Raw genomic sequence first — 143,854 nt, 5'->3', positions numbered from 1 at the left:
TTTTGGTGTGATGGTTGTTTTGTGTCTTGTTGGGCCAGGCCCACCTTTTAGCTATGCCCTTTCTCTCCGTTGCTATGGCTACCACTATTTTACATCATCCAGCTCTCTAATCATCCTATTCCAGCATCTTCTGGGCTGTTAATCAGATTAAGGGGTAGACTTGCCAGAGAGAGAAACCGGATGATATGATACTGCTGTTTGGCAGCTGGAAATTTAACTGTCTGTGGGAAAGTGGATGAGGAGGAATGCCATGTGAGAGGGAAACGGTGTGATCTAGTGGTTAAAGCATCAGGCCAGAAAGTGAGTTCTAGTCCCATCATGAAAACTGACTGTGTAACTTTGGACCAATCACCAAGAAACAATGAGTTCTAATCCCATTTTATGTTGTGGTCCGCCAGCAGCCTGCAGAGCTGGCAACGGAGTCGGAGAGTGAGGAGGCCGGGGAGGACAATGGGCCAGTCCTGGAGGCTGGGGAAGGCCCAGACGAGGGCTCTGCTTTGGAGGCAGAGATGGGGCCATTCTTATTCCAATATTCCTATTCTATTCTATTCTATTCTATTCTATTCTATTCTATTCTATTCTATTCTATTCTATTCTATTCTATTCTATTCTATTCTATTCTATTCCATTCCATTCCATTCCATTCCATTCCATTCCATTCCACTCCACTCCACTCCACTCCACTCCACTCCATTCTACATTCTATTCTATTCTATTCTATTCTATTCTATTCTATTCTATTCTATTCCATTCCATTCCATTCCATTCCATTCCATTCCATTCCACTCCACTCCACTCCACTCCACTCCATTCTACATTCTATTCTATTCTATTCTATTCTATTCTATTCTATTCTATTCCATTCCATTCCATTCCATTCCATTCCATTCCATTCCATTCCACTCCACTCCATTCTACATTCTATTCTATTCTATTCTATTCTATTCTATTCTATTCTATTCCATTCCATTCCATTCCATTCCATTCCATTCCATTCCATTCCACTCCACTCCACTCCACTCCACTCCATTCTACATTCTATTCTATTCTATTCTATTCTATTCTATTCTATTCTATTCTATTCTATTCTATTCTATTCTATTCCATTCCATTCCATTCCATTCCATTCTACATTCTATTCTATTCTATTCTATTCTATTCTATTCTATTCTATTCTATTCTATTCTATTCTATTCTATTCTATTCTATTCTATTCTATTCTATTCTATTTTATTCCATTCCATTCCATTCCATTCCATTCCATTCCATTCTTCATTCCAATATTCCTATTTTATTCTATCCCATCCCATACCATTCCCATGGGTTTTTATTGTATGATGGATTTTTAAAAATGTTCTGAGCTGCTTGGAGTCACCTATGGGCGAGTTGGGTGGCTATAAAAATGTGTTTAACAAATGAACAAGTTCTGTGTTTATGTGCGTCCTTCTGAGGCTCCGTATTCCAGCTCATCCTCCCTTTTACTCTGCTCTTTCAGGACATTAATGGGACCACATGGGATGGATCGTCACATGCATTGTTTTGACTTCTACGACTGTGCCAATGGCTTGGGTGAGTGCCCCGGATTTGAAAACTGAGCCGTAGAATTTCAATCCATTTGTTTTTGTCCATCATTCTTCAGATCCACAGTTAAGTCCTTTGGATTTTCCTTCTTCCCCTTTCCCTCTTTCTCTCGTTTTGTTTGTCATACTTCTGTCATGGGATGGCGATTTTACTGATGCCCCACAAGGAGGATTTCAAAAATGGCAAGATGGTGGCTGGGACCATTTGACTAAAGCCCCACATCATTTTTTTAAAAAATGTGTGTTGCAATACCGATAATAATAATTTATATGTTGCCCAACTCCCAGGGACATGTATAAATAGGTCCCACTTCAAGGCAAACCACACTCTGTTCTAGCACTGATGCTGATGTTGCTGCCTAGTTGGGTAATGAAACATTTGCAAGAAAACCACCAAGCTCAGAGAGCACCAAGGACCCCACAGTCCTCCTCCTCCTCCTCCATCTCCACCTCCACCTCTTCCTCCTCCTCCTCCTCCTCCTCCTCCTCCTCCATTCTGCAAACCCTCCTCCCTTCTAGCACTGATTACGTTACCTAGTTGGGTAATGAGACATCTGCAAGAAAACTACCAGGCTCAGAGAGCACCAAGGACCCCACAGTCCTCCTCCTCCTCCTCCCCCCCCCCTCCTCCTCCTCCTCCTCCTCCTCCTCCTCCTCCTCTTCAAACCCCACTCCTTTCTAGTACTGATGATATTACTTAGTTTGGTAATGAAATGTTTGCAACAAAACTACCAAGCTCAGAGACCACCAAAAATTCCACAGTCGTCATCCTTTTCCTCGTCCTTTTCCTCGTCCTCGTCCTCCTCCTCCTCGTCCTCCTCCTCCATTCTGCAAACCCTCCTCCCTTCTAGCACTGATGATGTTACCTAGTTGGATAATGAAACGTCTGCAAGAAAACCTCCAAGCTCAGAGAGCACCAAGTACCCTACAGTCTTCCTCCTCCTCCTCCTCCTCCTCCTCCTCCTCCTCCTCCTCCTCCTCCTCCTCCTCCTCCTCCTCCTCCCATTCTTTTTTTCCTCCACTCTGCAAACCCTACTCCCTTCCATCACCGAAGATGTTATCTAATTTGGTACATCTAAAAGGTCTGCAAAAAACAAACCAAGTTCAGAGAGGACTCCATGGACTCATTAGATCCTCTCTTCTCCCCTTTCCCGTTTTTCTCCGATGGGCCAGGTTGGCTCCCAGATCTCAACGTTGCATCGCAATGGCTAAAGGTCAGAAAAAGGAGACTTGAGCCTAATTTTAGCCATGCCAAGGCTGGCGTTGACGTAGCCATTAATAGCCCCGATAGTAGCATCTAATTCTGTCCTTCTGCTTTTAGTCCCATAGAACAAACTCATCAGCTCATGTTGTCTTCATTGCTTGTTAATCTGCGGGCTGTTTTTCCCAGAGCTTTCTCTAATAAGAGGTTAGCCCTGAGCAAGTGATATTAAGCAGATATGAATGAGTTATAGTGGAGGCAAAAACTGGGTCAAGGATTATTCCAGCAGCCAGACTCTGCAATTTGAATCTCCCCCCCCACCCCCACCCCTTACAAATCATGCTTCCGGATGCACAGCTCAAGACAATAAGAAAATATTTCTTTTCACAGCTTCCAATTAAAGCAGAACCAATGTACGATCTGATATTCCCTTCCCTTTAAAATGTAACACATTTAGGAAAGCAAAAATGAATATGTCTAGGGTGCCAGACAGGTATTCAATCATTCCGGGTTTTTTCCCCAACATACTTTCCACCTTCCCCTTTCCCCCTCATAAAAATAGAACAGGGAATAATAGGGCTGGAAGGGGCCTTGGAGGTCTTCTAGTCCAGCCCCCTGCTCAAGAAAGCGACCCTATAGCAGGGGTGTCAAACTCGATTTCATGGAGGGCCGCATCAGGGTTGTGTTTGACCTCGAGGGGTCAGGGTGGGCATGGCCAGGGTGGGCGTGGCCCAGTGGTGGGTTTCAAATTTTTTTACTACCGGTTCTGTGGGCGTGGCTTGGTGGGCAGGCCTTGGTGGGCGTGGCAGGGAAAGGATACTGTAAACTCTCCATTCCCACCCCAATCCAGGGGAAGGATACTGCAAAATCCCCATTTCCTCCCGATCAACTGGGACTTGGGAGGCAGAGAATAGTTGGGGGCGGGGCCAGTCGGAATTTTTACTACTGGTTCTCCGAACTACTCAAAATTTCCGCTACCGGTTCTCCATAACTGGTCAGAACCTGCTGAAACCCACCTCTGGCGTGGCCAGCTCAATGTCATTCCTGTCGGGGGCGCCTGTGGTGGCCCGAGCACTCTGCCAGCAAAAACGGGCTCCTGAGCTCGTTTTCGGCTGCCATGGCCTCCTGCAACCCTCTGCCAGTGAAAATGGAGCTTGGAAGGGCCGTGTGCAGCCACTCATCATACAATTTAGCTTCTAGAACTCATCATCTTTGTTGCTCTTCTCTTCACTCTTTCTAGAGCCTACAATCTCAAGGGAGAGAATTCCTTCTTAAACTCACCTTTCAGGGTTCAAACAGCAACGTGGAATCCAGGTGGACACCCTAAAATATGGGAAAAGTTTCATTGATGTTCTATTAATTTCTGTACATGGTTATTCAAAAGACTGTGAAGCAGGGGTGAAATCCAGCAGGTTCTGGAGAACCGGTAGTGGAAATTTTGAGTAGTTTGGAGAACCGGCAAATACCACCTCTGGCTGGCCCCAGAGTGGGGTGGGAATGGAGATTTTGCAATATCCTTCCCCCAAGAGTGGGGTGGGAATGGGGATTTTACAGTATTCTTCCCCGCCACGCCCACCAAGCCATGCCCACAGAACTGATAGTAAAAGAATTTGGATTTCACCACTGCTCTGAAGTGAATTGTTTATAAAGGGAATAAAATAGAAACACAGATGCGGAACTTTTAAAAGCTGGTATATTTAAAAGGGGGCTATCTTAAGATAAACAGCAACAACCAGAGTCTTAAAAAATGATACTTGCTGGTGCCTTAAATGCAAAAGGATTGATAAAATATAAACTTTTGATTTGTTCTGGATTTGTAATGGGAAAAAGGAAGATTTGGCTATCAGAATCTGGAATTTGGGACTGCTTTTGCTTTTTTTGCTGTCTCCCAGAGCACTGCTGATACTTTTGAAGCACATTTAATGTAAGAGAAACCCAAATGAAATACAATAGATGTTTAAATTAAAAATCAGCAGCTGAGGGAGAAGTCACTATCACCAATAATATATTTCCCCTGAAAGTTTTCCATATGAACCCCAGAGAGAGAAGCTTGACCAATTCTTTATAAGGAGAATTGTCACTTTTAATGTGTGTGTATGTGTGTTTGTGTGTAATCTTCAATTTACAACAGTTTTTAGTGACCGTTCAAAATTACAACAGCCATGAAAAAAGTGACTGGTGACCATTTTTTTTCATGTACGACCGTTGCAGCGATCCCCAGGGTCACGAGATCAAAATTCAGACATTGGCAACTGATTCATATTTATGACGGTTACAGTCAGTGGTGGGATTCAAATAATTTAACAACCGGTTCTCTGCCCTAATGACCAGCTGGGTCGGCGTGGCTCGGTGGTCATGTGACCATATGAGCGTGGCCAATTCAACGTTACTCATGTCGATGGGCGCTTCACCTTAGCTGTTACAATGTAGTAAGGGTTAACCAGAGAGGCAGTTTCTGTAAGCAGGGCAATAAAGATTAGGCTAGAAACACCACCAGAATGTTTCCTTCCTGCCTTCCTTACAGGATTAGCCCTGTAAAGTGGTGGTGGTGGGGAAAATATTTCTTCCAACAACCGGTTCTCCGAACTGCTTAGAAAGTTAACAACCGGTTCTCCTGAATAGGTGCGAACTGGCTGAATCCCACCACTAGTTACAGTGTTCTGAGGGTCACGTCATCCCCTTTTGCGACCTGCTGATAAGCAAAGTCATCGGGGAAGCCAGATTCACTTAACAACCACATTACTGTCTCAACAAGCGCAACGATTCGCTCAACAACCCTGGTGAGAAAATTTGTAAAATGGCAGGGGGTGGGGGGGCAAAACTCACTGAACAGCTGTCTCGTTTAGCCACAGAAATGTTGGTCTCTGTTGTGGTCGTAAGTCTTACCTGTATAAGCCAAACAATCACCTTCCCGTCTCTTGTGTTTGTTTGCGTGAGGATGTTTGTTTACCGACAAGAGATGGCCTCCTGCCACACCTTCTGATAGGATTATGTAAATAAAAGGGTAAAGAGAACGAGCGATTTCTCTCACTTTGCAGAATCCTATAAGCTTTTTCTATTTTGTCACTAAAGCTGCACATAAAAATAGATTTCCCTTTTGGGATTAAGGGGTGAACCAGAGGTGACAGCATTTGGGTGAACTCATTTCAAACTTTTCGTTGACTTTGACCGCTAAGAGCCTCTGGGATAAGAATGCATCTAAAAGAGGCCAATTATTACTCGACATCACATGACCCACTGTTAACGATTGTGTTTTCCCTCTCAGTGTTGCATGAACATAAGAGCGCATTCATAAAGTATTCAGATCTCCTTCGCTTTTGTCAGTTTTCTTATGCTGCAACCTGATTCTAGGTAACAGTAAAGGTTCCCCCCGCACATATGTGCTAGTCGTTCCCGACTCTAGAGGGCGGTGCTCATCTCCATTTCAAAGCCAAAGAGCCAGCACTGTCCGAAGACGTCTCCGCGGTCATGTGGCCGGCATGACTAAATGCCAAAGGCTCACCGAACGCTGTTCCCTTCCCACCAAAGGTGGTCCCTATTTTTTTACTTGCATTTTTTACGTGCTTTCGAACTGCTAGGTTGGTAGAACCTGGGACAAGGAATGGGAGCTCACCCCATTACAAGGCAGTAGGGATTCGAACCGCTGAACTGCTGACCTTTCGATTGACAAGCTCAGCATCTTAGCCACTGAGCCACCGCATCCCCAACCTGATTCTAGGGTTGTTGAAATTCATTTTTTCCTCATGAATCTACGCTCCATCCCCTATAATTAATTTAATTTGAATTTAATAGGTTTAAAGACATTTCTAAAATTCTGTTTTCACTTTGTCATTATGGGGTACTGAGTGTAGATTCAATGTAGAATGTAGAATGTACACCAACCCCCACCCGCAGTCACCGCTACCAATTCGCCCAAACCAGCTGAATACCACCTCTGGAAGGAGGTCTGAATACTTTCTGAATGCGCTGTATGTAAGATTGGAAAACCATTTGTCTCAAACGATAAAGGGTCTCTTGCTTGAGCAGGGGATTGGACTACAAGACCTCTGAGTTCCCTTCCAACTCCCTTATTCTGTTATGATGTGAAAACAAAAAGAATCAATCCCCAAAGGAACAGGACCAACTTATATCACTGACAATAGGGGATGAGATCTTGCTCCCCACAGAGAGGGCCTGCAACTTGGATGTCCTCCTGGATTCACGGCTATCTTTAGAAGATCATTTGACGGCTGTGGCCAGGGGTGCCTTTTATCAGGTTCGCCTGATCTGCCAGTTGCGTCCCTTTCTGGATCGGGACGCCTTGCACACAGTCACTCATGCCCTAGTTACCTCCCGTATGGACTACTGTAATGCTCTCTACATGGGGCTCCCCTTGAAAAGCACCTGGAGGCTCCAACTAGTCCAGAATGTAGCCGCGCGGGTGATTATGGGTGCAGCTCGTTACGCCCATGTAACACCTCTCCTACGTGAGCTGCACTGGCTCCCGGAGGTCTTCCGGGTGCGATTCAAGGTGTTAGTTATCACCTTTAAAGCGCTCCATGGCTTAGGACCTGGGTACCTACGAGACCGTCTTTTGCCACCAATAGCCTCCCACCGACCAGTTCATTCTCACAGGGAGGGACTACTCAGGGTACCGTCAGTCAAATTATGTCGACTGGCGACTCCCAGGGGGAGGGCCTTCTCTGTGGGGGCTCCAACCCTTTGGAATGAACTGCCCCCGGAGATACGGAATATCCCTGATCTCCGTGCTTTCCGCCGTGCCCTCAAGACCCTGATGTTCCAACAGGCGGGGCTAAACATACGAACATGTGAATAATTTTTTAAAATGTTATCTAATTCTGGGTTTTATTTAATTGACCAAACTAAGTAATAATTTTAATTAGCAATTTTATGATGTTTGTGTGTCTATATTTTTCTTGACTGTACACCGCCTTGAGTCCTACGGGAGAAAGGCGGTATAGAAATATAATAAATAAATAAATAAATAAATAAATAAATAAATAAATAAATAAATAAATAAATAAATATGAAAGAAGCTACATCAATAAATCATTCCTATCACCCATCTCCTCCCACTTATGACTGTATAACTGTAACCTTCTTGCTGGTATCCTTACAATTTATTTTGATTATTTCCTAGTATGATTCGATTGCTTATTTGTACGCTATGACTATCATTAAGTGTTGTACCTTATGATTCTTGACTAATGTATCTTTTCTTTTATGTACTCCGAGAGCGTATGCACCAAGACAAATTCCTTGTGTGTCCACTCACACTTGGCCAATAAAGAATTCTATTCTATTCTATTCTATTCTATTCTATTCTATTCTATTCTATTCTATTCTATTCTATTCTATTCTATTCTATTCTATTCTATTCTATTCTATTCTTAATTCTATCCTATTCTATTCCTATTCTATTCTTAATTCTATTCTTTATTCTACTCTACTCTACTCTACTCTACTCTATTCTATTCCCTATTCTATTCTATTCTATTCTATTCTATTCTATTCTATAAACATGGAGCTAATGGTTCTATTTTTGATCTAAACAGAGATGCCCTGAATGCATTCTGCTGCGTTTACCTAATTTTCAATGGAACAAATGCATATTTATTTGAAAGTATTTTCACCCACTCTGGTGTCCCCATTAACTTAAAGCTCCCCTGATTCAGTGAGGGAGAAATTATGATTTTTTCAGACCAGTATGCACACTTACCTTGTGAAGCAGGGAGATGCCTCTTGTGAACGCATTGTATTTCTTTTTTATGGATAGGTATCAAAGTGATCGGTGGCATTAAAGAATTTACGGGTGAGGAATATGGAGTTTATGTCAAGAGAATCCTACCAGGGGGAGTGGCTTACATTGATGGTAAGTTTTTATCACTTACAGCCGTAGCTGGAAATCTCCCCATTAGAGATATTAGCTGTTTGAAAAGTCTTCAGATCTTCATCAATTAAAACAATTGCAAAATGGATTAGTGGGAACTGGAATCAGAGAAATTTCCTAGAGCAGGGATTGGCAACCTTAAACACTCAAAGAGCCACAAAGGTCCTAACCGGAAGCCCCCCCATTCAATTCTGGAGCCGACCGGAAGACTGGTTCCCTCATCATAGAGTCTCCTCCTAATGTGGCTTCCTTTTTCCTCTACCTGTCCTAACTGAAAGCCCTATCAATTGTGGAGCCGACCAGCAATAGGTTGCTGCAGCAGAGGGATGAAAGAGCCACTTGTGGCTCCAGAGCCACAGGTTGCTGACCCCTGTCCTAGAACAACTTTTTTGTCTGCAAAAGGTGTGGTAAAAATTAACCCAATACATTGGGACATGTCTAAAAAATGCATTTTGGGTCCCTGGTCAATGTCATATTGGGGAAATGAAGCAAATACACATGAGTACAACTATTATAGTACATTATCAGCACCAAGGACAGCTCCTCATAGTGTTTATTGGAAGACAGTCTTGGAGACGAGAATCCAAAATTATTGCTTCTGATGTAGCCTTGCGTAAAAGTGCCACCCCCCCCAATTGATCAGAGTTGGTTCTTCTGATATACACCTTCTGAGCGTATGCCTTCTTTGAAAAATGAACCAGAATTATTGGCCCAAAATGTTATATCAGAATAAATTTGGATTTCTCATCATTGGACATTTTTCTCCCTTCCCAAACTTGTGTCTTGAAATAACTCTTAGTTTCACATCCTGATCTAAAGAAAGGGTAAAATGGATTTAGTTAAAATTAAAATAGGAAACGATAGAAAAGCTGTTCGTGAAAGGAAGCTCTGGAAATCAAAGGTTTTATTTTGTAACCGTTGAGCAAAAAGGAGATTTTTATGAAGGTGAATCTCTACCTTCCTTTCTGCTTCTGTCTGCAGCATCCCAAAATGACTCTGTGACACTGAACTTAATGATTACTCATGTTTTGTACTCTTTTCATCTTTGGCTGTTTTAAAACTTAGTAATGATCTTCAGAAAACTTTGAGTAGCTCACACTTAAGGCCTTCAGGGGTTCCAGACTGGGCACCTCTAAAATCAATGATAATTGTTCCATCATCTTAATTGTCAACAGGGTAGTTGTGAAGGTCCAAAATATTCACAACCAATCTTTGGGCATAAAACGTGTACATAATAGCATTACTTCTACGTGACAGTTTCCTCTTCTCTTCTCTTTCCTCCTTTTCTCCAGGTCGTCTACAACCAGGAGATCAGATCTTAGAAGTGAATGGGGACAGCCTGATTGGTGTTACTAACGAGAGGTAAAAATGTATTTGTTGTGGCCCGCCAGCAGCCAGTGGAGCTGGCAGCAGATTCAGACAGTAAGGAGGTTGGGGAGGAACATGGGTCAGTCCTGGAATCTGGGGAAGGCTCTGATGAGGACTCTGTGTTGGAGGCAGAGATGGGGCCAGGGCCATATGCCAGTTATCAATTGCCTTCGGAGTCAGACATCAGTGAGGCAGACAAACAGCTGGAGCCTGTACCCAGTGTGTGCATGTGCAGAGTTGCCAGATGAAGGGAACAGCTAAAGAACAAGGGTCGACTTGGAAGTAAGGCCACAGGTGGATGATGAATGGCCTCTCCCAGAGGGAATAAAAGAGGAGCGAAAGGGGAGTGGAGTTTGCAGGAGACAATTAGTTCGCTTAATTGGTTTGTGACTCTCAGAGACTCCTGGCCAAGTTTTGAAGATATCGGCCTGGCAGCTCTCCAAGCCAGATAAGGTCTGTGACTGTAAATTCTCCCTTGAAAGATTTTGTTGAAGGTGAATGAGAAAAATTCACAGTAACTTAATAAAAAGGGGTTTATGTCGGGAGAAGGAGTCTGCTTCATGGTCTTGAAAAGCCTAGGTCAGAACAATATTTTAGAGCTCAGGTTTAATGCTTGCAGATCATGGTTAGTAATGCTAGGGAAAATCATGTCAAGAATTCAATCTGCTTCCGGAATTCAGACTAACAATTCATCCACAAATTAACATGACCTGACTTTATTTTTTGATAATATAATACTAAATTCTTCCTCTGGCCTTTGTTCTCATTGAAGTCCCTTGGTCATTTCTTTCCATGCTTAGGACAATTGCTTACCTTCAGGCAACTCAACACTAAACAAGTCTAACATCCAGGGGTGAAATTCAGCAGGTTCTGACAGGTTCTGGAGAAATTTTGAGTAATTTGGAGAACCTGCAAATACCACCTCTGGCTGGCCCCAGAGTGGGGTAGGAATGGAGATTTTGCAATATCCTTCCCTCAGGAGTGGGGAGGGAATGGGGATTTTGCAGTATCCTTCCCCTGCCACGCCTATCAAGCCACACCCACCAAGCCATGCCACGCCCACCAAGCCACACCCACAGAACCGTTAGTAAAAAAAATTGAATTTCACCAATGCTAACATCCCTCATAAATAAACTAACTAAAGTGGATCCAATATTTTCGCGTTTATCTAAGGAAAAGTCTCTCTCAAATTGGTTTGATTTCTGGTGGCTACACAAACATGTAGGGCCAGAATATCAAATTAATTTGCCTGTTATCTTTTTCTGGGATGTTTTTCATCTTCTAAATCTGGCCTGCAGCCATGAGATCTCCTGGTGGTCTCCCCTCCACGTATAAACCAGGTCTTCCTTTTTTAAAAAACAGATGCATCTGCCTATCGGTAATGGCAATACAGAAACAAGTAGGGATAATTGGCCCTACAATAGTTGGGGATGGAAACGGAAATAAAATAGAAGTGAGAAAAATAGAGGAAATGTAAAAGTCTTCAGATGGAGAGTCTAGAAAATGTGGGAAAAAGAAAGCCATACAGGTACCAGTAATGGTTGATGAAGTTGGTGCCATATTAAAATATCTGAAAAAGTGGTTGACACAATTAGAATTGGGAGCGTCTCATTTCATCCATTGCAAAAGAATGTATTTGTGATGACCCAGGACAAGGCACGAAGGTTGTACGGCCAGCTGAGAGTTCAAACTCTCCTTTTATGCTCCAAATTCCCACCCCCAATGCTCCCACATTCTTGGCAAGCCCAAGAGCAAAGCGCGCACGCACACATGGCAGTCTCTGGCTGCGCCCAGTCCAGCAAAACAAAAGAACAGGGAAATGAGTCCACGAAAAGAAGAAACAATGAGTCCACGAAGTAAGGAAGAAGCAAGCAGTCCTGCAAACTCCAAATGTCTGTCCCGGCATACCAAACTCTACAAATTCAGAGTTTGTTCCCAACAAACGTCCCTTCCCACAGCGTCTCCTTAAATCTCAGTCCCCAGGTGTGCCTTGTGAAGAGGGGCGGGCTGCTCTCCTCCCGAGTCGCCAGGTCAGCCTGCGCTGTTCCTGCCTTCTCTCCACTCTCCGTGCTTGGGGATCGGGTGTGTGTGCTTGCTCATCGCCTGAGTTCCGTCACTCCTCATGTCCATTGCTTGCCCTATCTCGGTCATCCTGTCCATGTTCCTCCCTGCTAGCAAGCCATCCCAATCCTTAGGGCCCCTGGCCTGCCTTGTCCTCCTTCTCCTCCCCACATTCCTCTGAAGCCAATGAAGCCGTCCCCTCAATCTCCATCACCTCCAGCTCTGGCTCATCCTCCTCCGCCGCAGATTCAGGCTCCGAAGAGGGCAGGACAGTGTTACTTGGAACAGTGCATTACATGACGATTGCAACTTTAAGTCACCTGGTTATCTTGGGAAAGTTCAGTCAACAGGACCAAATCCAGTCAATGGATTGTGTAAAAATGATGATTGATGATGTTTTGGGTAGAAGCTGATTACTATTTCTTTTGAAGAGCATCAACTGCAGGTCCTAATGCATTTCCTTCTCCTTAACTTTCCACAGAGCCGTGGACATCCTAAGGACAGCCTCTGGCACCAGTTATATGCGCCTTCTTGTCACCAGAGATGACGATGCTCGGTAGGTCTTTGGGTTTTTTATTTAGAATGGAACATGGACCTCTTTGGAAGCAATTCTCTATCAGGCTTATTGCGTATAAGGTCACATGGTGTTCAAATGACATGATATGAGAAAAACATCCCCATTATTTCAAGTAACCGGATTTGCTTTCATTAACAGGCTGTGTTGATTTGGCGATTGTTTTACATCATCTTAATTATTTTCTCTAGGAGAGGCAGTGGCTCTGGCTAAGATGCTGAGCTTGTAGATCGAAAGTTCAGCAGTTCAGCGGTTCAAATCCCTAGTGCCGGATAACGGGGTGAGCTCCCGTTCTTTGTCCCAGCTTCTGCCAACCTAGCAATTCGAAAGCAGATAAAAAATGCAAGTAGAAAAATAGGGACCACCTTTGATGGGAAGGTCACAGCGTTCCATGCGCCTTTGGCATTGAGTCATGCCGGCCATATGACCACGGAGACATCTTCGGACAGCGCTGACTCTTCGGCTTTGAAACGGGGATGAGCACTGCCCCCCTAGAGTCGGGAATGACAAGCACATATCTGCTAGTTTTTCGACTTTTTCTACTTGCATTTTTTATGTGCTTTCGAACTGCTAGGTTGGCAGAAGCTGGGACAAGTAACGGGAGCTCACCCCATTACATGGCACTCGTGATTCAAATCACTGAACTGCCAACCTTTTGATCGACAAGCTCAGCGTCTTAGTTACATTAATATTGCTGCCTTTGAAAGGTGCTGGCAGATGTGATTTCCTGAGAAAACCTAATGATAGAATAATAATTTTTTTAAAAAATAAACCCAACCCACATCCAGACAGGCCAATGTAGGTGTCTTAAAATCATATTCTGTTTCTTGTTCAGCAAGGAATTCTCTGAACTGCTGGAAAAATTTGGATCTCATAGCAGCACATGTTCTACGCAGAGTTCACCTACTTCTCATACTGGAAGTAAGTATGGGTGATACGAAACCTGTCAATGGAATAGAGGGAAATCACTGGAAAAAAACAAAGAAACGTCTCGAGAAGTTCATCAAAGGGCAAAGGGCAGTGGTGGGATTCAAATAATTTAACAACCAGTTCTCTGCGTAACCATGGCCATGCTGGGTGGGCATGGCCATGGTGGGTGTGGCCAGGGGGTGTGACAGGCAGCACTCCACCTCCTGCAACCCCCTGGGGGCAAAAACAGACTGTGGGGGGGACCGCCCCCCCTCACCCTGTTTTGGTCCTAGGAGGCCTCCCTGAAGCCTCCTGGGAGCAAAAACGGGCTGTGGAGTGGGCCGCACAGTATCCTTCCCTGGCTCATTTTGGATCTAGGAGGCCTTCTTGCACTTACCTGGGAGCCAAAATGGGGCACGTGGGGACTCTTGGAAGTGATGGGGAGGGGCGGGGTCAGCCAGCAATTTAAATACCGGTTCGCCTGAACTGGCCTGAACCAGCCCGAACCGGCTGAATCCCACCACCGGCAAAGGAGAAGTGTGCAGAATCCTCATGGGGAGAGGATTTTGGTTTCTAAAGCATGTCTGAGCCTTAAAGAATAATCGGCGTGTAGAGTAAGGAAAATGGCCTTGGTAGATGTATGCAAGATCTGTTGTCTAAGCAAGAGGGGCTGAAACATTTTTTTAAAGTCCAGAACAACAAGATAACATTCAGAAGTGGCTCAGGCAGATACTTCCCTAATTCACTGGAGTATAAGAAGGTGGAGGAGATGCAGCACAAACAAACCGGCAAGACTCTATTATTATGGACTCCCTGGTGCTCTCTAAAAGCTTGCTTCTTGGCTTGCAGACATTTCATTACCCAACTAGATAACATCAGTGCTAGAAGGAAGTGGGGTTTGCTCTCTGTTTATTGTACGTGCAAGTGCCGATAGAAGAGAATATTTGTAGAGTTGAACTGTGTAGTCCTTGGTGCTCTCTGAGCTTGGATGTTGGCTTGCATTTCATTACTTACCTAGGTAACATTATCAGTGATAGTGAGTGTGGAGTTTTCACCGCGTTTATATGCAATAACTTGCCCTGCTAGTGTTGGTGGGGTGTGGTTTTCTCTTTGGTGGTTCCTTGACGGTTGTTTTCTGTTTGTTTGTCTAGTGTTAATCCCTGCTTCTCTCGATGTTGACTGCTAAAGAGGATGTCTTCTCTTTAAAGAGGCCTTTTTGTTTCCTTCTTTCTTTTTACTTTCTTTTTTCCTTCTTTTTTACCGTCTCGTTTGAATGGTGTCTAATTTTGGTTTATCTCTATTGATGTCTGGTTTGTCTGAATATCAAATTTCCAGGAATTTCCTAGCATTTTTTGATTTAGTTTTGTCTAGGACAGGGATCCCCCCCATCCTTTCGGCTGCACGCACATACACATTTGCGGGTCGCTTGCTCGAACCATCCCTTTCTCCTCTTCCCCCTCCAATCCACAAAGTCAGAGATGGGCTGCTGGGGGTTCGCAGGGGTTCAGGAGAACCTCTAGCTAAGATTTTGTGCAGTTCGGAGAACCCCCAAATCCCACTCCTGGCTGGCCCCACCCACCCCGCCTTGCTGCCTTGATTCAGTTCCACTCGCTGTCCAAATGCTTCCAGAATAGAATAGAACAGAACAGAACAGAACAGAATTCTCTTATTGGCCAAGTGTGATTGGACCCCACAACAAATTTGTCTTTGGTGCATACCAGAGGTGGGTTTCAGCAGGTTCTGACCAGTTCTGGAGAACTGGTAGCAGAAATTTTGAGTAGTTCAGAGAACCGGTAGTAAAAATTCTGACTGGCCCCGCCCCCATCTATTTCTGTCTCCCAAGTAGTCCCAGCTGATTGGGAGGAAATGGGGATTTTGCAGTAACCTTCCCCTGGGTTGGGAAGGGAATGGAGATTTTACAGTATCCTTCCTCTGCCACGCCCACCAAGCCACGCCCACCAAGCCACGCCCACCAAGCCACACCCACAGAACCGGTAGTAAAAAATTTTGAAACCCACCACTTGTGCATACGCTCTCAGTGTACATAAAAAGAAAAGATACATTCATCAAGAATCATAAGTACAACACTTAATGATAGTCATAGGGAACAAATAAGTAATTGAATCATATCAGGAACAATCAATATAAATCGTGAGGATACAAGCAGCAAAGTTATAGTGATACAGTTATAAGTGGGAGGAGATGGGTGATAGGAATGATGAGAAGATTAATATACTGCTCAAAAAAATAAAGCGAACACAAGCAGAAGACATCTGAGATCTGAATGAATGAAATAGCCTTATTAAATACTTTGTTCTTTACATACAGTAGTTTATACACTGCTCAAACAACTAAAGGGAATACAAAACTACTGTATGTAATGAACAAAGTATTTAATAAGGCTATTTCATTCATTCAGATCTCAGATGTCTTCTGCTTGTGTTCCCTTTATTTTTTTGTAGTAATGCAGACTTAGTAAACAATTTGACAGTGTTGAGGGAATTATTTGTTTAGCAGAATGATGGCATTTGGGGAAAAACTGTCCTTGTGTCTAGTTGTTCTGGTGTGTAGTGCTGTATAGCGTCATTTTGAGGGTAGGAGTTGAAACAGTTTATGTCCAGGATATGAGGGGTCTGTAATTATTTTCACAGCCCTCTTTTTGACTCGTGCAGTATACAGGTCCTCAATGGAAGGCAGGTTGGTAGCCATTGTTTTTTCTGCAGTTCTAATTATCCTCTGAAGTCTGTATCCATCTTACAGTGCTGTCCTTGACTCTGTTCTTCAGGCAGGTCCTTGGGAAGCACCTCGTCTGGCTCCTCGTCTTGTTCCCAGAGCCCTCTGCTCCTGAGCCCAACCCATTCCCATGGGATGCTGTTTGGAAATCCAGGACAAACCCACCCCTCCATCTCACAGTATGTACTGAATTGCTGGGAAATACATCCACAGTTCGTGAATCTCCCTGAGCTGGTCCTTCTGATCTTCTCTATTCATTATACCCTGAACAGTGGAAGGTCATTTTTCTGTACAGGTAGTCCTCGACTTACAATCACAATGGTGTCCAAAGTTTCTGCCGCTAAGCGAGACAGCTGTTCAGCGAGTTTTGACCCGTTTTATGACCTTCCTTGCCACAGTCGTTAAGCAAATTGCAGCAGTTGTGAAGTTCGTCCTGTAGTTGTCAACTCTGAAGCTGACCTGGCGAAAGCCATTTTGAACTCCAGCGTGGCAAGTGTGAGTTTTGTTTGCTATGGAATTATTACTTGGAACCCTGACGGTGGTTGTTGAATGAATCTGGGCTTTGCTCATTGACGTTGCTTGCCAGATGTTTGCAAAAGGGGATCGCGTGATCCTGGGATACTGCGTTATAGATATGAGCCAGTTGCCAAGCATCTGTTGTGGCCCGTCAGCGGCCTGTGCAGCTAGTAGCTGATTCCGACAGCGAGGAGGCTGGTGTGCTGCTGCTCCAGCACACGGACAATGAGGAGGCTGGAGAAGAGTTGGTGCCAGAGGCAGGGATTCAGCCAGGGCCTTCAGAACCTCCAGAAGCTCCCATAAGTGAAGAGGAGGAGCCTCTTCTCGATGCACGAGCGCGCACGGCTGCCAAAAGGCAGGAGTGGCTCCTCAGGAGGAGGTCTCCTCAAGAGTAAGGCTTGGGGCTAATTGGCTTATTTAAGGAAGGATGACGACTGAGGCAATTTGCAGGGAACAACTTCGTTCACTCTCCTTCACATCTGGATCTTAGTTCTTATCAGTGTCCTGCAAATTGCTTCTGGGCTTTCTGCCAATCCTAGTAAGATTACAATTATTTATTCTTTGGATTCTTGTAGGCTGTTAAGAAAGTTAATTAACAGCCTTTGTTTGAAAAAGACTGATTTAATTTAGTAAACTAAGGTTTGTATAGACTTTGTGTGTGCTGCGTTCTTTGGGGTCCGTAGCTGGGGCAGAACAGCATCTGAATTTTGATCATGGGACCATGGACAAGGTAAAGCAGGGGTGAAATCCAGCAGGTTCTGACAGGTTCTGGAGAACCAGTAGCAGAAATTTTGGAGAACCGGCAAATACCACCTCCGGCTGGCCCCAGAGTGGGGTGGGAATGGAGATTTTGCAATGTCCTTCCCCTGGAGTGGGGTGGAAATGGAGATTTTGCAGTACCCTTGCCACGCCCACCAAGCCACGCCCACCAAGCCATACCACACCCACAAAAGCCACGTCCATAGAACCGGTATTAAAAAAAAAATTGGATTTCACCACTGAGGTAAAGTGATGGATTTGATCATGTGACAATGGTTATAAGTGTGAAAAATGGTCATGAGGCCCTTTTTTACAGTGCCATTGTAACTTCAAATGGTCACTAAACGAATGGTTGTAAGTCAAGGACTACCTGCACATGGGGGTACACTTTCCAGGATGTGTCCTTTGAACAGGAATAGATGTGTCGTATTTTTCGGAGTATAAGACACACTTTCCCCTCCCCCCCAAAAGTGGGTGAAAATGTAGGTGCGTCTTATAGACCAAATACGGGCGTTTTTGGGCTCCCGAACCCTTCGCGCATCGTGTATTCACCCTCTCCCGCCTCCAGAAGCACTCTGCAGTGCTCTGAAGGCCAAAAATGGGCCCATTTTTGACAAAAATGGGCCGTGCAGAGCACTGCAGAGTGCTTCTGGGGCCAGGGAGGGCAAAAACGCGACACGCAGAATCCAAAAACTATTTTTTTGTTGTTTTCCTCCTATAAATCTAGGTGCGTCTTATAGTCTGAAAAATACGGTATTTAGTTTCTCTTTAGAGTGTTTTGCTAACTTCCTCTAACACTTTATCTATTCATAGCTGTTCCATTGGATCCGGGATCCAAGGTGTCTCCATAAGAAAGTTTTCCGACTTGGGGTTAACCATTAGTGGAGGAACCAACCGATCAGATGGACCAATGGTTTACGTCCATGATGTCCAACAGGAAGGAGACTGCAATAAGGTATGACAAATACTTGAAGGATTTGAGTTATATGTGTTGTTATTTGAGCCAGGGTGGCGCAGTGGTTAGAGTGAAGTACTGCAGACGACTTCTGCTGACTGCCGGCTGCCAGTAATTCGAGTCTCACCGGCTCAAGTTTGACTCAGCCTTCCATCCATCCAAGGTGGGTAAAATGAGGACCCAGATTGTTGGGGGCCAGAGGCTGACTCTGTAAACCAGTTAGAGAGGATTGTAAAGCACTGTGAAGCAGTTTATAAGTGCTATTGCCCTCCCTCCCTCCCTCCCTCCCTCCCTCCCTCCCTTCCTTCCTTCCTTCCTTCCTTCCTTCCATCCTTCTTTCCTTTCCTTTCCCTCATTTTCCTTCCTCCCTTCTTTTCCTTCTCCTCATTTTCCTTCCTTCCTTCCTTCCTTCCTTCCTTCCTTCCTTCCTTCCTTCCTTCCTTCCTTCCTTCCTTCCTTCCTCTCTTAATTCCCTTTCTCATTCTCCTTCCTGGTAGTGCAGTCGTTAGAGTGCAATATTGCAGGCTTACTCTGCCGACTGTCAGGAGTTCAATCCTGACTGGCTCAAGGTTGACTCAGCCTTCCATCCTCCCGAGGTCGGTAAAATGCGGACCCAGATTGTTGGGGGCAATAGGCTGATTCTGTAAACTGCTTAGAGAGGGCTGGAAAGCACTGTGAAGCAGTATATAAGTTTAAGTGCTATTGCTATTGCCATCTTGGACAGAGCCAGAGATTTTCCTTCAATGTGTTCTGGTTGGAATAAAGAACTTTGGAAGGAAGGAAAATTGAAGAAACAAGGCTGCTCTTAACTTTCCTTCCCCAGAAAACTTGATTTTCCCACTGTTATTTATTTGTCTCTCTACATTCTTTAGGATGGATGCCTGCAAGTGGGAGACCAGCTAATTGCTATCAATAAAGACTCGTTGGTGGGTGCTACACACGAGGAGGCTAAAAGGATAGTTGCAAAGAATTTGTTCAGGTAAAGTGTTGCGTTGGAGTTGATTTATTTATTCATAGCTCACCTTTATTATTTTTACAAATAACTCAAGGTGGTGAGTTATTTCTCCTCTTATTTTCCCCACAACAACCCTGTAACGTGTGTTGGGCTGAGAGATCAGGACTGGCCCAAAATTACTCAGTTCGCCTTCATGCCCAAGGCAGGATTAGAATGCACAGTGCAGGGGTGAAATTCAGCAGGTTCTGACAGGTTCTGGAGAACCGGTAGCAGAAATTTTGAGCAGTTCGGAGAACCAGCAAATACCATCAGAGTGGGGTGGGAATGGAAATTTTGCAATATCCTTCCCCTGCCATGCCCACAAAGCCACGCCCACAGAACTGGTAGAAAAAAAAATGGATTTCACCACTGGCACAGTCTCCTGGTGATTGGTCTAAAATCTTCCAGCTGGCTTTCATATCCAAGGCAGGACTAGAACTCACAGTCCTCTGGTGATTGGTCTAAAATCTCCCAGCTGGCTTTCATGCCCAAGGCAGAACTTGAATTCACAGTCTCTCACTTCTAGCCTGGTACCTTAACCCAAGGGTGGGCATCAAAAATTTTAGCAAGGGGTTCTCTGCTTGGTTGCTGGGTGGGTGTGGGCATAGTCAGCCTCCCTGGGCTCCGGAGGCTTTTCTCAAGCCTCCGGGAGGGCAAAAATGGCCTCCCCAGGCTCCGGAGGCCCTCTGGAGGATGGAAACAAGCCTGTTTCCAGCCTTCCTGAACTTCCAATAGGCCCGTTTTTCGCACTCACTGAGCCTCCATGCACGCCCTGCACTTACCAACATCCAAAATGGGCCACGTCGGGACTCCAGGGAGAGGCGAGGCAGGGTGAGCGGGGCCAGCCAGGAGTAGGATTTGGGAGTTCTCCGAACTGCACAGAATCTTAGCTAGAGATTCTCCCGAACCCCTGCGAACCCCCAGCAGTCCACCCCTGCCTGAACCACTATACCAAAATGGCTCTCAACACAACATCTGAAATAGAGTTGGCATAGATATGTCTAAAGCAGTGGTGGGTTTCAAAATTTTTTACTACCGGTTCTGTGGGTGTGGCTTGGTGGGTGTGGCATGGCTTGGTGGGCATGGCTTGGTGGGCGTGGCAGGGGAAGGATGCTGTAAAATTTCCATTCCCATCGCACTCCATGGGAAGGTTACTGCAAAATCCCCATCTCCTCCCAATCAGCTGGGACTTGGGAGGCAGAGAATAGATGGGGGAGAGGCCAGTCAGAATTTTTACTACCGGTTCTCTGAACTACTCAAAATTTCCGCTACCGGTTCTCCAGAACTGATCAGAACCTGCTGAAACCCACCTCTGGTCTAAAGGTATTTAGAGCTGATCTGGGGAAAAGAGAGAGTGAACCATGAAGAAGGGACTTGGGTGTAGTTTAGACAGAGATTACCCAGAGATAAGAGGAACCACGAGAAGGAAACTCAAAATAAGCCTTCCTTGATTTGGTTTGGTATAAAACGGGGCAGGGAGAAACTTGGACAAGCATCACTGCATCTAGAACAATCAAGTAGCATTCTTGGAATTCCTGCAAGGTTGACTTGGCTTATCTTGAAGAGTTGATGGTATCATCTTTATTCATACTTCCTGACCAAAACATTAACCACCATGTGCTATGAGGCACAGGGCTGAAACTCATTCCTGATTCCATGATGTGGTTTCACAACGCATGTCAATGTCTTTCACAAGTCACGAGACGTGCCTAACATGCCTTATCAGCTTTCCGTCCAGAAATGGTACAAAATTCAGCTAAAGTCAGGTCGCCTATTCATTTAATAAATTATTATTTTTATTATTATATAAACAATGCAATTTTTAAAAATTTTATATGCTGCTTGTGTCTCTGTCCAAAGCAAGTCACAGCAGCCTTTTCTTTATCTGGCGTTGTCCTTCATATGCCTTCAAGTCTCCCCAAGAATATAGGAGGTCATAATGTATCCGCATTATCAAGGGACGCTGTGGCTCAGTGGCTAAGATGCTGAGCTTGTCGATGTAAAGGTTGGCAGTTCCGTGGTTTGAATCCCGAGTGCCACCTAACGGGGTGAGCTCCCGTTACTTGTCCCAGCTTCTGCCAACCTAGCAGTTCGAAAGCACGTAAAAAAAAATGCAAGTAGAAAAATAGGGACCACCTTTGGTGGGAAGGGAACAGCGTTCTGTGCGCCTTCGGTGTTGAGTCATGCCGGCCACATGACCACGGAGACGTCTTCGGACAGCACTGGCTCTTCGGCTTTGAAATGGGGATAAGCACCGCCCCCTAGAGTCGGGAACGACTAGTACATATGTGCGAGGGGAACCTTTACCTTTTAATGTATCAGCATAATATATGCATGGACACAAACAGTACGGCCATTTGTAATTGACAAGTTTCCAAGGTCACAAAAGGGGATCATGTAACTCCTGGACACTTCAACCGTCATAAAAACGAAACCATTACCAAGCCTCCAAATTTTGATCATTGACCATGGGAATGCTGCAATGGTTATAAGTGTGAAAAACGGTCGTAAGTCACTTTTTCATGCTGTTTCAACTTCGAACAGTCACTAAACAAGAAGTTGTAAGTGAAGGACTACCTGCACTTCTGGGTATATTAACTGCCTTATTCTTTCAAGCATCCCTTTCTCGCTGATTCTTCTTATAAGCAAGTTGCTCTTTTCTTTTTCAAGGCATGAAGGAAACACAGAAGTGGCCTTCATTCCAGGAAGGGGACAACTTCATCCAGGACATTGTGCAAACAACGGTGCTCACTCAATGTCCACAAGGCTGGGAGATAACAGCATGGCTCCTCCTGGGAGGTGGAAGGTCCACGTGAGACCCCCAGAGGTAAGAGTTCCACTCCTGATAAGTTCCACTCCTGATTTTCATTCATCCACAAATTCTTCACTCTCAAAGTTGGCCATCTTCTCCCTGCCAAAACGGTGCTCCTGAACTCCTTTGGATCAGGGTAGCTTCTCTCTCTCTCTCTCTCTCTCTCTCTCTCTCTCTCTCTCTCTCTCTCTCTCTCTCTCTCTCTCTCTCTCTCTCTCTCTTTCTCTCCCTCCCTCTCCCTCTCCCGCTCTCCCTCCCTCCCTCTCTCTCATTCTCTCTCTCTCTCTCCAATGGTGGGAAGCAAACATTCTTCTGAGATGCCTGCTACAAGATGACTTTAGTTAAACACTCCCTGGGGTTCAGATATGAAAATGTCCATTGAGTTTCCCCAGAATAATGAAGTGAATGGGGAACACTAGCTGGGGAATTCTGGGAATTGAAGTCTGTTCATCTTAAAGTTGCCAAGGTTGGGAAACTCTGCAATAGGGAGTGTCAGACCTGCCCCAATCTGATCCTCAGGGAAGGAAAACCCTCGACTCCATTTGGTTGAAGTAAAAGGTACTTTTACTAAGTGATGCTGGTTGGAGTAAAGTCAGGTGGAATCTGAGTTTCCACCCATCAATACAAAACTATTTCCTTCCTTCATTCCTGTCCCTCCCCCTATGACCAGTCCAAAGTCAGCCAATGCGATGTCGCCGAGATGTTTTGGGGATGCTGAAGTGTTTGGCTGGTAACTTTCCACACTCAGGGCAAATTGTTGTTGTCCGCCAGTAGCCTGTGGCGCTAACAGTGGAGTCGGACAGCGATGAGGCTGAGGAAGAACATGGGCCAGTTCTGGAGGCTGGGGAAGGCCTGGATGAGGGCTCTGCGTCAGAGGCAGAGATGGGGCCAGAACTATCGGGGAATGAGGTGCGGACTCCAGAGCCTCCAGAGGCGGACAGCAGAGAGGCAGAGGAACAGGAGGAGCCTGTTCCTAGTGCATGCATGAGAAGAGCTGCCAGAAGGCAAGAGCAGCTCAAGCAAAGAGGACAACTCGGGAGTAGGGCCAAGAGATGATTGGCCACTTCCATAAAGCTTAAAACAGATCGCAACGGCGTTTGGGCTTTGCCAGAAAACAACGTTGGTAGCTTCGTCTTCTTCTTCGTCTACATCTTGTATTGATTTTTGTATCTGTGACTTCTGAACGTTTACCAAGAAAGGCCTTTGGCAGTTTGCCTAATTGGACTAAGGTTTGCGATAGGACTGAGGAATTTGTGTTGGGAGGAATTTGCTTTAATTTAGTTGAACGACGCTGGGAATGAAGTAATTCTCAGCTGTTCGAATAAAGTTTGTTTTTATTTGTTTTTTCACTGACTGATTTTCCTACTACTTACTTGGGCCTGGGTCACAACACAAATGGCCTTGAAGACAACGGGGCATGAACAGGCCCCATGTTGATCTGCTTTTCTTCAGCTGTTCTTCCCCCCTCCCGAATTCCCACACAAGCTGCATGTTTATTACCCATTTGTCTCCCCATGCCTCCCCTCATGTCCTTTGATGGCAGGATGCCAGTGAGGCGCCAAGCCGAAGATGGTGAACCTGACAGGGAGTCTGGGAAGAAGAGTTAAGGAACTCAGAGACGTGTCAATCTACTCTCTTCCTCTTTTTGTGCGTGTTTGTAAACACATTGATCCATTACAGTTACATAACCGTTGTAATAGGCTTATTTTATGCTCTGCCAGCATCCTTGATTGACTATTTTCTTGTGGGAGTTTTGGAGCCAGGATACTACTATGAAAACAGACCTCTAGATTCTTAATCATAGCTGTTCCTTATGGGATGGTACCAATTTATTTCATCAATGCGTTCCTACCTAGCCTTTGAACCCATCTAATCCCAGAGCAAGACAGAAAAGGTATGAACAGGATTACACACCCAGAGTGCAGGATAATAATAATAGTTTTAAAACGTCTTCAGAGCAGATTATCAGACTGCAGCTTTGCAAAGTCAAACACGCCAGGAGACAGAGGTAAGAGGTGAAGAATTTCTCAGCACGACTAACCTTAATCCAAATCTAACCTCAGGATGCTTCGGAAAAAGTCACACCAGGCTACACTTCCGGTTGTGTTTTCGGAAAACTGCTTTCCCGCTGAATCTTGTGGGATACCCAAGCTGCCTTGCAGAATCTAGCTGATCTTGGAGGACTTCAGAAAGTTTGAGTAGGTTTGGACCAGATTAGTATGAGTCCTTGATGTTCTCAGAGCTTGGTTCTTGGTTTGCAGGCATTTCATTACCCAACTGCGTAACACCATCAGTGCGAGGGAGTGTGGGGTTTCCTGCCTGTGTCCTTTTAGCGAGAAGAATGCAAATGACCCGTTACCACTTACTTTAGTTTCCCCAAACATTCCCTCCTTCATTCCCACTCCTAGTGGGATGGGTTGCCCCCGGTTCGGACCGGTTCGCAAGAACCGGTAGTAAAACCAGCAGGAGGCCCCGTTCACTGCCCCAGATGTCGTCATCGGCGATCTGTGCATGCGTATTGCAGTGATCCTATTGCAAACCGGTAGTAAAGGTAAGTAGAACCCACCTCTGCCCACTCCTCACAGTTCATGGCTATGCAGTTCCGTCACTGCATAGCAGCAAAGAGTCAGCATTCCGAGTAATACACCCACTGAAAGCATAACTCCGAGGCAGGTAGATTCCTCAAAGGATATGTTTATGGGATATATCATATCAGCACAGCCGATGAAAACCAACTCTGACAATTCCTACGGTTTTCACCTAATTAAAAGAATCAAACTCCCCCCTTCCCAAATGTCACCGGTCACATTGTCCAATGAAGATGGAAGGCAGGCTCTTCTCCACTTCTTTCAACAGCCACCTGTTTCAATGACCTTGGTTCCCACAAGAAAGCATTTTGTTTTGACTGGAGCCTGGCTATCTAATTCCCCCCTCCCTTCCCCCTTTCTGGCTTCGTGGCAACTATGAGACAGCACAAGACGGCTTCAGCCAGGTTCGCTTCAGGGTTGACACAAAGCACAAACACGCATAAGATGGCAATTGACAAAACTGTTGTGGTCCGCCAGCAGCCTGCGGAACTGGCAGCGGAGTTGGACAGCAATGAGGCTGAGGAAGAACATGGGCCAGTCCTGGAGGCTGGGGAAGGGCCAGATGAGGGCTCTGCATAAGAGACAGAGATGGGGCCAGGGCCATCGGGGAGTGATGTGCGGACTCCAAAGCCTCCAGAGGCTGACAGTAGAGAAGCAGAGGAACAGGAGGAGCCTGTTCCTAGTGCACTTATGAGAAGAGCCTTGGTGGTACAGGGGTTTAAGGCACCCTGTTATTAAGCTTATTAAGACCAGCTGCCTGCAATTACTGCAGGGTTCGAATCTCGCCGAGGCTCAAGGTTGACTCAGCCTTCCATCCTTTCTAAGGTAGGTGAAATGAGGACCCAGTTTGTGGGGGCAATAAGCTGACTTTGTATAAATATACAAAAGGATGAAGGCTATTGCTGAGCACATTGTAAGCCGCCCTGAGTCTTCGGAGAAGGGCGGCATATAAATCAAATTAAAAAAAAAAAAAAAAGAGCTGCCAGAAGGCAGGAGCAGCTAAAGCAGAGAGGACGACTCGGGAGGAAGGCCAGGAGATGATTGGCCCCTCCCATAAGGCTTAAAAGACCAGCAACAGCTCTTGGCCTCTTTGCCGGAAAACAACGTTGAGAGATTTGCTTCTTGTTTCACTGTATTCATTTCTTGTCGGCGTCTTCTGCTTCTGAACTTTTGCCAAGAAAAGCCTTTGGCAGTTTGCCTAATTATCCCAAGGTCGGTGATAAACTGAGGAGTGGGGTTTTGAAGAATTTGCTTTCATTTAGTTTGGACTATGCTGAGAATGAGTTCATTCTCAGCTGTTCCAATAAAGTCTGTAAAGTTTGTTTTTAATACTAACTACTTGGGCGTGGGTCACAACAAATACGTCTTCAAGGAAAAACAAAGAAAGTCCAGTTACCTCTTGAAAAAGCACCTTTGGGACATCCAAAGGAAAGGTCTTTATTCGTCTTTGTTTTTCACGCCCTTTTACTTCTTTCCTGATTAATTTTCTCTTCCTGCATTTTCCCTTTTTTTTTTCCAGAGCAGACACAACAGCCACTTTCCTGTGCCTTCTCCGTCTCCAGATGTCTGCCCCCCAGAGTGCATCATTTCCGGTAAAGACATTTTGCACTGGGATGAGGAGGGATATGGGATTATAATAGGATATGAAACGTCTTGAAATGCCAGCTCATGAGAGTGTTGATAGAACATAGTACACAGAATAATAGAGTTGGAAGGGATCTCAGAAGTCTTCTAATCCAACTCCCTGCTCGAGCAGGAGACCTTATACCATTTCAGACGAATGGTTGTCCAATCTCTTTTTGAAAGCCTCCAATGATGGAGCACCCACAACTTTTGAAGGCAAGCCGTTCCATTGATTGATTGTTTCAATGTCAGGAACTGTCTCCTTACTTCTAGACTGGATTTCTCTTTGTTAATCTTCCATTTTGTTACTTCTTGTCCTACCCTTGGCTGCTTTATTTATTTAATTAAATTTCTATACCGCCCTTCTCCCGAAGGACTCAGGGCGGTGAACAGCCACAAGATAAAAACACATAAATACAAAAATTTAAAATCAAATAAAAACGAATTAAATAATTTGGCTGAATTTAAAATACCCCATAATTTAAAACAAATTAAAATTTACATTTAAAAAGGGGAGAGGATTTAGGCCAGGCCAGCTTGATGAAATAAAAAAGTCTTAAGCGCGCGATGGAAGGTGCGCAGATCCAGGATCCTCTTTATCTCCGGGGGGAGCTCATTCCAGATCGTAGGTTCCCCCACAGAGAAGGCTCTCCCCCTGGGGGCCGCCAGTCGACATTGTTTGGCTGACGGCACCCGGAGGAGCCCCTCTCTATGGGAGTGTACTGGCCGGTGGGAGGCTATTGGTGGTAGCAGGCGGTCCCGTAGATAACCAGGTCCTAAGCCATGGAGCGCTTTAAAGGTGGTAACCAAAACCTTGAAGCGCACTCGGAAGACCACCGGGAGCCAGTGCAGCTCGCGCAGGAGAGGTGTTACATGGGAGCTCCACGTCGCTCCCATAACCACCCACGTGGCGAAGAGAATATTTAGAGAATAGGTTGACCCCCCCTCTTTTCTCTGATGGCCCCTCAAGTACTGAAAGATTGCTATCAAGTCACACCGAGTCCTTCTCTTCGTTAGGCTAGACCAGGGGTCAGCAACCCGCTCAGTGGTGGGATTCAAGTAATTTAACAACCGGTTCTCTGCCCTAATGATTTCTTCCAACAACCAGTTTGCCAAACTGCTCAGAAAGTTAACAACCGGTTCTCCCAAAGTGGTGCGAACTGGCTGAATCCCACCACTGAACCTGCGGCTCTGGAGCCGCATGCGGCTCTTTCATCCCTCTGTTGTGGCTCCCTGTCACCGATCGGCACCACAATTTTGAGAGGACCTTCTGGTTGTGGGGGGAAGCACAGCACACCAGGAGGAAACTCTATGGCAAGGGATGGGCTTTCCGGTCGGTTCCACAATTGATAGGGGTTTCAGTTAGGACAGGTAGAGGAAAAAGGACGCCGCGCTAGGAGGAGACTCTATGGTGGGGGGGGGGGGGGGGAATCGGACTTCCGGTCAGCTCCAGAATTGAACAGGGAGCTTCCAGTTAGGATCTTTGGGGCTCCTGGTGTTTTCTTTTCTGTGGGAAATGGGTCCAAATGTTGCCGACCCCTGGGCTAGACGTATCTAGTGTGCTGGCTCTGTCCATTCTTTCTCTTCCTTACAGCTCCTGCTTCTCCTTCAAGCCAGGAATCGTCTTCAACCCCCGAGCCTAAAGTACCCCTGGACCCTCACGTTCGTCTCAAGGATGGCAAACTTGAATTGGTGAGTCCAATCCAGAGGTGATATTCAGCCGGTTCAGACTGGTTCGGGCGAATTGGTAGTAACAACCTCCACCTGCCTTGGCGCTATGCCGTCATATTTAGCCACGTTTTCAAGCCGTGCGCATGCACAGAGGTGACGCGTGCGCTCATATTTTCGGTGCTGGGTGAACCGGTAGGTAAATTATTTGAATCCCACCCCTGGCCCAACTCAACAGGTGATTCCAGTAAAATTAAAGGATTGAATCTAGGATTGATGTAGGCTCCTTCATCGTAAGTTAACTAACTTTATTGAATTCAAGGGTTGGGTTTTTTATATCTTGGGAGGTCAAGCTAACTTGTGTTAGGTCATCCCTGTTATTTTCTAAGCACATTTTGTGCACCTATAATATTTCTTCAGATTATATTTTAATGGATTAATTTCATGGCTTGGAATGAAGAACATATACTGATTCCAAGCCATGGTCCATATTTGGAGATCTCCTGTGATGACCCGGGGCAAGGCAAAGAGGCAACACAGTCAGTTGATAGTTCAAATCGCCCCTTTATTGCTCCAACTTTCCCCCAAATGCTCCACATTATTATTGTGACCTAGGCTCACTTAGTCATTACAGGACACAATTAGTCTCAAACCAAAACTATTTTATTATAACAGCTGAGAATTACTTCATTCCCAGCTTAGTCTAAATTAATTCAAAAACAAGTCCTTCAGAAAAAGTCCTTCAGCTTATCACAAACCTTTATCTTCTTTGGCAAAGCCCCATGAAGTTCAGAAATAAGAGACACCGACTGGAAAACAGATTTAGCAACGTTGCTTTCCTACGAAGAGCCCAAGAGCCTTTGCTGCTCTTTTACACCTTATGGAAGGGGCCAATCATCTCCTGGCCTTACTCCCAAGTCATCCTTTTTGCTTTAGCTGCTCTTGTCTTCTGGCAGCTCTGCACATGCGTGCACTAGCAACAGGCTCCTCCTGTTCCTCTGCCTCTCTGCTGTCCGACTCTGGAGGCTCCGGAGTCCGCAAGTCACTCCCAGATGGTCCTGGCCCCATCTCTGCCTCTGATGCAGAGTCCTTGTCTGGGCCTTCCCCAGACTCCAGGACTGGCCCATAGTCTTCCCCAGCCTCCTCACTGTCTGACTCTGCTGCTAGCTCCACGTGCTGCTGGTGGACACAACAATTATGGCAAGTCCCAGAGCAAAGTTATCACACACATATACACACACACCTCCAGCAGCCTCTGGCTGCAAGTAGTCCAGCAAAATGCTGTTACACAATGGCTTCAAAGCAAGAAATCCAGTGGGGCAAAGGAATAAGTCAATGAGTCCAGGAAGCAAAGGAACAAAGCAATTAATCCAGGAAGCAAGGAAGCAAGCAAGAAGTCCAGGAAACTCCAAACATCGGCAACAGCACACAAAACTCCATGAATTCAGTGTTGGTTCCCGACAAACGCCCCTCCCCGCAGTGTCTCCTTAAATCTCACTCCCTAGGTGTGCCTTGTGAAGAGGGGTGGGGCACTCTCCTCCTAAGTCTTCAGGTCAGCCTGTAGTGTTCATGCCTCCTCTCCACTCTCTGTGCTTGGGGATCAGGAGGGGGTGGTTCTTGCTCATCGCTTGAGCTCTGTCGCTCCTCATCTCCACTGCCTGCCCTCTCTTGGTCATCCTGGCCCCGTTCCTCCCTGCTAGCAAGCCATCCGATTCCTGAGAGACCCTGGCCTGCTTCCACCCCACATTCCTCTGAAGCCAATGAAGCTGCCCCCTCGATCTGCCTAGGCTCCAGCTCTAGCTCATCTTCCTCCTCAGATTCAGGCTCTTGACGGGGAAATGACACCTCCACCCACTGCTTTTTTTTTTTCCAAAAGGCCCTGCAATGGGGTTGGGTCCACTTTTAAGGAAGTCTTCCTTTTTTGATCAAGCCTGATGCAGAGCTGATTTCTCAAGAAGATTTCCATCTTAAAGATGACTTTGGGTGTAGGAGAACACCCTGACTTAACCCGGGTGACCTCCAAGGGTGTAGATTTCAGCTCCAAAATCCTCCAGAGTGCATGGCCATAGCTCAAAATCCTGGGATCTAGAAACTTCTGGAGGCTGTCTAGAATGTGGATGGAGATACCAGGGAAGCGAGACCACACTTCTAAATGAATATCAACATTTCTTCGGGTTTTTTTTCCCTCCCCAGTTTTTCGTTAGTATCATTCTTCTCACTGTTTTTTTTTTTTTGGGCCTCCAGATGTTACAGTACTTAAACCTAGATATGAGCGAAGAGAAGAAAAGGCAGTTACGGCAGAGACTGACAACTGATTCCCAAGGCACAGTAGCCTACGGAGGTAAGAAAAGATCTAGAGGTACTTTCAGCTTTCAAGATTCTGTTAATGTAATTGTATAGGTGAGATAGAGCTAATATTCCTGATTATGTTTCATATCTAAACGTAAATGTAAAGATTCCCCTCGCAGATATGTGCTAGTCATTCCTGACTCTAGGGGGCGGTGCTCATCTCCATTTCAAAGCCGAAGAGCCAGCGCTATCCAAAGATGTCTCCGTGGTCATGTGGCCGGCATGACTCAACACCAAAGGCGCACGGAACGCTGTTCCCTTCCCACCAAAGGTGGTCCCTATTTTTCTACTTGCATTTTTTACGTGCTTTCGAACTGCTAGGTTGGCAGAAGCTGGGACAAGTCACGGGAGCTCACCCCGTTATGCAGCACTAGGGATTTGAACCGCTGAACTGCCGCACCTTAGTTTTTTGGGAGGAAAATAGGAAAAACAAATTCTGCCTACCAGTATTCATCTGGCTAGTCCTTAGCCTAGTCAGCTTCAGCACATTAGTTCGCTCGCTGTTTTGAGGTTGGGGCTCTTGGAGCTATGCTTCTAAAGAGGCATAGGGAGGGAGAGGGAGGGAGGAGGGAGGAGGCAGCAATTAGAAAAGCAGGCAAATCTATGCTGGCTGAGGAATTCTGGGAGTTGAAGTCCACAAGCCTTAAAGTTGCCCTGCACTAGACCTTTGGCTTTTCGTTTGGGTTTTATTAGTGAATTTATTTTTACCTTTTCTTGCGGCCTTCCTTAAATGAACCCCACAGATCTAATGGGCTTTGACTATCTTAATCTCCCGCTAGAATAAGCAATAGCTGTGCCAGATGGTTGGGGTACACCTCGGAGAGTGGGAAAGCTGGATGCTGTGTTGATAAAGGCTACCCAGTGGTAGAAAACAGTTTCAGGAGAGGTGCCTTTAATGAGAAGAGGGGCCATAATTTTTGGAGAGTTCTTTCAGATTTCTAGGAGAGCTTTAAAAAGCAAAAGAAGAGTCCGTGACCGTCCCAGGATTGCTTCTGTCAGCATTGACTGAGAAGTTGAGCAAGGCCTCCCTCTAATGGCTACTTGGGGAGGTAATTCTCCTGAATTACACTGGAGGTTTTTAAGAAGAGATTGGATAACCATTTGTCTGAAATGGTGTAGGGTATCTGCTTGAGTAAGGCGTGGACTAGAAGACCTCCAAGGTCCCTTCCAACTCTGTTATTCTATTCTATTCTATTCTATTCTATTCTATTCTATTCTATTCTATTCTATTCTATTCTATTCTATTCTATTCTACTCTACATTCCAATACTCTACTCTACTCTACTCTACTCTACTCTTCATTCCAATATTCTATTCTATTCTATTCTACTCTACTCTACTCTACTCTACTCTACTCTACTCTACTCTACATTCCAATATTCTATTCTATTCTACTCTACTCTACATTCCAATATTCTACTCTACTCTACTCTACTCTACTCTACTCTACTCTACTCTACTCTACTCTACTCTTCATTCCAATGTTCTATTCTATTCTATTCTATTCTATTCTATTCTATTCTATTCTATTCTACTCTACATTCTAATATTCTACTCTACTCTACTCTACTCTACTCTTCATTCCAATATTCTACTCTACTCTACTCTACTCTACTCTACTCTTCATTCCAATATTCTATTCTATTCTACTCTACTCTACTCTACTCTACTCTACTCTACTCTACTCTTCATTCCAATATTCTATTCTATTCTACTTACTCTACTCTTCATTCCAATATTCTATTCTATTCTATTCTATTCTATTCTATTCTATTCTATTCTATTCTATTCTATTCTATTCTATTCTATTCTATTCTACTCTACTCTACTCTACTCTACTCTTCATTCCAATATTCTATTCTATTTTATTCTACTCTACATTCCAATATTCTACTCTACTCTACTCTACTCTACTCTACTCTACTCTACTCTACTCTTCATTCCAATATTCTATTCTACTCTACTCTACTCTACTCTACTCTACTCTACTCTACTCTACTCTACATTCCAATATTCTATTCTATTCTACTCTACTCTACATTCCAATATTCTACTCTATTCTACTCTACTCTACATTCCAATATTCTACTCTACTCTACTCTACTCTACTCTACTCTACTCTACTCTACTCTTCATTCCAATGTTCTATTCTATTCTATTCTATTCTATTCTATTCTATTCTATTCTATTCTACTCTACATTCTAATATTCTACTCTACTCTACTCTACTCTACTCTTCATTCCAATATTCTACTCTACTCTACTCTACTCTACTCTACTCTACTCTACTCTTCATTCCAATATTCTATTCTATTCTACTCTACTCTATTCTACTCTACTCTACTCTACTCTACTCTACTCTTCATTCCAATATTCTATTCTATTCTACTTACTCTACTCTTCATTCCAATATTCTATTCTATTCTATTCTATTCTATTCTATTCTATTCTATTCTATTCTATTCTATTCTATTCTACTCTACTCTACTCTACTCTACTCTACTCTTCATTCCAATATTCTATTCTATTTTATTCTACTCTACATTCCAATATTCTACTCTACTCTACTCTACTCTACTCTACTCTACTCTACTCTACTCTATTCTTCATTCCAATATTCTATTCTATTCTATTCTATTCTATTCTATTCTATTCTATTCTATTCTATTCTATTCTATTCTATTCTATTCTATTCTATTCTATTCTATTCTATTCTATTCTTTCAGCATTTCTATGAGCAGAGAGGAGGTGATGTTTTCCAAACTTTCTGCTAAATTAAGATCACGTCACCAGCCTTTCTGGTTTGCCTCCTTTCTTTTTGAACCCAGATTTCCTCCACGTTCTCAAGGACTTGCTTCCAGAAGAAGACACAGATCTCCATTCAAATTCTGCACTTTTCAGTCCTCTTGAAGTGGCTACTTTGCTGGACACGTCTGCTTTCCATTCTCCGGTCAGTGTTGAATTACCCAAAGTTTTATTGCGCTCTTCTATGTTTGCTTCAATTGTTGGTTATTACTTTTAAAGCAAGCATGCAGGTTACTTCAGGAATCAGCTCACCCCAAAAGGGACGATCCAAATGGACGATCATTTAAACATGAGCCAGCAGTGTGTGGCAACAGCCAAAACAGCTAATACAATCCTTGGTTGTGTAAACAGAGGCGTAGAATCAAAATCACGTGAATTATTAGTACCACTTTATAAACCCTTAGTAAGACCACACCTGGAAGACTGCAACCAATTTTGGTCACCACATTACAAAAAAAGATGTTGAGACTTTGGAAAAAGTGCAAAGAAGAGCAACTAGGATGATTAAAGGTCTGGAGACTAAAGCATATGAAGAACAGGGGTTTTTTTAATTTATTTATTTATATGCCGCCCTTCTCCGGAGACTCAGGGCGGCTTACAATGCGTTAAGCAATAGCCTTCATACTTTTGTATATTTTATACAAAGTCAGCTTATTGCCCCCACAACTGGGTCCTCATTTTACCTACCTTAGAAAGGATGGAAGGCTGAGTCAACCTTGAGCCTGTGAGAATTGAACTCGCAGTAATTGCAGGCAGCTGGAAGCTAAGTACTACCTTTAACAGTAACATTAGTCTGCTGCGCCACTCGGGCTCTGAGCTGCAGGAATTGGGTTTGGCTAGTCTAGAGAAAAATAGAATAGAATAGAGCTGGAAGGGACCTTGGAGGTCTTCTAGTCCAGCCCCCTCCTCAAACAGGAGGACCTATATCATTTCAGATAAGTGGCTGTCTAATCTCTTCTTAAAAGCATCCAGTGATGGAGCACCCATGACTTCTGGTGGGAAGCTATTCCACTGGTTAATTGAATTCACTGTTAGAAAGTTTCTCCTTAATTCCAGGTTGCTTCTCTCTTTGATGAGTTTCCATCCATTATTTCTTGTCCTGCCCTCTGGTGCTTTGGAAAATAGCTTGACTCCCTCTTTTTTTTTTTTAATTTGATTTATATCAAATTATATCAAATTATATCAAGTATGAATCTCCTTCTCTGGAGATTCAGGGCGGCTTACAGTGCGTTAAGCAATAGCCTTCATACTTTTGTATATTTTATACAAAGTCAACTTATTGCCCCCACAAACCAGGTCCTCAATTTACCTACCTTAGAAAGGATGGAAGGCTGAGTCAACCTTGAGCCTGGCGAGATTCGATCTTACTTTAATTGCAGACAGCTGGTGTTAAATTACAGTGCTTTAGTCTGCAGAGCTATCCAGGCTCCCTCTCTTCTTTGTGGCAGCCCCTAATTCTTCTTTTCTCCAGACTAGCCAAACCCAAATCCTGCAGCCATTCTTCATATGTTTTCGTCAGGACTAAAGGAAGGATTAAGGAGGACATGATAGCAGTATTCCAGTATTTGAGGGGCTGCCACAAAGAAGAGGGGGTCAATTTATTTTCCAAAGCACTAGAAGACAGGAAACAGTGGATGGAAATTAAGCAAGGAGAGAAGCAACCTTGAATTAAAGAGAAACTTCCTAACGGTGAGAACAATTAATCAGTGGAACAGTTTGCCTCCAGAAGTTGTGGGTACTTCATCATTGGAGGTTTTTACGAAGAGACCGGACAGGCATCTGTCTTCAATGATGTAGGGTCTCCTGCTTCAGCAGGGGGTTGGACTAGAAGACCTCCAAGGTGCCTTTCAGCTCTATTCTGATTGATCGATTGGGACTGGCCCTACCCTACCCACATCGGCAGAGGGGACATATTGCGAATCCCGTCAGTCAAAGATTTATGGCCAGTGGGATCCAGGAGAATGACGTTCTCTGCTGTGGCTCCTGATCTTTGGAACATCTTACCACCTGTGGTGAGATCAGCTCCCACCTTTGCAAGAGCCTGGTTCTGCCAGATGGCTTGGAGCTCCAATGGAAAAAAACATCATAAATTGTAGTCACATTTATTTTATTTATTTATTTTAATTTGATTTATATGCCGCCCTTCTCCGGAGACTCAGGGCGGCTTACAATGCGTTAAGCAATAGCCTTCATACTTTTGTATATTTATACAAAGTCAGCTTATTGCCCCCACAACTGGGTCCTCATTTCACCTACCTTAGAAAGGATGGAAGGCTGAGTCAACCTTGAGCCTTGGAGAGATTCGAACCAGCAGTAATTGCAGGCAGCTGAATGATAATAACAGGCTATTAGTCTGCTGTGCCACCAGGCTCCTTGATTGCAGGATGCTAAAAATGACCATAAGGTGGGCCTGTTACTGAGCATGTTACTGAGCATCATGTGAAATGCAATCATGTGATCATGGGGAGGGTGGCCATCAGAATTTTGAATCTGGGTCCTAAGCAGTGGTGGGTTTCAAATTTTTTTACTACCAGTTCTGTGGGTGTGGCTTGGTGGGCATGGCATGGCATGGTGGGCGTGGCAGGGGAAGGATACTGTAAAATCTCCATTCCACCCCATTCCAGGGGAAGGTTACTGCAAAATCCCCATTTCCTCCCGATCAGCTGGGACTCGGGAGGCAGAGAATAGATGGGGGCGGGGCCAGTCAGAATTTTTACTACCGGTTCTCCGAACTACTCAAAATTTCCACTACCGGTTCTCCAGAACTGGTCAGAACCTGCTGAAACCCACCCCTGGTCCTAAATACTTTTTTGAGGAGTCCATCATAACTTTGAACAGTTGCTAAGTGACCAGTTGTAAGTCAAGAATTATCTGTGTTCTTGGGGATGATTTGTATCACTTAGCTAGAGATAGCGAGGCCGAGGTTAGCTCTACACAAAACCACTATTGCCACTTTGAAAATAGAGAATTCATATCAGCAGGTCCCAAAGGTGCTTTTTCCAAAGGCAACTGGACTTTGTGTTTCCTTGAAGACATTTCATGTCTCATCCAAGAAGCTTCTTCGGTTCTGACTGAATGGTGGAGGAGCTGAAGAAGCTTCTTGGATGAGAAACGAAACATTTAAAAAACATAGAAAATCCAGTTGCCTTTGGAAAAAGCACTTTTGGGACAACCACGACCTGGATGACTGAGAATCTCCATTCACATATCAGCAGATCTTTCTCTTTCTCTCAATCCCATAATTTCAGGGTCCCTCCTGGGTTGCAAAATCCTCTAGCTAGCTTAGCGCTTCACGTGATCGTGATTGATTTTTGCACAGCTACTCTGCTTGATCAATGCTCTGAACATACCAAAATAGATGTAGGAATCTTGCAGGTAAGTTTGGCTTACTCATCAGCATTCTTGGCTGCACCAACTTCTCTTTACAGATGTCTGACTCTCTCAGTTCCAGTGAGAACGAGAAGCTGGATAACCTACATCTGGAAATGGTGGTGTTACAGGAGGAAGTCCAGAGGCTGAAGGTAAGGCCATCAACCAGAAGGCTTATTTTCATGTGTAAGTTGATGATGGTCATTGGCATAATAGCAATAGCAGTAGCACTTAGACTTACATACTGCTTCACAGTGCTTTACAGCCCTCTCTAAGCGGTTTACAGAGTCAGCCTCTTGCCCCCAACAATCTGGGTCCTCATTTTACCCACCTCGGAAGGATGGAAGGCAGAGTCCACCTTGAGCCTGGTGAGATTCGAGCTGCTGGCAGAGTTAGCCTACAATACTGCATTCTAAACACTGTGCACCATGGAAGAACGGAAGGAAGGAAGGAAGGAAGGAAGGAAGGAAGGAAGGAAGGAAGGAAGGAAGGAAGGAAGGAAGGAAGGAAGGAGAGAATAGCAATAGCAATGGCACTTAGACTTATATACAGCTTCACAGTGCTTTCCAGCCCTCTCTAAGCAGTTTACAGAGTCAGCCTATTGCCCCCAACAATCTGGGTCCTCATTTTAACAACCTCGAAGGATGGAAGGCTGAGTCAACCTTCAGTCAATCAGGATCGAGCTCCTGGCAGTGAGCAGTGAGTTAGCCTGCAATACTGCATTCTAACCCCTGGAGTAGAAGATTTCCAAGATCCCTTCCAGCCCTATTCTATGATTCTATATCTACTTGGAAAAGACATGGATGAGCAGAAGACCATGATCATTTGACTTCCGCTCAGAGCTACAGACTAGGCTTCCTGACTGTTTTTACCTAACGGTGTGGGTGTCAGTCTTTTGACTTTTATTAAAATGATGTCAAGAAGACCACTTTCCATTGGAAGCCATGACAAGATCAGCTGGTTTGTTGATAGTTAAGGACACCATGACAAAAGTTACCAAACTCTGAGAAGGTTTGAGGAACATAAAGTCACAGGTCCACTTGAATGGGGATTATTATTATTATTATTTAAGACAGCACTGTCTGGATTGATGACACTGTAACCCTTCCCCTCCTCTCCCCTCCCCTCCCTTCCCTTCCCTCCCCTCCCCTCCCCAGTCTCTCCTGAAGGAGGTGGAAAGCAATAAGAAGTCTATGGAAGACCAGCATCACAAATTAAATCAGGTCAGTGATGGGGACGGGTAGGACACCTCTGTTTCATTGACCTGAAGACGTACATGATTAAGGCTTACGACTGTGACAACAGCTCCCAAGGCTAGAACTCTGAAGTATAGGTAGTCCTTGATTTACAATCGGGTGTGAGCTTCAAAAATGTTAGCAAAAGGTTCTCTGCCCGGTTGCTGGGTGGGCGTGGCCATGGTGGGCATGGCCTAGTCAGCCTCCTGCAACATGGCGGGGTGGGTGGGTGTGTTTTTGCCCTCCCTGGGCTCTGGAGGCTTTCCTCAAGGAAAATGGCCTCCCCAGGCTCCAGAGGCCCTCTGGAGGCTGGAAACTGGCTAGGAACTTCCTGATCATCTGGTAGGCCCGTTTTTTACCCTCCCTGAGCCTCCGTGCATGCCCTGCATTTACCCATATCCAAAACGGTCTGCGTGGGGACTCTTGGTAGGGGCGGGGTGGGATGGGCAGGGCCAGCCAGGAGTGGGATTTGGGGGTTCTCTGAACTGCACAGAATCTTAGCTAGAGGCTCTCCCAAAGCTCTGCGAACCCCCAGCAGCCCACCCCTGATTTACAACTATTCATTTAGTGACCATTTGAAGTCACAATGGCACCGAAGAAAGAGGCTTAGGACCGGCTTTCAAACTTACAACTGTTGCAGCATCCCTCCAGTCACATGATCAAAATTCAAGCACTTGGCAACTGGCATGTACTTATGACGGTTGCACCATCCCGTGGTCATGTGATCACTATTTGTAACCTTCCCAAATGTTTTCCAACAAGCAAAGTCAATGTGGGAAGCCAGATTCGCTTAAACGACCACACTAGTCTCTTTAACAAACGGGCCAAAAATTTGTAAAATGGGGCAAAACTCACTTCACAGCTGCCTGGCTTAGCAATAGAAATTTGGGGGCTCACTTGGGGTCGTAACTCGAGGACTACCTGCCTTCCTGACAGATGGAGCTAGAGTCACCATCAAATTCTGAGTCTGCAAAGGGGAATTGGATATATGGCGATTATTATTTTTTTTACAAGCTCTAAACAGTTTTCTTTCTTCAATCAAGTTCCATTCATGGCTTCTATCAAACATGTCTATGTTCCTTTCCACCAACCCCAAGCATTCATCCTGATTGTCACCCCTCCAAAGATCTATCCTCGCTCTAATCCTTTGACCTCTTTTAATAGCAGAGATTGAGAAGGAAAGTACCATAGAATTGTAAACAGGGGTGGGCTTCAAAAATGTTAGCAAGGGGTTTTCTGCCCGGTTGCTTGGTGGACGTGGTCATGGTGGGCGTGGCCTAATCAGCCTCCTGCACCACGGTGGGGGGAGGGTGTTTTTGCCCTCCCCGGGCTCCGGAGGCTTTCCTCGAGCCTCCAGGAGGGCGAAAACGGCCTCTCCATCCATGCATGTGTGCGGCGTCAAAACCACAGCAATATAGGACGGGGTTGCACCCGGGCGGGTGCATAGTACCTGCAGGTGGCTACTACCAGTTCGCCTGAACCGATCTGAACAGGCTGAATATCACCTCTGCACGCAGCGATTTTAAGGGTGGGAACTGGCAAAGCAGTTTACTCTAAATTACAGACATCAACAAAACGACCTTTTATATTACGGAAGGGTCATCCCATCCTTCAAGGTAACCCAGAGAAGAAGCACAACCCATGGGTATAAATATTACCTTTATTGTAAGATTAAAGATCAAGGTTCTCTCTGACTCTAGGAGGTGATGCCTATTCCCATTTCTTAGTTGAGGGAGCCAGTATTGTCCAAAGACACTTCCATGGTCATGTGGCCAGCATGATTATATGCCAAGGTGCACAGAACGCTGTTACTTTCCCACTGAAGTGGTACCTATTTATCTACTTGCATTTGCATGCTTTTCAACTGATAGGTGGGCAGGAGCTGGGGCAAGAATGGGAGCTCACCCTGTTGGGTGGCATTCAGGTCTCCAACCCTGGCTGTCAACTTTCCAGCTGACATACTCAGTGTCTTTAATCACAGAGCCATCACACCCTCCCTTGTTGTAAGGTTATAGTAACAGAATCTTGCAGGCCTTACTCTCCCCTCCTTTGTTTTTACTTTCCAGTAAACCAGGGAGAGCCCACAGAAGGAAAGCCCCACCTGCTTTCCTTCTGTGGGCTCCACTGCCTCTTATCTTAACCGTTGCCTAGTCTGCAGCTCTTCCTCCTGTCTCCCAAGGGCATTCTCACATATACCGTGACCTCTACATCTCTTTCCCTCTTCTTCCCCAAATTTTAGAAGGCGTTGAGCTTCCTCCAAGAGAACCAATGTCTGCAGAACAAGCTGCAAGCCGCGGAAGTCTTCCGGTGGCGAGCCCAGAGCGCGGAACAGGATTACGAAGAAGTCATCCACCTGTTGGAAGCTGAGATCATGGAGCTGAAATCCCAGCTGATGGGGAAGAAGAACAAGGAGCTTTTGGAAGCAGAGGTCAGGCCAAAGCAAGAGGAACCATCTGGTTTCCTTCCTTGCACTGTGGTTGTCTTGCATAAGGATTGTGTTCTGACCCAGCTTCCCCAAACAAGACAAACCCTCTGAAGTTAACTCAAAGTTTCCTTTATTAGGAGCGCCAGAAGACCCGGCAAAAAGTTTCTCTCTCAACACAGGCTAACAAATCTGTCCGGCAGGGAGATGAATAGTCGTCTGCCACATCTATTCATCTCCTCTCCCTGCCTTTTGTCAGCAGACGGAGGCATTTAGTACTGTATTTTCCCCAAAATAAGATCTAACTGGAAAATAAGCCATAATGTGCCTTGTGGAGCAAAAATTAATATAAGCCCTGGTCTTATTTTGGGGAAAACACGGTACCTAGCATCGAACTCACAGCCTCCTGATTGTGAGGTGAGAGCTCCATCTCTAGGCCACCGCGCTACTCCTTCTGTGTCACCATCATGTTTTTACTAATATTTTGCTTCTGGAGCAAAACTTATTTTATAAACACCCAGGTGAGTAAATGTATGTCAAGTTGCTCTGTCTAAAACTAATCATCTTCTCTTCCAACTTCTGTCTTTTCTCTCTTTTTTCTATTTCCCCCCAAAATCAGAGCGATGCCTTAGAACTGAAGAAACACCTGTCCTCGGTGAACGAACAGTTGCAGAAGTCCGAGGTCGCCCAGAAGCACCTGGAAATTTACAACAGGAAACTGCTATTGTTTGTTCAGGTGATCTGTTCAGAACTCAGTGTCTAGATGATGGGCGGGCATCTGTGGCTCCTTTACCACCTGCGGACTTCAACTCCCAGAAATCCTGAGCCAGCCACGCTCTTATTTATTTATTTATTTATTTATTTATTGGTTCGATTTATATGCCGCCCTTTCTCCGGAGACTCAGGGCGGCTTACAATGCATTAAGCAATAGCCTTCATACTTTTGTATATACCTGCTGAGTAGGGCTTTGCCCCCCCCCCCTCAAAGCGGTGTTCTTTTTTATACAAAGTCAGCTTATTGCCCCCAACAATCCGGGTCCTCATTTTACCTACCTCGAAAGGATGGAAGGCTGAGTCAACCTTGAGCCTGGTGAGATTTGAACTTGCAGTAATTGCAGGCAGCTGGTGTTACTTAACAGCACTTTAGTCTGCTGCGCCACCAAAGCTCTTGGGAATGGCTCGGGAATTTTTTTTTTTTTTTAATTTGATTTATATGCTGCCCTTCTCCGGAAACTCAGGGCGGCTTACAATGCGTTAAGCAATAGCCTTCATCCTTTTGTATATTTATACAAAGTCAGCTTATTGCCCCCACAAACTGGGTCCTCAATTTACCTACCTTAGAAAGGATGGAAGGCTGAGTCAACCTTGAGCCTGGTGAGATTCGAACCTGCAGTAATTGCAGGCAGCTAATGTTAATAACAGGGTGCTTTAGACCACTGTACTACCAAGGCTCTTCTGGGCATTGTATCCACAGGTTATAAATGTCTATGGAGATTCTCAGTCATCCAGGTCATGGTTGTCCCAAAGATACTTTTTCAAAAGGCAACTAGACTTTCTGGAAAGTCCGGTCTGCTCTTTCTCTTGAAATAGCATCTTTCCAGAAAGTCCAAGTTGTCTCTAGAAAAAGCATCTTTGGGAGACATTTTTTTTCCAGTGTTATTATAACTTTGAATAGAGTGGTGCAGTGTGGCCTAGAGGTGGAGCTCTCGCCTCACAATCAGGAGGCTTGGAGTTCGATCCTAGGTATAGAGGCAGATATTTCTCTTTCTGGGCACAATGAGATTATATCTGCTGAATAAAACTCCGCATTGGTGACAGGAAGGGCATCTGGCCAGGAAACACTCAGCTCAGTGGTGGGTTTCAACATTTTTTGCTACCGGTTCTGTTGGTGCAGCTTGGTGGGCGTGGCTTGGTGGATACAGTAAAATCTGCATTCCTTCCCCACTCCAGGAGAAGGTTACTACAAAATCCCCCTTTCCTCCAGATCAGCTGGGACTCGGGAGGCAGAGAATAGATGGGGGCGGGGCCAGTCAGAGGTGGTATTTACCGGTTCTCTGAACTACTCAAAATTTCCAATACCGGTTCTCCAGAATTGATCAGAACCTGCTGAAACCCACCTCTGACTCAGCTCCATTCAGTTGCCCAAGACTCCACCCCGCCTGCGATTATGGGGTTGTTAAATGATAACTATTATAACTTTCAATGGTTATTAAACAAATGATTGTAAATCAAGGGCAATCTGTAATCTGTTCCATGCTACCATCCATGTTGATTTGGGAACAATATTCTTGTGACAGATGTGACAACTCTATTCTAATAATGACGATAACATTAACATTATTTCCAGAAAGTCCAGATGCCTCTTGAATGGTCTTCCGGGTGCGATTCAAGGTGTTGGTTACCACCTTTAAAGCGCTCCATGGCACAGGACCCGGGTACCTTCGAGACTGTCTTCTGCCACCAATAGCCTCCCACCGGCCAGTCCGCTCCCACAGAGAGGGTCTCCTCAGGGTGCCATCGGCCAAGTTATGTCGGCTGGCGACACCCAGGGGGAGGGCCTTCTCTGTGGGAGCCCCAGCCCTGTGGAACGAACTGCCCCCGGAAATACGTAAGATCCCCGACCTCCAGTTGTTTCGCTGCGCACTGAAGACCCTGTTGTTCCGCCAGGCCGGGCTATCAACATAATAATTTTAAATTGGGGTATTTTAAATTTCTGGGGTTTTAAATTGAGCCAAATCTATTTAATTATTTTAAATTTTTAATAGTTGTTTTGTCTTGTGTTTTTAAATAGGCTGTACACCGCCCTGAGTCCTTCGGGAGAAGGGCGGTATAGAAATAAAATTATTATTATTATTATTATTATTATTATTGAAAAAGCATATTTGGGACACAGGTTGTGAAGGGACTGCCGCTGCCCATCCCTGGTCTAGATCATCCCATTTATGCATGAAAGTAGGGGGCAATAATATGCTGGATGTTATTATTATTATTAGAAGAGATTTGTCACATCTGTCACGAGAACATTGTTCCCAAATCAACATGGATGGTAGCATGGAACAGATTACAGGTAGCCCTTGACTTACAATCATTTGTTTAACAACCATTCAAAGTTACAATAGCCATGAAAAAAGTGACTTATGACTTGTCTTCACAGTTATGACCATTGCGGCATCCCTACAGTCACATGATCACAATCTGGGCACTTGGCAACTGGCATGTACTTATGACAGTTGCAGTGTCCTGGGCAGGAATGAAATCCAGCAGGTTCTAACAGGTTCTGGAGAACCGGTAGCAGAAATTTTGAGTAGTTTGGAGAACCGGCAAATTCCACCTTCTGGCTGGTCCCAGAGTGGGGTGGGAATGGAGATGTTGCAATATCCTTCCCCCAGGAGTGGGGAGGGAATGGAGATTTTGCAGTATCCTTCCCCTGGAGTGGGGTGGGAATGGAGATTTTGCAGTATCCTTCCCCTGCTACGCCCACCAAGCCATGCCCACAGAACTGGTAGGGAAAAAATTTGGATTTCACTCCTGGTCCTGGGATCATGTGATCTCCATTTGCGACCTTCCCAACTGACTTCTGACAAGCAAAGTCAATGGGGGAAACTGAATTCACTTAAGGACCTTGCAGCTCACTTAACAACCGCAGTGATTCACTTAACAACATGGCTAAAAAGGTCGTAAAATCAGGTGTGATTCCCTTCTGGCTTACCAATGGAAGTTCCGGGTTCAACTGAGGACTTCCTGTATTGTAGTTTCTTTCTTTTTTTGGTTCAGATTCTGCACAAATAGAACCATTTATTTGTGGCCACAAAAAAGGATGTGTGTCGAGCAGATTATGGCAAGAAAAAAAAAAGGACGCAAAATTTGAAGTTTGAGTTTGAAAAGAAAAGACAGGGCTTTAGGCTGAAAAATATGTGTGTTAGGGGAAATTGTGTAGAAGAAATCACACCAGGACAGCTAACATTACAATGGATTTAAATTCACAGTCGTGTGTTGGAGAAATTGGGTGGAAGAGCTTTTTATCTTAGGAAAGGATGGAGGTAGTTTAAAATGAAACTAACAATGGATTGAGAAGAGCCGTGGCGGCGCAGTGGTTAGAATGCAGTACTGCAGGCTCATTCTGCCAACTGCCAGGAGTTTGATTCTGACCAGCTCAAGATTGACTCAGCCTTCCCTCCTTCCGAGGTGGGTAAAATGAGGACCCAGATTGTTGGGGGCAAATAGGCTGACTCTGTAAACTGCTTAGAGAGGGCTGGAAAGCACTGTGAAGCAGTATATAAGTCTAAATGCTACTGCTACTGCTACTGCTATTGCTATTCTCCCCTTCCTTCCTTCCTTCCTTCCTTCCTTCCTTCCTTCCTTCCTTCCTTCCTTCCTTCCTTCCTCCCTTCCTCCCTTCCTTCCTTCCATGGTGCACAGCAGTTAGAATGCAGTATTGCAGGCTAACTCACTGCTCACTCCCAGGAGTTTGATCCTGACTGACTCAAGGTTGGCTCAGCCTTCCTGCCTTCCGAGGTGGGTAAAATGAGGACTCAGATTGTTGGGGGCCGTAGGCTGACTCTGTAAACCGCTTAGAGAGGGCTGGAAAGCACTGTGAAGCTGTATATAAGTCTAAGCGCTATTGCTAAGGGCTATCTCCCTTTAATTTTGACAATAAGACCATGCATGTCCTTATTTGTGTGTGTGTGTGGGTGGGTATTTACTTTTTCCATTAAAAGCATATCTCCTGCTCCAAGATTAAAGGTTGGGAATCAAATACTCCTTTTTTCATTTTTCAGCTGAACTTTAGCACATCAGCCTGACTAGGTGGCTTCAGCCTGACTCAAGTGGCTAAGACACTGAGTTTGTCGATCAGCAAGGTTGGCAGTTTGGCGGTTCAAATCCCCAGTACAGATCTCCTATGTGAGCAGGGGGTTGGACTAAAAATCAGGGGTGGGCAAATGTGGCTCTTTTACAACCTGTGGACTTCAACTCAGGAATTCTGGGAGTTGAAGTCCACAGGTTGTAAAAGAGCCACATTTGCCCACCCCTGGACTAAATGACTTCCAAGATCCCTTCCAACTCTTGTTAGTGTTAAAAAAACTAAAATGGCTGACCTTGATCTAATTTTGAACTTCGATTTACCTTCTTAAATGATTTTTGTTTCTATTTTACCTCTCGGTGGAAAAATGGGTCTTCCTTGGAGGGAGCCATAAAAATTCAGCCAAGAAAACAGATGTTTTGGTAGCACTGATGAGGTCACGATCCAGCAATGCTGACACCCTTTTTCATGCTTTGTTTTTAACCAGCATGCGCACAGATTACTGAGCTCGTCTTGCTCTTTACCAAAAAAGAGGTAAGAACTTCCTTGAGCTTCATTCTTACCACTTGTCATCGTCACATCAAAAGTGGTTTTTATTTTGAAAACACAATTGGACTGGTTTTTGTTTTTTTGTTTTTTTTGAGGCTTAAGAAAAACAGGCAAACCAAATTAATTCAAACACTTCGTGCAATGAAGGATATCTGACATCCTTCTTGATTCCGTGATGGCAGTTCTGATGATATTCCATGATTCTGGGAATATCAAAAGTGGTTTTAATTTTGAAAAGGGAACTAGACTGATTTTTTTTTTTTTGAGGAAAAATAAGATGTTTCGCCTCCTATCTTGGAAGCTTCATCAGTTGCAGTGGTAGGTTGCTACTGGTTCACCCCAGTTCAGGCGAATAGGTAGCAGCAGCAGCGGGAGGCTCCGCCCACTCGCCCGGACGTCATCAAATACACTCTGTGCATGCACGAGCGAACTGGTAACAAAGGTAAGTTAAACCTACCACTGATCAGTTGTATTGGATGCTGTGGGAGATGGAAGGACAGTTATTGACAGTTGGGATTACCGTGTTTCCCCCCAAAATAAGACCCCATTTTATATTTTTTTGAACTCTGAAATAAGCGCTTGGCCTTATTTTCAAGGATGTCTTATTATTTTGGAGCAAGATGGAGCTCCTCTTGCCGTCTTATCTGATTTCCAGCTCTGTCTCCCTAACCCTAACCAGAGGAAATGGCGGGGACCGGCTGTGCATGCGGTTAAATATTTTTGGGGAGGGCTTATTTTTTGGGGGGGAGGCTTAATTTAGTGCATGCACTCAAAAGCCCAATTTGGCTTATTATCAGGGGATGTCTTATTTTAGGGGAAACAGGGTAGTTATGGGGGAGGAATGATGGGTTCTGACAGGATGGTGGTGGGGGAAAATGGAAAAATTGTGTTTTCTGTGCAGTCATCTGTTCCACCTGTCATTCCCACACCCCCACCTCCAACTAATCTTAACTGTCAATAGCTGTCCTACCATCTCCCACAGCAACCAATACAACTGATGCCGCTTTCAGGACAGGTGGCGAAATGTCTTCTTCTGCCTCAAAAAGAATCAGTCCAAGTTTTCTTTTCAAAAATAAAAACCACTTTTTGATGCGTGCAGGATGTTCAAAGTAGTTTCTATGGATGTTCTGAGTAACCCTTACGAAGGACTTGTAAGATAGACTGTTGTTCTTCTACATCTCATTTATTTATTTGCATCCTACTTTTATTATTATTAACAAATCACTGAAGGCAGCATACGTATTCGACACACTTTTCTCCTCCTATTTTTTCCACAGCAACAACCCTGTGAGGTAGGTTGGGCTGAGAAAGAGTGACTGGTCCAAAGTCACTCAACTGGCTTTCATGCCTAAGGCAGGGCTAGAACTCACCATCTCCTGGTGATTGGCCCAAAGTCACCCAGCTGGCTTTCACAGCTAAGGTAGGACTAGAACTCACCGTCTCCTGGTGATTGGTCAAAAGTCACCCAGCTGGCTTTCAGGGCTAAGGTAGGACTAGAACTCACCGTCACCTGGTAATTGGCCCAAAGTCACCCAGCTGGCTTTCAGGGCTAAAATGGGACTAGAACTCACCGTCTCCTGGTGATTGGCCCAAAGTTACCCAGCTGGCTTTCACAGCTAAGGTAGGACTAGAACTCACCGTCTCCTGGTGATTGGCCCAAAGTCACCCAGTTGGCTTTCAGGGCTAAGATGGAACATGATATCTCCTGTTTTCTAGCCTGGCGCTTTAACCATTAGACCAAACTGGCTCTTCCATAATGCAAGTAGCAAAGTTGAATGAGTACGGCTTTCTTCAAAGTTTCCCTGAGCATTAGCCCTTTTAGATAGTGCAGGCATGAAACCAAAACCAGGAATATTAACACTACTTTTATAATACCTGCAACAGAATCTTGCAAATCTGCAAGCACTTCTCTCTCTTACTTTTACTTTCCAGAGAACTAGGGAAGGTCCCTTCTGTGATGCTTCCTCCATCCCCATTTTTTCTCTGGGCTCAGATTCTTTTCATCTGACCATTGTCTAGGCCCATGATGGCAAACCTATGGCATGCGTGCCACAGGTGGCATGCGGAGCCCATATCTGTGGGCTCATGAGCATTGCCCTAGCTCAGCTCCAGCGTGTATGCGCACACCGATCAGCTAATTTTTGGGAAGCCAGGAAATGAGCCATTTCCAGACTCCAGAGGGCCTCTGGAGAGGGGAGGGTTGGGGAAGGCCGTTTTCGCCCTCCCCAGGCTCCTAGAAAGGCTCTGGAGCCTGGGGAGGGTGAAAAACAGGCCTTCCAGTCCCACCGGAAGTCAGGAAACAGGCTATTTCCAGCCTCCGGAGGGCCTCTGGGGGGAGTGGGGAAGAACATTTTCGACCTCCCCAGGCTCCAAAAAAGCCTCTGGAGCCTGGGGAGGGCGAAAAATGGGCCTACCCGGCCCACCGTGACATTGCGTGCCAAAAGTGGGGGAATGGGGGGGTTACATCCACATGTGTGGGGATGGGGAGCATTGAATTATGAGTGTGGGCATGCACACGTGCGACCCTCACTTTTGGCATGCAATGGCAAAAAGTTTAGCCATCACTGGTCTAGGCTGTGGGTTCTTCTGTCTCCCAAGGTTATCCTCATATCCCATTACACCAAGAGACTACGAAGTAGGAATTCACAAACAATCACATTTTCCCTCCTAAGGATTGACAGCCAAGAGGATGAGGACAAGACAAAAGAGGTTTCAGAAACTACCCTTCTCTCTTCAGAACTTGCCAGAATGTTGATCGCAGAAGGCAATGAACTGTTGGAGAATAACTCATTGTCAAGTGCTACAAGAGATGGTAAGTTCCATTTGTAGGCAATGCTGCTGGAAAAACCAGCTTCTTTTCTGTTATTACTCCAGTACATGGCAGCCGGGAGGATGGTAGAACTAGAAAGCAAGAAAGATTTCTTCCAAGCCTTGCACAAACATTACCCTGTCCAAGGTGCTGAAGTTCTGATTGTATCTTGCCTTGACCATCACTCTATACTTGACTTTGCTTGGCCATGAGGGAGCTTGATCTGAGTTGAAACAAAGGTCCCTCAGCACAATATCGAATCTGAACTAAACAAAGCTAGATCCTACAAGTCCTGAATAAATTGGCTTGCAGTTGGATATAGATGATTCCTTGCCTGTCGCCAATGGGTGAGGTTTAGATGATTGCAAACCAAGAGAATCTCAATTTGACCTACTGCAAGTGCTTCCCAAACCTTTTCTTTCATAAACCGAAAACTATTTATCAGAATATCTTGGTACTCTCTGAGCTTGGAGGTATTCTTGCATCATCAGTGCATTACCTAGTTTGGTAATGAAATGTGTACAAGAAGGCCACTAAGTTCAGAGACTCCATCAAGGACATCACCGTTCAACCCTGAGCTACAAATATTTTCTTCTGTCAATCTTAATGAGGTTTGAGAATCAGGTTTGAGAAAGGGAGAATAGATCCTTTCCTTCAGCAGCATCATAACTTCAAACGGGCACTGAACAGATGGTCATAACTCAAGGGCTACCTGTATTATAAAAACAGTAGCCTTCAATGATCTTTACATCGTTTGCACCAATAACCATTGGTGGTTTCAGTTTTTCATCTTAATAGGAATATTTGAGAGTTATTTTAGTACACCCGGCAATCTTTAAGTCAATTTAAATGCCCCTTTTGCGATGGGTAATTGGTTTGTGTCATTACCCAAAGAAAAAACTACTTTTACCCAATTTGGGGTAATTTACTCAGATTTGGGGTACCCTGCCCTAGTGAGATCTAGTACAAAATGTCAACTTGCAAAGCATCCCTGGCCTGCTCTCGAGTCACCATAGGCCAGGGGGGATGGGAAATGGCATAGCCTCCAAAGATATATGCACATATATCTTTGATATATGTGCATATATCAAAGATATATGCACATTTATCTTATCTCTCTCAAGGCTGTATCCCGGGGTTATCTACAGCAGCCAGAGGGGAGTGACCTCTACAACCCACAAAATTGCTCCGTTGGTGAATGCAATTGATGACACACCCCGGGGGGAGAGAGGATCATAATTGACAGGGTCATAATTGGAGCGTAAATTACGTAGGGTCAGAGATGGCTTCAACTTGAGAACATGTCGACATGAAGCTCCTAATAAAGACTGTATTTCTTTTGAAGCTTGGCTCAAGACTCATGATTTAATTAGGACATCCGTCGGAACCCTGACACAAAGCTTTTCTCGTGAAATACTTCTGAACCTGCTCAATTGTACTGGTGTCAGATATATGGTGGGGATTCCAAATAGTTGAACAATACTCTAAGATCGGTATAGTATTAGTTTTATAAGCTCTAATTAGCAACTGCTACCAGTTCGGTAAGTGTGGCTAGGTGGGGGGGGGCATGTGACTTAGTAGGCGTGGCCAACTTGATGTCACTCACACCCACTCAGTCACATGACACCCCCCCCACCTAGCCATGCCCACATGAAAAGGTATGAAATTTTTTTGAATTCCTACCTATCTACCTGCGCCCTCCCTTCACCAGTCACCCCCATTATCCCTCCTTTAGCGACCCCGGCCCTAGCCCCACTTCCTCCCCCACCACCGCCTTTGTTCGGGCTGCTTACCTTCCACAGCGGCTGGTCCAGAGTCTGGAAGGCAAGCTGAACGGAGTTTTTGGCAGCCTCCAGCCAGCCGCTGCTGCTGGAAAGCGGCTGGCAAAGCTGCTGCTGTCGCTGCATGTTCTTTGTGCATGTGCATCCCACTGGACTTGCAAGGCAATGGGATATGCATGCGCAAAGAACATGGCGGCAACAAACATGGCGGTCAGGGCAAGTGAGCGGTGACCAGAGGACCAGTTCGAGGGTGTGGCCAGCCGGCCATCGCTACCAGTTTGGTGACCGGGGCCAAATTCCCACCACCGGTTCGCATGAACCGGTGCGAACCGACTGAATACCACCTCTGAATACGATGTTTACAGAATGTTTAGCAGTTGTAAGTCAAGGACCACTTGTAGCTGGTAAAGGGGTAGTTCTCATTTCTAAAATGACATTTACCAGGTTTCCTGAGACAGCCGGTGAGGGAGTAATATCTGATCCTTCCTCTCATGCTCCATTATAGAGGCAGAAGCGGAGTAACAGCAGGAAAGCAAGCAGATGAACGGTGGGGGGGGGAGGAGCCAATGAAGACACAGATTTGTCGGATAAAAGGAGTTAAAGAGTCAGTTTGTGAGCGAGGGTGTAATTGAATTCTTCGGCTGAGATTAAAATTTGATATTAAAAAATTCAAGAGGGTTGAATGGGGGCTTGTCTGGTACACCAGCTGCTGACGTTTCTATTCTGAGCGAAGGTTAGGAACCTTGAGGGCATCTCCAGATTAGATGCTGATTGGGTTGACGATGACCTGGTGATGTTTTGTGATCTTCTGCTTTCATTGACAGCTCTACTGCAAGATTGGGACGACTGCCAAGCAGACGAGAGGTCCCCCAACTATGAATAATGAGGAACGTGGGACCATTTCCTCCAGAAGTTAAAGACTTTTTGGGCCATTTCTGGTCCACAACGCTCCTTCAGCATGAACCTTCTTTCAGTTGTCTCCACTGCTTCCTCAAGGTCTGAAAGAACAAGAACAATGGCAGCTATGATCTCTGGAAAGTCATTTCCGGAGGGCAGGTTAAGAACCCTAGAATCCTAGACTTGGAAGGCATCATGAGAGCTTCTAGTCCATCCCTTTCCACAGGGCAGGAATCCTCACACCCTTCTAGGCAATAGAGCTTGCCCAGCCTTGGATGAAAAACTCCACTGATGGAGCTCCAGAACTTCAGGAGGCGAACTGTTCTACATATATTCCATTTGGATAGGTCTCTGTAAAGCTTTATTTTTGCTTATTTATCTAAGCCCTTGCTGGGGAGAATAACCAGAGGACTGTCACTTAAATCATGGTGATTTTTACAAGAGCCTTGGTAGTACAGTGGTCTAAAGCATCCTGTTATTAAGACCAGATGCCTGCAATTACTGCAGGTTCAAATCTCGCCAGGCTCAAGGTTGACTCAGCCTTCCATCCTTTCTAAGGTAGGTAAATTGAGGACCCAGTTTGTGGGGGCAATAAGCTGACTTTGTATAAAATATACGAAAGGATGAAGGCTATTGCTTAGCACATTGTAAACTGCCCTGAGTCTCCGGAGAAGGGCGACATATAAATCAAATTTTAAAAAAATTTAACTGGGATTTAAGCGAGGGGGAAAGGTAAAATTTTCACTTAGTTTTTGCACTGTGTGTATGCATGCATTAATGCTGTTTTCTGTACAATTCTGGGCTCTTTTTTAGATGAAATATAGTATTACCCTATGGTACTTCCCCAGGTCAGGAGTTTGGCAGCCTCTTTTATCCCAACGAACAGATTTCGTTAGAGAGCTCGTGAAAGTTTATGCCTTGTAATTAAATTTTATTCACCTGAAAAGGAGTTACCAGATGCCTCTTGATTTATGGGTGGAAGAAATTATAAATAGAGAACAGATAAAGAGAAATAAAACTGATCATGAGCACGGCCATCATTTCTGTGCACCCAATCCTCAACAGATAGTCAGTGAAAATGATCTGCATTCAGATCAAATTTTTAACCCCCGTTTCTCTCCAAGGATTCTGTTGGATGCTTATCCTACGGTTGGGTAGATAATATATAGAAAACTATGTTCTGTAACTTTAACTGCTACAAGATGACTAATTGGCTGTGCTAAGCAGACATAAAAGAAGGCAGGAAGTTCATTCACTTCTGCTCCTGCTATTAGAAGATTGAACTGCTGAAAGGAACTGTGTCTGTGTTACTGGAGAGAACTGGAATTGTAAGCAAATGATGTTTTTGTGTTGAACCGTGATTATTTGAAGAAGTGTTATCTTTGTTTTGAGAAGCCAAGTTTGTTTTACTACAAGTAAAGACTTTATTTTTCTTTAAACGTTCAGAGTCTGTGAGTATCTGTGTATTTTGCTAAGCAACGTATCTATTCGCTGTCTGGTCCGTTGCACCACTTTGCAGAGGGCAGTTTTACCCTCAACACTGGTTATGGGCCCAGTGCCAGAGTGTGTGTACCAGTTACAGCAATAAGAGAGTTGTGACACACATTATTGCTCCAGACGTTCTGATACGTATTTAATATCATGGTGAGGATGGCACAAGGTCAAGCTCCCAACTTATCGCTGGTTACCCGGCCGGATGGCACCAACTACAAATCCTGGTCCACCAAGTGCAGTCTCCTGATGCGCAAAGAAGGGCTATGGAATGTAGTGCAGAATCCACCAGATGTGACCTCCTGGAATGCTGACGATGCTGAGGATGCCAGGAAGATAGCCGAGTTCCAGAGGAAGAATGAGAGTGTATTGTGTATTATTGGTTTGTCTCTAGATGATACCCAGCTTGTTCACATCGAGGGTGAACAGTCTGCTGCAAGATGCTGGGGCAATTTGAAACGTGTTTATGTTCATGACACTGTGGGGGCACAAATTAACATTACACAAAAGTTGTTTCACACACGACTCCTTAAGGGTAGTGACATGTTAACACATCTGAATTGCATAAAAAGCATTTTTCGAGAGCTACATCAAAAGGAGGTGGTTTTTTCCGAGCAGCAACAGGTTTATATACTGTTATCATCGCTAGATGAGAGCTACGACGACGTAGTAACATCATTCTGAAGGTCTCACAGCAGCTACCCTCCATGGTCACATGACCCCATTTCTGGTGCTCAAGAAACGGCCTACAGTCATGGATGTTTGTAGCATCCCCTAGTCACATATCTGCATTTTGTGCTTCTGTACCAGAGACATATTCCTTGTGTGTCTAATCACACTTGGCCAAATAAATAAAGTATAGTATTTTATGATGGTTTTGCTGAAAAACGGCATTTACTTCTGGTCTAGGGTGGGCTTCAGATCCTTTGGCAACAGACTTCTGGTTGATATCGCAGTGGGAATGGATTGGAAAATAGTGGGCTCTGATGAGCTGCACAAAATCCAGCCGGACAAACCGCTGCCAGGAGGCTTTTGAGCCATAGCCATCTTGTAGGGACGGTGAAGAAAGGGTATGTGTTTTGTGGATTGCGAGGAATTGGCAATTTCCTCCCTGGAACAGAAACAGCTCTCCCGAAGTGGCAGCAGGTGCGGCGGCCATCATATGGTGGCCACCTTGAAGCTGGGACAACCGAACCGAAAAATTGTGCAAGAGTAGCAATTGGATGGAGTTCTAGAACTGGGTGAGATAAATGCCAATTTATACTAAGAAAAATCAAAATTGAAGTTTTAAAAGAATTTCTGAGCTTTGACTAGCGACTATTTGACATTTGGGAAAAAAAACATACACGTGGAACAAAGAGAAGGTGTGGATTGTAATATAAAGTATCTAACAGAAAGTCTTGGATTTGGAAAATTGGGAAAAGCAAATGATTTTTAAAAAGAAAAAAAATGATTTTTGGAAGAAAACAATAATTTATAAGAGAACTTTTAAAAATCATTGGACACTTTGACAGACAATTGGATAAAATAGCCTGCTTTGTAATGGAGTAGAAACAGAGAGTGCCGTCTGCTGGAGGAAAGAAAAAGTACTGTAACATTCTACTCAAATAGACAAAACAGAAGAAATAGCAGCTGGAAATTTTGACCTTGGCCATCTAGAAGAAGATAATTTGGACACTGTGAGAATTTTACATCTGTTTTACAACTGGGTGGTTGTTTTATTTCCCGTCTCTTCTGGAAGATAGCTTTATAATTGGATTTGACTGTTGTTGAATTTGGACAATAATTAATAATTGAGAATAACATTTTAACTTTAAAGAACAAAGGAATAATCGAAAGAAGAAGAAAAAGAAGAGAACTATATTGACTTAAAATTCTGGCTAAGTGCATAGAGATATAATTGCGGAGGTATTAGTAACCTTTTAAATGGTCATAAAATGGAGTTGCAGATGTATGAAGAGTTACTTTTGATGTTTAAAAGTATGCGTAAATCTTTAATAGGCAAAAAAGAAACTGAAAATTTATTTAAATATACAAGAAAAGAAAATGAAGAGAAGTTGGAAGAGGGAAATTTAAATGAGAAACAAGAAATTAACAATGTTGAAGAGAAAATATTAAAAGATAGAAATCAGATTGAGAGCATTATAGAAATGGTTGGGTAAGTAAAAAGCGCAGAGAGGAAAGGGGGGGAATTCCCCCTAAAAAAGAAACAGGCGAAAGGAAAGAAGGGGAAAATCTGGAAGAGACAAGGGAAAGTTTTGGTGAGGGATGCTCAAATAATACAACAAAAAAAGATAAAAGGAAGACAGAAGATGAAATGTAACATATATATATATATATAAGAGAATTGAGAAGTTAGAGAGAGATAGAGGGTCATGCAAAAAATTATTAGAAAAGGGGATGCTAAAAAGATTTAGAGATGATGGTTAAAGATGAAGGATGATGGGGTAAAAATTGGCAAATATATATATCTGAGATAGATTAATAAATGGGAATGGGAAAGTAGACAATATAATAATAGTATTTTTGATAGTTTTTAAAATTAGAATGGAATTTTAATTGTTATAGTAGTGGTAAGAGAGAAGAATTATAGGATATAGATATACTGTGATGCTAGCTAGATGAAAGCATTGAAAATGAAATGATAAAGAAGTATGTAAGAATAATATGGTAGAAATTGAAAAAATATGATATGGTGGGAAATGATTATAAGTGAATATATGATAAAGGTGAATGAATAGAGTTTGTCTGCATTAAATCTTAATAGATAGAAATGTGAAAATAAGCAATTTGACAATATTATTAATTTTGATATCAATGTAAATTAAAATGGACATTTTAAAATGTTAATTGTAAAGAGAATAACAATGTTGAAATCATGAAAGTGACTATTTTTGCAAAGAAGAAGGAATAGAACATGTTTGTGATAAACTACAGCAGATGGAAAGCTGAAAATAAATAATCTCAGGATATTATTAATTTTGATAACAATGTAAATTAAGATGAATATTTTATTGTTAACGTTTGGGTAGAAGGAATTAGAGAGACACTTCTGGAAATGAAGAAAGAATGTAAACAACTGGAGTAACTGAGAAGCAGCATAAGGTGTAAAGTGAAGTTATTTATATAAAATTGAAAAAGATGAAAAAATAATGGAAAGAAAATATTACTATTATTAATAATAATGACCCAATTAATGATTGTCATGACCTACAATTATGACGGGCAGGTTCCTTTATAGTCATAAGTCAAGGACTACCTGTATGATGGCCAAGAGGGGGGCCAGGGATGCTGGGTGTAAGGAATGCTGTGAGGCCAGTAGGGATCCAACAGTTGGCATCTCATGAGTAGCTAGAACTACGTAGCATGAGGGATGTTGCACTTGAGTTCATATTGAATCACTCATTGTGCACTTCTCCATCATGGAAGCGATTGCTGGGTTTATTTCAAAGCCAACATACTTGTGTATGATTTTCACTTTCCTTCAAAAAAGAAGAGCCACCCTTTTTAGATCAGGCTAAACATCTTGACTTAATCCAGCGTTTTGCTTTCATCACGAATATTCCGATATCTCTAACAAGCAGGACTTGAACTGACTCAGCACCTCCCCCTTAGCACCATCTGAGTTGGATGGTGCTTCTTATTTGGCAACTGGCATTGAATCATTTTGATTAGCAGCCATTGATAGATTTGTACTTCATGAATGGGTTTAATTCTTTAAAGCCAACCAAGTTGGCAGGCATGCCTGCATTCTCTGGCAGCAAATTCTGTGGTTTAATTAAATCTGTTGTAAATGAGTTTTGGCACCAATAGCAAAAGAAGAAAATTCCTTCCTTCCTTCTTTCTTCTTTCCTCCCTCCCTCCCTTTCATAGATATGGTGGGATGTAATCCAGAGTTGCTGGAAGGAGGGGCTCCTTTCCAGAGGGCAAAGAGACACACAGCTGGAACGTCTGGTGACCCTCCCTAGCAATTCACAGGGGTATGTCTATAGTTATTGCAGATAATCTCTTTAATCTGGCAAGATTCTGTCTTTAGGCAGATAACACTGGAGGAACTACTCAGAAGTAACTCCACATGTTATTCTTGGTTCTTTGGGCCTGATATGAACAAGCCTTAGGGCCAAAATTTTCTTTTCTTTCTACTTACTTTCTTTTTTCTTTTTTTAAAAGAACTTTCAGAAGTTCTGTCCAGAAGCATATAAGGGTATTGCATACCCTTATTAAGTACTGCATTCTTCTTTCTTCTTCTTTCTTCTCCTTCTTCCTCCTCCTCCTCCTCCTCTGCTTTTTCTTCTTCCTCCTCCTCCTCTTCTTCTTCTCCTTCTCCTCCTCCTCCTCCTTTTCCTCCCCCCTCTTATATCTCATGGAGCTGAGTGAGAGGCTAATCTGTGTCTCTTTGTAATATTCTCCCTCTCACTAGACTTAACTTGCTTCTTCTGCTACTGGGGTTCCTTCAATGATCTCTTGGTCACCTCCCTTGCTCTCTACAGTCTACTCCTGTAGATGCCAGAGTCTTCAGGAAACAGTTCAATTTCTGAAATTCCTGTAACTCTGAACCGTTCTTATTAATTTTTCTCAAGAGACTCTGAGAGCCACAAAGTTACATTTGGTACAAGCAGATACCAAAGGATATAACATCAGGTCCACTGATTTAAAATATGGGTTGTGTATGGGTTGTGTAAAGTCCAGCACTCCATGTGATGTTGCCTAATAAATTTAGGGAATCCTTTTGGATTTATGGGCCAAGATATCTACCAGACTTACATAATAGTCTTTGCAACAGCAATCAAATCCAGAAAGCACACACAGGTAACTGATTCAGCAGGATTCATTAATTTCTCTTTATATCCATAATAACACATGAAAGAAATATACAATACCTGTAGGAAGTTAGAACTCACCCCTCTCCTAGAAGAATGAAATATTTTAGGAAATATTAAAAAGGCAGAATATATTTCCCTCGATGAGAAATGGAGAAACATGTTTTAAAGACAAAGCAGCTCCCACCTTCCTGCCCCCCCCTTTGTCAATAGGACAGAGGCAGAAACCCAATTCCCTCCCCCCTTTGTCAATGGACCATCATCTGCAACACAATAGGACCCATCTAGCAACAGAAACTCACCACATGGCATCTGGGAAGATTACATCAGCCAGTAAGGCTAGCTAAGATCCCCCCACCCACTGGGAATCTGACAACCAATCAGGATACTCTTCTCCTGTGCCCCAGGAGGTTCAAAGCCCAGAGAGGGCATAAAACCCAGGGACTCGCAGCATCTCAAGGGCAGGTCTTGAGAATGTTATCTGGGAGGAGTTTGATCCTGTGACTCCCGAGTATGTGGACAGGGTTCTGGGTAAGATTAGTGCCGCCACGTGTTTATTGGACCCGTGTCCCTCCTGGTTGGTACTGGCCTCCCGGGAGGTTACACGAGGCTGGCTCCAGGGGATTATAGGTGCTTCTCTGAGTGAGGGTGCCTTTCCTGCCGCCTTGAAAGAGGCGGTGGTGAGGCCCCTCCTCAAGAAGCCTTCCCTGGACCCGGCTGAATTAGCCAACTATCGTCCAGTCTCCAACCTTTGTTTTGTGGCGAAGGTTGTTGAGAGCGTGGTGGCACGACAACTTCCCCGGCACCTGGATGAAGCTATCTATCTAGACCCGTACCAGTCGTGCTTCAGGCAGGGGTACAGCACAGAAACGGCATTGGTCGCGTTGGTGGATGATCTCTGGAGGGCTCGGGACAGGGGTTGCTCCTCTGTCCTAGTCCTATTAGATCTCTCAGCGGCTTTTGATACCATCGACCATGGTATCATGCTGCAGCGGTTGAGGGGGTTAGGAATAGGGGGCACCGTTTTGCGGTGGTTCTCCTCCTTCCTCTCCGACCGCTCGCAGTTCGTGTTGGCAGGGGGACAGAGGTCGACCTCGAGGCGTCTCGCATGGGGAGTGCCGCAAGGGTCGGTCCTCTCGCCCCTCCTGTTCAACATTTATGTGAAGCCGCTGGGTGAGATCATCCGTGGTTTTGGGGTGAAGTGCCATCTGTACGCTGATGATACTCAGCTGTACATCTCCACCCCAGATCACCCCAACGATGCCCTTGATGTGATGTCTCGCTGCCTGGAGGCCGTGCGGGTCTGGATGGGGAGGAACAGGCTCAGACTCAACCCTTCCAAGACTGAGTGGCTGTGGCTCCCGGCGCCCCGATATAGTCAGCAGGTGCCATCGCTGACTATTGGGGGTGAATCTTTGCCCCCCACGGAGAGGGCTCGCAATCTGGGTGTCCTCCTGGATGCGCGGCTGTCTTTAGAAGAGCATATGACGGCCGTAGCCAGGGGGGCCTTTTATCAGGTTCGCCTGATTCGCCAGTTGCAGCCCTTTCTGGACCGGGACGCCCTGCGCACGGTCACTCACGCCCTTGTTACTTCCCGGTTGGACTATTGTAATGCTCTCTACATGGGGCTCCCCTTGAAGAGCACTCGGAGGCTCCAACTGGTCCAGAATGCGGCCGCGCGGGTGGTTATGGGCGCAACTCGTTGTGCCCATGTGACACCCCTCCTACGCGAGCTGCACTGGCTCCCGGTGGTCTTCCGGGTGCGATTCAAGGTGTTGGTTACCACCTTTAAAGCGCTCCATGGCATAGGACCCGGGTACCTCCGAGACCGTCTTCTGCCACCAATAGCCTCCCACCGACCAGTTCGCTCCCACAGAGAGGGTCTCCTCCGGGTGCCATCAGCCAAGTTATGTCGGCTGGCGACACCCAGGGGGAGGGCCTTCTCTGTGGGAGCCCCAGCCCTGTGGAACGAACTGCCCCCGGAAATACGTAAGATCTCCGATCTCCAGGTGTTTCGCTGCGCACTGAAGACCCTGTTCTTCCGCCAGGCCGGGCTATCAACATAATAGTTTTAAATTGGGGTATTTAAATTTTCTGGGGTTTTAAATTTGAGCCAAATTTATTTAATTATTTTAAATTTTAATCATTGTTTTGTCTTGTGTTTTTAAATAGGCTGTACACCGCCCTGAGTCCTTCGGGAGAAGGGCGGTATAGAAATAAAATTATTATTATTTATTATTATTATCTCGGCTGTTTTCTGTTCAGGAACTCAAACCATGTGATCCTGTCCACCATTAAACCATCTTCCCAAGCAGTCTCCATGTTTCCAGTGTCTTTTCCCCCACTTGGAGCTGAACCCATAAGGATATTTCTTCCAACAATACCAAAAGCAGGTTTTTCCAACGTGGTAGTAGTTACAGGCAAAACACAGGCAGAGGAGAGAAGTTTTCCGTTTCAGTTCAGAGAGCAGACTAGTTTCAGTTTCAGTTCTCAGCACAGCATTCAGAGCTAAGCACAGCTAAGCCACGCCCAGGCTCCTTGCTGTCTCAGCTCCCATTGGCTGACCTTGTTGCTATGCCCTATTCCAGTTCATGAACATTCTTACAGTCCCCACTCGGAACTGTCTATATACAGCACTCAGATATTTCCTTAACAGCTCTTATGTCCTTGGTTAGGACTTGAACTGTTAAGATTTTACCAGTCCCAGACTGGGAATTGAATTAAAGATTAATTCTTCTTCTTCTTCAACAACAACAACAGAGTTGGAAGGGACCTTGGAGGTCTTCTAGTCCAACCCCCTGCTCAGGCAGGAAACCCTCTACCATTTCAGACAAATGGTTGTCCAATCTCTTCTTAAAAACTTTCAAATCAGGGAGAAATATTCCAAGTTCCAACTCTTCCTTCCTAGTCCTCCAAATACTCTTAAGATTTCAGTCGTTTAAATCTGGCAGAAATTATCTAGCTGTAAAAACACGAATATTTCATTTCTGCATTTCAAACCAAAGATACAAGGTACGGACTTGCTGGCTGCACTTTTTCTATTAACATATTATCCAAAATCTACTGCCAAGGTTGCCCACTCGGTTCTGTGATGACATAATATATCACCTTGGAGATTGAAAATATATACGTATTTTAAAAATGCAGACCGACTGCCAAAGGTCGATTGTTTCCAGCTCATTAGATGGAGTATTCATTTCCTTTCCAACATGATGTGGATTCCTCCGGGTATTAAAATTGATTTTGTTATCGTTGTGCTTTAATTATATTGGGTAGTTTTTTTTAAAAAAATCTTACAGGATGTAAAGTAGGATCTGAACCATTTGTTTTAAATAAAGTTAAGGTAAAGGTAAAGGTTCCCTTTGCACATATGTGCTAGTCGTTCCCGACTCTAGGGGGCGGTGCTCATCTCTGTTTCAAAACCGAAGAGCCAGCTCTGTCCGAAGACGTCTCCGTGGTCATGTGGCTGGCATGACTTAATGGCAAAGGTGCCGCTTAACCACCAAAGGGGTTCCTATTTTTCTACTTGCATTTTTTGCGTGCTTTCGAACTGCTAGATTGGCCGAAGCTGGGACAAGTAACGGGAGCACTCGGGATTTGAACCGCTGAACTGCCGACCTTCCAATCGACAAGCTCAGCATCTTACCCACTGAGCCACCACATCCCCTTTAAATAAAGTTAGTGAGACGCTAACAGAATTGTACAAATGCAATAGGGATAACAGATATTTCTTGCTACGATTCCCCCTTCTTTGGGAAATCCTAACTTCTGTCTTGGAAACCTCATCACAGGTAGTCCTCGACTTACAGCCCTTCGTTGAATGACTCTTCAGTGTTACACAACACTGAAACAAAGTGACTGATTGACACATCCTCCCATTTATGACCTTTGCAGCATCTAGGAGCTCTAGGAGTCTGGGGAGGGCGAAAACGGCCTTCCCCACCCCCCCGGAGGTTCTCTGGAGGCTGAAAATGCTCCATTTGGAAGTTGTGCCACCTGTGGCACGCGTGCCATAGGTTCACCATCACGTCCCTATATCATTTCAGACAAGTGGCTGTCCAGTCTTTTCTTAAAAACTTCCAGGGATATGGCCGTGGTGAGTTGGCCATGGTGAGTTGGCCGTGGTGAGTTGGCCGTGATGAGTTGGCCGTGGTGAGTTGGCCATAGTGAATTGGCCATGATGAGTTGGCCATAGTGAGTTGGCTGTGGTGAGTTGGCCATGATGAGTTGGCCGTGGTGAATTGGCCGTGGTGAGTTGGCCATGATGAGTTGGCCGTGGTGAGTTGGCCGTGATGAGTTGGCCGTGGTGAGTTGGCCATAGTGAATTGGCCATGATGAGTTGGCCATAGTGAGTTGGCTGTGGTGAGTTGGCCATGATGAGTTGGCCGTGGTGAATTGGCCGTGATGAGTTGGCCATGATGAGTTGGCCGTGGTGAGTTGGCCGTGGCGAATTGTCATAGACTCAAGCAGGTATCCTGTTTCTGGGCTGCAACTGTGAATAAATGAAGCCCTTTGAAAATAGCACTTTTAAGAACTGTGGCAAAAAAAGCTCATCAAATGGGAAAAAAACTCACTTAAGACGTGTCTTGTTTATCAACCAAAATTTTGGGCTCAATTGTGGTCACACGTCAAGGACTATTATCAGGAGCAGAGAGGTGGCTTCTCTTTTTCTCCTGTTCCAGCTCGCCTTCTGCTGACTTTTAACCCATTTTCACAGTTTTCTTTGTAATAGTTCAAACATAATTTATTATTGCCTTTGTGTGGGATATTTTTTTTAAAAAAATGCCACAACTTAGATTAAGCCCTGAGATTTCCTGGTAGGCTCCAGTCTAAGCAGTAATTAGACCTGATCTTGCTTCATTTCCAAGTCCAGACAAGTTTAACCCAGTGCTCGAAAACAGCAGCTGAGTACAAACGATGCAATTCATACTGTACATTCGGGGTAGTTAAATCCATTAAAATACCATTCCATGAATTATCGCAGTATTTCAAGTTCCACCTCCAGCATAGCCCTGCCTATAGGACCCCTGATCTCATTGGAAAGAGAAGACTCACACTGACACAAAAACAGTGACAGGAAAAGTGAGTTCAATGAAAATTCTGCAGACTCTATTTTAGCCACACTGCAGAAAAGAGATTTAGTTAGAGATGAAAATGGTTTCTTTGAAAACCATTTGGAAACTTCAGGTAGTTCAGAGGAAATCATAATATAGGTTTGAGAAACACTGATATATCTATCTAACATCTATCAATCATCTATCTAACATCTATCAATCATCTATCATCTGTCTATCATCTATCTATCTAACATCTATCATCTATCTAACATCTATCAACTATCATCTATCTATCTATCTATCTATCTATCTATCTATCTATCTATCATCTATCTATCATCAATCTATCATCTAACATCTATCATCTATCATCTGTTTGTATATCTATCTATCTGTCTGTCTGTCTGTCTATCTATCTATCATCTATCTATCTATCTATCTATCTATCTATCTACCCATCCATCCATCCATCCATCCATCTATCCATCCACACCTAGAATACTGCATCCAGTTTTGGTCGCCACACTACAAAAAAGATGTTGAGACTAGAAAGAATGCAGAGAAGAGCAACCAAGATGATTAGGAGACTGGAGACTAAAACATTATGAAGAACTTTCTTTCTTTCTTTCTTTATTCAAATTTCTATACCGCCCTTCTCCTTTCGGACTCAGGGCGGTGAACAGCCAAGATAAAAACATCTATACAAAACATCACAGTTAAAAAATAAAGTTAAAATAATTTATAAATTTGGCCCAAGAACGTTGCAGGAACTGGGCCTGGCTAGTCTGGTGAAGAGAAGGACCAGGGGAGACATGAAAGCAGTCTTCCAGTATTTGAGGGCCTGCCACAGAGAGGATGGGGGTCAAACTATTTTCCAAAGCACCCGAAGGCCAGACAAGGAATAATGGATGGAAACTGACCAAGGAGACACTCAACCTGGAAATAAGGAGGAATTTTCTGACAGTGAGAGCAATCAACCAATGAAACAAAAGCTGCCTTCAGAAGGGAGATTCATCACTGGAAGCTTTCAATAAGAGACTGGGCTGCCATTGGTCAGAAATGGTGTAGGGTCTCCTGTTCAGGAGGGGGTGGGGGGTTGGACTAGATGGTTGTTAAGTCACTTTTTCAGTGCCATTGTGATTTTGAACAGTCGTTAAATGAATGGTTGTATGTTGAGGACTACCTATATAGACTTCAACTCCCCCAGAATTCCCCATGCCAGTGTTTATGAAACTTTGATTTATATGATCTTGTGAGGTTCTTCAAAGTATATTCTCAAAAAAAAAGGCCTTATTTCTGGTTCACCATGAAAAATAATTAAGTTAGTAAGCACCTTGGACAGGGCCCTTCACCCTTGGAACAATTCTTTCGCATGCCTCTTTGGCAATTTTGAAGCATCTGAACATTTTTTTTATTTCAACCATAATATTGTTGGGTGGCCATTGTTTGTTTTAATCTGAAGCTGTTTTATTGTTACTGTGTTTCCCTGAAAATAAGACCTCCCCAGATAATAAGTCCTCCCCCAAAAATAAGCCCTTCCCTGAAAATAAGCCCTCCCCAAAAATATTTAACTGCATGTGCAGCCGGTCCCCGCTATTTCCTCTGGTTAGGGTTAGGGAGACAGAGCTGGAAATCAGGTAAGAAGGCAAGAGGAGCCCCGTCTTGCTCCACACGCCCCAAAATAGTAAGAGCTCCCCGAAAATAAGGCCAAGCGCTTACTTCAGGATTCAAAAAAAATATAAGACAGGGTCTTATTTTCGGGGAAACACAGTAACATTCTTAACTTTAGCACTCTTAACTTACCGGGTCCTCTACAAACGCAAAGCAAAAAGAATGAATACTTTAATAAATTTAAATAAATAATATTGATCTTCACATACCTCGATTTTTTCCCTCCAACTGACCACTCTGAACGTCATGCAGCTAAAATTTGGCCATCCAATAATTGCGGTGTTTTGAATAAGCTTATCTACAGGGCTATTTATACACCTTGGCCAACGGATCTCAACGGAAGGTGAGACAATAAAGGAAATTGAACAGCGTGTTAAATGTGATTGAACAACCCTCTCTCCACAGAGAAGGAGGGACACGACGTCATCTATTTCCAATCTACAACACAGTCCTTTCAACAGTTCCAAGAACCGGCTGAATACCACCTCTGCTCCACACATTTGCATCACTCAGGTGACCCTGAGGACACAGAGAAACCTTCAAGTGGCCTCAACGGCTTTCTAAAGGTAACGGTAAAGATCTGTGCTAGTCGTTCCCGACTCTAGGGGGCGGTGCTCATCTCCATTTCTAAGCCGAAGAGCCAGTGCTGTCCGAAGACGTCTCTCTGGTCATGTGGTGGCATGACTAAATGCCAAAGGCGCATGGAACGCTGTTCCCTTCCCACCAAAGGTGGTCCCTATTTTTCTACTTGCATTTTTTACGTGCTTTTGAACTGCTAGGTTAGCAGAAGCCAGGACAAGGAACGGGAGTTCACCCCATTATGTGGCACTCGGGATTCGAACTGCTGAACTGCCGACTTTTCGATCGACAAGCTCAGCATCTTAGCCACTGAGCCACCGCATCCCTCAACGGCTCTCTAAAAAAATGCAAATGTCCAGCTGTCTGCAAGGAGTATCAATCCTTCCATTCCCCACCATCCAATCAGAGCTGAAGAAGCTTCTTGGCTGAAGAAGCGAAACGTCTTCAAAGAAAAATCAGAAAGTCCAGTTGCCTCCTGAAAGAGCACCTTTGGGATGCTACACATCACAAGACAAGATAGAAAGACCTGCACATGGATTAGAGAACAAAAAGAAAGTATATGATGCAGGGATGAAATGTTCCCTGTTCGGACCGGATCGCCTGATTCGGCAGCGATGGTGGCGGGTGGTTCGGAGAACTGGTAGCAAAAATCCCTGCACCGCCCCCCCTCCCATGCCCAGCTGAGCTGTGTGATCATCAGAGGCTTTTTTTCTACAACCTCTTCGGCGGAAAAAATGCTTTTAAAAGTAAAACAAAAAAGCCTCTGTTGATCGTGCGGCTGAGCTGGGACCGTCAGAGGCTTTTAAAAGCATTTTTTAATGCAACCTCTTCGGCCGAAGAGGTTGTAGGAAAAAAATGCTTTTAAAAGCCTCTGATGATACCAGCTGAGTTGCTGGATCGTCAGAGGCTTTTAAAAGCATTTTTTTACAACTTCTTCAAGAGGTTGTAGAAAAAATGCTTTTAAAAGTAAAAAAAAAAAAAAAGTTGGCCACAGCCACCCAGTCACATTACCACCACCCCCACCAAGCCACACCCACAGAACCGGTAGTAACAAATTTTACATTTCACCACTGATACGATGCCGTTAAGAAAGCAAAAGAATTGCAATGGAAATGGGCTGGTCACTTAGGAAGAAGAACGGATGGCAAGTGGAGCAAGGCAGTCCTAGAATGGATCCCACTTGATCAAAAGCGTCCATGAAAGAGACCTAAAACAAGATGGACGGATGACATCAGCAAGTAAGGCAGACCCAATTGGCAAAAGAAAGCTCAGGACCGTATGGGAGAAAACATGAGGAAGAGACCTTCATCCTGTGATGGATAGAATAATGATGATGATGATGATGATGAAAAGGCTATTTGAGCCTTGAAAAGCTTCCTGCATAATATTATAAATAATATAACTACACATATATTTTATATATATGCATGTGTGGGCCACCTAGATATGAGAGCCACGCGGCAGAGGATCTGCCAGTCCTACTAGGCATTTGGCCAAGTTTTAGGCCTGGCTGGATGCTATTTGTCAAATTTATTACCTCTCTAATTACAGAAAAGAATTCAAGATCGTCATAGCTTTATCTGAATTTTATGAACTCCGTCTTAACTGTTAAAAGTGATTATACCGGCTTCGGCTTACCATAATAAAAATATTTCCTTACATCCAAGACTGAATGGCTGTAGTTTCCGACGTCCCGATATAGTCAGTTGGTGCCATCACTGACTATTGGGGGCGAATCGCTAATCCCCACGGAAAGGGCTTGCAACTTGGGTGTCCTCCTGGATTCACAGCTGTCTTTAGAAGAGCACTTGACGGCCGTGACCGGAAGGATTTTTCATCAGGTTTGCCTGATCTGCCAGTTGCGTCCCTTTCTGGATCAGGACTCCTTACGCACGGTCACTCATGCCCTCGTCACCTCCTGCCTGGACTACTGTAACGCTCTCTACATGGGGCTCCCCTTGAGGAGCACCCGGAGGCTCCAACTGGCGCAGAGTGCGGCCGCGCGGGTGGTTATGGGAGCGACATGGCGTTCCCATGTAACACCTCTCCTGCGCGAGCTGCACTGGCTCCCGGTGGTCTTCCGGGTGCGCTTCAAGGTTCTGGTTACCACCTTTAAAGCGCTCCATGGCTTAGGACCTGGTTATCTACGGGACCGCCTGCTGCCACCAGTAGCCTCCCACCAGCTGGTACGCTCTCATAGAGAGGGGCTCCTCCGGGTGCCGTCGGCCAAACAATGTCGACTGGCAGCCTCCAGGGGGAGAGCTTTCTCTGTGGGGGCACCTACTATCTGGAATGAGCTCCCCTCGGAGATACGGAGGATCCCGGATCTGCGCACCTTCCGTCGCGCTCTCAAGGCCTTTTTATTCCATCAGGCTGGCCTGGCCTAACTTTCCCTTTTTCCCTTTTAAAATGTAAATTTTAAATCTGTTCTTAATTATTGGGGTGTTTTAAATCTGTCTTGGGCCAAATTGTTTAATTCGGTTTTATTTTGCTTTTGAATTTTGTATTTATGTGTTTTATCTTGTGGCTGTTCACCGCCCTGAGTCCTTCGGGAGTAGGACGCTATATAAATCAAATAAAACCTAAACCTAAACATCATACACAAAGTACTGTGTATCCTCTGCATCACATTTAGCGTCAAAATTATCTCAATTAAACAATTAATTGGATTGGATTAATCAGCGATGAAATCCTCGTTTAAGAGCTTTATTCCCATTCCCCCTTTCCCCCCCACCCACCTGGCCTGGCATCTCCTGGTGGCCTCCTTTCCCAACCCCACTCTGCCTCTGCTCAGCGACCTCCAAGGTCACCTCCTTGAGGGAGGGGGGACGTCAGGCAAAAGAGAGACCGACGTCGCGGCTTAAGGTGATGCGGAGCGCACCTGTCTATCTGCCCTGTGGGGGGGCGTGGCCCGGCCGGGAGGAGGGCGGGGCCTCAGACCCCACCTCCGCCGCAGCGGTGAGGGGGCGTGGTCAGGAAGGTACCGCGGGAGAGTTTGGGGGGGGCCGCGAAGGACTGCGGGGTGCGGGCTGGTTGCGGCGTCTGATTGGTCGAAGCACGCCGGCCGGGGGCGGTGCTGGCCCTCCCCGCTCGCGCCTCGCCTCGCCTCGGCTTCTGCCCCGCTGCCTGCCGCCTGGAGGGAGCCGTCGCCGCGCGGCCGAGCAGCTCCGGCACCGCTGCTGCACCCGCCGCCGCCGCCGCCGAAGAGCGAGACGCCGAGGAAGAGGAAGAGGAGGAGGATGCCGGCGAAGGCGGCCGGGCCGGCTCTGTCCGCCGAGTGACCGGTGGGTGAAGGCAGGCAGGCAGGCAGGCAGGCGGGGAAAGGGCGTCCGGTCCGGATCTCCTGCGCTCGCTGCCGGGTGGCGGTGGGTACGTGTGTGTGGAGGGGGAGGGGAGGGAGGGGATACAAGCCGGTCTAGTAAAGAGCGAGGAGGATGGAGGCGTTAGGTCGGGATGGGGTGTATGTATCGTGGATGTGGGCAATCCCGCTCACCTATATCTACATGTCCCTACACCTATATCCATCCCTCTGTTTGCCTGCCTCTCTGTCTGTCTGTCTGTCTATCTATCTATCTATCTATCTATCTATCTATCTATCTATCTATCTACTTACCTACCTACCTACCTATCATCTAACATCTATCTATCTATCATTTATAACTCTCTCTCTATATATATATCATCTATCTATCATCTATCTGTCTGTCTATCATCTATAACTATCTGTCTCTCTCTCTGTGTATCATCTGTGTATCATCTGTGTATCATCTGTCTATCATCTATCATCTATCTATCATCTATAACTATCTGTCTCTCTCTCATCTATCATCTCTATCATCTGTCTATCATCTATCTATCCTATCATCTGTCTATCATCTGTCTATCATCTCTCTATTTATCTATCTACCTATCTATCTACCTACTTATCCATCCATCCATCCGTCCATCTTTCTATCTTGAACATCTATCATCTATCATTTCTATCATCTGTCTCTATCTATATCATCTATCTATCTATCTATCTATCTATCTATCTATCTATCTATCTATCTATCTTTATCATCTATCATCTATATCATTTCTATCATCTGTCTCTATCTATCTTCATCGTCTATCATCTATCATTTTTATCATCTGTCTATATCATCCATCTATCTATTTATCTCATCTATCTCATCTATCTATCTATCTTGATCATCTATCATCTATCTATCATTTCTATCATCTGTCTCTATCTATCTATATCATCTGTCTATCTATCATCTATCTATCTATCATCTCCCTCTCTCTTTCTCTCCCCCCCCCCCCGTGTATGCCCTCATTCCCCCCTCTTTCATTATATATTTCTGTAACAGGGTAGATTACATTTCCACGTGTGAATATTTCCACAAGCATCTTTCTACACTTGCAGAATAGCCTTTAAAGCAGGGATGGGCACACCAGGCTCCTTGGCTGATCCAATAGAACTGGTCAGATCTAGCAGATCTGATCTGCAGCTGGTAAGCACGGCTGGACTTGTGGGAAGGGTCCCTCCAGGTAGGCTGGAGACTCACCTGAGAGGTCCAAGGAGCAGCCTAGGGGAAAAAAGCACCTTGCTCTGGTAATGAAAGAGACTTCTGTGCAGTGAACCAGCAGTAAACTGTTTCGCTTAAAGGGGGGGCGGAGGGGGGGGCAAAGACATTTTAGAGACGCTGCCTTCTGCAGCTTCACATCGGCCCTTTCCTAGAGAAAGCTGCATTTTTCACTGAGTTAACTTTCAAAGATCATCAGATTAATAATAGTAATGGGGGGGGGGGGAAACAGCTATTTTCTTACCTGGCACTCTTCTGATGGGTTGGACTACAATGCCCATGATCCACGGGCGTGCAGTCTAGGAGGATGAGAAATTGCAGCCCAGGCCATATGGGGTGGGGGGGTGGGGGAGGGGGGCAGCCCGCAGGAGAAGCATGAATGATTTAAATGCAGATATTTAAATTAAATGCTTGACATTGGAGGGGAATTAATATTTAATATTTTAAGGTTGAACGGTTAAATATTTTATGGAGAGCAGTTGCTGGCTGTCGGTGGTTTTTGGAGCAGGGCCTAAAAATGAGTCCCTACGGCTGGGTGTCATTCTATCTCTCTGCGTGCAGCGGTGTTCCCACAAGATGCTGAAGGAGGTCGGGGCGTGAGCAAACAGATGCATTGGTATAATTTCCAAAAATAATGCATTAATCTTAGCTAGATTTTTTTCGTCTCCCTGCTTATTCTAGAACAACTCACCGACCCTCTGGTTTGGTGACCTGATAATTTGATGCATGATGCAAACTCTTGAGAGGAATGACATTCCATCACTAGATGAAGCGTATTTGGCAAACCTCGCCGTGCACATCAAAATTAAAGTGTAGCCAAAAGAGAGAGAGAGAGAGAGAGAGAGAGAGAGAGAGAGAGAGAGAGAGAGAGAGAGAGAGAGAAACAGCATCAAAATATTCCTTCAATCCATCTTTACATTGGAGGCCTGGTAAAACAGTGTTTGCTGTTAGTGCACATTTGCTCTGAAGGGATTTGTATACCCCGTTCATTGCTTCCTTATTTCCTCTGTGAAATAGGTTTGTTGTTGTTTTTTGCACAAACAGACAGATGGGATTCTAACTCTGGGAAAAAGAAAATGGATATGCATCTCTTAGTACAGTGTTAGTGAACCTTTTCGGCACCGAGTGCCGAAACGGGAGCATGTGCGCCGGGTGGCTGCCCTTCTGGTTTCCGGCGCACGCATGCACGCCGGCCACCTGGTCTTCCGGTTTCTGGTGCGCATGTGGGCACCGGAAATGGGAATATCATCTTCCTGGCACACGCATGTGCACCGGCCACCTGGTCTTCCGGTTTCCGGCGCTCCTGTGCACGTGAAGACCAGCTAGCTGGCATGCCGGAACCCGGAAGAGCAGCATGCGACAGCTCGCGTACCCGGAGAGATGGCTCTGCATGCCACTTCCGGCACATGTGCCATAGGTTCCCCATCACGGTCTTAGTAGAATACAGTCTTTTTTCCCGCTCTCTGTCTTTCTGTCCTTGAAGGAGACTTCATTAAGGAGAATCAAAATGTATCTCTGGAGGCCCATAAAACGCCTGATGTAGGAAGGGCTGGTGATGTAGGGAGAGTGAGAGACATATAGAACCATATGGCTGGAAGGGACCTCGGAGGTCTTCTAGTCCAACCCTCCCTGCCCAAGGCAGGAATCCTTATTCCATCCCAGAAAAAAATCTCTGTTCAATTTCTTCTTGAAAACCTCCAGGGATGGAGTAGAAGCAAGACATTCCACTGATTTTTTTTTCATTATCAGGAAATTTTTCTTTAGTTCTAGGTTGGATCTGTCTTTTATTTAGATTTTTCCCCATTCATTCTTTTTATACATCATAATATATTCATATACTAAATTACAGTCATTCATTATGTGTCATTTCCATTTATGTAGCTTTGTTACTAATTTCTAACTCCTATATCTTCTTCATTCAGTCTTTCCTTAACCTTTATACCTATCCTCTAACCATTTATATACCATTCATTCCATGCCATATAATACTCTGTTTCTTCTTTATCCTTTATTTCCTTTGTAAGTCTGTCTATCTCTGCACATTCTAAAACTTTCCTTATCACATTTTCCTCTGTTGGTATATTTTTATTTTTCCAATTCTGTGCATACATTATTCTCGCTCCTGTTGTAATATTTAGAATTAAATATTGTGGGTTTTTATCGTAATTCCTTGATTCCTTGATTGTTTCATATCTATTTGCTGTTTAGTTATCTCTTTGAGCCGTTTTCTTATTCCGTTCCAGTATTGTTTTGCTTTTGGGCATGTCCACCACATGTGGTAGTATGTTCCCTGATTTTGTCTGCATTTCCAGCAGTCTGGTGATGTATTTGGGAACATTCTAGCCAATCTTGCTGGTGGGGGATGCCATCTGTAGAACATTTTATACATATTTTCCTTATAGGCTACAGACATCCTCAATTTATAGTTTTTATCCCAAATTTTCTCCCATTTCTCCAATTCAATATTATAGCTGAAATTTTTGGCCCACGTAATCATAGTTTCTTTAACTACCTCCTCTTCCATTCTATATCTCAATAAATAATTATATATTTTCTTAATCAATTTGTCCTCAGTGCCTTGTAAAATCTTATCTAATTCTTGTGGTTCTTTTTGGAATTCATATTGTTCTAAATTTTTCTTATATCTAGCTTGAATCTGCATATATGGCCACCACTCAATTTCTATGATCTGTCTTTAATGATCATCTACCCGTTACTCCTGGTCCTGCCCTCAGGTGCTCTGGAGAATAGGTTGACTCTCCCTCTTCTCTGTGACAGCCCCTCAAGTATTGGAAGACTGCTATCGTATCAGTTTATTCCTTCTCTTTGTTAGACGAGACATATCTAGTTCCCTTAACTGTTTATGGTACGTTTTAGCCTCCAGTCCTCTAATCAGAGGTGGGTTTCAGCAGGTTCTGACCAGTTCTGGAGAACCGGTAGCGGAAATTTTGAGTAGTTTGGAGAACTGGTAGTAAAAATTCTGACTGGCCCCTCCCCCATCTATTCTCTGCCTCCTGAGTCCAAGCTGATCAGCAGGAAATGGGCAGTAACCTTCCCCTGGAATGGGGAGGGAATGGAGATTTTACAGTAACCTTCCCCTGCCATGCCCACAAAGCCATGCCCACAAAGCCACACCCACAGAACCGGTAGTAAAAAAAAATTGAAACCCACTACTGCCTCTAATCATCTTGGTTGCTGTTCTCTGCACTCTTTCTAGAGACTCAACATTTTTTTTTGTATTGTGACCAGAATTGGACACAGTATTCCAAGGCTTGTCTCACCATCTTTCTTCAGATGTTTTCTTCAGATACGTCTGAAGATTCTTTAAATCTCTCTGAAGAAAGACTCTTTTCTCTTCAGATACCTCCCAAGAAGGAAGTTTCACCATCACTTTCACATTCCATTGTGGCACAACAATTCATACCATTAAGTATATTTTTTCCCCTGACACCCAACCAAAATGCCCTTCTTTGTATTTGAAACTCATGATTTCTTGTTCTTTTAGAACAACCCCGAATTCTCTTGTCTCATCTTCTACATGACGGCCCTTCAGATACTTGAAGGCAGCTGTCACATCTCTCTTCAACCATCTCATCTGCAGGCTAAATATATCCGATGCCTCCAAGCATTCTTCATAAGATTTTCCTTGTTTGTTCTTCATTTTGTTTGCTTTCTCTGGACCTAATTACTGCGGTACAGTTAAGGATCTTCTTAAAATATGATTCCCAGAATTAAATACCCTAGGATAGGTGTGCTTGGATCATTATTGATACTGATAAATAATGAAGAAAACAGAATAGAATGGAATGGAATGGAATGGAGTGGAATGGAATGGAATAGAATAGAATAACAGCGTTGGAAGGGACCTTGCAGGTCTTCTAGTCCAACCCCCTGCTTAGGCAGGAAACCCTACACCACTTCAGACAAATGGTTATCCAACATCTTCTTAAAAACTTCCAGTGTTGGAGCATTCACAACTTCTAGAGGCAAGTTGTTCCACTGGTTAATTGTTCCAACTGTCGGGAAGTTTCTCCTTAGTTCTAGGTTGCTTCTTTCCTTGATGAGTTTCCATCCGTTCCTTCTTGTCCTGCCCTCAGGTGCTTTGGAGAATAGCTTGACTCCTTCTTCTTTGTGGCAGCCTCTGAGTTTTTAGAACGCTGCTATCATGTCTCCCCTAGTCCTTCTTTTCATTAAACTAGACATACCCAGTTCCTGCAACCGTTCTTCATATTTATGGAACAAAATCACCATGTCCCAATTCCTTTTTTTTTAAAAAAAATTCAATTGAAGGTAGGTTTGAAAAATAATAATCCTTGGTTTTTTTTAGATGTGGTGGCTCTGCATCTGGGTTTCTAATGGAGGATTCCATCAAGGAAGCTCCTGCGAGGCATTTTACCATAGTCTTCTATGAAACTTCATCCTGGTCATCATTGAAGTACATGAAAGTTGTATCTAGAATTTGCTATTATCAGTTGATTACACATTGCCAGAAATCAAGAGTGGGATGGTTCCAGATTTTTAAGAAGCACCAATCCTTGAGTTCTAACATTACAGATAGTCCTTGTTTAGCAACCACAATTGGGACCAACAGCTCCGTTGCTAAGCAGCGTGGTGGCCAAGTGAGAAATCCCCCTTCAAATTCACGGACTGATCCAGCAGGACTCTTGATACTTAGTCTGTTAACTAAAAAGTACCAATTTGGAAATATATTTTCTTAAGAAGCAGGTGAAGAAGCCCCCTTTAAATCTCCTGCTTTCTAAATCTTTAGAGATGAAGGTCAACCTAGTGAGATAGAAACTGTGAGTCCGGATAACAAAGAAAGCAACAACTTCAGAAATATCTTGTGAACTGTTTCAGGATGCCGTTGTCACGTGCAAATAACCAACAGCATTTACTGAGTTCAGAAATACTAAACAGGAAAGTTGATTGTTGCTATCTCTAGTACAAGACTTTAGTCAACTAACAATCAAAGCTAAGTCTATGGATGTGGATGGGTACCATCGATGACCAAGCCCTTCTCAAAGTTAAATTGGCACTAGATAAGAGTCACTGGAAGGACTGGAAGGGATGTGGGAACAGCCAAGGAACAGCTAAGACGCTGTGCTTGTCAATCGAAAGATCAGCAGTTCAGCGGTTCGAATCCCTAGTGCCACATAAGGGGGTGAGCTCCCCTTACTTGTCCCAGCTTCTGCCAACCTAGCAGTTCGAAAGCATGTAAAAAATGCAAGTAGAAAAATAGGGACCACCTTTGGTGGGAGGGTAACAGCGTTCCATGCGCCTTTGGTGTTGAGTCATGCCGGCCACATGACCACGGAGACGTCTTCGGACAGTGCTGGCTCTTTGGCTTTGAAATGGAGAGGAGCACTGCCCCCTAGAGTCGGGAATGGCTAGCACATATGTGCGAGGGGAACCTTTACCTTTTTAAGAGTCACTGGTCTCTTGTTGGGAATGCAACGACTCCAAACTGATAGCGTGTTTAACCCCACCTTCCAGCTCAGCTTGTTCTTCTCCGGCAGCAATTCTGATGCTTACTTGCGAGTAGCCCAGCTCTGGCCAGGGTAGAGGCCTTTGATTTCTTTTCTCAATGGATGCTTCCAGTTGCGCTGAATACAGCAGGATGAAAGCTAATCCAGTTGTGCTTTTTCCAGTGGTCTCCGGATGTGGGTATGCACGATCAATCGATGAGCAAGCGCTTACCAAAGTTAAATATGGTTATGAACTTGGCTCTGTTTCAGACTTACACTCAGCCCTATTCTTTACTTGGAGCTGCTAATTATACAACAGTCTATTTTCCCGAGCCTCTTTCGACAATAGAATTTTTCCCCCCTCTTCTTGCTGCTGTTTTTCTAAGCCCAAACAGTGCCCATTTTTTTGCTAGCATCTTCTATTCGTATTCTACCCCCATCCCCCCATGAAGTGGGATCCAATGCATTGGAAAACTGTCTGTCTCCTGTCTAATTGGGTTGCCGGAACAGAAATAAATTCTCTTCTGTAGCTTAGAAACATGTAGTAGATTGTATGGTTTAATGTGGTGTGAAGCCAAGTTGTGTATTAATGCAGAAACCATGGTTTAAATTCTACTGATATTCGTTCCCCCTCCCCTCCATCCCCCATTTGTATGTGTTCTTGGAGATTCAGGACAGCCCTGAGAGCTTGTGGTTGTGCAGCAAAGCTTGGGGGGGAGCCTCCAACTTCAACACACTGTATAATTTGTGTCTTGAGTTCCTTCTTGTCTGTATTTGTTTTCGGGATCCTGTCATCCTGCGTGTTGATATCTGGCTGCTTGTGAAATTCTCACTCAGCCACCCACCACCTTTGTCTTGTTCTCACATGTTCTTAACACCCTCTTTCAGGGTGTAGGTGTAACACTTCAATCACATTCAAACAGTCCATATGAAGCTGACTGGAATCTGAGACAATCCATTTCCCTCTTTCTCTCTCTCTCCCTCCCTCCCTCTTTCCTTTCTCTCTCTCCTCTCCCTCCCTCCTTCACCCCTCTTTCCTCTTTCTCTCTCTCTCTTTCCCTCCCTCTCTCTTTCCTCTCTCCCGCTCCCTCCCTTCCTCCTCTCCCTCTTTCCTCTGTCTCCCTCTTTTTCCTCTCTTTCCTCTCTCTCCATCTCCCTCCCTCTCTCTTCCCTCCCTCCCTCCTCTCCCTATCCTTCCTTTCTGTCTCTGTCTACCCACCCCTCCCTCTTTTTCCTCTCTCTCTCCATCCCCCTCCCTCTCTTTCCTCTCTCTCTCCATCTCCCTCCCCCTCCCTCCCTTCTCTCCTCTCTTCCTCCCTCCCTCTCCCTATCTTTACTCTGTCTCTCTCTCCCCCTCCCTCCCTCCCTCTCTGTCTTTTTTCTCCCTCCCTCCGTCCCCCTTCTCTTTCCTCTCTCTTCCTCCCTCTCTCTTCCTTCTTTCTCCCTCTCCCTCCCTCTCTCTCTGTCCTGTCTCCCCCCCCGTCTCCTCTCTCTCCCGTCCTCCCTCCCTCCCCCATTTCTCTCCTCTCTCTCTTTTAAACCGTTCGAATTTGGAAAATAGAATAGAAACTAATGAGTACTCATATTTGGAATTGAAAAAGAAAAAAAGGAAGAAAGGAAAGAGCAAGGACAAAAAGTCAGAAATCCAAAGGGGGGGAAAAAAAGTGATTTCCTATTTTCTTTTACAGCAATTAAAAGTATGACTATAAATTAACCTCTTACTCTACGGTTACAGCATTGTTTATTTTTTCCCCCATAATCCATTATTTTTAGTTGAACCGTCAAAGCTGTATATCGTAGCTTTGTGTTGTTGTTGTTTTCCTGTTTCCCACAAAAAAAGAAAAAAAGTCAGGAAGAGGTTACTAGTCATCATTAAACTTTGACAATGCCCTGTCTCTAATTAAGGCAGTCAATTTGGCCATCTCAGCAGGCTCCATCCTCTTCCCCTTCCATTCCTGCCTGATGGGTAAAGTCAAATCTTTTCACCTTTGTGCATAGGACAGCCATGCTGTAATTGTCATAAACAAAACAAAGATCCGTGATTTCCTCCCCCAAGCTACTTATGCACCAGTCTCCCAAAATCAATCCCTCTCTCTCAAAAGGTGGCCTCCAGAACAAAATGGTTTGAAACCAAGCAGGTTAAATCTGCTTAAAGCTTGGTTGAGAGGCTACGACAACATTTCAGAGCTATGAGCTAGTCTGGAAAGTCAGAACACCAGTGTGAAAGGAAAGGAAGCTATACTAAACCATGTCTGTCTAACTAGCCAAGATAGATATTTTTTTCTGAACCCTAGGAAGAACCTTGATTCAGATTAACAGACTTGGAAGGGATCTTGTAGGTCATCTAGTCCAACCCTCTGCCCAAGCAGGAGACCCTACACCATTTCTGACAGATGGCTGTCCAATCTCTTCTTGAAAGCTTCCAGGGATGAAGCTCCCACAGCTTCTGCAGGCAACTTCTGTTCCATGGGTTGATTGTTCTCACTGTCAGAAAGCTCCTCCTGATTTCTAGGTTGAATCTCTCCTTGGTCAGTTTCCATCCATTATTCCATGTCTGGCCTTCTGGTGCTTTGGAAAATAGCTTGACCCCCTCCTCTCTGTGGCAGCCCCTCAAATACTTCAAGATTGCTATCCTGTCTCCCCTGGTCCTTCTCTTCACTAGACTAACCGTGCCCAGTTCCTGCAACCGTTCTTCATGTTTTAGTCTCCACTTCCCTAATCATCCTGGTTGCTCTTCTCTGCACTCTTTCTAGAGTCTCAAGATTTTTTTTATAGTGTGGTGACCAAAACTGGATGCAGTACTCTATGTGTGGTCTTACTAAGGCTTTATAGGAAGGTATTAGTACCTCACTTGATCTTGATTGTATCCCTTGTTAATGCAATTTAGGATTCATCCAGTGATGCAGCTCCCACAACTTCCATTCCATTTGTTGATTGTTCTCCCTGTCAGCTTCTGAAGGCAACTTTTGTTCCATGGGTTGGTTGCTCTCAATGTCAGAAAATTCCTCCTTATTTCTAGGTTGATTCTCTCCTTGTTCAGTTTCCATCCATTATTTCTTGTCTGGCCTTCAGGTGCTTTGGAAAACAGGTTGACCCCCTCAAAGAACATTCAAAGGAGATTTTCTTTTTTTTTATTGATCCCGCCAAGTTTGTTTCTTTTTCTTTATTAGTTTACATTATAAAGTACAAAAATACAAAAGAAAATAATGGGAAAGTAAGTGAAGAGAAAAGGGGAAAAGGAAAAAAAAGTCTTGACTTCCAACTCCCTTTGGTGGAGTAGAATATGATAATCAAAGCTCAACTTTTTACTTTTATATAATGATACAAACTAGCCCTCTCTATAACAAGAAACCTTTCTAATTGGTAAATCCCCAAAATCAAAATTTCATTTTTTTCCCACCTCAAGCATAAAGTCCAGAAGCGGTTTCCAAGTAGAAACAAAAGTAATTGTGTGTGTGTTTTTTTCTTTAACTGAAACAATCCATTTAGCCACCTCTGCTAACTCCATCAGCCATTCATCCATTATGGGAATCCAAGTGTCCTTCCACCAAATTTGGTATTTCTAAAGTACGTGGATGGGTAGCAGCTTTTCAAAAGCAGATCTTTTCATCCCCTGCTGACCAAAAAAACACCCCCTGTTTTAGTACAATCCAGTGGTGAAATCCAAATTTTTTACTACCGGTTCTGTGGGTGTGGCTTGGTGGGCGTGGCAGGGGAAGGATACTGCAAAATCTCCATTCCCTCCCCCACTCCAGGGGAAGGATACTGCAAAATCCCCATTCCCTCCCCACTCCTGGGGGAAGGATACTGCAAAATCCCCATTCCCTCTCCACTCTGGGGCCAGCCAGAGGTGGTATTTCTCTGAACTGCTCAAAATTTCCGCTACCGGTTCTCCAGAACCTGTCAGAACCTGCTGGATTTCACCCCTGGTACAACCCAAGCTATTTCAAAGATACTGCCTTCTGGCGTGAATTAGAAAATTTATGTTTCACAGGAACGAGTTAATGCTGGGAAGTAAAACGTATTTATGCCTGACGTTATTGGTAGGTAAAAGCAGAAAATTACTCTGCAATTAAACGATAAGTCTTGCAACGCAGGTGAAAGATACATTCAATCCAGGTTCAAGATTTTCATAAACCTTCTTGCTTTAAATAGCTAGAGCTGCTATTTAAGTAGTTTGAGACAGCCGCAAATAAATTCTGTGCTCTTTGCAAAAAAGAAAGCAAGAAAAAAAGAAGAGAAAAAAGTGTTTTTTTGTGCAACGTATGTCAAAGCAGTCCGGTTAATTATCGTTGTTGATCAGGCTTTTTAAGTAAGCTTGTTTGCAAGATGTGTTAGGAGACCAGGGTGTTAGGCATCCACATTTCTCTGTAACAGGACTGATGATGGGTTCCTGGCTTAGCTATTGCCTGTATTATTATATTATAGTATGTAATAATAATATATTAGCTATTCAAAGAAGAGGGGGTCATCTTAGTTTCCAAAGCACCAGAGGGCAGGACAAGAAACAGTGGATGGAAACTAAGCAAGGAGAGAAGCAACCTGGAACTAAAGAGAACCTTCCTGACAATTAGAACAATTAATCAGTGGAACAGCTTGTCTTCAGAAGTTGTTGATATCCCTTCACTGAATATTTTCAAGAAGAGATTGGACCACCATTTGTCTGAAGTGGTGTAGGGTTTCCTGCATGAGCAGGGAGCTGGACTAGAAGACCTCCAAGGTCCCTTCCAACTCTGTTATTCCATTATTATTCTTGTTATTCTCTGTCAGAGCAATTAAACAATGTGCATCAACACGTCGGAAGCAATGTTTTTGAATCTTGCTGGCTCGGAAATTATGGTAGTTGAAGTCCACATATTTTAAGGTTGCCAAGGCTGAGAATCGCTGGCCAAAAGCCACTGACTTTAGATTGCCTTTAATGACAATAATTTGGAGTCTGTCAGCTCACAACCTTCTCTTTTCTTCTGCACCTTATTCCTGCTATCGCTAAGGTTGACTTAGCGATAGAAAACAAACCTGCAAAGGCGATCTCCGTCAACCGTGCATCACGTTTGACTCTCTGTGTTTTCAAAGCAGCAGGCCAAGATAATCCAAACATCAGTTTAGCGTCCTCTATCTCGGTTAGTGGTGGGACGCGGTGGTTCAGTGGCTAAGATGCTGAGCATGTCGAACGAAAGGTCGGCAGTTCAGTGGTTCCAATCCCTAGTGCCACGCAACGGGGTGAGCTCCCGTTACTTGTCCCAGCTTCTGCCAACCTAGCAGTTCGAAAGCACATTAAAAAAATGCAAGTAGAAAAATAGGGACCACCTTTGGTGGGAATGGAACAGCGTTCAGTGAGCCTTTGGCATTTAGTCATGCTGGCCACATGACCATGGAGACGTCTTCGGAGAGTGCTGGCTCTTCGGCTTTGAAACGGAGATGAGCACCGCCCCCTAGAGTCGGGAACGACAAGCATGTATGTGCGAGGGGAACCTTTATCTTACCTTTTATCTCAGATTGTTAGAACATGCTAGTGTGGGAATGCAGGGTGCCGTTGAATGATCTCTCCTTCCTCTTCTTTCCAAAGATTTACAGAACTGAAACTGTATGTCGGAATTATATCAATAAAATCAGTTCAAAGGTAGTGAAGGTCTGATAGACTTGAGCATGTCTCATTCTGGGGCAGAACTGACTTTATTTATTTGTTTGTTTGTTTGTTTGTTTGTTCGATTTATATGCTGCCCTTCTCCGGAGACTCAGGGCGGCTTACAATGCGTTAAGCAATAGCCTTCACACTTTTGTACATACCTGCTTAGTAGGGCTTTCGCGCCCCCCCCCCCAAGCGGTGTTCTTTTTTATACAAAGTCAGCTTATTGCTCCCACAATCCGGCTCCTCATTTTACCTACCTCGGAAGGATGGAAGGCTGAGTCAACCTTGAGCCTGGTGAGATTTGAACTCGCAGTAATTGCAGGCAGCTGGCAGCTAAGTGCTACTTAACAGCACTTTAGTCCGCTGCACCACCAAAGCTCTTGGAATTGGAGGAATTGCAGGTACTCCTCAACTTACGACAGTTCGCTTAGTGACCGTTTGATGTTAACAATGACACTGAAAAAAGTGGCTTACGACCATTGTTCACATTTACTATCGCTGTAGCACCCCCATGGTCACGTGATTTCCATTCTGATACTTGACAACTGATTCACATTTATGATGGTCCTGGGGTCATGTGATTTGCGACCTTCTGACAAGCAAAGTCCATGAGGGGAGCCAGATTCGCTTAACAACCGGGTGACTAATTTAACAACAGCAGTGGATTCACTTAACGAAGTGGCAAGGAAACATGGCAAAAAGGGAAGATAGAAATTGTGCTGAAATGACTAAAAATTGTTTAAATTTGTTTAAACCGGCCAATATTCTACTCAGAAAAAATACATTGTATGTTTTTGTTTGTCTGTTTGTGTAAAAAATAAAACAAACTTTTATATAAAAAAAGAAAGAAAGTGGCAAGGAAACTCGTGAAACGGAGTAAAGCTCTCTTAACAAATTTCTCACTTAGCAAAGGAAATGTTGGGCTCGGTTTGTGGTCGTACATTGAGGACTACCCGTATATCATAATAAAATCAGTTCAGATGTAACGAAGGATCTGACAGGATTTGAGCACTTCTCGTCTTGGCGCATTCTGTGGTTTTTTAAAGAAAGGAATGAGGAAGGAAGGAGATGTCCTTCAGCTTTGGCAGTGCTGGACCAAAATACCCTGCATTAGAAATGTAACTGTCCTTGATCTTCTGGAAGGGACATATGTTGACTTCAAATAAATCCAACTAATTTAGCAGCAACTTCTAAAATGGAAGCTTTACTGTTCCTTCACACAGTCGTTCCATCTCAGCCTGTCCATTTTGGCCTCGGCTTAGTTATCAGCTGTTTGTCGATGTTCAGATTTTGTTGGGAAGGTGAGATTCCTTTTGTAGATTCCTCGTCCATTTCCACAGCTTTTGCTGTCTTTTCTTACCTACATTAGAAAACAATGGGTTTACCCAGCTAATATTTGAGTTTTGCCTCTGAGTGAGTGGGAGACACGTGAAATAATTAATAGCACTCCGAGAGACGAGTCCATAAATATTGAATGGAAAAGCATATCTTTTATCTGAAATATAGAGCCTGCCTGGCGATGGGGGTTTAAGAAAGCAGTAATTAAGTGACCTATTCTCTGAATGTTTCCATAATGAAGCGGGGAACGTAAAATATATTCAATCCCTTCCGGCAATTGGCTTCACCCAGATGCCTCCAAACCGGGTGAGATACTAACTGGAAGCAAGATGCTTTGAAACTCAGATATAAAGCAATCTCCAGAGTTAAGTAGAAATGCTGATGTTTGCACCCAAACCTTTCAAGGTGGCCCTTGTTTTATGACCACATTTTAGCAGTTTCCATTGCTAAGCAAGGTGGTTGTTAAGTAAGTTGCATCTGATTTTACGATCTTTGGTTGTTGGACAGATTGCTGACCTTGTTAAGTAAAATCACACAGCTGTTCAACCTAATTGTTGTGGGCAGCCTGCGGAGCTGACAGCAGAGTCGGACAGTGAGGAGGCTGGGGAGGAACATGGGCCAGTCCTGGAGTCTGGGGAAGGCTCGGATGAGGGCTCTGCATCGGAGGCAGAGATGGGGCCAGGGCCATCTGGGAGTTATGGGTGGACTCCGGAGCTTCCAGAGTCTGTCGTCAGCAAGGCAGAGGAACAGGGGGAGCCTGTTCCCAGTGCGCGCATGTGCAGAGCTGCCAGAGACAAGAACAGTTAAGACAAAAGGGGCGACTCAGGAGTAAGGCTCGGAGGTGATTGGCCCCTCCCATAAGACATAAAGGAGGAGCAAAGGCACGTGAGCCTTTGTAGGAAGCAACTTTGTTTGTGCTGGTCGGTTTAAATTCTGAAGCTCCATTTTGACTCTGTGCTCCGTGTGGCCTTGCAAAGCTAATTGCCAATTAGGTCTTTGGCAGCGTGTAAAAAAGGGAGATAAAGATGGGTGCTTATCAGCCTTATCCTGAAAGACTGTGGCAGACTTCTGTCAGACTCTTTACAAATTATTTGTGACTCATCATGGGCTGTGAATGAACAGAATTCACAGCCGTTGAAATAAAAAGAGGGACTAATTGTGTGCTTTTTACTGTCTCGGGAAGCCTAGGTCAGAACACTAATCTGGCTTGTCCCATTGATTTTGCTTTTTGGAAGCTGGCTGGGATCACAGTCAGAGGTGGTATTCAGCCAGTTTGGACCGTTTTGTGCCAACCAGTAGTGGTGACCTGCAGGTGGGCCCACCTGCCCAGGCGCAATCCCGTCCTATATCGCTGTGTTTTTGATGGCTCATATACGCATGGTGTTGTGACCCAGGCCCATGTAGTGGATATTAAATGCAAAACAGTTCCAAAAAACAAACAGGTTTTATTAAAACAGCTGAGAATTAACTCATTCTCAGTGTATTCTAAATGAAATAAAAGCAGAGTCCTTAAAACACCAGTCTTTAGTTTATCTCTGACCTTGGGATAATTAGGCAAACTGCCAAAGGCTTTTCTTGGCAACAGTTCAGGAACAGAAGAAATAAATACAGCCAAACAAGAAGCAATTCTCTCAATGGTTGTTTTCCGGCAAAGAGGCCAAGAGCCGTTGCTGGTCTTTTAAGCCTTATGGGAGGGGCCAGTCATCTCTTGGCCTTACTCCCGAGTCGTCCTCTCTGCTGTAGCTGCTCCTGCCTTCTGGCAGCTCTTCTCATGTGTGCACTAGGAACAGGCTCCTCCTGTTCCTCTGCCTCTCTGCTGTCAGCCTCTGGAGGCTCCGAAATCCACGCATCACCTGGTCCCATCTCTGCCTCTAACGCAGAGCCCTCATCCGGGCCTTCCCCAGCCTCCAGGACTGGCCCATGTTCTTCCTCAGCCTCATCGCTGTCTGACACCACTGCCAGCTCCGCAGGCTGCTGGCGGACCACAACACATGGATGGCACATGCGAGTGAGCGAATTGCCGTGTTGTTTGACGTCACATGCATGCACGGCAGTGCACACTCACATTTCCGATGCTGGGCAAACCGGTTGCTACAGTATGTGAATCCCACTTCTAATCACAATGACCCCCAGTTGCAACCGTCACAAATACATGCCAGTGGCCCAAACAACCGGATTTTGATCATGTGACCTTGGAGAATACTGCAAGGTTATAAGCCGGAGGACCAGTCATAAGTCACTTTTTCAGTGCCGTTGTACCTTCCAACAACAATGTCAAGCCAATGGGAGAAATCGGATTCACATAACTGTATGATTCACTGCAGCTATCTCCTTAACAGATATGCCCCCCCAAAAAAGGTGGTTAAATTGGGTGTGATTCACTTAACATTGTCCCCATTATGGTTGTAAGCCGAGGACTGCCCGTAGACAGGATTTGGAGCATGCCCAACCAGCTTTAGTGGGGTGACAAAAAGATATTATAGGCAGTCCTCGACGTACGACCACAATTGAGCCCAAAATGTATGTGGTTAGCTGAGTGTCATTCCACAGCAGTAAATGTGGCAGGCCTGAAAGCCCAATGCAAAAGATGGCTTCCAAGCCTGACAGGCCATGCCCCCCCCTCCCCATGTCAGAAGATCTTCACCCTGGGGGTGAAGAGGTGGTTAGTCTCTTGAATTAACCCCCTGTGTTACTCTTGTTGCAGGATACGATCTTCTGATGGGGGGGTGGGGGTGGCCTGGGAGCCAACTTTTGCATTGGATCTTCAGGCCTGCCACATTTACTGCTCTGGGAAACTAGGAGGGAGGTGGTTGTATGGAGCAAGGGTGATATATAGTCATAATAACATTCCTTTCTCATAGAGTCAAGGACATCTTGCCTTGCCCTGGAGGGCTGGAACTGGGAGGCATCTCCAGTTGGGAAGGTGCTTTGATTGAACCATGTGATGGACATGTGGGTGCTGGGCAGGGATTTGGACTTTACTTTAGGTGGGGAAACCCTGGAAGCTTTCAGATTCGGGTTTTCCCAGATGTGCCAATATGACATCTCTCATAAAATGGAACTTTGAGGAACTTCAAGCCTCAGAGTCTTCTTTCATTGGGGGTGTTACTTGGAACTGTGACACTGAGTTTTGCCCTATTTTATGACTTTACTTGCCGCATTTGTTAAGTGAATCCCTGCGGTTGCTTAATTAATAATATGGTTGTTAAGTGAATCTGGTTTCCCCCATCGACTTTGGCTTGTCAGAAGGTCACAGAAGGTGATCACATGACCCCTGGGGGACACTGCAACGGTCATAAATGCATTCAGATGTAAATCACGTGACGGCGGGGAGGCTAAAATGGCTGCAAGTGTGAAAAACGGTGTTAAGTCGCTTTTTTTTCCAGTGACGTCGTTGTAACTTTGAACGGTCACTGTGCGAGCTGTTGTAAGTCCAGGACCTCCTGTATTTGAAGACAGATGGTCAAGTAAATTCTGTAATCTCTGCCATGTAGTTAACAGACATTGAGTTTGGTACTTCAGATCGAACGGCAGAAAGCGTGAAGCGTTCAGGTTTTGTCATCCTTATTGCAGAGAACGTGAAAATTCTAACCGCAAAGATCATGAAATGTTGAACTTTTCATTCTTTTTGCGGGAAATGTTGTGGGCCGTCAGCGGCCTGTGCGGTTAGTAGCTGATTCCGACAGTGAGGAGGCTGGTGTGGTGTTGCACCAGCAGCCTGTGCAGCTGGCGCTCGAGTCAGACAATGAGGAAACTGGAAAAGATGTGGTGCCAGAGGCAGGGATTCAGCCAGGGCCTTCAGAACCTCCAGAAGCTACCATAAGTGAAGAGGAAGAAGAGGAGAAGCCTCTTCTTGATGCACAAGTGCGCAGAGCTGTTAAAAGGCAGGAGTGGCTCCTCAGGAGGAGGTCTCCTCAAGAGTAAGGCTTGGGGCTAATTGACCATTCCCCTAGCCTATTTAAGGAAGGATGACGACTGATGCAATTTGCAGGAAACAACTTTGTTCATATTCCTTCGCATCTTGATTCCAGAAATGTTTGATTCGGCTCTTGTTTCTCTCTTGTCAGTTTTCCTGCAAATTGCTTCTGGGCATTCAGCTAATCACAGTAATATTACGGTTATCTGAAATACTGTGCCTCAGAATCAAGTTATTATTCTTTGGATTCTTGTCAGCTGTTAATGAAGTTAACTTAACAGCCCTTGTTCAGAAAAGACTGATTTAAACTGTACTTGTGTTCGAACAACTACTAAGAAAGCTCATTAGTAGTCCTTAATTAGTAAACTAAGGTTTGTACAGACTGTGTGTGCTGCGTTCTTTGGGGTTCGTAGCTGGGGCAAAACAGGAAAGCAGCCTCGACTTCTATCTGATCCAGTCCAGTTTTACAGCAGCTATTGTAAAACTCTCGCAGACATGCAGAATTCTCTAGGTTATTCTTGCATAAGCACTTGGGTCTCGTGTTTACCAGCTTTTTCTCCCTGGACTGATACGTTCGCAGGTAATTTACACAATGTGTGTGTGCAGATGCCATCTGCCACTAACCACAGGAATTCATCCAGGCGAACTTCAGGCCCAAAAACAGCTTCTCAAAATAAATAGGTTATTATTATTATTTTTTTAAAAAAGATGCACCGAACGTTTTTTTTTCCTTGCTGTTGCTTCTCAAACCAACCCAGAAGATTACAATAATTCTTGGCAACGACCGAAGCACCTCGCTCTCTGCATTGCAAACCCGCAAAGAGTTTTTCAAGGGAGGAAGCCTTGAGAATGCCTATTTATGTAAGGGTTGAGAATGTAAAGACACCCGCAGCTTTCGAAAACCTAAACAGCTGGATTACTTTGGAAGAGGTAGAACTACTTGCTTGCCTGCATTGCTTTGATTGAAACCTTCTGTTAGATGCCTCAAATGTCAGCCATCAATTATGTCGGGGAAAGCTAAACAATTTGCACGGTGATATAAAAGGCTGGGAGCTGCCCCAACCTTGCTTCGGAAAGCTCTCCTTGCTAAGATTAAATGGATCCATTCATCGCCCGGCATGAAAGGATCATAAAAGCTTGCATAAATGCATAGGAGAAGGGCTCGGGAAGGCAGAGGGAAGGGGGAAGCACAGTGTGGGTGGCGAAAAAATGGGTTTGCTTTCAGAGATATGAAGCTAATGGATGACTTAGTCATAAGCTGAAGGGAAGGAGAGATGGGGAATCAAACTTTCCAGAAGTTGAAACAACTCAAAAGGGTTTCCTGCTGCAGGAGAAATAACACTGGGTTTATATATAGTGTATTCCAGTGGTGAAATCCTGCCAGTTCTGTCTAGCTCGCGCGAGCTGGTAGCGCTGGTGACACATGGTTCGGCGAACTGGTAGCGCCGGTGGTGTGTGGTTTGGCAAACTGGTAGCGGCGGCAGTGCGAGGCTCCACCCACCCACCCAGAGGTCGTTACTTTCTGGTTTTAACCATGAAGCATTCCGTTTTTGACCCTCTGTGCATGTGCAGAAGGCTTTGCGCATGCGAAGAGGGTAAAAAATAGGATGTGACGATGGCGTGCACGCACTTCCGAACTGGTAGGAAATGTAAGTAGATTTCACCCCTGGTGTATTCCATTTCTTAAAAAAAAATAAAAAGATTCTTGCAGATTAATTATTTATTTTTACTTATTAAATGTTTAGGCCATCGAAATCTCTGACAAGATGACAAGGGTGTCTTAAAAATGGGGGCCTCCAGTGGCTAGAAAGATGTCAGGAAAACGTGTAGATCTTAAACCTGAACTTTTTAAAATTAGGTATAGTACCAGAAAAATTCGATAAACAAAGTGCATATTTAATATTGCATGTATTAACAGCAGCGAGGAATGTTTTTGCGCAGCATTGGAAAAAATGAAGAAATACCACTAGATGAAGAGATAGTTAAGAAGATATTGGACTGTGCAGAAATGGACAGACTCACATTGAAGATTAAATAGAAAGAAGATACAGAATACTACCAAACATGGATTTTTTTTTAATCAATGGTTGGAGAAATGGGATAAAGATTAGGAATATTATTTGTACCGTGTTTCCCCGAAAATAAGACCCTGTCTTATATTTTTTTGAACCCCAAAATAAGAGCTTGGCCTTATTTTCAGGGAGGTCTTATTATTTTGGGGCGCGTGGAGCGAGACGGGGCTCCTCTTGCCATCCTACCTGATTTCCAGCTCTGTCTCCCTAACCCTAACCAGAGGGAATGGCGGAAACCAGCTGCACATGTCTTTAAATATTTTCGGGAAGGGCTTATTTTCGGAGAAGGTTAATTTTCGGGGGACGGCTTATTTTCGGGGAAACACGGTATTGCTAAGCAAACAAAATTACCCAGACAACACAATGTTTATTCAGCACTTACTAAATGTAATAGTAGAAAATTAATAAAACTTTATATAAAAATGGGGGCCTCCGTAAAGTTGACTTTGGGGTGATTTATTTATTTATGAAACAAATGTATATGGCCACCCAATTAACATATAGATCAGTGTTTCTCGGTCTTGGACTTCAACTCCCAGAATTTCCCAGCCAGCATAACCATCTCCTGAATTTTTATAGATTTGGGAACCAACTACTAAATTCAGCGTGAAAACTCTCTTCCATTTAGTAAGAAAAAAATGTTTCTATTTTCATATTTAGATATATTGGATCAGAATCTTTCCTCAACTTCTTTTAAGTATGTTCTGGCTTGTTTTTGTTTCAAGCAGCAGTTATTTAATACTAACCTAATGCTTTTTCTAGCCATGAAGCTTTATCAATGAAACTCTTTTATTTGTTGTTCCTAAGCAGAGTCATCTCAAAGAGACCCCAAGCCTTGATAATCTGCCTCTTATAAATCAATAAATTTATAAATGGCTGAATCATCCTGAAGAACCCACATTAAATTGGATTTAGTGCTAACATTCTTGGGCTGTCACAAGCTTCCGCAGCTCCTGGACATTCCAAGATCCAAGGGCTGCATATCATCAGCTGGTCTGTCCTCCATCTAGGTTCAAATATCTGTTATGTAATTCCCAACATAGCTGCTGTATCTCGATTCTGTCTTTAGCATTGGCCAATGCTTGTTCTGTCTGCTTTTTCCCCCTTTTCTCTAGACGGATTTACCAATGTAGCACCAGCGAATGATACCTTTTATCCAGGAGTGCATTACACAGATGGCTACTTAATGAAAATTTATGGATTTAATGCAAGCCAACGCTAAATTTCAGGTACATTCTCCTTTCTCTTTCTGCAGAACGTTTGAGTAGCAGCTGCCTTTCTTGAGGGCATCCCAGGGCTGGTATTTATTTATTTATTTATTTATTTCAATTTGTATACCGCCCTTCTCCTAGTGGACTCAGAGCGGTGAACAGCCAGAGCTAAAACACATGCAGATACAAAATTTAAAATTGTTAAAAGAATTATATAACAGGCCCAATTTAAAACAATTCAATTTAAAACCCCATGACAATTTAAAACTAAAAAACTAAAAAGACTAAAAAAGGGGGAGGGGGTTCACGCCAGCCCTGCTTGATGGAAAAGAAAAGTTTTCAGGGCACGGCGAAAGACCCGGAGATCCGATATCCTTCATATCTCCGGGGGCAAATCGTTCCAGAGGGCAGGAGCTGCCACAGAGAAGGCCCTCCCCCTGGGGGTCGCCAGCTGACATTGCCTGGCTTACGGCACCCTGAGGAGTCCCTCTCTGTGGGCGCGTACTGGTCGGTGGGAGGCTATCGGCGGCAGAAGGCGGTCCTGCAAATTCACTTACCTATTCACTTACCTTCACTACCGGTTCGCAAATGTGAGCGCTCGCTCACTTTGCTCGCACGCGCCATCTCCACACATGCGTGGAGTGTCAAAATCGGGACGTGATGATGTCCGGGTGGGAGCTTCTCGCAGCCGCCGCTACCGGTTCAGGCGAACTGGATAGAACCAGCTGAATACCACCACTGGGGCATCCAATGGTTTTTTTACCTGAAAAGGTGGGCCCAGGTTACTTAAGGTCCAATCTGGGTCTGTCACCGGCACCAGTGGTTTTGTCTTCCGAGCTGGAGCCCATCTTCAGGGAATGTCTAGCAGAGCGTGTGCTGTTCTGTGTGGGGTATTTATTTGGTGTTTGTCAGAGGTGGTATTCTGCCGGTTCGCACCGATTCAGGCAAACTGGTAGCGGTGAATGTGGGTGGGCCTGCCCACCCACCCGGATTTAATGCTGTCCTATTTAGCCACATTTTCGAGGCCGGGCGCACGTGTGAAAGGTGTGTATGCACTGAAGGCGCGCAGGCGTGCAAAACAAGCGTGCGCGCACGCAGTGAACCAATAGTAAGCATTTCTGAAACCCACCGCTGGTGCTTGTTGTAGGTGGCTTTTTAGATTGGGGTGTGTTGATGGCTGGCTTTTAAGTCGTTTGGCTGTTGTTTGTTTGTGCTGCCCAGCCTTCGCCTTCTAAGTACTTGATAGGCTGGTAGAAAATCAGCACTCCTGTTGACTGATCAGGGGCCCATTTCTCAGGCTTCAATCACTTCCCTGGCTGTTTTTGTGCCTGCTCATCCAACAATCTTAGTAGCTGCAAAATTGAATGTGCGTCCTTGTTCATTGCAGTCTGAGGTTGCCAATGAGTTCAGGTCTCCTCGTCTGACCGCTCGCTTGTGTTCTTGTAATCTGGCAGTTAGCTTCCTCCTGGTCTGTCCTACATATAGTAGTGGCCAAAATTGTGGAAACCTTTTGGGAAAAGTGTATTTTCTAAAACTAGCTAATAACACCCCCCCTTTTTTGGGGGGGGGAGTAGTACCATAAAATTATATATCAATGGAAAGATAATTTAATCAAGAATATAATGCAATAACTTTTAGGAAGGATTTGCTATTAGAATAGCAGTTAACTGTCTCCCTTTTTCAGAGCAGGCACTAAGAAAAAAAAAAACTAAATTAAGAAGTCATTCTAAGCTTGTAACCTTCAGGGGCATTTAATACCAAGCGGAGGCAGCATATCCTACTGGGTTTGCAAAAAAGCAATTTAATTAGTTCTAAGAACGAATTAGCTCCATTCTTTTCCTGGATTCTTGGACGACCATGTGCGCGCGGGTTCAAAGCAACGGCTACGGGGGCAGAGAGGAAAAATTCCAGCGGCGCTGAGAGCTGCGGAGATGGTGTTCAAATCCCACGGCGTCTCTTGTTCATTGTAAGGTAAACCAGTTGGTGTTGAGTCACTTGTCAAAATGCTATAATTTTCTCAACTGTGCGCCTAGAACATTTTGTAAAGTATGCCCTCTTACCACTTGGAGTCTGTTCTCTCCCTGTTGCTAAATAGCAGATGAATTGAGAATGAATCGGGGTTGAGTTAGCAGCCTTTAAAACGATGTCCTCTCAGAGTAGTGACAGGGCGGCAACAAAATAAAGAAAAGGTATTTTAGCTTTTTGAACCATTGGGATTAATTCATTTTCTTTTCTTGGGCATTTATGTTAGACAATCTGTTTCAAGCGCACTTCTGATTCCTTTCACCCCTGTTTTAACTTCCAATAGAAGATCCATTATAAAAAACCGAGGTGTTTTCGCTCGACGGGTTGACGCGGAGAGCCGAAGATTTAACCAATTGCTTTCTCGTTCTTCGTAGGCATCGTGAAGTAAAAATGGTGCAAAAATATCAATCCCCTGTTAGAGTCTACAAGTACCCGTTTGAGCTTGTGATGGCGGTAAGTGGCACCTTATTTCTCTTTTCTGCAGTTCATTTCCTGATAATGCCTTGACATATTGCATCCAGTTTTGGTCGCCACAATATAAAAGAAATGTTGAGACTCTAGAAAGAGTGCAGAGAAGAGCAACCAGGATGATTAGGGGACTGGAGGCTAAAAGATACGAAGAACGGTTGCAGGAATTGGGTATGTCTAGTCTAGTGAAAGGAAGGACTAGGGGTGACATGATAGAAGTATTCCAATATTTGAGGGGCTTTTACAAAGACGGGGGAGTCAACCTATTCTCTAAAGCACCAGAACAAGAAGCAAAGATGGAAATTAATCAAGCAGAGAACAGATCTAGAACTAAGGAGAAATTTCCTAACAATGAGAACAATAAACGAATGGAATGGCTTGCCTCCAGAAGTTGTGAATGCTCCAACGCTGGAGGTTTTTAAGAAGAGATTGGACAACCATTTGTCTGAAATGGTATAGGGTTTCCTGTCTGAGTAGGGGGTTGGATTAGAAGACCTCCAAGATCCCTTCCAACTCAGTTATTCTGTTATTCCTAGCTTTTAATTGCACTCAAAATTCTTTTTTTGTGGGGTCCATTTGGGCTTGGATCTTTATGCTGCTAATATTCTTGGTTTTAAAGTTCCTTTGTTAAACTTTTTAAAAAGTTTGTTTCAAAAGCTTTTGCTGTGCTTAACAGTGTTTACAATTTGTCATTGTAATTCATGATGGGTCGTATTTCAGCGATCGGCTTTTTAACTTTTAACTGCTCAGTGTCAAATGAATTGGTGGCCAGTGTCTGGGGGGGAAAAAGAAAGGAAACTTTTTTTAAAAAAAAAATTTGGAATCCTAGGAAAATTATATTGTTTGAATATTGCTGCATCTCTTGAAGAGGTTTTAAGTCCTGTTGAAGGCAGCATCAGAACATCTGATGGTATTAAGAGAGCATCTTTCTTTCAAATGTCTCAGTTATAATAAAATAAGGTATTGTCTATCCCTTTACTTCTCTGTAATATCTTTTTCCACTTCTAAAAAGTGCTGAGATCCATCCCTCCTTCCCAAAACACACACTTGAGAATTGGACCTTGACAAGCCCTTTGAGAAAACAACTTTCCAACTGCTGAGTCGCAGTGCTGTGTGCCATCTGGCTGAAAACTATGTTGGCATGAAATTTGCTGTCCTTATTCCAGACCCCTTTCTGGTCTCTGTTCCAAGTCACTTTAGTCTCCTGATTCCACTCTTTGGTAAAGAGGGACATAACTTCACAAAATGTAACCACCTTGAGGTTGTCCTTGGACAATGCTAGAAAATAAAGGGACGGGATTCTTTTAATGCTAGCATAGGAAAGCATGATTCAAGAGTGAGACATTTTTAGATGAGGAGAAGGGAAAGTGGTGACTATGTTGATCTAAGATCATAATAAAATTGATTTGATGTGATTTGGATGGAGAGAAAGAGAGAGAGAGGATGAGAAAGAGAGAGAGAAAGAGAGAGAGAAAGAGAAAGAAATGAGGGGGATAATGAGAGAGAGAATGAGAGGGAGAAAGAGAGGGAGAGGGGGAAGAATGAGAGAGAGAAAGAGAGAGAGAATGTGAGGGAGAATGGGAGAGGGGGAAGAATGAGAGAATGAGAGAGAGATGGAGAAAGAGAAAAAGAGGAGAAAGGGAGAATGAGAGGGAGAAAGAGAGGGAGAGCGGGAAGAACGAGAGAAAGAGAGAAAGAGAGGGAGAATGAGAGAAATGAAGAAAGAAAAAGGGGGGAGAATGGGGAAGAATGAGAAATGGAGAAAGAGCAGAAGAGAGAGAAAATGAGAGAGGGGGAGAATGAGGGAGAGATGGAAAAAGAAAATGGGGGAGACTGAGAGAAAGAGGGAGAATGAGGGAGAATGAGAGATGGAGAAAGAGAGAGAGAGAGAATGAGAGAGAGAGAGAGAGAGAGAGAGAGAGAGGTGGTCCATGGCATTTCACCTCATCGATTTATTTATAGCCAATTTCTATAGCTGCCCATCTCACCACACAAGTAACTCTGGGCAACGAACAACAAAGCTAAAGGGGAAAGATTCATCTGATTTTTAGGCCTTTGGTGAGGTTGAGTGTAGCCATCTGTGGACTGAGCAGGTCAGCCATCCTCGTCATCTTTTACTCTATATAAAAAAAATATATTCTATTCTATTCTTTGCTTTTGTTCATAATTACGTTTTTTCCTGGTTTTTCTTTTTTATCTTTTTATTCCTGAACCGCCCAAGAATTGCTGGGCACCAGCTAAGCATGTATATTTACATTCTTAAAGTTTTTAGAGCTACGGGTGTTTGTTGCTTAGCAGTAAACTAGGATATAGGAAGGTTGTCTCTAGAGCAAGATGCTGTACATTTCTTAACGGATCTCACAGCTCGATTTTGGTTACAGAATATCTTGGAGTATATATGCCGGCAAGGAAGGCTTTTGTGCACGTATCAGCAGTTTACAGATGGTCTAGGAACATTCAGCTTTTTTTCCTTGTACTGTACAACTTCACAGTTTCAGGAAGAGGAAATTAAAATGCAAAATGTGTCCCTGATAGGCCTGGCAAGGGAAGAAGAATTGCTTATGGTTTCTGGTTTCTAAGCCATAATTTTTTTTATTCCAACAGCATTTCAATATGCTAAGTGTGAATCAAAAAAGAGTTTCTAGGAATACTTGAAGTCTCCCGAAGCTGCTGAGGAAGCTGTAAGCATGAGAGAAGAAGAAATGCTGCCAATAGCAATAGCACTTAGACTTACATACCGCTTCATAGTGCTTTACAGCCCTCTCTAAGCTGTTTACAGAGTCAGCCTATTGCCCCCAACAATTTGGGTCCTCATTTGATCGACCTCGGAAGGATGGAAGACTGAGTCAACCTTGAACCAGTCAGGATCGAACTGCTGGCAGTGGGCAGAATTAGCCTGCAATACTGCATTCTAATCACTGGGAGGGAGGGAGGGAGGGAGGGAGGGAGGGAGGGAAGGAAGGAAGGAAGGAAGGAAGGAAGGAAGGAAGGAAGGAAGGAAGGAAGAGCAATATCACTTAGACTTATATACTGCTTCACAGTGCTTTTACAGCCCTCTCTAAGCAGTTTACAGAGTCAGCCTCTTGCCCCCAACAATTTGGGTCCTCATTTTACCCACCTTGGAAGGATGGAAGGCTGAATCAACCTTCAGCCTGGTGACATTCGAACTGCCAAATTGCAGGCAGCCGGCAGTCAACAGAAGTAGCCTGCAGTACTGCACTCTAACCACTGCGCCACCGTGACTCATATGAACAATGAAACTTGTTCATAATTCTTGCTGCAGTAAGCTGGCGATTCTAAGCAAGACATTTCTGGAGCACATATGAATTACTTCTGAGCATGTGCAGAAGGCCAGAAATTTTGCCGATGAACAGCGAAAAGGCATTCATTTAGAGCGCCTGGCTCTTTCCATTTTTCCTATCATTTGAAACAGGAATCAAGTCATTTGTGGGCATGTCCTAGAAAATGGATCTATTACTTGGAACCCTGACATTGGAATTGGTTTAATGCAGGGGTCCTCAAACTTTTTAAACAGGGGGCCAATTCACGGTCCCTCAGACTGTTGGGGGGGGGGCAGACCGACTGGGTAGGTGTGGCTAGGTCATGTGACTAGGTGGGCATGGCCAATTTAACAGTCCATTAAACAATGCACACAAATTAAACTTTAATTTGTTTTGCTCCTGGGGGTGTTTTATTTGCTTTTGTTTGCATGTTGCTCTTTTGGTTGATTTTTCTTTTTACTACCGTGTTTTCCCGAAAATAAGACCCTGTCTTATATTTTTTTGAACCCTGAAATAAGCTCTTGGCCTTATTGCCATGCGCTCAAAAGCCCGATTGGGCTTATTATCAGGGGATGTCTTATTTTGGGGGAAACAGGGTAGGTCATTTTTTTTCAGTTGTTTAGGAGTCTAGTGGTCCACTTCAGAAAACTCAGTTTTGCAGCAATTCTTCTCAGCCCCAAGAAGCTTGAGAAATCTCTCTCTGTCTCTCTTCTCTCTCTCTCTCTTTCTGTCTCTCCCTCTCATTCTCTCTTTCGGTCTCTCCATCTTGTTCTCTCTCTTTCTCTTTCTCTCTCTCTCTCTTTCTCTCTCTCTCTCTCTCTTTCTGTCTCTCTCTCTTTCTGTCTCTCCCTCTCATTCTCTCTGTCTCTCCATCTCGTTCTCTCTCTTTCTCTTTCTCTCTCTCTCTCTTTCTCCCTCTCTCTCTGTCTATCTATCTCTCTTTATCTAACTTCTGGAGGTGGGAGAATGAACCAACCAACTCTGTTTTCCAAAGCACCCGAAGGCCAGACAAGGAATAATGGATGGAAAAGCTTGCCTTCAAAAGTTGTGGGTGCTTCATCCCTGGAAGCTTTCAAGAACAGACTGCACTGCCCTCTGTCAGAAATGGTGTAGGGTCTCCTGCTTGGGTGGGGGTTGGACTAGATGATCTACAAGGTCCCTTCCAACTCTGTTAAACTGAGTTTTGCATCAGATCTGTGGGAATCAATCGATATAGCTTTAAAAGCAACTTACGCTTTTGTAGGAAGGAGCTATGAAGGATCGCCGGGGACTCATTCAGAATTCCCTTGTGGGTTATTATTCAGATCCTTTCAGTGGTTCATATGATAGGAACAGCTTCCGCTGCTGTTTTTGCCGTTTGACGGTCTCGCATTGCAATTCCTCCCTTTGATGAATGCAAAATTCTCGAGAGAGAGAGACACAGCGCAGTTATGCTTCTGTTCATAATGAAATGAGGCTTTGATATACCGACAGAAGTACTTCCCTGAATAGTTTCCTGTATGAGATTGGAATATGCTTACAGAACACTTAATTACTTGACTCAAGATCGCTTAATACCACTCTATGATGCCTTGGTAAGGCCACACTTGGAATACTGCATCCAGTTTTGGACACCACGATACAAAAAAAGGTGTGGAGACTCTAGAAAGAGTGCAGAGAAGAGCAACAAAGAGGATTAGGGAGACTGGAGGCTAAATCATATGAAGAACAGTTGCAGGGACTGGGTATGTCTAGTTTAATGAAAAGAAGGACTAGGGTGATATGATTGCAGTGTTCCAATATCTGAGGGGGGCGGTGCCACAAAGAAGAGGGGGTCAATCTATTCTCCAAAGCACCAGTGGGTGCTTTGGAAACAATGGATGGAAACTAATCAAGGAGAAAAGCAACCTGGAATTAAGGAGAAACTTCCTAACGGTGAGGACAATTAACCTGTGGAACAGTTTGCCTCCAGAAATCGTGGAGTTCTGTCCAGTTTGCTCCAACACTGGAGGTTTTTAAGGAGAGTCTAGACAGCCACTTATCTGAAATGGTATAGGTTCTCCTGCCTGAGCATAGATCGGTCCCTTCCACCTTCTATTCTATTCTATTCTATTCTATTCTATTCTATTCTATTCTATTCTATTCTATTCTATTCTATTCTATTCTATTCCATTCCATTCCATTCCATTCCATTCCATTCCATTCCATTCCATTCCATTCTTCATTCTAATATTCTATTCTATTCTATTCTGTTCTATTCTATTCTATTCTATTCTATTCCATTCCATTCCATTCCATTCCATTCCATTCCATTCTTCATTCTAATATTCTATTCTATTCTATTCTATTCTATTCTATTCTATTCTATTCTATTCCATTCCATTCCATTCCATTCCATTCCATTCTTCATTCTAATATTCTATTCTATTCTGTTCTATTCTATTCTATTCTATTCTATTCTATTCTATTCTATTCTATTCCATTCCATTCCATTCCATTCCATTCCATTCTTCATTCTAATATTCTATTCTATTCTATTCTATTCTATTCTATTCTATTCTATTCCATTCCATTCCATTCCATTCCATTCCATTCCATTCTTCATTCTAATATTCTATTCTATTCTATTCTATTCTATTCTATTCTATTCTATTCTATTCTATTCTATTCTATTCCATTCCATTCCATTCCATTCCATTCCATTCTTCATTCTAATATTCTATTCTATTCTATTCTATTCTATTCTATTCTATTCCATTCCATTCCATTCCATTCCATTCCATTCCATTCCATTCTTCATTCTAATATTCTATTCTGTTCTATTCTATTCTATTCTATTCTATTCTATTCTATTCTATTCTATTCTATTCTATTCTATTCCATTCCATTCCATTCCATTCCATTCCATTCCATTCCATTCCATTCCATTCCATTCTTCATTCTAATATTCTATTCTATTCTATTCTATTCTATTCTATTCTATTCTATTCTATTCTATTCCATTCCATTCCATTCCATTCCATTCCATTCCATTCCATTCTTCATTCTAATATTCTATTCTATTCTATTCTATTCTATTCTATTCTATTCTATTCTATTCTATTCTATTCTATTCTATTCTATTCTATTCTTTATGTCTGAAAGCGCTTTCCCCCCTTCCCTGCTGTTATAATCCAGAGTTTGCATTTTTGCAAGTAATTTTTGAAGATTTCTGAAGCAGGACAACATCAGGCAGATGAGGCTGTGAGTAGCTGATGCAACTGTACAGTTGATCTCAGCGACCCTGGTACTTGTCACATTCCTAAACAATTTTGCAAGCATCTGCAATGAATATGACAGTTTCTGGTTTCGGTATCTACTGTTGCTTAGGGTATCTTTCCCATCTGTACGTGGAACTATAAGAAAGTCTAACTTGGATTATTAACTGGAATTCTTAATATTTTGTTTTTGGCCACAGCAAAGGCCAGAAACAAACTGATAACTCCAGCAATTGCATTTGTGTAATGAAGTTGACCTTATCTACGTATTTGTGCCTTGTTGTCGGTTTCTTCCATTTCTTCCCTCTTCACAGTGGTGGGTTCTTCCCGGTTCGGCCCGGTTCTGCCGAGCTGGTAGCGGTGATGATATGATGTCACCGAACCGGTTCTCTTTGTTCGAGAGCTGGGCCCTCCCCCCCCGCGCGTTATTCTTACCTTTTATTTGGCCCCGCCCCCAATCTATTCGCTGCCTCCGAGTCCCAGCTGATCGGCTAGAAGGAAAAAAACTGTTTAAACTCTTGCCACGGGGCTTCAAAGGGCCGCCCTATAGCTGATCAGTGTTAAAAGGCAGTGTGGTGGTAGACCAGTGCGCTTGAAAAACAAATGGATAGACCAGTGCCTCCAAAAACAAATGGGTAGACCGGTACAGCTCTGCAAGCAGTTAAAAGCCTGGTAGACCAGTACCTCCGCTAAATCCTAAAGAATTGTTACATGATCATCAAACCACACCCACAAAATAAGCCACGCCTACAGAACCGGTAGTAAAAAAATTTAGAACCCACCTCTGCCTCTTCATGATTTTTTTTGGGGGGGGGAGGTGGGGAATGAATTATCCTGTAGATGGACTCCCCTGGGGGGGGGGGAAACTTCATTCGGGAGAACTCTAAAGCCAATCAAAGATAGGGAGAGGGGAAAAACAAAGAGGTTCTTTGTCTTCAAAGACTCTACTGCTACTTTCAAAAATAGAGAATTTCTCTAGAGAAGAGAATATTCGTAGCTCAGGGTTGACTTGTAGGGTCTTCGATGCTCTCTGAGCTTGGTGGTTTTCTTGCAGGCATTTCATTACCAAACCAGGTAACATTATCAGTGCTAAGAAGGGAGTGGGTTTGTGGAAAGGAGAAGGAGGTTTTCTTGCAGACATTTCATTAGCAAACTAGGTAACATCACCAGTGCTAGAAGGAATGTGGGTTTTGTGGATAAGAGGAGCAATAGGAGGAGCAGGAGGAGGTAATGGTGGTTGAGGTTTTCTTGCAGGCATTACATTACCCAACCAGGTAACATCATCAGTGCTGGAAGGGAGTGGGTTTCTGGAGAGGAGGAGGAGGAGGAGGAGGAGGAGAAGGGAGAGGAGGAGGAGGAGGAGGAGGAGGAGGAGGAGGGAGAGGAGGAAGAAGAGGAAGAGGACGACAAGGACAAGGACGAGGAGATTTTCTTGCAGACATTTCATTAGCAAACTAGGTAACATCATCAGTGCTAGAAGGAATGTGGGTTTTGTGGATAAGAGGAGCAATAGGAGGAGGAGAAGGAGGAGTTGGTGGTAATTTGAGGTTTTCTTGCAGGCATTACATTACCCAACCAGGTAACATCATCAGTGCTAGAAGGGGGTGGGTTTCTGGAGAGGAGGAGGAGGGAGGAGAGAGAGGAGGAAGAGGACGACGAGGACAAGGACGAGGAGGTTTTCTTGCAGACATTTCATTACCAAACTAGGTAACATCATCAGTGCTAGAAGGGAGTGGGTTTCTGGAGAGGAGGAGGAGGAGGAGGAGGAGGAGGAGGAGGAGGAGGAGGAGGAGGAGGAGAGAGAGGAGGAAGAGGACGACGAGGACAAGGACGAGGAGGTTTTCTTGCAGACATTTCATTACCAAACTAGGTAACATCATCAGTGCTAGAAGGGAGTGGGTTTCTGGAGAGGAGGAGGAGGAGGGAGGAGGAGGGAGAAGTGGAGGAGGAGGAGGAGGAGGAGGGAGAGGAGGAAGAGGACGACGAGGACAAGGATGAGGAAGTTTTCTTGCAGATATTTCATTACCAAACTAAGTAACATCACCAGTGCTAGAAGGAATGTGGGGTTTGTGGATAAGAGGAGCAATAGGAGGAGGAGGAGGAGGTAATGGTGGTTGAGGTTTTCTTGCAGGCATTTCATTGCCCAACCAGGTAACATCATCAGTGCTAGAAGGGAGTAAGGTTTGTTGTTAGTCTATATGGTCATGGCTTGCCCTGTTAGATGGTCTTCGTGATTCCGTGATTAGGCTGTACTTTACTGTTAGCTTGTTTGTCTGCATTGATAGTTCTTTGGTTTGGGGCGTTATTTATACTCAACGGAATTTTTCCTTTGTTATTCTGTGCAATAGAATGGAGCCCGGCATACTTGCTTTTACAGTGTCACCCAAGTCCTATTGATAGGAAACTTTAATCCGACTCCTTAAATCCTAGCTGTTTCCTAAGCAAACAATTGGATTGGCAGCCATTGTCCACCACCGGAAGCCACCTCTGCTTATTTGCTGACCCCGCAAAATTCTTGTCCGTTGCTTTTTTATCTTCCTTTTCATCCCCCTTTGAAAAAAAAAATGTATGTCATTGCTGGAAGGAAGCCAAATAAAGAATAAAGGGGGAAGAAAAAAAAAACCTCCCTCGGAAGCCGTTGCATTCCATAATTGCAAAAAAAAAAAAGTTCTTTGTTCCTTCTTCGTTCTGTCGTTATTGTTGGGGGAAAAAAGAAACAGCTGTTTTGCTGAAAAGCTGGATTAAAAGCTTCTCTTGCAGCCCTGCCCGGTCAGTCCTCTTCTGGACAAACTTCCCATTTAACTTGTCCTGAGTGTAAAATAAGAGACTTAACGGTACATTTGCCAGCTGAGAGAGAGCAACAACTTAAAAACCGAGGGCATTGTTTGTGCGAAGGGAGCCTGGGCTCCGAGTTCTCCTTGCCTGAAGCTTTGTGGCGAAGGCTGCACCCGGAGGCCGGTTCTGTTTATAGCTCAGCCGAGGAACGCTGAGGTTCTTCTGGGATCTGCTTTCAGCCGTAACCTTCTCCTTCGGGTTAGTGGTTACAGCTGGGTCATCTGTGCGACGGTAATGCGTGCTCCCCTCCAGCAGGTTCAGATGAGGTCGCCTGTCAAGCCAGACCGTTGCAAGAACCTTGAGCACGCTTTCATGCTGCGTTCAGTGGGGGTTTCTGCTGGTGTACAGTATTTATTTATTTATTTATTGGTTCGATTTATATGCCGCCCTTCTCTGGAGACTCAGGGTGGCTTACAATGCGTTAAGCAATAGCCTTCATACTTTTGTATATACCTGCTTAGTAGGGCTTTTGCCCCCCCCCCAAGCGGTGTTCTTTTTTATACAAAGTCAGTTTATTGCCCCCACAATCCGGGTCCTCATTTTACCTACCTCGGAAGGATGGAAGGCTGAGTCAACCTTGAGCCTGGTGAGATTTGAACTTGCAGTAATTGCAGGGATCTGGCAGCTAAGTGTTACTTAACAGCACTTTAGTCCACTGCACCACCAAGGCAGTACCGGTCAGAGGTGAAATCTACTTACCTTCTACTTACCTCCGTGTATTTCGCTGTGCCCTCAAAACCTTGTTGTTCTGCCAGGCCGGGCTATCAATGTAAAGATTTTAATTGGTTTTAAATGTGGGATTTTAAATTTGGGGGTTTTATAATTGAGCCAATTATTTAATAATTTTAATTACTTTTAAATTTTGTTTGTCTTTGTGCTTTTAATCAGGCTGTACACCGCCCTGAGTCCTTCGGGAGAAGGGCGGTATAGAAATAAAATTATTATTATTATTATTATTATTATTATTATTATTATTATTATTATTATTATTATTATTATTATTATTACCGGTTCGGAAGCGCACGCACACACTTAGACCTGCGCATGCGCAAAACCTTCTGCACATGCGCAGAAGGTAAAAAACACATTACTTCCTGGTTAAAACCAGGAAGTAATGACACTTGGGTGGGCGCTCTGCCATCTCTACCGTATCGCTGAACCACCAGCCAAGATCGCTACTGGACCGGGCGATTCCCCCCCGATCTGGGAGCATTTCACCCCTGGAACCGATTACACCGGTAGTCCTCAACTTGCGACTGCAGTGGAGCCCAACGTTTCTGTGGCTAAGTGGGCTTTGCCCCGTTTTGACGAACTGTTCTCGCCACCGTTGTGAAGCGAACCACTGCAGTTGGGAAGAAGTGAATCCGTCTTTCACCATGGACGACTCTGCTTGTCGGAAGGTCGCAAAAGGGGGTGACGTGACCCCGGGAGAGTGCAACCATGAGTATGAGCCCATTGCCAAGTGACTGAATTTTGAGGGGTCCTTGGTGCTCTCTGAGCGTGCTTGTTTTCTTGCAGACGTTTCATTATCCTAACCCAATTAACCGGTGGAACTAGTTTGCCTCAAGAAATCATGGGCGCTCCATCACTGGATGTTTTTAAGAAGAGACTGGACAGACACTTGTCTGAGATGGTATAGGTTCTCCTGCTTGAGCAGAGGGCTGGACTAGAAGACCTCCAAGGTCCCTTCCAACTCTATTCTATTCTAACTAAGCAACCTCTCCATCACTAGCACTGATGATATTACCTACCCTGTTTCCCCGAAAATAAGACCCAATTGGAAAATAAGCCCTAGCATGATTTTTCAGGATGCTCATAATATAAGCCCTACCCAAAAATAAGCTCCAGTTAAGATTGTCAGACAAACGGACACATTTAGTACAGTGGTGGGTTTCAAAAATGTTTACTACCGGTTCTGTGGTTGTGGCTTGGTGGGTGTGGCTTGGTGGGCATGGCAGGGGAAGGTTACTGCAAAATCCCCATTTCCTCCTGATCAGCTGGGACTCAGGAGGCAGAGGATAGATTGGGGTGGGGCCAGTCAGAATTTTTACTACCGGTTCTCCGAACTACTCAAAATTTCTGCTACCGGTTCTCCAGAACTGGTCAGAACCTGCTGAAACCCACCTCTGATTTAGTACCATATTACCCTGAAAATAAGACCTAACCAGGAAAGAAGCCCTAACGTGCCTTTCGGAGCAAAAATTAATATAAGACCTGGTCTTATTTTCAGGGAAACACAGGTAATTAGGGTAATTGTGGGGCCGGTTCGCTCCCACAGAGAAGGCTTCTTCAGGGTGCCGTCAGCCAGACAATGTCGGCTGGCAACCCCCAGGGGAAGAGCCTTCTCTGTGGTGGCACCTACCTTCTGGAATGATCTACCCCCAGAGATACGAGTGATCCCAGACCTCCGGACTTTTCGTCGGGCCCTTAAAACCTACTTTTTTCAGTTAGCCGGGCTGGCCTGATTCCATGTTGGTTTTAAAGTTGATACTGACTTTTAATTGAAATGTTTTAAATTATGGGCCAAATTTCATTTAATCATTTTTAAAATTATTTTAACTTTTGTGTACAAATGTTTTTATTTTGGCTGTTCACTGCCCTGAGTCCGAAAGGAGTTTATTAGATTACAAATCTAATAAAAGATAAAGATAAAGATAATGAAACATCTTCAAGAAAACGAGCAACCACCAAGGACCTCTCACTTCAATCCTGAGCTACAAATATTCTCCTTCATTGGGACTGATTTTTGATCACATGACTGTGGGGATGCTGCAATGGTCATAAGTGATTATTTACATTACAAGGGGATAAGATGGGGAACCCATCAAATTTGCGGATGACACCAAGCTGGCAGGAATAGCCAACATTCCAGAAGATAGGCTCCAGATACAGAAGGATCTTGACGGACTTGAACATTGGATGTTATCTAACAAAATAAAATTCAATGGTAAAAAAAGTAAGGTTCTACATTTAGGCAAGCCGTTCCACAGGCTTATTGTCATCACCATTAGGAAATCCCTCATGGTCATGTGGTCAAAATCCAGGTGTTTGTCAGGTATTTATGACAGTCGAGCTGCCCCAGGGTCATGTGATCACCTTTGCAACCTTCACAGCTGGCTTCCCATAAGCAAAGTCAATGGAAGGAGCCAGGCTTGCTTTATGACCGCCTGAGTCATTTAATGACTGCAGTAATTTGCTGAACGACCGTAAAATTGGACACAAACTCGTTTCGTTTCCAACAACAACAAATAGCCTTTCTAAAGCGATTTCATTTTTGTGTATCTTAATTCATAATCCATTTTAAAAACGAGACTTCATTTTTGTTGCATCTCAATTCTACTTAATGTATTTCTTTACAGAGGACATCTGTATTTTATTTATTTATTTATTTATTTATTTGCAGCCTGTGTAGAACACGAGAGCTCATGCATCATTAAATGTCATTTAATCCTTAGCGGAGATGCTGTGTTACAAACAAGCAGTGTTAAATGTCAAGTCAGCTGTTTGCTGTTTGTCGTCCGTTGCTGTGCTGTGACACCCCCCCCCCTTGATGATCTGATGTGGTAGTCATAAAAAAAACAAAACAAAACACTTTGCAGCAAAAATTAGCAACGTGTGCCCAAAGCATTGTGTGTTTTTTAAATGTTAAGCATCACTTAGGTGAGATGGGGGGGGGGAGTTTATAGAAGTGGGATGAGGATGAATGAAGAATATGAATACATGTTTAAATAAATGCTTGTGTTTGTGTGTGTATGTCTCCTGTGTGTCTCTGTATGTGTCTTTGTGTAGTGATATTGGCATTCTGCCCAAAGCAGCAGCTTTTCATCGTTTTATCTAGGAGACCTTTGTTTTTGCCTTCATTTGAGTGTCCTACAGAAACCTGCTTCCTGGATCAGCTGATCTACTAACCATTGTCCAAACATTAAGAAATGTGGTTGCAAGCTTCCTGTATTATTTACTGACTAGCTGGATACCCATGCTTCGCTACGAAACTATGTGATGGGGCCTGATAAATGGACACTTAAATGGACACCTAATAAATCTTTCTGGGCCACTGATTTCCATTTTGAACGGAAGGGAGGTTAGGAAATCGTTGTTGTTCATGTGGACAGTGGCTTTAGAAGGTATTTGAAGTTGACCTGGAGCCAGGTTGAACTGACATGATCTCCGGGGTGTGTTTTAATTGCTTCTGGCTTAACACTTGGATATTCTTGTGGCTTGGAAGGCCGGCTGCTGATATTTATGGCCTTCAGAGCACAGGATGGGTTGCATAATCTCTTTGTCAAGGTCATCGGTTGATGTGAGCTGTGCCAAAATGTGTGTGGGGGGGGGAGGGAAATCAGAGGAGAACACATCTCTGGTTCTTTCCCCCCCCCCTCCATCTCTTTCTCCCGTGTGTGGTTTATTTATTTATTGGTTCGATTTATATGCCGCCCTTCTCCGGAGACTCAGGGCGGCTTACAATGCATTAAGCAATAGCCTTCATATTTTTGTATATACCTGCTTAGTAGGGCTTTCGGCCCCACCCTAAGCGGTGTTCTTTTTTATACAAAGTCAGCTTATTGCCCCCACAAACCAGGTCCTCATTTTACCTACCTCAAAAGGATGGAAGGCTGAGTCAACCTTGAGCCTGGTGAGATTTGAACTTGCAGTAATTGCAGGCAGCTGATGCTACTTAACAGCATTTTAGTCTACTGCGCCACCAAGGCTCTGGTTAAAACTAGTAGTTAGCTCATTGTTTCCTCTTGACGCTCACATACCTGTAAGGCAGTGGTTCCCAAAGATGGGGCCCACGCCCCACAGGGGGGCAATTTGATTTTTAATGGGGGGCAACTTGAATTTTGTTTAAACTAAGTTAATGGCCTTTTAGGTTTCCTTCGCGTGAGTAGAGTTCACTTTTTGAGTAAAGTAAGAATTATATGTCACGGGGGGGCGGACACATCACGATTTTAGAGATTCTTAGGTGGGGCATGGCCAAAAAAAAAGGTCGGGAATCACTGCTGTAAGAATAGAATAAGAGAATTGGAAGGGACCTTGGAGGTCTTCTAGTCCAACCCCTTGCTGAGGCAGGAAACTCTACACCACTAATGGCTATCCAACATTTTCTTAAAAATGTCCAGTGTTGGAACATTCACAACTTCTGCAGGCAACTTGTTCCACTTATTAATTCTTCTAACTGTCAGGAAATTTCTCCTTAGTTCTAAGTTGCTTCTCTCCTTGATGAGTTTCCACCCATTGCTTCTTGTCCTGCCCTCAAGTGCTTTGGAGAATAGCTTGACTCCCTCTTGTTTGTGGCAGCCCCTGAGATATTGGAAGACTGCTATCCTGTCTCCCCTAGTCCTTCTCTTCATCAAACTAGACGTACCCAGTTCCTGCAACTGTTCTTCATATGTTTTAGCCTCCAGTCCCCTAATCATCTTTGTCATGACCCAACGGTTCGATGCTGTGACTATTTCCTCGTTAGATGAAACTGAAGCATCCTTAATTGGATGCTGTAAAGCCAGGCAGTCTCTTTCGAGAACGGAGAGGCGGTGGATTACATAACCACAATGCTTCGTGAATTGCAGAATCAGTTAAATGAAATAAGCCCCTGTTGTGTTTGCTTGTGCTGAAATCCTGACTTTAATGGAAATTGACTCATGTGTTTTCATGGCAATGGTCGATTTGTTGTCTTAAGTAAGCCCTTCCAGTTTGGAAATCTTAAGAGCAAAAGACGTGTGAGACAGGGGTGGGTTCTAAAATTTTTTACTACCGGTTCTGTGGGCGTGGTTTATTTTGTGGGCGTGGCTTGATGGTCATGTGACAATTCTTTAGGATTTAGCGGAGGTACTGGTCTACCAGGCTTTTAACTGCTTGCAGAGCTGTACTGGTGTACCCATTTATTTTTGCAGGCACCGCTCTACTCATGTATTTTTGGAGGCACCGGTCTACCCATTTATTTTTGCAGGCACTGGTCTACTCATATATTTTTGCAGGCACTGGTCTACCCATTTATTTTTTTAGGCACCAGTCTACTCATGTATTTTTGCAGGCACTGGTCTACCCATTTATTTTTGCAGACACCAGTCTACTCATGTATTTTTGGAGGCACCGGTCTATTCATTTGTTTTTGGAGGCACTGGTCTACCACCAAACTGCCTTTTACGACTGATCAGCTGTAGGGCGGCCCTTTGAAGCCCCACGGCAAGAGTTTAAACAGTTTTTTTCCTTATAGCCCATCAGCTGGGACTCAGGAGGCAGCAATAGATTGGGGTGAGGCCAAATAAAAGGTAAGAATAATGCGGGGGTGGGGGGGCGGAGGGGGGCAGGGGGGACAGAACTGGTTTGGTGATGTCATATCGTCACCACTACCAGCTCGGCGGAACCGGGAGGAACCCACCACTGGTGTGAGAGCACCCCAGGAATTAGCACTGTTTTCGAAATAACATTCCAGGTGGTCCTTCACTTACGACGGTTTGACTGTTCAAAGGGACAAACGGCACTGAAAAATGCGACTGATGATGGTTTTTCACAGTTACGACTTTTTGCACCCCGCGATCATGTGATCAAAATTCAGACGCTTGGCCACTGGCTCATATTTATGACCTTTGCTGTATCCCGGGGTCCCCTTTTGCGACCTTCTGATGAGCAAAGTCAATGGGGAAGCCAGATTCGCTTAACAACCGGGTTATTAATTTATCAGCTGCAGTGATTCACTTGCCAGCTGTGGCAAGAAAGGCTGTAAAACGGGGCAAAACTCACTTAACAAATGTCTCATTGAACAACATAAATGTTTTGCTCAATTGTGGTCCTAAGCTGAGGACATTGCTGGTGCTGAAATCCTGACTATAATCGAAGTTTGCTCGTGGTATTTGTTGATTCATTGTTTTTATTTGTTTGTTTGTTTGTTTGTTTATTCATTAGTTAGTGTACAGCATTCATGGGCTAGCAATATATATTTACATTTAACCTAGATTAGTAGACCCCAATAAAATATAAATGTTAAAAAGATCTAGAATAGAATAAAGCGGAATATAGAATATAGAATATAGAATATAGAATATAGAATATAGAATATAGAATATAGAATATAGAATATAGAATAGAATAGAATAGAACAGAATAGAATAGAATAGAACAGAACAGAACAGAACAGAACAGAACAGAACCGATGGAATAGAATAGAATATAGATAGAATAGAATAGAATAGAATAGAATAGAATAGAATAGAATAGAATAGAATAGAATAGAATAGAATATAGAGTGGAATGGAGTGGAGTGGAGTGGAATGGGATAGGATAGGATAGGATAGGATAGAATAGAATAGAATAGAATAGAATAGAATAGAATAGAATAGAATAGAATAGAATAGAATAGAATAGAATAGGAGCAGAACAGAATAGAATAGAATAGAAAAGAACAGAACAGAACAGAACAGAATAGAATAAGAGCAGAATAAGATTCAGAATAGAATAGAATAGAATAGAATAGAATAGAATAGAATGGAATGGAATGGAATGGAGTGGAGTGGAGTGGAGTGGAGTGGAGTGGAGTGGAGTGGAGTGGAGTGGAGTGGAGTGGAGTGGAGTGGAATGGGATAGGATAGGATAGGTTAGAATAGAATAGAATAGAATAGAATAGAATAGAATAGAATAGAATAGAATAGAATAGAATAGAACTGGAAGGGACCTTGGAGGTCTTCTAGTCCAGCCCCTTGCTCAAGCAGGAGAACCTATGCCCTTTCAGATAAGTAACTGTCTTCTTAAAAACCTCCAGTGATGGAGCATCCACAACTTCTGGAGGCAACTTCTGTTCCACTGGTTGATTGTCTTCACTGTTAGGAAGTTTCTCCTTAATTCCAGGTTGCTTCTCTCCTTTATCAGTTTCCAACTGTTGCTTCTTGTCCTGCCCTCTGGTGCTTTGGAGAATAATTTGACCCCCTTTTCTTTGTGGCAGCCCGTCAAGTATTGATATATGCTTTCCTGTTGCCCCTAATTCTTCTTTCCTTTAGACTAGTCAAACCCAAATCCTGCAACCGTTCTTCATAGGTTTTAGTCTCCAGGCCTTTGATCATCTCAGTTGCTCTTCTCTGAACTTTTTCCAAAGTCTCAACATCTTTTTTTGTAGTATGGCGACCAAAATTGCTTGCAGTATTCCAGGTGTGGAATTTATCTTGAAATATAAATGTCTAGGCTATCTTACCATCGAAGTGCAGCATTGTTTATATTTTTTAAAAAAAATCAAACACTAGGCCGGTATATGCTCTCAGCTGACAGTTTGACGGGGGAACCACACAGTCCCATTGAGGGGAGGTTACTACACCCTGATTTAGGAGATCTAGATCCCATTAGGAGATCTAAAAGAACAGGAATTGTGAGAGCACATTAGTAATTAGTACTGTTTTGGAAATAGAGTTACTACATCCAAGTCAGATGCTGAAAAGTAGTCTTCAAAAGCCATTTATTTCAGATTAAAAGTAAAGGTAAAGGTCCCCCTTGCACATACGTGCTAGTCGTTCCCGACTCTAGGGGCCAGTGCTCATCTCCGTTTCAAAGCCGAAGAGTCAGTGCTGTCCGAAGACATCTCCGTGGTCATGTGGCTGGCAGGACTCAATGCCAAAGGCTCACAGAACGCTGTTACCTTCCCACCAAAGGTGGTCCCTATTTTCCTACTTGCATTTTTTACGTGTTTTTGAACTGCTAGGTTGGCAGAAGCTTGGACAAGTAACAGGAGCTCATCCCATTACGTGGCACTAGGGATTCGAACCGCTGAACTGCCAACCTTTCGATCGATAAGTCTTAGCCACTGAACCACCCTTTATTACAGATATGCAGTCCATTTTCTGGGATCCAGGCGTATCTTTTTGGTTCTCCTCTGCTGAGAAATTAAACCAAGGTTTTAAACTTTTCCCCGGGGACTTGGATAATTGACCTTCATTCAGCAAAATTGTATTTTGCAATCCTGTTAACTTGATTTTTACTCTAGGGGTTGGAGTTTTTAAGCTTTTGGAGCTGGGTTGACGTCTTGCAGATTTTGAGGCCTGACCTGAAATGTCTTCACGAAAATAAGACCTCCCCGAATTAGTTACGATTTCTTCTGAGATGGATTTGAAATGACAGATAGTTTGCATTCTTAGTAGGCAATATTTTACAGGCCTAAAAATGTACATTTAAGCAGCTACAGCCTAAAACAATGGTCCTCCCTCCCTTCCTTCTCTCATTCCCATCCACTTCCTTCCTTCTCTCGTTCCCATTTCCTTCCTTCCTTCCCTCTCCTCCCTCCCCTTCCATCCTCCCTCCCTTCCCTCCTCCCTTCTCTTATTTCTCTTCCCTCTCCTCTTCCTCCTTCCCTCCCTCCCTCCCTTCCTTCTCTCATTCCCATCTCCTTCCTTCCTTCTCTCGTTCCCATTTCCTTCTTCTTTCCTCCCTCCCTCCCTCCCTCCCTCCCTCCCTCCCTCCCTTCCTTCCTTCCTTCCTTCCTTCCTTCCCAGGCTTATGAGAAACGTTTTCCAACCTGCCCAGAGATCCCAGTTTTTCTGGGGAGTGAGATCCTTCGCGAATCCAAGAGTGAAGACGGAGCCATTCAGATCATTGAAAGGAGTTGCAAATTGAACGTGGATGCACCTCGGCTACTCAAGAAAGTAAGGACTATAATACATTCCTTCTAACAGTCCTTATCCTTAAACTATCCCCAAACCCCACGCCCTTAGCTCTTCGTTTGCCCTTTTAGGCTGCTCTTCTGACTTTTTCTCCTGTTTCTTTCCAGATTGCTGGGGTAGAATATGTCTTTTTCATACAGAAAAACACCGTGAACTGGAGAGAGAGAACCCTGGTTATTGAAGCCCATAACGAGACCTTTTCCAACCGTGTCATTGTCCTGGAGACATGCAACTACTCGGTCAGTCATGTAACTGTGAGATTTCTCTGATCCTGTGCGAAGGACCAGGGGCTGGTTTGCATTTTGTCAGTTTTTTAAAAAAAAATTTTTTTTGATTTATATGCCGCCCTTCTCCGGAGACTCAGGGCGGCTTACAATGCGTTAAGCAATAGCCTTCATTCTTTTGTATATTTATACAAAGTCAGCTTATTGCCCCCACAAACTGGGTCCTCAATTTACTTACCTTAGAAAGGATGGAAGGCTGAGTCAACCTTGAGCCTTAGCGAGATTCGAACCTGCAGTAATTGCAGGCTGCTGTTCTTAATAACAGGGTGCTTTAGACCACTGTACTACCAAGGCTCTTTTTTATTTATCCATTTTTATAATGGATATCATTGCAATCCTCCATCATCCTCTTCCTCCTCCTCCCCTTCCTCCTCCTCTTTCTCCTCACTATCACTATCATTTGAAGGACATCAGCCAAACTTGAAATAGCAATCTTCAAAGGTCTCAAAGATGCCTTTTTCAAAAGGCAACTGGACTGCTTTATTTTTTTCTTGAGGAAGAATATTGTGATTTGTTCCTTACCAACTGATGAATTTTCTTGGATGAGAAATGCTTCTTCTTCTCCTTCTTCTCCTTCTTCTCCTTCTCCTTCTTCTTCTTCTTCTGCTGCTTCTCTTCCTCCTCCTCCTCCTCCTCCTTCCTCTCCTCCTCCTCCTCCTCCAGAAAAAAACAATCCAGTTGCCTTTTGAAAAAAATAACATCTTTTGAGATAACTCAAAAAACTCATCTTTTGAGATGACTGAGAATCTCCATAAATAATCTTCAAAGGAAAATGGGTTTTGCTGATATCTATAGTTTTGGGTGGCTTGTTAGATTTACCAGTACAGAGATGGTCATGTCGTACCATCTATTTCCTCTTATAATTCCATCTTTCTCTTCCAATTGAAGCCATAGAAAAGAGAAATAATAGAATAGATTTTTTTTTATTGGCCAAGTGTGATCGGACACCCAAGGAATTTGTCTGGTGCATATGCTCTCAGTGTACCTAAAAGAAAAGATATGTTCATCAAGAATCATAAGGTACAACACTTAATGATAGTTAAAACTCCATATTTTGTTTTATTTTATTTTTTTCTTATTTGCTCCAAACCCACCACCACCATTTAGCTAAGAATGCTTGTAAGCTTCCCTTTGGGTCAGCAGGTGACTGACTGCCTTTGTCTGCCCCTGACATTTAAGAAGCCATCGAGACAATAAAATACCCTTTTTATGCTCGGCCGACAAAATTGAGTTACTGGCATGCTTTATTGCTCCCTACTGAAAAATACAGCTTCATGAAAGCTAAGATGCTTGGAAATAAGTGCTATTTCGCATGACCCCAGCTACTGAAACCCCTGTCGTGGCCCTCCAGCAGCCAGCAAACCTGGCAGCAGATTTGGACAGTGAGGAGGTTGGGGAGGAACATGGGCCAGTCCTGGAGTCTGGGGAAGGCTCTGATGAGGGCTCTGCATCAGAGGCAGAGAGGGAGCCAGGGCTGCATGACAGTTGTCAGCTGCCTTCGTAGGCAGGCATCAGTGAGGCAGACAAACAGCTGGAGCCTGTTCCCAGTGTGTGCATGTGCAGAGTTGCCAGATGAAGGGAACAGCTGAAGAACAAGGGGCGACTTGGGAATAAGGCCACAGGTGGATGATGAATGGCCCCTCCCAGAGGGAATAAAAGAGGAGCGAAAGGGGAGTGGAGTTTGCAGGAGACAATTAGTTCACCTAATTGGTTTGTGACTCTCCAAGACTCCTTGCCAGGTTTTGAAGATATCAGCCTGGCAGCTCTCCAAGCCAGATAAGGTCTGTGACTGTAAATTCTCCTTTGAAAGACTTTGCTGGGTGTGAATGAGAGGAATTCACAGTCACTTAATAAAAAGGGGTTTTTGTTGGGAGAAGGAGTCTGCTTCGTGGTCTTGGGAATGCCTAGGTCAGAACATCTCCCATCCTTGCAAGGTCAGTTCTTGAAACCAGGAACCGTATGCTTGCATGTGGCTGCTTCAGAGGGATAGAATCAAGATCACGTGAAGTGTTAATACCACTTTATAATGCCTTGGTAAGGCCACACTTGGAATACTGCATCCAGTTTTGGTTGCCATGATGTAAAAAAGATGTTGAGATTTTAGAGTGCAGAGAAGAGCAACAAAGATGATTAGGGGACTGAAGGCTAAAACATATGCAGGAACTGGGTGTGTCTAGTTTAATGAAAAAAAGGACTAGGGGAGACATGATAGCAATCTTCCAATATCTCAGGGGCTGCCCCAAAGAAGAGGGAGTCAAGCTATAGGCTAAAACCTATAAAAAATGGGATTGCTGGAATTGGGTATGTCTAATATAATGAATAAAGGGATGCGGTGGCTCAGCTCAGTGGCTAAGACACTGAGCTTGTCGATCGAAAGGTTGGCAGTTCGGCGGTTCGAATCCCTAGTGCCGCGTAACGGTGTGAGTTCCCGTTACTTGTCCCAGCTTCTGCCAACCTAGCAGTTCGAAAGCATGTAAAAAAAATGCAAGTAGAAAAATAGGGACCATCTTTGGTGGGAAGGGAACACTGTTCCGTGTGCCTTTGGCCTTGAGTCATGCCGGCCACATGACCACGGAGATGTCTTTGGACAGCGCTGGCTCTTCGGCTTTGAAACAGAGATGAGCACCGCCCCCTAGTGTTGGGAACGACAAGCATGTATGTGCAAGGGGAACCTTTACCTTTACCTAATTTAATGAAAAGTCTCTGAAAGGAAGGGAAAATAAAAGATATAAAAATTACCTTTGAGAACTAGCTTCAATGTTCCTTTTCAAAGCTGTTTTTTAGGTATTGCAAGCCGGGTTGGTTTCTAACGGTGCTATTTCTCTGCGGTAGGTGCATCCAGAGAATGAAGATTGGACGTGTTTCGAACAGTCTGCATCCCTTGACATCAAGTCATTCTTCGGGTTTGAAAACACGGTGGAGAAAATCGCCATGAAGCAGTACACAGCCAACATCAAGCGGGTGAATATCGACCTTCTGGGCATTGCAATGTGGGTAATGCGGTGGCTCAGAGGTTACAGGCGCTGGGCTTGTCGGCTGGAAACCCGGCAGCTTGGGTTTGAGACTCGAGCGCCACATGACGGGGTGAGCGCCCGTCCTTGCCTCATCTCCTGCCAATCTAGCAGTTCGGAAGGATGAAAATGCGAGTAGATAAATAGGTACCATTTCAGTGGGGAGGAAACAGCATTCCGTGATGGCATGCTGGTCACATGACCAAGCTTTGGACAATATTGGCTCAATGGTTTGAAATGGAGATGAGCAGTGCCCCCTACAAATCTTGGAAGAGCAAAGACTAAATGATGGATATCCTGGGTACAAGTAGCCCTCGACTTACGACAGTTTGTTTAGTGACAGTTCGAAGTGACAACAGCACTCAAAAAAGTGACATATCTTTTAATACTGACAACTGCTATGGCATCCCAATGCTCTTTGACCCAGGTGAGAGTCTTTAAAGAGTGGATGCAGCAGGAGTGAAATGCTCCTGGTTCGGACCGGATCGCCTGATCCGGTAGCGATGGAGGCGGGTGGTTCGGAGAACCGGTAGCAAAAATCCCTGCCCCCCCCCCATTGGCCAGCTGAACCGCACAATCATCAAAGGCTTTTTTTTTTAAAAAAAGCTTTTTTTCTACAACCTTTTCGGCCGAAAAAATGCTTTTAAAAGTTAAAAAAAACCTCTGATGATCGCACAGCTCAGCTGGGATCGTCAGAGGCTTTAAAAGCATTTTTTTAACAACCTCTTCAGCCAAAGAGGTTGTAGGAAACATGGTTTTAAAAGTAAAAAAAAAAAAAAATTGGTCACGCCCATTTAGTCATATTACCCCCACCACCACCAAGCCACGCCCACAGAACCGGTCGTAACAAATTTTACATTTCACCACTGCCTTGGAGGTCTTCTAGTCCAACCCACTGCTTAGGCAGGAAACCCTACACCACTTCAGACAAATGGTTATCCAACATCTTCTTAAAAACCTCCAGTGTTGGAGCATTCACAACTTCTGGAGGCAAGTCGTTCCAATGGTTAATTGTTCTCACTGTCGGGAAATTTCTCCTTAGTTCTAAGTTGCTTCTCTCCTTGATGAGTTTCCACCCGTTGCTTCTTGTCCTGCTCTCAGGTGCTTTGGAGAACAGCTTGACTCCCTCTTCTTTGTGGCAGCCCCTCAAATATTGGAAGACTGCTATCATGTCTCCCCTAGTCCTTCTTTTCATCAGATTAGACATACCACTAGAAACATAACTTTTCATTAAACTAGATCATGCAAGCTGATTCTAAACATCACAAATCAATTCCTTTCAGGGCAAAGAAGTGATCGAGCATTATCTAAAGGAGCTGATATCTCAAGGGATCACTTTTATCCCTCGGTGGACTCCCCCGGAAGTCAAGGGGAGCCTCAGGAAGAGGAGTCCATCCAGAAGCAATAACGGTACAATATCGCAGGAAACCCACCCGCACGGAAGCGAGAAAGAACAGCGAGGCAACAACGCCTGCCCTGCGGGGGAGGCTTCGACTCCTGAAGGTAATGGCTTATAACAGCTGGATCCATGGCAGCTGTTTCCATTAACCTCACAGTTCCTTCTGCCCTATCTCGAACCGCTTTGGATTTTTGAACCCGGTCCTGCTTCTAATCTCCTCTCCATTTCTTTTCTAACGCGCCGCTCTACCTGTTAAAATTTTGCAATCTGGTCTTTCCAAGAAACTTAATGCTCAGGATAACACGGATGAACTTAAGTTTTGATTCTTGGATTTCTGCTGCTCCATCTCATCGTTCCTGTTTTTTCAGTTGCGGTAAACTTGCACTGGGAACGGCGGCTGATCCTATTGTCCACTTCCACGGACCCGGCTTTGAAAAAACCTCTTTCTTTCATTCTCGTCTGTATGCGTGTGTGTGTCCCTCTTTGTTTCAAGAGGCTTCTGGCACCACTGCTGCCTCTGGATTTTTCTCTTCCTGGCACAGCGGCCGATGAGCTGGTTGGATCCGGATGTCCACTCCAAAGTGTGGCTACTCTTTGGAGCATTTTCCTTCTGTTTCCCTGGTCTGGTGCGGTTGTGCTCTTCTGCTTCGGGGAGGAAAAAGCCCACCTTGCAAAAGCATTGCGTTCTTTCCAGCCAGTTTTTTTTCCCCCCTCTCCATCAGCCTTGATCACTTTGCATTTCTCTTCCCAGGCTTGGAAAAAGCTCAGCCAAAAAGGGAGAAATTGATCTGAAACCTGGCTTGATCTGAAACAAGCTAAATCCAGTTGATTTGGAGAATTTAGAATTATTCTTTTTTTTTTTTTTTTTTTTAAAAGGAAGTAGGCGCTCTCTTAAACCGTTTCTGGCGTTGCACAGATCCAACGCTTCGGCAGCTCACACCACGAATGTCCTTGTGATTTCTGATATGTTGTTGACTCCAACTACCATGGCTTCAGCACAGTGGACATGTCAAATGCCTCCGGCCTGGAAGGGGGAGCCGGATCCCAAATAATCATGTCATGATAGTTACCATTCCATCTCCATTGCAGGATTGTCCAAAGGAAAGGGGGTCGAGGTAAGAAGAATCAGGAACGGAATAAAACGTACACTGAAATGATGAGTCCGGTTGAAATTTCAATATTTTTTCCCCCTGTATTATTATTATTATTATTATTAGTGAAATACAGGTAGTCCTCGACTTACGACCACAATTGAGCGCACAATTTCTGCTGCTAAGCGACACAGTTGTTAAGTGACTTTTGCTCCATTCTGCGACCTTTCCAGCCAGGAAACACTGTGGTTGTTCAGTTACTAACACGGTTGTTAAGTGAATCACTGCAGCTGCTTGTTAAGTGACCCTGGCTTCCCCTTTGACTCTGCTTGTTGGAAGGTCGTAAAAGGGGGAATCACATTACCCTGTGACACTGTAACCATCATAAATACACGCTAGTTGCGAGCCAAATTTTAACTACGTGACTGTGGGGAGGCTACAACGGTCGTAAGGGTGAAAAACAGTGATTTTTTTTCCCCCAGTGCCATTGTAACTTCGAACAGCCACTAAAAGAATGATCGTAAGTCGAGGACTACCTATATAGACTTGAGGTCTGCTTCAGCCTCCTGGTGGGGGATTTTGGTGAAGGCTGGAGGGAAGAGCCGCTGGTGGCGAAGAGCCGGAGGGCCTCGTTCCAGTGGGACTGCATCATGGCCTGGAACTGGCTGACCATCTCAGCCCGCTGAGCCTCCAGGTGTCGGTACCTGGCCTTGCATTCCTGCAGGTCTTCCCTCTGCTTGGAAAGCTTATGCTCCTAGTCCTCAGCGAGGTGCTTCTGCTGAGCCTCCTTCTCGGTCAGATCCAATTTGAACTGAGCTGTTGTGCCAACTCTTTCTCATGGTGGCTGCTTAGCTCCTACAACTGCTTCCTGTTGGGGCCCTAAGGAGCCCGGGTGGGAAGGCGAGGAGTGGCTGGGAGGGGAGGGGTGATAGAGGCCGGTGAGGCACCCCTCGATGTGAGTGACATCGAGTTGACCACGCCTACCGAGTCACATGACCACCTAGCCACGCCCACCCAGCCGGTCATTAGGCAGATCATATTAGTGGTCCACAGGATTTAAAATTATGACTTTAGTGGTCCCTGAGGTCCGAAAGGTTGGTGACCCCTGATATAGACGGTATAGAAATGTATTGCTGCACATTCTAATTTTTTGGTACTATGAAAACCTTTCAGAAATTGATCATCCTTGCATTCATTTCTCATCATCAGGAGTTCCCGTATATTTCCATCTATCTCAAATCATTCTGTGCCGGATTTGATAAGACCAATGTTATTTTATAAAACGTCAAATTCTGTATTTTGGGAAGATGAGTCAACATCACAATGACATTTTTAACTGCTGTTTCCCCCAGAACTGTATTAACTGCTGTTCTAACTGGAAATCAGGAGTGAACGTAGCTGGAAAAGTCCAAGGAATATGCGTCAAAGAGCCCTCAATTGTCTTACAAGGCCAGCAGAAAAAGGAGCCAAGTTTTTAAAACATTCTATGAAAGCCTCTCAGGTTGAGGAAGAACTATATTTTTGGAAATAACAAACTTCAAACGTCTTCCTCAGGAGCAAACCTTGTAGTTTTTGAACAAGATGGCAGGTAGTCCTCGTTTAGTGACCACAGTTGGGATTGGCAGTTCTGTCACTAAACAAAGTGATGGCTAAGAAGGAAAATAGGTGACTGCAAGTGACTTTTCCCTTTTCCCATTCCTGCCCCCCTTTGAATTGCTCCCGCAGCACTGGGATAATTAACAAGAAAGGAATTAATGTTCATACTTAACACTCATTGGAGAGAAAGGATAACAAGAGAGTAAGCAGGCACACAATGGGAAATGCATATCAAAAGCAATGCATTGGTGACAGCAGCCTGAAAATGCCACACAAGCAGCCAGTGTGCTCTCCACTTGGTATTTCTCAGACAAGTTAGGCACAGGAGAGATTGCCTACAGAGTTTGTTTCATTTTTTCCCCTCCCTGCCTCTTGCAAAGCGAAGAGATTGGAGAGAAAGGGATTTCAAAAGAGTAAGCAGGCACACATCAGGCTGTGCTCATGGCTGTATGCCTGTACTACAATATTGTTTTCCATTGTATGTGCCTGCTTACTCTCTTGTAATCCTTTCTCAAATCTCTCAGAATCTGCAGGAATGGAAGAAGGAAAAACAACAGATCAGGCCCCGAGCAAGCATACTTGACTGCAGTGGGGGGGTCATGGGATGAGAGATACTGCAAAGGTCATACATGTAGGCATAGGTTGTAAAGTTATTTTTTTTTCCAGCACTGTTGCAACATTCAGATGGTCACTGAACGAGGCAACAGGGTAAGCAAGGGCTACTTGTAAACATTCTTACAGGCTGTCTGCAAGCAAATGGCAAGAAACGCATTCATAGCTTTACTCTCCCATGATTGCCTTGTTTTTTTTCCCCCTGAGCTTCTCCCATGGCTGACTTTTCTCTCTCCCTAGGGGACAAACTCGATGCTGATTACATAGAACGTTACCTGGGACAATTAAATCCCATGCAGGAAAGCTGCTTGATCAGACTTCGTCAGTGGCTCCAGGAAATGCAGAAAGGAAAGGTAAATGGGGGGAAGGGAAGCCGTGGTTAGGTATATAACTCATCTCTTCTGGAACAGTAACAGAGTTGGAAGGGACCTTGGAGGTCATCTAGTCCAGCGGTCACCAACTGGTGGTCCGCAGAAAACTTATTTGCATTTTCTATATTGCACTAAATCAGGGGTCCTCAAATTATGGCCCCTGAGCCAGATACGTGCAATGAACGGTTGTGTTGCTGCAGAAAGTCTCTCCCTTTGGGGTCTTTTTGTGGTGGTCGGAGGGGGACAGAAATTCCAACTTGGTGTCTGCTTCAGCCTCCTGATGCAGGGCTTTGGCCGAAGGCTGGAGGGAAGCGTCGTGGTGGCGAAGAGCCAGAAGGCGTTGTTCCAGTGGGACTGCATCATGGTCTGGAACTGGCTGACCATCTCAGCCCGCTGAGCCTCCAGACATGGCGTTGCACTCCCGCAGGTCTTCCCTCTGCTTGGAAAGCCTATGCTCCTAGTCCTCATGAGGTGCTTCTGCTGAGCCTCCTTCTCAGTCATATCCAATTTGAACTGAGCCAGCTGTTGTGCCAACTCTTTCTCATGGTGGCTGCTTAGCTCCAATAACTGCTTCCTATTGGGGCCCTAAGGAGCCCGGGTGGGGAGGGGAGGAGTGGCTGGGAGGGGAGGGGCGAGTAGAGGCCAGTGAGGCGCCCCTCGATGTGAGTGACATCGAGTTGGCCACGCCCATCAAGTCACATGACCACCTAGCCACGCCCACCCAGCCGGTCCTTAGCCAGATCGTATTAGTGGTCCGTGGGATTTAAAATTATGAATTTAGTGGTCCCTGAGGTCCGAAAGGTTGGTGATCTAATCCAACCTCCTGCTGACGCAGGAAACCTGTACTAGGGATTCGAACCGCCGAACTGCCGACCTTTCTGATCGACAAGCTCGGTGTCTTAGCCACTGAGCCACCTAGTCAGTATCTTCCTTGAATGCTCCTGTCCCATTGTTGAACTTGTGAAGGAACCGGGAGCAGCTTGCCTTAACGGTTGACAAGACTGCATTCTGAATCGGTTTCCTTCTGTCTGAAGGACATCTTTGAACGGTTTTCCTTGCTGTGTGACTTCAAGATGTCCCAAAGGTGCTTTTTTTCCAGGAGGCAACTGGACTTCCTTGTTTTTTTTTTCTTTGGTAGACGTTTCGCTTCTCATCCAAGAAGCTTCTTCAGCTCTGACAGGACACTGGGGAATGGAAGGATTGATATTCCTTGCAGACAGCTGGTCATTTGCATCCTTTTAGAGGGTCGTTAAAGCACTTGGAGGTTTATCTGTGTCTTCAGAGTCACCTGAGTGGTTTTCCTGGTTCCTGTAGTCTGCAATTTTTTCCCCTCTGGAAATTCATTCCTCCTCCCACACCATTCCAAGGGCGTTCATCCCAAATTGTATAGCTCAAAGTCTGTAGAGGTTCTCAGTCATCCAGGTCATGATTGTCCCAAAGGTGCTTTTTTTTTTTTTTTTATTGTAAAAGTTTTACAATTACATTTTCACCCCATTTTCACCCCCCTAACCCACCCCAAACTCCCCATCCCATCCTCCCTAACCCCCCCTGTCCCTCCCCTCCCCCCCGGACTTCCATAGAGTGTACCCCATCATTATCCCCTTTATATAAAAAAAAACCCTTGAACTTTAAACCCCCCCAACCCCCATATCATTTTTCATCTTCACATAGTTCAAATATTTCTATCTTAATGTAATATAATACTATCAATAAAAAGCTATTTGATACTTCCTAGTTTGATATTTGTTCTGCACATAATCTATCCATTTTTTCCATTCACATTCATAAGTCTCTTGTGAGCGGTCTTTTAAATATGCTGAAATCTTCGCCATCTCAGCGAAACTGGCCATCTTCAAAGTCCATTCTTGAACGGTGGGCAAAGCTACATTTTTCCAATATTTACCTATCAACAATCTCGCTGCTGTAATCATATACAAAATCAACTTTGTTTCATCCACTGTAAAACCCTTAGCTATACCCAATAAAAACAATTGTGGAGAAAATTGAATTTTTTTCTTCAAAACATTCTGCATAACCCACCAAATTTTTATCCAAAAAGCCTTAACTTTCTTACAGGTCCACCAAATATGAAAATATGTAGCATCTGTACAATCACACCTCCAACATTTTGGCTGAACATTAGGATACATACACGACAGTTTCTTAGGGTCTAGATGCCATCTATAAAACATTTTGTAAAAATTTTCCCTCAAATTCTGCGACTGTGTAAATTTAACATTCTGGACCCAAATTTTTTCCCATGTTTCCAACTTCACTGGTTCTTCAAAATTTTGTGCCCACTTAATCATACAGTCTTTAACTAATTCAGTTTCTGAATCCCTTTCTAGCAAAACATTATAAAGCCTTTTAATATGCATTGGACCTTTCTCTCTTATATGTCTAACCAATTCTTCCTCATGCAACATAATACCAATTTTTTGGTCCTCTTTCCATCTCAATTGTAATTGATTATATTGTAACCAAGTTAAGTTAATCCCTTCGTCCAACAGTGTCTGCAAATTCTTCAGCTGCCATCTGCCCGCATCTGTAAAAAGAACCTCTTTGTATAAAAACCCCCCGAGTGACATTATATTTGTATTCCACAAAGTATGACCAAGATCCAACCATAGCGGTATTTTATAATCCCATTTGAGTCGGTGCTTCTTCCAAACTCTCATCAAAGAGTCTCTAAGTATATGACTTTTAAATATTTTATCAACTTTGTCATCATAAAATAAGTAAGCGTGCCATCCAAATTCAAGATCAAAACTTTCTGCATTCAATATTCCAGCCTTTTTACTTCCAAACCAATCACTTGTTAAAGTTAAAGCTGCTGCATCATAATATAACTGTAGGTTTGGAAGTTTAAGACCTCCTCTTTCTGGAACATCTTGCATAATTTTCAATTTCACTCTCGGCTTCTTCTCGTTCCAGACGAACTTATTCACTCCAAATTGCCAAACTTTCAATTGTTTATCACTTTTAAGCACCGGAATCATTTGAAACAAAAAAAGAAATCTTGGCAAAATATTCATCTTAACTGCTGCTATTCTTCCAAGTAGAGACAGCTGCAGTTTTTTCCAAGTCTCCATATCTTTCTGCACCTCTCGCCACAACACCTCATAATTATTTTGAAACAATTTCATGTTTGATTCTGCAACCTGAACTCCTAGATATTTTACCTTAGGTACAATCTCAAAACCTGCCCTCCTTTCAAGCTCATGTTTGCGATCTTGTGTCATGTTTTTAACTATCATTTTAGTCTTTTTTGGATTCAATCTGAAACCTGAAACTTTACCATAATCTTGTATAATGTCCTTCATCAAGATTATTGATTCCATTGGTTGTGATAGGGTAACAACCAGATCATCTGCAAATGCCTTTATTCTGTAATCCTCTTGCCTAATCTTTATACCTTTCAAGATATTAGAGTCCCGTATTGTATTTAACAAGACTTCTAGTGTTAAGATAAATAAAAGTGGGGACAACGGACATCCCTGTCTTGTTCCTTTTTCAATTTTAAACTCTGTTGTCAAACTTCCATTAATAATAATCTGTGCCTTTTGCTCTTGATAAATTGCCGAAATCGCCTGTATAAATTGGTCCCCAAAGTCCATCTTTTTCAAAGTCTTTACTAGAAAATTCCAATCCACTCTATCAAAGGCCTTCTCTGCATCCAAAAAAACCAGCACTGCAGGGATCTGTTTATTCTTCTCAAGATATTCCAGTAAATTTATTACTTGCCTTACATTATCCTTCATATATCTGCCCTCGATAAATCCCGCTTGATCATCATGAATCACCTCTTGAATTACTGGCATCAATCTGTTGGCTAATACTTTTGCATAAATTTTATAGTCATTATTTAAAAGAGATATTGGTCTATAATTTTCCGGTTTTTTAGGACCTACATGTTCTTTTGGTATCAAAGCAATATATGCTGATTTCCATGATGGGGGTATTTTACCCCCTTGTTGTATATTGCAAAATAAGTCTCTAAGTTGTTCCACCATTTCTGCTTGTAAAGTTTTATAATACACTGCAGTCAATCCATCTGTTCCAGGAGCTTTAGCTGTTTTCAATTGTTTAATTGCTGCAATTATTTCCTCAACTGTTATAGGATAGTTCATTCTTTCTTTTTGTTGACTAGTAATTTTTGAGACTCTTTTCTCTTCTAGATATTTTTCTATAAGTCCATTCTGTATATCATCTTTGGCATATAATTTAGTATAATATTCTACAAAGACTTCTTTAATCAATTTTTGTTGAGAAATTTCTTTCCCTCCAATGTCAATACTCTCAATAGTCCGTATACTCTGCTTCTTCCTTAAGGTATAGGCCAACCATCTTCCCGGTTTATTAGCATTACAAAACGTATTATGCTTCGCATATTGTAAATTTGTTGCAGCTTGCTCCGCCAAGAGCATTTGAAATTGATCTTTCAAAAGTTTTATAGCACCAGATATTCTTTCATCTGTTGGGTTTTTAATGAGTAGCTGTTCCTTATTCTTTATTTCTACTTCCAATTCGAGTCTTTTCTTTTGTCGAATCTGTTTATGTTTAGAATTCATATAAATGAGTACCCCTCTCATATACGCTTTACTCGCATCCCATACAATTTCAATTGGGGTACCCTTATTCAAGTTCATCTCAAAAAATTCTTTCATCTGTTTTTTAAGTTCTGTTATATTTTTTTCATATCTAAACAAATTTTCATTTAATCTCCATGACCTTCTCTCAGTTTTTCCCATCTCAATTTCTATCCATACAGAACTATGATCAGTTAAAGTTCTTGGAAATATCTTTGTTCTTTTTGTTTTAACAAGTAAATCATCTGATAACAAGATAAAGTCAATCCTGGAAAAAGATCTATGTCTGTCAGAGAAAAAAGTATAGTCCAATTCTTTTGGGTTGTAAATTCTCCAGATATCTTTTAATTCCAAATCTTCTTTCATATCAAAAAAAGTCTGTGGTAGTCTGATCCTTACTTTCGCCAAACTCTTTTTATCTAGTTTAGAATCAATTACTCCATTCCAATCTCCCATTATTAAAATAGATCTATAATCCCATTGCAATATTTTATTATGTAAAGTCTTATAAAAATGATCCTGTTGTTGGTTCGGAGCATAAATTCCAATCAGAAGAATTTGGCCAATTGCTGTATACAATTCAATTGCAATAAACCTACCACCTTCATCTGCTTCTATAATTTTAGCAGACAATCTTTTATTTACATAAATAACCACACCATTCTTTTTTTCCGAGTTTGAAGCTATAAAATGTGTTCCTAATTTAGAGTTTATCAGGTATTTGTGATCTTGAGTTCGAATATGAGTTTCTTGTAGACAAATTATGTCATTATTAAATTGTCTCAGATATGTAAATAACTTGTTCCTTTTTTGTGGTGAGTTTAATCCGTTAACATTCCAAGATAAAAGCCTAATTGTCATCTTGACCTTTCTGAAGCGATGAGCTGCCTTGCCTCGCTTCTTCTGAGGTCTTCGGCTTTGCTCCCCCCATAGCTTCACTTTGTGTGGTGCTTTTGGCTCCCCCTTTATGTTGGCTTACTTGTTGTTGTTTTTCTTTTATTTGCTTGGAGACTGCGCGAGTTATACGTTGGTCCTTAACTTCAGGTATCCGAGCTGGATCCAAAGCAGCATCTCTTGTTGACAAAATTGGTGAAGATTCTAGCAGGGATTCCTCCATAAGGCCTCCTCCTCCTACAACTCCCTGCATTTCCACTAATTCCGTCTGCTTGGACTGTTGTTCCCGCTCATGCTGAAATTGTTTTTCCTTATCACTTTTTATCTCCAGCATTGTAGATGTACGTGGGGATGATGATCTTTCTTTAAGAATATTATAGTAAAAATATTCCGCCTTCTGAAAAGTATTCAATCGGTGTCCTTCTCCATTATATTTCAGAATTATACCAGTTGGGGCATCCCACCGGAATGGTATTTCTTGCTTTTGCAATTCATTCACTAGAAACCTATATTCTTTTCGATCTTTTAACATCTTAGGTGGCAGTTCCTTATAAACTCCAATTTGAGCTCCCTCCACTTGCACAGAGGAAAGAAAGGATCTTTGCAAAATATCATTTCTTATTCTTCTGTCTGTAAAATATATCACCACATCTCTGGGTAATTTTCTTTGTCTAGCCACCCATGAATTTACTCTATAAATTTTATCTATTTTATAGACCACGTCTGCTGGATCAATTTTTAACAATACAGCCAAGGCATCTGAACAAATCTGTCTCAAATCTTGCCTATCATTTTCTTTTATTCCTCGAAGCCTAATAGCAAATTCCATGGATCGAAACTGTAACATTGTAATCTCATTTTCAACTCTCTGCACTTTATTGTCCACATCAACAATTTTAGAATCAGTATCCTTCATTTTAACATTAACTTCTGATTTAAATTCTTCCAGTTTGGAATCCACTTTGCTAATGGTTTCTGCCAGATCAGAAACCACATTTGTCAATTTGTCAGACACCTTGTCATAATTCTCTTTCATTGCCTCTTTGAATTCATTAATTTCTTTCTTCATTTCCTGTTGTGATTTTTGAAATTTATCATCCAGAGCCTGGGTAATAAAGTCCTTCAAATTTTGAACATCAAAGTCCTTTCCCTCACCCTGCTGGCTGGGAGGGGGCTGCTGTTCCGGCTTATGAGTGGGAGATCCCTCCCCTGCAGCCTTTCCTTCCTGTTTCTTTGAAGCCATTCTGCCACGTAAATTAACTTTTCTAAAAAAAGGAAGTCTTTTTTCCTTTGCTCCTCCACAAAGTCCTTTGAAAAAGTCCCCCAGATTTAACCAAATTAGAAATTAAGTAAGCTGAAGCAAGCTCAGGTTTATGTTAAAAGGAATTTTTTCTTCCACTCTTCTCTGTTCACTTGCTACAAGCAGTGCTACAATGTAGCTTGTTCAAATAGCTTTGCAAGATCGCTCTCCCTTTCAGCTCGTTAACGCTGGAACGGCGCCATTTTTTTTTCAAGCCGTTCCGCTCACTCTAGCCTTTTCCCAAATCAAAAGTTCAGAAACAAAGAGTTACTTGCAGTTTCTTGGTTTGGGGGTTGAGGTTGTTTTGTAGTAAAATTATTTTTCATCAATTTAAATGTTTGCTGCAGCCGGCTTGCTCTGACAAGCAGAGTCGTCCCACGCCGTCCGGAGTCTCCGCAAGTTGAAAGGGAGCCGCGCCCGTTTCCTCCCCAGTAGCAAACTTCTGGGGGTTCACAGGGGCTCGACCTGCCTCTTGCTTCCCTCTTCTCCTCGAATCCTCAGGATTTAGGAGTTTTCAAGCCGCTCCCCTCACTCGGAGCGGCTCTACAGGCGGCTGGGCTGGCGGTCCTTCAAAAGCGACCGTCTTCGCCGGTGGCAGACAAACCCGGAAGTCCCAAAGGTGCTTTTTCAGGAGACAACCGGACTTTCTTGTTTTTTCTTTGGAAGATGTTTCACTTCTCATCCAAGAAGCTTCTTCAGCTCTGACAGGACACTGGGGAATGGAAGGATTTATGTTCCTTGCAGACAGCTGATGTTTGAAGAAACATCTTCAAAAGAAAAAAAAAACAAGGAACCAGGAACACTACTTAGGTGAAAAAGTGCATCTTATACTCTGAAAAATACGGTAATTCTCTCTTTTGCTCAGGTTCCCAAAGATGAATACATCCTCCGTTTCCTGAGGGCTCGGGACTTCAATATTGACAAGGCTCGGGAAATGCTCTGCCAGTCCTTGGCATGGCGAAAGCAATACCAGGTGGATTACATTCTGCAAACGTGGAGGCCACCTTCCCTTTTGGAGGAATTCTACGCTGGGGGTTGGCATTACCAGGACAAAGGTAAGCATCTACCTGTTGCCCTCTGCTCAGTGTCAGGGAATGAAGTTCATCAGTCTGTGAGTCATTCATCATTCAGTTACCTTAGGATGACTCTGGGGTGGGCTTCTTGGGTGCAATGTTGAATTTGCCATTGCTGTTCAGCATTTAAAACTTGTCAGGTGGGACAGATCTGGTCCACATAAAATGGTGGATTAAACTGATTTTGGGGATGTGGTGGCAGAGTGGCTAAGACACTGAGTTTGTCAATCAGAAGGTTGGCAGTTCAGCGGTTCGAATCCCTAGTGCTGCGTAACGGGGTGAGCTCCCGTTCCTTGTCCCAGCTTCTGCCAACCTAGTAGTTTGAAAGCACGTAAAAAATGCAAGTAGAAAAACAGGGACTCCCTTTGGTGGGGAGGCAACAGTGTTCCGTGCACCTTTGGGGTTTAGTCTTGCCGGCCACATGACCACAGAGATGTCTTCGGACAGCACTAGCTCTTCGGCTTTGAAACGGAGATGAGCATTGCCCCCTAGAGTCGGGAACGACTAGCACGTATGTGCGAGGGGAACCTTTACCTTTACCTTTAAACTGATTTATTGCTAAACAGCCTATGAGCAGAAATCTTCTCAACAAACAGCACCTGCTTGGAGTTAGATAAGGGACGATGGAATTCAAGGAAAGTTGGTCTTGGTTCATTTGTGGCTACGTAGGGATTCTAGGCTGATCCCCTTTTTAACTCCGCCCCTCTAGCTTCGGCCATTCCTGCTCCTGCAAATTTCAGTTTTGAACACTTTTGCCGAAATGCATGTAAAAGTAATTCCAAAGAGAGTCAGGAAATAAAATAATAATAATCTTCTATGATGGCAAAGGCTCAGTGTCTACAAGGCTGTGATACCTTGGTCAATATGAATTGCAATGTAGTAATTGCACAATGCATAACCTGGCCTTTTGTACTTTGGTGTCTGGTCCCAAAAGACAAACTCTGTGGGAAAGCTAAAACTACTTTTATTGAGAGGGGCTACAATAATAGAATTTTGTAAATCAAACTGTGCTGTATGTCTTCCATTTCTTACATTATAGTGAATTAGGGAAGTGTCTATTTGAGCCTCTTCTGCATATTTTCTATCTGTTGCGAACTTAAAGTATGTTTCATCCCTCTATCGAGATAAACTTCCTTGCTCTTTATACAGTATTACATCACAACGTTCTGTGCAAATATCTAAGTCACGTGGTTTGTCATTTGTGGTTCTCCTATGGCCCCCCTCTCCCCAAACCTATGGCTCTGAATAGTGATATTTTGGATAGTGAATATTCATTTTCACGTTCTCATCTGGTCCATTTCCAAAACTGCATTATTAGTAGCTATTTTTGTTCATCGTAGTGGTGGTTCTCAATCCTTTTTGAATCTACCGTGCAATATGGAATGTAGCCATTGTTCTGCAGCAGAACAGAAAATTATTAAGCATGTATAACATGTATAAAGCATATATAAAGTCATGCTTTGACTTACGTCAAAGTGTTATGACCCATCAGCGACCTGTGCAGCTAGTAGCTGATTCAGACAGCGAGGAGGCTGGTGTGGTGCTGCACCAGCAGCCTGTGCAGCTGGCACTCGAGTCAGACAATGAGGAGGCTGGAGAAGATGTGGTGCCAGAGGCGGGGATTCAGCAGGGCCTTCAGAACCTCCAGAAGCTTCCATGGGTGAAGAAGAAGAGGAGGAGCCTCTTCTTGATGCACGGGTGCGCAGAGCTGCCAAAAGGCAGGAGAGGCTCCTCAGGAGGAGGTCTCCTCGAGAGTAAGGCTTTGAGCTAATTGGCCACTCCCTTAGCCTATTTAAGGAAGGACGATGACTGAGGCAATTTGCAGGAAACAATTTCATTCACTCTCCTTCGTGTCTTGATCTTAGTTCTTTTATCAGTTTCCTGCAAATTGCTTCTGGGCTTTCTGCCAATCCTAGTAAGATTACGATTATTTATTCTTTGGATTCTTGTAGGCTGTTAAGAAAGCTAATTAACAGCCTTTGTTTGAAAAAGACTAATTTAATTTAGTAAACTAAAGTTTGTACAGACTTTGTGCGGGCTGCGTTCTTTGGGGTCCGTAGCTGGAGCAGAACACAAAGTTGGTGGTAAGTCACTTTTTTTCCTCTTTCCTCCGTACGTCTAAGTTTTACTCTCGGTAATGATGTAAATCAAAGGTGTAAGTCAAGGTTGTGTGCTCAAGGCTGAGCTATTACGGGAAGAATCTTTCATTTCAACAGCAAGTTGTGTTGTTGTCACAAGCTGGCAGTCGGACGTTGGACAAATTGCTGCTAATTTTCATGTTTCTGGAAGCTTATTCTGTCTTTCAGGACAGGTTTTTTTTTCTAAAATTCAGCTTCTTTGTTCTTTCTTTCTTTCTTTTTTTTCAAGATGGAAGACCCCTCTACATCCTTCGCCTTGGGCAAATGGACACCAAGGGACTTGTGAAGGCTCTGGGAGAGGAATCACTTCTTCGCCATGTGAGAGACGCCTTTAAATTAAATGCTTAGCTTTGGCAAAGGCCCTTTCTCAAGGGGCTTCTGGCACGTCTTTGTCTTAAGTGAACGTGTGCCCACATTTGGAAGGCACCCGAACTCACAAACGTAGCAACTATGCAATGCAGGAATGCAATACCAGAGTCTCTGTACATGGTCTTCACAATGTCTACCAAATAGAACTTTTTCGAATGCTCTCCTTATCCCCTCCCCGCAGTTCAGTGGTGGGATTCGAATTTTTTTACTACTGGTTCTGTGGGCGTAGCTTGGTGGGCGTGGCATGGGAAGGATATTGTAAACTCTCCATTCCCTCCCCACTCCAGGGGAAGGTTACTGCAAAATCCCCATTTCCTCCCGATCAGCTGGGATTTGGGAGGCAGAGAATAGAGAATAGATGGGGGCGGGGCCAGTCAGAATTTTTACTACCGGTTCTCCAAACTACTCAAAATTTCCGCTACCGGTTCTCCAGAACTGGTCAGAACCTGCTGAAACCCACCTCTGCCGCAGTTCCTCTGCACAAACACCCATTGCATATGGTAGACTGACAGCAAGTGAAGCATGACGTAGCAGGATGGTAGTCTTACATTGTGGGAGGAAGTCCATATATCTTATAGTTGACAGGTGAATTCTGGGAATTGAAGCCCACATATCTCATAGTTGGTTGGGGAGTTGGATAGATTTTCTTAATATACTCTACAAAGTAAAATAGCATTCCTTGACTTCTTGCAGAGCTTTCTTTTACTTGGTCTACAGTGAAGGATTGGCCTCTATCTTGAAAGCATCTCCAAAACCTTCACTGCCCATTTTTAAGGCCAAGCAAATCGAGATGAGACTATTGCATCTCTCTCTCTCTGTCTCTCTCTCTCTTTCTCTCTCTCTCTCTCTTTCCCTCTCTCTCTCCCTCCCTCCCTCTCCTCTCCTCTCCCCTCCTCTCCCCTCTCCCCTCTCCAGTGTACAGATGTACCGATCAGAAACAATGTGATACTTTTTCTGGTTCATACTAGATATCATCACTCTGCACTTTTACTCTAGCAGTGACTTCCCAGTTTTCATATGGAGGGTTTCCCCCCTCTTTTTTTTCCTTTCCTTTCCTTTCCTTTCCTTTCCTTTCCTTTCCTTCCCTTCCCTTCCCTTCCCTTCCCTTCCCTTCCCTTCCCTTCCCTTCCCTTCCTTTTCCTTTCTTCCTTTCTTTTCCTTTCCTTTCCTTTCCCTTCCCTTTCCCTTCCCTTCCCTTTCTTCCTTTCCTTTCCTTTCCTTCCCCTTCCCCTTCCCCTTCCCCTTCCCCTTCCCCTTCCCCTTCCTTTCCTTCCTTTCCTTTCCTTTCCTTTCCTTCCCTTCCCTTCCCTTCCTTCTCCTTTCTTCCTTTCTTTTCCTTTCCTTTCCTTTCCCTTCCCTTTCCCTTCCCTTCCCTTTCTTCCTTTCCTTTCCTTTCCTTCCCCTTCCCCTTCCCCTTCCCCTTCCCCTTCCTTTCCTTCCTTTCCTTTCCTTTCCCTTCCCTTCCTTTCCTTTCCTTCCTTTCCTTCCTTTCCTTTTCCTTTCTTCCTTTCTTTTCCTTTTCCTTTTTCTTTCTCCCTTCCCTTCCCTTCCCTTCCCTTTCTTTCACTGAATAACTTTCTCTTCTTCCACCAACTTCACAAGGCAAGAAATTAAAGGATTCTATTTTTTAAAAAAACGATGCATTTCTCTATCAGCTATAAGAACTGATCAGTACATCCAAGACCTGCAATTTAGGAATATTTTCATATGTCACAATGCAAACCTTTGTTTTTTGTTTTCCTTTTAGGTCTTGTCAATTAATGAGGAGGGACAAAGAAGATGTGAAGAAAACACCAACCTCTTAGGCCGCCCCATCTCGTTAGTATGCATCTCCTTATGCAAATACAGATCAACATGAAGGATAAGTCAGCTATTTGTTAGATTAAGGAGACTCCATCAGTGCCATAACCTCATTAAATAAATTAACTTTTTCACACTTTGGATAAAATGTAGAGAGATTGGAAGACTATTCTGAGTGGCATTTGTGAAAACTCCCAAAATTTTACATAAGGAAGTTGGCCAGATCCTGTGCCTTGAGGACTAGTGAGTTGAGGAATGCCAAGTTTACAGATGGCAACAAAACCTGTCTTGTGTTTTCTTTCCTTTCAGATCCTGGACCTGTTTAGTTGATCTTGAAGGGCTGAACATGCGTCATCTCTGGCGTCCTGGTGTAAAAACACTCCTTAGGATTATTGAAGTGGTTGAGGACAACTATCCGGAGACTTTAGGGAGGTTGTTGATTGTGCGAGCGCCAAGGGTGTTCCCTGTGCTTTGGACTTTGGTGAGCAACCCTTGAGGGGGTTCTTTCAAGAAGGTTTTAAAAAAACAGCACATTTAGGAAAATTGTTTTTAACTGATAAGGACGTGCTATTGGATAGCTCCTTGGCCCAAACTTGTTTCTAGAACACTTGCAATGTCAGGGCTCCAACGGATGCCCTAATTAAATCATGAGCCTCGAGCCAAACTTCAAAAGAAATCCGGTTATTTATTAGGAGCTTCATGTCAGCATGTTCCAGGTGAAGCCAACTCTTGACCTCATGTAATTTACAGCCCCGACTTGACCATGTTTCCTCCCTTCCCCCCAGAGTGTGTCATCAGTCACATTCTCCAATGGAACAATTTCGCGGGTTGTAGAGATCACTCCCCTCCGGCCTCTATGGGTAACCCTGGGAGACAGCCTTGAGAGAGATATGTCTGGAATGTGCTTTTGTTTTTTGCTGCTGTGCTGCTTTGCTGTTTTCCCATCCCACTTGCCTATGGCAACTTGAGAGCAGGCCAGTGATGCTTTGCAAGTTGACATACAACTTATTTTAACAATAGCACCTAGACTTATATACCACTTCATAGTGCTTTACTGCCATCTCTAAGCGGTTTACAGAGTCAGTATATTGCCCCCAATAATCCGGGTCCTCATTTTACCCATCTCAGAAGGATGGAAGGCTGAGTCAACCTCGAGCCGGTCAGGATTGAACTGCTGGCAGTTGCAGAGGTAGCCTGCAATACTGAATTCTAACCACTGGGCCACCACTGCTCTTTTATGCATAATTTATCCTTTGATGATGGCTCCTCTTTCCATTGTAAATTTAATTTGAAAGATTTGTGCAATGAGGGAGGCAAGAGTTCTTTATATGCCTTTTTTTATTTTGTAAATGGGAAAAGTGTGAAACACTGCAAAAATATTTCTTTGGAATAAAAAAAAAACAGCTTCTGTACTTCAAATTTTAGGGTCCAAGTTAAAATAGGCAAGGGTGCGTTTATTTTGGTTTCTTGGGAAAGTATTATATTTAAAGGATTATGAACTTTGAATATTTGAGAGAACAAGTGATAAACAGCAACATTTTCTCCTATCAATTTTAGGTGAGCCCCTTTATCAATGAAAACACCAGGCAAAAATTCCTCATTTATAGCGGCAACAACTATCAGGGTCCTGGAGGACTTGTAGATTATCTGGAAAAAGACGTGATTCCAGACTTCCTTGGAGGAGAATGTGTGGTATGTTTGGATAATGTCTATACCATATAGCAATAGCAATTGCACCTAAACTTATATACCACTTCACAGTGCTTTACAGCCCTCTCTAAGCGGATGACAGAGTCAGCCTCTTGCTCCCAACAATCTGGGTCTTTATTTTACCCACCTCGGAAGGATGGAAGGCTGAGTCAACCTTGAGCCAGTTAGGAGCGAACTCCTGACTGTGGGCAGCCTTAGTCTGCAATGCTGCATTCTAACCACTGTTACCACCTCCATTATACACTACATAAACATGACTAACTAACTAACTAACTAACTAACTAACTAACTAACTAACTAAATAAATAAATAAATAAATAAATAAATAAATAAATAAATAAAATTATGTATATATCCACATGAAAAATGAATCTTGCCAGTTGGCCATTGGAGTGGTTGGCCATTGCCTTCTTGAGATGCTCTTGCATTCCTGATAAACCTCCATTGATGGTCCTCATCTAGATCTGGTCTTCCTTCGGTCACTCTATCCAAAGAGAGTGGATAGAAGCGACAAAAGAAGAAGAAGCTTTTGTCACTGTAGACCAAACATCAGGAAAATCAGAGGTCTTCTTCTTATTTGGAATGTTGACATTTACAAAAGTATTTTATCTGACTATCCATTGTCTTCCCTCCACAGTGTAATGTGCCTGAAGGTGGGCTTGTCCCCAAATCCCTCTATCAAACAGATGAAGAGTCCGAAACCGCAGATCATATTCGTCTCTGGACAGAAACCATCTATCACTCTGCAAATATTTTCAAAGGGGCTCCCCAGGAGGTAAGACTGAAGAGAACCTTCTGTTCAATGGAAGGTACAGTAGATATGTTCTCCTTTTCTAGGCCATGGGTCTCCAACCTTGGCAACTTAGAGCTCACTGTAACAACATTGCCAAAAAGGCATTAAGAGTTGTTAACCTAATCTTGCGAAGCTTCTTCTCTGGTAACATTTTACTGCAAACTAGGGCATACAAAACCTTTGCTAGACCAATTCTCGAATACAGTTCATCTGCCTGGAATCCGCACTGTGTATCAGACATTAATTCAATTGAGCGAGTCCAGAGGTATTTCCTGAGAAGAGTCCTCCACTCCTCTGCTCACAACAGAATCCCTTATGCCACCAGGCTTGAAATTTTGGGCTTAGACAACTTAGAACTACGCCAACTTCAGTCTAACCTAAGCCTAGTACACAAAATTATCTGCTACAATGTCCTACCTGTCAATGACTATTTCAGCTTCAACCGCAATAATACACGAGCACACAATAGATACAAACTCAAGGTAAACTGCTCCAAACTTGATTGCAGATCGCATTAGGGTTGTGTTTGACCTCAGAAGGGGGCTGGGGGAGGTGGTGGCCAGGGTGGCCGTGGCCAACTCAACGTCACTCATGGGGGGGGCACCTATAGTGGCCAAGTGCTAAGGCAGGACTTCTGTCACTGTCATTATAATCCTTCCTTTTCCTTCCTTCCTTCCTTCCTTCCTTCCTTCCTTCCTTCCTTCTTTCCTTCCTTCCTTCCTTCCTTCCTTCCTTCCTTCCTTCCTTCCTTCCTTCCTTCCTTCCTTCTTTCCTTCCTTCCTTCCTTCCTTCCTTCCTTTTCTTCTTTTTCTTCCCTCTTCATTCTTCTTTCTTCCCCTTTCATTCTTTTTCCTTCCTTTCCCTCTTCCCCTCTTCCCTTCTTTTTCTTTGTCTTTACTATTTCCCTTTCCCCTTTGCTGTCCCTTCTTGGATGCTCAAATGCAAAAGGGGAAACATTTCTCCTTTTGTTTTGTTTTTAGTTTGTTTTGCTAGCCCTCTGCTAGCAGAAATGGAGCTAAGGGGGGGTGCGTGTGCGGCCCCCCACATCCTGTTTTTGACCGCGATAGCCTCCTTTTTTGGCCACAATGGCCTGCAGCCCTCTGCCAACCAAGTAGATTTAGCAGGACACACCCCCAATGTTGACCGGATCTAAGAAGGTTTACCATATTTTTGGAATATAAAATGCACCTTTTCCCCCCCAAAAAGAGGATGAAAATCTGGGTGCATCTTATACTCTGAATGTAGCCCCACCCAGCCTCTCAAACTGAGGTTTCAGAGGCTAAAAAAAGCCTCCGAAATGAAGCTTCAGAAAAAAAGCCTCTGAAACGAAGCTTCAGAAAAAAAGCCTCCGAAACAGAGCTTCAGAAAAAAAGCCTCTGATAGGAAGTTTCAGAGGCTTTTCTTTTGAAGCTCTGTTTCGGAGGCTTTCAGAGGCTAAAAAAAAAGCAAGGCACAGAGCTCACAACCAAGGAACCTGTTGCTAAAATTCACCTCTGGCAACAGCTGATTGGGGGTATTCCAGGAGGCCGATCCACCTGACAATCAGCTTTTTTCTTATTTTCCTCCCCAAAAACTAAGGTGCGTCTTATACCCCGGTGAGTCTTATCGTCCGAAAAATATGATAATTTTATCAGCAGCCTCCCTGAAGAAACTGGCTAGACATAAGATTTTTCCTGTCTTCTAATCTAGATCGTTGTAGAGATCCTGGAAGGTGAATCTGTGATCACTTGGGATTTTGACATCCTCAAAGGAGACGTGGTGTTTAGCCTCTTCCATTCCAAACGAGCCCCCGAGACTGTCCGGAAGGAATCTGCCATGCCAACCCCTTTGACATCTGGGGAAAACGTACAACTCATTGGCAAGAGTTGGATCCTGGGAGTGGATTACAGCCGCGTGGAGACTCCCTTGGTCTGCCGTGAAGGCGAGAGCATCCAGGTGAGATTGTGCCCCCTCCCCAAAGCAGTTCTGGGCCTAATCATAATGAGAAAGCAAAGCTGTTTGTGAACCGGCTCCCAAACACGACCAACCCTCTGTAGTTAAACAAATGTTCCCTTTATTAGGAGCGCCAGCAGCCCCAGCAAAAAGTCTCTCTCTCACCGCAGGCTAACAAGTCTGTCCGGCAGAGAGATAAATAGTTGTCTGCCACACATATTCCCCTCTGCCCCCTGCCTTTTATCCCCAGAGATAGGATGGGGCTTTGGCTCTTCCGACCCAAAGACTGGCCCATAGATTTCCACTGCTCTCCTCTCCTCTCCTCTGCCTTCTGCACATCTGTGCATCAGGCACTGGACCCAGCTGTTCCTCCTCTTCCTCATCAGCCACCTCCAGACCAGGGGGTTGTTGACTCTCCATCTGAGGACTGACGGACGGCCCAGGCTCCGCCTCTGTCTCTCTCTCTCTCTGACAGCTCCATTTCCTCTTCCTCCTCAGAGCTCTCAGGTTGCCTCGATGCTGGCTTTAACTCCCATGCCTCCTTCTCCTCTGATTCAGTTGCTGGAGAGGCAGTCAGCCAACAGGCCACAACAGAAGCCAATTCCATGGAATTTTAACATGGGCGAGAGATTCCTCAGACTCAGCGCCAGAGGGACGCATTTGATCAGTTAGTTGCACTGTTTAGAAAGCTTTCCATGGCACCCGGTTCATTGAGATGATCAGGTCTCTGTGATTTGTAATGTACCTGAGTGCGGAGAGTGTTTTGCCACTCCTAATTGTATATGCATGAGCTCATTAATTAAGAAACGGATTGCAGGGCAAGTTGAAAGAGTAAAAGATCATGCAGTAGTAAGCAATTATAAATATCATGTGAAAGGTGTGAGAGATAGATTGACTAGGTAGGTAGGTAGGTAGGTAGGAGATAGATAGATAGATGGCATAGATTGATGAGATAAATGATAGATAGATAGATAGATAGATAGATAGATAGATAGATAGATAGATAGATAGATAGATAGATAGATTGATAGAGATAGATGATAGACAGACAGATGATAGGTAGGTAGGTAGGAAGGAGATAGATAGATAGATAGATGATAGACATAGATGATAGGTAGGTAGGAGATAGATAGATAGATAGATAGATAGATAGATAGATAGATAGATAGATAATAGACTGATAGATAGTTAAGTAGGTAGGAAGGAGGTAGGTAGGTAGGTAGATAGATAGATAGATAGATAGATAGATAGATAGATAGATAGATAGACAGACAGAGATAGATAAATAGAAAAATAATAGACAGATAGATGAGAAAGAGAGAGATGATAGGTAGGAGATGGATGGATGGATGGATGGATGGATAGATAGATAGATAGATAGATAGATAGATAGATAGATAGATGATAGAGATAGATTATAGATAGATGATAGGTAGGTAGGTAAGAGATAGATAGATAGATAGATAGATAGATAGATAGATAGATAGATAGATAATAGACAGACAGATGATAGGTAGGTAGGTAAGAGATAGATAGATAGATAGATAGATAGATAGATAGATAGATAGATAGATAGATAGATAGATAGATAGATAGATAGATAGATAGATAAATGATAGATAGATAACAGACAGACAGACAGATGATAGGTAGGCAGGCAGGCAGGCAGGCAGGGAGGCAGGCAGGCAGGCAGATAGATATATGATAGATGACAGATGATAGATGATAGCTAGTAGCTAGACGATAGATGATAGCTAGTTAGCTAGCTAGAGACAGACAGATACAGATAGAACATTTCCTGGACCATTATTATGTGGCATGAAAAAAAAATGAAAACTATCTATAAAAAACCTGAATCAAGTTTGTTTCCAAGTCCATGTCCAAACTTAGAAAACACATGGGCAGACGTGCACGTTTCCAGAAAAATTACATCTTGTCGTCCTAAGGTTGCTATTATGCAGCCCCAGATAGGTATCCGAGCAGCTCCACAGATGTTTAGAGCTCCTGAAACCCCTCCAGAGGATGACCTCCTTCGTACGCTAGCTTAGAAAGGCTCCTTTCAGTAAGAAACATGATTAGGGGGATCAACTCAGTCGAATCCATGGGGATCTTTAACAGAATCACCAAGAATTTGCCTATAGGATTTGTCTCAGTGGTGAAATCCACATTTGTTTACTACCGGTTCTGTGGGCGAGGTGTGGTGGGCGTGGTGTGGTTTGGTGGGAGTGGCGTGGTGGGAGTGGCAGGGGAAGGATGCTGCAAAATCCCCATTCCCTCCTAGCTCCTGGGAGAAGGATATGGCAAAATCTCCATTCCTTCCTAACTCCTGGGGGAAGGATACTGCAAAATCCCCATTCCCTCCCCACTCTCAGGGGAAGGATACTGCAAAATCCCCATTCCCTCCCCACTCTGGGGCCAGCCAGAGTTGGTATTTGCCGGTTCTCCGAACTGCTCAAAATTTCTGCTACTGGTTCTCCAGAACCTGTCAGAACCTGCTGGATTTCACCCCGATTTATCTTTATCTCCCCACAGCAAGAGGAAAGAGGAGTTTGAAAGCTAACTTGGCAGAGACAAACAAGACACCTCGTTTATCCCTCCCTACCTGCGTGTTTCTCCTTGTGTCTCTGCTTGCAGGGTTCCCATGTGACTCGCTGGCCAGGTTTTTACATCCTCCAGTGGAAAATGCACAGCCCAATTCCCTGCACGGGGACCAGCCTCTCTCGGGTCGACGACGTCTTGGCTACGCTCCAGGTCTCTAATCACAAATGCAAGATCCTGTATTATTACGAGGTGCTTGCATCCAAGGAGTTCAGGTAAACAAAGAATTGGGGGCATCTATTTATTTATTTAAGAGGGGCTCGATGGCTCAGTGGCTAAGACGCTGAGCTTGTCGATCGAAAAGGTCGGCAGTTCGGCAGTTCGAATCCCTAGTGCCACGTAACGGGGTGAGTTGTGCGGCACTCGTAAGCTGGGACAGAAGCTTGTCCCAGCTTCTGCCAACCTAGCAGTTCGAAAGCACGTAAAAAATGCAAGTAGAAAAATAGGGACCACCTTTGGTGGGAAGGTAATGGCGTTCCATGCACCTTTGATGTTGAGTCATGCCGGCCACATGACCACGGAGACGTTTGATCAAAACACAATAGATCTTGCCTTTCCATTAAAGATGATATCAGTCATTCCATAAAATAGGCCCTATCTATCTATCTACTGGAAGGGATGCAGTGGCTCAGTGGCTAAGAGGCTGAGCTTGTCGATCGAAAGGTTCAGTTCGAATCCCTAGTGCTGCTTAACGGGGTGAGCTCCCGTGAATTGTCCCAGCTTCTGCCAACCTAGCAGTTCGAAAGCACATAAAAAATGCAAGTAGAAAAATAGGGACCACCTTTGGTGGGAAGGTAACAGCGTTCTATGCGCATTTGGCATTGAGTCATGCCGGCCACATGACCACGGAGACGTCTTCAGACAGAGCTGGCTCTTTGGCTTTGAAACAGAGATGAGCACCGCCCCCTAGGGTCAGGAACGACTAGCACATATGTGCGAGGGGAACCTTTACCTATTTACCTGTTATTCATTTGCATCCTGCCTTTGTTATTTTTACAAGTACAATTAGTCCTCAACGTAGAACCACAATGGAGCTTAAAATTTCTGTTGTTAAGCGAGACATTTCTTAAGTGAGTTTTGTCCCATTTTACCCCCTTCCTTGTCCCAGTTGTTAAGTGAATCACTGCAGTTCATAAACCAGTCACCCGGTTGTTAAGTGAATCTGGTTTCTTCATGGACTTTAATTGTCAGAAGGTCGCAAAAAGAGATCACATGACACCTGGAACACAGCAACGGTCGTAAATACGAGTCGGTTACCAAGCGTCTGAATTTTGATCACTTGATCCTGGGGATGCTGCAAAGGTTGTTAACTGTGAAAACACGGACAGGTCACTTTTTTCAGTGCCATTGTAACTTTGAATGGTCACTAAACAAACTGTCGAGGACTACCTGTAACTCAAGGCAGAAAATATATCTAACACACCTTCCTTCACCTATTTTCCCCACAACAACCCTGTAAGGTTGGTTGGGCTGAGAGACAGGGAGCGTCCCAAGGTCACCCAGCCAGATTTCATGGCTAAGGCGGGACTAAAACTTACTGTCTCCTGATGATTGGCTAAAAAGTCACACAGCTGGCCTTCATGGCTAAGGCGGGACTAGAACTCACCATCTCCTAGTTATTGGTCTACAGCAGAGGTCTTCAAACTTGGCAGCTTTAAGACTTGTGGATTTCAACGCCAGGAATGGGATTTGGGGGTTCTCCGAACTGCACAGAATCTTAGCTAGAGGTTCTCCCGAACCCCTGCGAACCCCCAGCAGCCCACCCCTGGGGCCACTCCTATAGAGAAAATCAGAAGCTCTTTCTTTCTATTTCCATTTTTATTTTATTTTTATTTTTTTGCACATTTGGCTTTTCCTTTTTTCTTTTCTTTTCTGTATATTAATTCAAAAATGAGATGCAAAAAAACCTCTACACATTTCACTGGGGGGGGGAAGATGTGTTCCGCTCCTTCCCTCGCATTCTTTTTTTTTTTTTAATTTGATTTATATGCCGCCCTTCTCCGGAGACTCAGGGCGGCTTACAATGCATTAAGCAATAGCCTTCATACTTTTGTATATTTATACAAAGTCAGCTTATTGCCCCCACAAACTGGGTCCTCAATTTACCTACCTTAGAAAGGATGGAAGGCTGAGTCAACCTTGAGCCTTGGAGAGATTCGAACCAGCAGTAATTGCAGGCAGCTGGTGTTAATAACAGGGTGCTTTAGACCACTGTACTACCAATGCATTCTTTGTCTTGCTGTCCCTCTTTTCGGGGACTCTTAACCAACTCCTGCAAAGGCTAACTGGGATTCTTCAGCTGAATCACGCGATTGCTGTAAATCACAGCCGCTAGGCTCTAAAAACAATGCCATGGAGAGCCGGGGGTGCGGGATGGAATGGGGGTGGAGGTGGTGGGAACAATGCTTGTCTGATCTTGGCCATCTGCCCTCCAAGCAACTCTTGCCGAATTGACGTCTTCCAGCCACAAACGAGATCCCTGCGGATGGACGCTGGACAGCGGGGCCTCCAGCTGAGCAGAAGATGATCAGCCAAGCGAGGGCAGGGGAAAGGGGGAGGGACGGACGGTGGGGCCAAAGCGCTGGGGTCTCATTAAGGGCCGGAGATAACGAGCGCTTCCTTTCTCCCTTCCCCCCCCTCCAGGGGCTCCATGACGAGTCTGGAGTCGTGCACGAGTGGATTTTCGCAGCTCAGTGGAGCCACCACCTCCTCCACTCGGTCGCAGAGCAGTTCCTTGGTCTCCAGATAGCATCGCCCGGGAAGATGCAGAGCCCCGGAGGGCTGGACCAAGATGCTTTCTTCGAGGCTGCGACCCATGGAGGCTCAAGACAGCCTGCAGGGATGATCACCGAGGAGACCCAGGGACGCTTTTATCAACCAGCTTGAAATCCTTCCTTCCTTCCTTCCTTCCTTCCTTCCTTCCTTCCTTCCTTCCTTCCTTCCTTCCTTCCTTCCTTCCTTCCTCCTTCCCTTCTTTCCTCCCTCCCTTTCTTTCTGCCCTCCTTCCTCTCTCCCTTTCTTCCTCCCTCCCTTCCTCCCTCGCTTTTTGCCATCTTCCTTTCTTTCCTCCCTCCCTCCCTGGCTTCTTCCTCCCTCATTCACTTTTTTCTTCCCTTCTTCCTCTCTCCTCTTCTCTCCTCCCTCACTTTTTCCTTCTTTTCATCCTTCCTTTCTTCTTCCCTTCTCCCTCCCTCCCTCTTTCCTATTTCCTCTCCCTTCTCCCTCCGTCGCTTTTTCCTTCCTTCCTTCTTTCCTTCCTTCCTTCTTCCTCTTCCTCCCTTCTCCTTCCCTTCCTCCCTTTTTCCCTTTCATCCTTCCTTTCTCCCTCCCTCCCTCCCTTCTTCCACCTTCCCTCCCTTCTACCTCCCTTTTTCCTTTTCATCCTTCCTTTCTCCCTCCCTTCTCCTTCCCTCCCTCCCTCCCTTTCCTCTCTCCTTTCCTCCCCTCCCTTTTCCCTCCCTTCCTCACTTCTTCCTTCCTTCCCTTCCTCCCAAAGACTGAAACAGCTTCTAATTCGTGACGACTGCCCCTCTGCAGCTGTACATTAGTCAACCTGTCAGTTAGAATGCCGACAGTACTAATTTTTGCATGGATTTTACAACATTCGTAGGGTTAAAGGGCTCTTCCCACTCAGCACCATTCGATCCGAAATGTAGAGCTAGCTGAGGTTGCCTTACCTATTTAGGGCTTCTAGAGCCAAAAACCCCTCCCGGCCCCTGGTTAGCTTCGTTGTGCATCGGCAATGCCATTGGTGTTCCAGCAAGGTACAAACAATATGCCTGGACAGCAGAATTGAGCTGCGAACTGCTGATGTGTACATACACACCATTGAAAAATGGGGCTGTTGGGTAGATTCACATTTCTAGGTAACTTCAGGCAGGGAACCTAACTCAGAGACTTAAGAGACCTACATATTGCTATCTAAAGCAGGGGTGTCCAATCTTGGCAACTTTTTCAGATCGGTGGATTTCAACTCCCAGAATCCCCCCCCCAACCCAGCATGGTTGACTGGGGAAATCTGGGAGCTGAAGTCCACAGGCCTCAAAAGTTGCCAAGATTGGACACCCTCTGGACTAGTGTGTTGGAACTGAGAAATACCCACTTGTTTCCCTACCGTGCACTGAAACAAGCTCTAACTTGAAAAGAGCAACACATTTTTCTCTTCCCTTTTTATTTCCTCAGGTCTGTGAGCAATAATTGAAGCCGATCTCTGCCCGATGGCTTTGCTCAGGGTTGAAAACGTATTTCTCTCTCTCTCTCTCTCTCTCTCTCTCTCTCTCTCTCTCTCTCTCTCTCTCTCTCTCTCTCTCTCTCTTTCTCTATGTATATAGATAAAGGGCTAAAGAAAAACAATATTTCATTGCTTACAAGGCACAAAAACTTGTTCACAGTGTTAAGGAAGCAATTGTTTAAACAAGCCAGAGCTAACACAAGTTAGGGTAGGCACTTTAAGAGCGCGTGGGTGGGTGTGAGTGTGGGAGTGCATGCATTTTCTGAGTGTGTATGTATATATAAATATAGATAAATAGATAGATACAGTATATACAGATCAGTAGCGGGTTTCAATTTTGTTTGCTACTGGTTTGCTCGTGCGCAACACTTCTGCGCATGTGCAGAAGCTTCCGGGCAGGTGGGCGGAGCCTCTCGCCGCTGCTACCGATTCGCCCAAACCGGGGCGAACCGGTAGCAATCCATCACTGATACAGTTAGATGTATGGAACTTAAAAATCCCTTAAGTCCCATTTACGGAAACAAGAATGAAGGCTTCAATTAATTATTTGTATCCTTTTATAGGCACAACTTGATTATTTATTCGGGAATATGCCTCCTTGTTTTAAGTATTGGGCTTTTTTTTTTTTTAAGCCAAATAAAGGATGGAGTGGGGTTCTGGTAACTTCAGCTTTATACTTTGGGGGTGGGGGGGGGAAAGGGGTTTGCGTAGTTTCTAATTAGATATTTTTAGATGCCTGCCTGCATTACGTAGAAGAAATTGGGCAGATTTCCGGGTATCTTGAATCTATGGAGTGATTATGATGATGATGATTTTTTAAAAAACTGCAATCAGGAGTCGGTTGGCTTTGAGGAACTGTTGGGATAAAGAAAACCCTAGAGCAGTGATAGCTAACTTTTTTGCCGTTGTGTGCCAAAAGCAGGGGGAGCACTGGGGGGGGGATCTCGCTTGGGCGTGCCCACACCCATAATTCAATGCACCCCACCACCCCGCATGTGCGCGCGACCCCCCCGCTTTGGCATGCAATGGCATGGTGGGCCCAGTAGGACCGTTTTTTGCCCTCCCCAGGCTCCAGAGGCTTTCTAGGAGCCTGGGGAGGACGAAAAGGCCTTCCCTGCCCCCACAGAGGCCCTCTGGAGGCTGGAAATAGCCTGTTGGCTGACGTGCACATGCGTGCTGGAGCTGAACTAGGGCAACGCTTGCGTGTCCACAGATACGGCTCCATGTGCCACCTGTGGCACGCATGCCATAAGTTCGCCCTCACGGCCCTAGAGAAAAACCCTTTGATTTTTGTTAAGTATTAGTTTTCCCTCAAACGGGGGACCTCGAGGACCGAAAGATGTCCGTTGTGATTGATCCCAAAAGAAATGCCTGAAATGGCCGTACAGAGAGGTGAAAAGGAATCGAATCGACGGATGAGAAACTTTTAATTAGGAATCAACGGTCCTTGCAAAACGGTATTTTCCCTTTTCCTTCAAGGACAGGATGAACAGGGAGGCAATTGGCACAAGA

The 143,854-nt window shown here is 44.1% G+C and overlaps 2 protein-coding genes across 3 annotated transcripts in view; both read left to right on the top strand.

The window, feature by feature from the left end:
- Window positions 1-52,194, top strand: part of LOC117667378 (syntaxin-binding protein 4-like) — a 94,006-nt gene extending 41,812 nt beyond the window's left edge. Inside the window, exons 2-21 of one of the 2 annotated variants that reach the window (XM_060692973.2) lie at window positions 1,496-1,569; window positions 8,558-8,653; window positions 9,964-10,033; window positions 12,582-12,656; window positions 13,510-13,595; window positions 16,369-16,495; window positions 18,405-18,546; window positions 19,419-19,525; window positions 22,211-22,367; window positions 26,460-26,532; window positions 28,158-28,255; window positions 30,476-30,572; window positions 33,409-33,530; window positions 36,814-36,906; window positions 37,912-37,977; window positions 40,229-40,417; window positions 41,031-41,147; window positions 45,700-45,746; window positions 48,434-48,573; window positions 51,176-52,194. In XM_060692973.2, the coding sequence (XP_060548956.2) occupies window positions 1,503-1,569; window positions 8,558-8,653; window positions 9,964-10,033; window positions 12,582-12,656; window positions 13,510-13,595; window positions 16,369-16,495; window positions 18,405-18,546; window positions 19,419-19,525; window positions 22,211-22,367; window positions 26,460-26,532; window positions 28,158-28,255; window positions 30,476-30,572; window positions 33,409-33,530; window positions 36,814-36,906; window positions 37,912-37,977; window positions 40,229-40,417; window positions 41,031-41,147; window positions 45,700-45,746; window positions 48,434-48,573; window positions 51,176-51,234 (2,028 nt within the window). In that variant the 5' untranslated portion in view covers window positions 1,496-1,502 and the 3' untranslated portion in view covers window positions 51,235-52,194. The remainder of the gene's footprint in view (window positions 1-1,495; window positions 1,570-8,557; window positions 8,654-9,963; window positions 10,034-12,581; window positions 12,657-13,509; window positions 13,596-16,368; window positions 16,496-18,404; window positions 18,547-19,418; window positions 19,526-22,210; window positions 22,368-26,459; window positions 26,533-28,157; window positions 28,256-30,475; window positions 30,573-33,408; window positions 33,531-36,813; window positions 36,907-37,911; window positions 37,978-40,228; window positions 40,418-41,030; window positions 41,148-45,699; window positions 45,747-48,433; window positions 48,574-51,175) is intronic. The other variant, XM_060692971.2, reaches the window with a different exon arrangement.
- A 15,659-nt stretch (window positions 52,195-67,853) lies between these two features.
- Window positions 67,854-141,138, top strand: SEC14L5 (SEC14 like lipid binding 5). The gene is made up of 17 exons (XM_034420517.3): window positions 67,854-68,150; window positions 88,973-89,086; window positions 91,468-91,546; window positions 110,384-110,533; window positions 110,659-110,790; window positions 113,668-113,796; window positions 115,130-115,349; window positions 118,785-118,897; window positions 126,564-126,753; window positions 129,139-129,227; window positions 131,026-131,096; window positions 131,388-131,559; window positions 132,636-132,770; window positions 133,426-133,563; window positions 135,271-135,516; window positions 138,148-138,326; window positions 140,755-141,138. Exons 3-17 carry the CDS (start codon window positions 91,484-91,486, stop codon window positions 140,858-140,860), a joined length of 2,133 nt encoding a protein of 710 aa, XP_034276408.1. The 5' UTR covers window positions 67,854-68,150; window positions 88,973-89,086; window positions 91,468-91,483; the 3' UTR covers window positions 140,861-141,138.
- Window positions 141,139-143,854: the final 2,716 nt, after the last annotated feature.

This window comes from Pantherophis guttatus, chromosome 14 (genome assembly GCF_059756535.1).
Source record: "Pantherophis guttatus breed Tessera chromosome 14, ASM5975653v1, whole genome shotgun sequence".
Taxonomy (NCBI): Eukaryota; Metazoa; Chordata; class Lepidosauria; order Squamata; family Colubridae; genus Pantherophis; species Pantherophis guttatus.
The sequence above is the reverse complement of the archived record's forward strand: the minus strand, read 5'-3'. Positions and strand labels throughout refer to the sequence as shown.

Bases quoted from the DNA above. Each gene is read 5' to 3' on its own strand.
- SEC14L5 (XM_034420517.3), top strand. From the start codon at position 91,484: ATGGTGCAAAAATATCAATCCCCTGTTAGAGTCTACAAGTACCCGTTT. The intron at 131,097-131,387 runs GTTAGTATGCAT...CTTTCCTTTCAG, and splicing joins CTCTTAGGCCGCCCCATCTC to ATCCTGGACCTGTTTAGTTG. The intron at 132,771-133,425 runs GTATGTTTGGAT...TTCCCTCCACAG, and splicing joins TCCTTGGAGGAGAATGTGTG to TGTAATGTGCCTGAAGGTGG.